General features: G+C 51.6%; 5 protein-coding genes across 8 annotated transcripts in view; 4 read left to right on the top strand and 1 right to left on the bottom strand.

Annotated features, from left to right (window-relative positions):
- COPS3 (COP9 signalosome subunit 3) overlaps positions 1–9,140 on the top strand; it is a 12,727-nt gene extending 3,587 nt beyond the window's left edge. Inside the window, exons 3-12 of one of the 4 annotated variants that reach the window (XM_054390842.1) lie at positions 1,028–1,140; positions 1,258–1,307; positions 2,253–2,345; positions 3,054–3,233; positions 4,555–4,695; positions 5,785–5,958; positions 7,375–7,461; positions 7,776–7,889; positions 8,544–8,624; positions 8,886–9,140. In XM_054390842.1, coding sequence (XP_054246817.1) covers positions 1,028–1,140; positions 1,258–1,307; positions 2,253–2,345; positions 3,054–3,233; positions 4,555–4,695; positions 5,785–5,958; positions 7,375–7,461; positions 7,776–7,889; positions 8,544–8,624; positions 8,886–8,939 — 1,087 coding nt within the window. In that variant the 3' untranslated portion in view covers positions 8,940–9,140. Of the gene's footprint in view, positions 1–1,027; positions 1,141–1,257; positions 1,308–2,184; positions 2,346–3,053; positions 3,234–4,554; positions 4,696–5,784; positions 5,959–7,374; positions 7,462–7,775; positions 7,890–8,543; positions 8,625–8,885 lie in introns of those variants that run through there. The other 3 variants (XM_054390843.1, XM_054390844.1, XM_054390845.1) reach the window with 3 other exon arrangements.
- A 5,290-nt stretch (positions 9,141–14,430) lies between these two features.
- FLCN (folliculin) lies at positions 14,431–26,257 on the top strand. Its single transcript, XM_054390862.1, has 11 exons — positions 14,431–14,691; positions 15,488–15,634; positions 16,308–16,529; positions 17,427–17,587; positions 18,738–18,829; positions 19,574–19,764; positions 20,888–21,001; positions 21,603–21,726; positions 22,230–22,361; positions 23,998–24,103; positions 25,044–26,257. Exons 1-11 carry the CDS (start codon positions 14,443–14,445, stop codon positions 25,243–25,245), a joined length of 1,740 nt encoding a protein of 579 aa, XP_054246837.1. The 5' UTR covers positions 14,431–14,442; the 3' UTR covers positions 25,246–26,257.
- Positions 26,258–28,779: 2,522 nt separating this feature from the next.
- Positions 28,780–30,209, top strand: PLD6 (phospholipase D family member 6). Its single transcript, XM_054390874.1, has 2 exons — positions 28,780–29,203; positions 29,914–30,209. Exons 1-2 carry the CDS (start codon positions 28,780–28,782, stop codon positions 30,207–30,209), a joined length of 720 nt encoding a protein of 239 aa, XP_054246849.1.
- A 9,250-nt stretch (positions 30,210–39,459) lies between these two features.
- MPRIP (myosin phosphatase Rho interacting protein) lies at positions 39,460–119,398 on the bottom strand. The gene is made up of 24 exons (XM_054391043.1): positions 119,279–119,398; positions 107,665–107,742; positions 105,498–105,563; positions 85,301–85,452; positions 81,800–81,884; positions 76,865–77,075; positions 75,343–75,859; positions 69,384–69,525; positions 68,508–68,624; positions 65,926–65,982; positions 64,527–64,595; positions 64,255–64,344; positions 63,708–63,817; positions 58,472–59,057; positions 57,470–57,586; positions 50,514–54,377; positions 47,074–47,221; positions 46,376–46,493; positions 45,499–45,658; positions 45,268–45,387; positions 44,726–44,812; positions 43,931–44,093; positions 43,418–43,503; positions 39,460–39,531 (listed from the first exon to the last, which is right to left on the bottom strand). The coding sequence occupies exons 1-24, from the start codon at positions 119,396–119,398 to the stop codon at positions 39,460–39,462; spliced, it is 7,335 nt and encodes a 2,444-aa protein (XP_054247018.1).
- Positions 119,399–132,076: 12,678 nt separating this feature from the next.
- TNFRSF13B (TNF receptor superfamily member 13B) lies at positions 132,077–135,537 on the top strand. The gene is made up of 4 exons (XM_054390873.1): positions 132,077–132,185; positions 132,693–132,809; positions 133,393–133,614; positions 135,263–135,537. The coding sequence occupies exons 1-4, from the start codon at positions 132,077–132,079 to the stop codon at positions 135,535–135,537; spliced, it is 723 nt and encodes a 240-aa protein (XP_054246848.1).
- Positions 135,538–139,853: the final 4,316 nt, after the last annotated feature.

The raw sequence follows: 139,853 nt of genomic DNA, 5'->3' as shown, positions 1-139,853 counted from the left end.
TCACATGAAAATTTCAGGCAGTGTGCTGAATTGTCAGCCACTCTTCTGGACAGAGATATTTTTAATCTGCATTTCTTAGTGTGGTGCATAGTTTACTTTGGCGATGCACATTTTATTAATAAAAATACCAAGGCAAATTTGTATTCTCAGAAGAGAAATGGAGCTTGTAAATGCCATTACTGTCAAATGGCGATTTTGGGTGGGTTTGTTTTCTTTAAGGCTCTTCTGTTTATAAGTATTTCCATATGTGTTCAGCAAAAAGGCATAAAATTAACTTTTAAAATTTGGTTGGCAGGACATTGGCATGCTGAACTGTAAACATGAAGGTTCTTATCATAGTTGTGGTTATTTGTCTCTAGCTGCTGTCTGTAGGTTAAGATAATACTTGAACTGCTTTGGTAGTGTTAAGTTAAAGATATTTGGCCCTGAAGGGGTCTAGCAGTTGAAATATGGGCAGGGTCTGGTACCTTCAACAGCATCGAAGAGAGCTTTTTCTGTGTGTTTTTGTGCCATTTGTAACATACATAGCCAGAGATTTTTGTTGTCCTCAGATGTGTAATCATTCCTCATCCTACAGAAGCAGCAGTGTGCAGGGCTACAGCTCATAGGATGCTAAGGAACCCCCAGAGATAGAAACTGAAAATGAGGAGAAAGAGCTTCTAGCAAGAGATATGCATCTAATATGCAAAGAACTGAGAAATCTTGAGCAGGAGATGGTTGTAGGATAGGCAGAAGTGTCCAGAGAAGTTCTGAGGCTGAGTGTAACAGTTCATCATTAACCACTGTTCCTATTGTGGTTGTAAGTGTTGTACCAGATAAAATGGTCTCTGTTCTCCATAGCTGGTTCTGAACTGAGGCTTGCTCTAGGCTGAGAATGGGGGTGTGCACAGCATCCATCTGCCACTCATGAACACTTGGGGTTTGTTTGCAAACATCCACGTGCATTTGTAAAGACTGAGTGAAAATAAAACTTCTTTTATTAAGCTCCAAACTTTGAGTGCTAAACCTTTTTGTTTGTTTGTTTTAGGTTTGTGAAGTTTTCTATGCCCAGCATCCCTGACTTCGAAACCTTATTCTCACAGGTGCAGCTTTTTATCAGCACTTGTAATGGGGAACACATTAGATATGCAACAGACACTTGTAAGTTCAGTTACTTTCAGACTTTATGTATTTTTGGATAGTTTCATACTACTGCTTTTTTCACTGTGGTTTTTTCTTTTTCTTTCCTTTTTTTTTTTTTTTTTAAACTATATTCAGTTGCTGGCCTGTGCCACCAGTTAACAAATGCCCTTGTGGAGAGAAAACAGGTGAGCAAATATCATCACAAAATAACTAGTACAGTAAGCTACCTACTAGTAGTACAATACAGTAGCACAATAAACTAGTAGTGTCTACAGTAGTACAATAAGCTACCTACACATGCAACTCATAAAGGGGATGCTACCAGTCTCTTACTGTCTTCATAAAGATTTGCCACTGACTTCACATTGAGTATTTTTATGCAGCTCCTTACTTGTGATATTCATTGAGAGGTAGTGAACTAAACCAAAATGTGAGGATTTCTCTAAGGACAGCTGAAGGAAGATGCATGGGAGGGGGGAGGACATTGCCTAAAAAGGTGCTCTTGCACAAACTAGCAAATCTGTAGTACCTAGAATGTTCTTCAGATGATGTGTGTGTGAGTAGGAGAGAGCTGCAAAAATTATTGTCCCTGGTGAGTCAGTGATGCTAGTTTCAGTGTTACTCTCACCAGTATTATATAATGTTCTTAAAAAAATGCCTTAAAATGTAAAGGAAACCTGTTTAAGAACTAGTTGACCAATGTTTTTGTTGCTAAGCTACTGACTTTCAGGCTATTTGAGTCAAACCTAGCCTGAAATAGAAGTAGAGACCAAGTGTGGTTGAAATGGAGTGAAGCAAAAGCCTCACCTTTGTTATTTGGTGGGAGGCAAAATGATGTCATGGGGTCAAGAAAGATTTTTCTTATTGATGCAAATTACTGTATTCTGGATGAGCTTGGCTCTGGGGAGCTGAATTGATAACTTTATTTAGTTTATCAGCAGAAATTATATAGCCAAGGTTAATTTTATTTTTGGAGAGTCTTCAATATCCTACAAAAAGGGAGCCTCAGGTTAACTATTACTTAATGGAACCTGTCAATTAGTGTTATTTTTCATTTGTAAGTGTCAACATAAGATCCAATGTGCTGCCATCTATGAGAAATTATCTGAAAGAGATGTAATTTCTGACAGCCCCTGCGAGGAATTAGCATTCTCAGACAAGCCATAGACAAGATGCAGATGAACACAAACCAGCTGACCTCAATACATGCAGATCTCTGCCAGGTAAGGGGAGCTAAAGGGCTTTTTATGAGAGTTAAAGCTTTTAAGACACTTAACAACCCTTTGAGGAAATACATGTTCACGTTTTGCAATTAAAAAATGGCTTTTAACTGTTTGGGTTTTTCTTGGTCCCAGTAATAAATAATACAATCTGCTGAAATAAAATCCCCTTCTATTAATTTTAATTGTTCAGTGCATGTCCCCAGATTGTAGTTTTGCTGGTGGTTTCTGAAGGTCCTTTGATATCAGTTCTGTCTGGGTTCAAAGTTAGACACAGCTTCTCTTAGACATTTTAAAGTGTAATATCCAGATACTGTTTGCTCAGCTTTGACAAAAGGCCTGTTTGTCTCGGAGTCTTTGGCCTGGATTTGCACTTCTGTCTCACTCTTGGCTCCTGGGATTTAGGACTGGACAGGAATGTTTAGTTCAATATTTAGTGCTGTCAGCTTCGTAGTCTGGAAGGTCTGGACTTTCAAACAGCTTTGTCAGAGTCTTGTTTCTTTAGGATTCAGATAATTCCTAACAGCTCACAGTCATCGATGAGGCTTTTCCAAATGGTGAACAGTCTGTGTTACAACACTGATGGCTTTTCACTCTTGGAGGAATGAGGTTTATTCATGAGTACTAGGTGAATTTTAGTTTCAGCTTCTTCTTCATGGATATTTGAATGGAAATGGCTAATTTCTTAAAACTTGCTGTATTTTCTTGTAGCTCTGTTTGTTAGCAAAATGCTTTAAACCTGCCCTCCCGTATCTAGATGTGGACATGATGGATATTTGTAAAGAGAATGGGGCATATGATGCGAAGCACTTTTTATGCTACTACTACTATGGTGGGATGATATACACTGGGCTAAAGAATTTTGAAAGAGCACTCTACTTTTATGAACAGGTAACTTTAAATTCAAATGGTAAGTCTCAAAATGTGATGAATTGAAAGGCAGAAGTAGCCTCTCTAATAGCGCTGAGAGAGAGCAGCTCATCTGTGGATTTGCTACCAAGGACAGCAATAAAAGCCACAAAGCTAACCTAAAACACAAGCAGCATCCAATTATTTTTATTCTTAACCTTAAGGATGTAATTCTACTCACTGCAGTTGATCATTCCTGTAGGTTTTGGGTTAGCACCTGTATGCACTGTAGTAATGCATGAAAACTCAACTGGGCTGCTGTTTGCTATTAGCTCTTTATGAAGGGTACACCCTGAGCACTACTCCTCAGCATAAAAAGTGAGGTAATGAGCAAATTGTCTTTAGAGGTGTTTTTCTTTAAGAAGATCTCTTCCAGCCAAGTACCTCGTGTCCCATAAAACTGTGCAACTCAAAGGTTGATGTTAAATTTATCTCACTATAAATATTTCCATCAGATGCCTGCTTATTACTGCTTACAGGCTTGCATTCAGATTTATGTACTTTTAAAGGAAAAATAGTCCTGTGGTTTTGCCATGACCTGTGCTAGTTTTCTGAGGCTGTTATGTTTCTTCCGGGCTATTACAATATTTGCTGCTTTCACTTGGTGTGAAAGAAGAGAAAAATGGCAAAATTGGGAAGACTTTGGGGGTGTGTCAAGTATGCAAAATAACCTGGTGCAGTATTTTTCTGTAAACAAGGGTCAGCTCTTGAGCTGTGTCCTTAGCAAACTAAAATCCCTTTTCCATGTTCTGCAGACCTCTTTCAGCATACTTAAATATGAGATCTGATGACATAATAGCTTTATAAAAAGCTCTTTAAGCTTCGGTGTGGGTCCAGGTTCCACAGGAACTGTATAATCATTCCTGGTAATGAGTAGCTGCAGGTGATTTCTAGTACAACTTCAGATAAAGATACCAAGGAAAAAGGGTTTAATTTGATCTTAACAGAGTTATTCTAAGGTAGCATCACTGTAACATATGTTTTGAGTGGCTTGTATAGAATGAGGATAGGCAGAGGAAGCTGGGGTTGTTCAGCCTAAAGAAGAGAAGACTTCAGGAGCACCTTAGACTGCCTTCCAGTACTTGAAAGGATCCTCCAGGAGGGCTGGAGAGGGACTTTTCATAAGGGTGTCTTGTGATAGGACAAGAGGGAATGGTTTTAAGCTGAGGGAGAGTAGGTTTAGACTGGATCTTAGAAGCTTTTCAGTACAAAAGTGGTGGAACTCTGAAATTTTGTTACTGTAGTAGCTACCAGTATAAGTATGCTGAGTATACTAAAATTCTTTTCCCTTTCTTTTTCTTAGGCAATAACTACTCCAGCCATGGCAGTCAGTCATATTATGTTGGAATCCTATAAAAAGTATATTCTAGTTTCTTTGATACTACTTGGCAAAGTTCAGCAGCTACCAAAATACACTTCCCAGATAGTTGGTAGGTTCATTAAGGTAAGTCATGTGAATGCAGCTAATTAACAGAACAACAAATCTGAAGTAGTAAATTATTTTTTTTTTCTCTACCCTCATTTGATGGCACTGTTGAATACTGCAGACAATGGGAAATACTACACAGTGTGCAGAGTACAACCTCTTGCTACCTTTCTAGTGTACTATAACTAAAGGTTGTCTGGCCAGTTCTACAAACTCTTGTTCATATTGATGACACAGGTTCTTAAACTTATATTTGGAAGAACTTTAGGGCTAATTTGGTAATTATCAATATTTTCTTCACTGATACTGCCACATCCCTTGATAGCATTTACGAACAAAACTCAGATTTCACTTGGCTTTCAATATGCAAACGCCTTGTAAAAACATTCAGCCCATAACTTGATCTAGTTGAAGTCTGAAATGCTAAATAGTTTATTCCAAAGCTCCAGCTTTATAAAGAAAGCTCTGAAAAAGCTGAAAGCTTGGAGTCTGTAAGCATTCTGATAGGACATGTAGCATGGGGGACAAAAACTGCTAGTGAGAGGTAAATCACGCACTTCTAAAAGTTAGCTCTTATTTAACGATTTTGTTGATTGATGACCAAAATTGTAGAGTTCCAAAAATCTTCCTCTGCCTTCAGATACAGGCTCAAACAACTGCCATTTTAAAGTCATTTAGGTGAATGACTCTTCACCCTCTGCTGCATCTCTGTTGTCCATGCTGCGATGCATCATGACTGAGGATGATGGTGTCTTAGAACAACTATAGCAGCTGGGCAGTGAGTGGTCAATGTGCTGTTTATCTTGAATTGAGCTTACTTCGTGTGCTGGCCAGCTGATGGACTTTATCTTGCCCTGCTATAACTAGAATTGGCACACAGGGAGTGGTGTTTACTAGGTGGTATCACAGCCATACAGATTTAGTGTTTGAGGATGTGTCATTGCCATAAAGCGCTGGATGGGCACCGTGTTTTTTTTACGAGAGATGCTTGAGCTGCTTAAATGCACCTTAATGCCTGTGTAGCTTTGGTGTTGAAGCAGTGAATAGATTCTGTGAGGCTATTTGCACACTGTTCTTTAAGAAGGGTTCTCACTTTTCTCCTTGCAGCCCCTTAGCAATGCTTACCACGAATTAGCACAAGTTTATTCAACCAACAAACCCTCGGAGCTTCGAAATCTGGTGAACAAACACAGCGAAACGTTCACAAGGGATAACAATATGGGGCTGGTGAAGCAATGCTTGTCATCTCTCTACAAAAAGAATATTCAGAGGCTAACCAAGGTAAGATGCAGGAGTTTTGTTCTGCTGAGGAATTGTGATTAGTTTTTCTCACGTGTGTCAGAGAATCACACAATGGTTTGGCTTGGAAGGGAACTTTAAGATAACATAGTTCCAACTCCCCTGACATGGGCTGGGACACCTCCTGCTGGACCAGGTTGTTCAAGGCCCCATCCAGCCTGGCCTTGAACACTTCCAGGCTTGGAGCCTCCACAACTTCTCTGGGCAACCTGTTGCAGTGCCTCACCACCCTCACTATGAAGAATTTCTTCCTAATGCCTAATCTAAACTGATCTTACATTTTGAAACCACTACCCCTCGTCCTATCACTAGATACCTTTGTAAAATGTCTCACCACCTCTCTGTATCTGCTGTAAGGTGTCTCCAGAGCCTTCTCCAGGCTGAACAGCCTGAACTCTTCCAGCCTGTCTTCACAGGAGAGGTGCTCCAGCCCTCTGATTACCTTCATGGCCCTCCTCTGTACTTGCTCCAACAGTTTCATGTCCTTCTGGTGTTAGTGGCTCCAAATCTGGACCCAGCACTGCAGGTGGGGCCTCACCAGAGCAGAACAAAGGGGCAGAATTCCCTCTCTTAACCTGCTGCCCATGCTGCTGGGGATGCAGCCCAGGATGCTAGAAATTTACTCAATTCAGAGCAAAATGATAATGTGGTAATGTCACAGAGAAATGACCCAAACCAAGACTTGTGTCTCGAACAAATGGGACTAAAATGCTCTCTATAGAAAACCAATTCCATTGGCTACTTATGCATTATTTGAAAGGTGGTTCAATATGTCTGTCTATAAAGGGCTTTGCCCATGAGATCCTCATACATAAAACAGTTGTGAGAGCTGCTACCCAGTGACCACCTTCTCTGTTTGGAAAATAGAATTTTACAGACTACTTCATTAGAGACTAGGAAGTGAATAGAACAGATTTTGGAATGTCTGAAGTCAAAGGAAGTGGTGGAGTGATGTGCTCCTTCAGCTGAGAGGTTGATTCTTGAAGGTGACTGGAGGGGTCAAGCTCTTTTTTTGGCAAGCTCAAAGGGTGTTTGCTACTGTAGAACTAATCTTAGAAGGAATGCAATGCACACATCTCTTGAAAGAAACTCATTCAAGGGATGAGCAATCAGTTTTTTATGTAAAAAGGTAAGGGAAAGGGTTGGATGTGTCAGGACTGTGTCTGGGGTAAAAAAGAAATGGCAGGATTGAAGTAATGACTCCCTTAGTTTCATCCACGTAGGTTAATAACTACCAAGTGAATGTCTGTAGGAAGAACTGGCTCCACTCATGGTGCTTTTTGAAGTAATAACTGTGTGTTCCACTTGTTCTTTCCAATTGGATTTCCAAAGTAAGATTTCATAGGCCATGAAGGATTGGCATCTAGTTGTAATGGTTTGATACTCTCTGTGTTTCAGACGTTTTTAACGTTGTCATTACAAGACATGGCAAGTCGAGTGCAGTTGTCGGGACCCCAAGAAGCAGAAAAATACGTCCTCCACATGGTAAGGCTTGGCTAAACTAGACTAATTTATAAACTGATCCCATGTGAGACACTCTGGAGAGTTCTGCATGGCTGAAAAATGGTTCTTTTTGAGGATGAAGGAAATGCTGTTGGTCTGCTGTGGTGTTTAGACCGTTCTCAGAAGATCCTGAAAGACATTCTCTGCCTGAGATAAAACATGGATCATTTGCTATGCAAAGCTGTTAGGGAATAAAAAGCAAACAAGTTAAAGATGATTTCATGAGGAATCTGTGTTGTAGTCACCTGAAAGTCTGTTCTTAGTGACAGATTACATGAAACATTCTCTCGTTTCAGATAGAAGATGGTGAAATCTTTGCAAGTATTAATCAGAAAGATGGTATGGTCTGTTTCCATGATAATCCTGAAAAATACAACAATCCAGCTATGCTTCATAACATTGATCAGGAGGTAAGGCTTTAAGATACTTACTGCTCTTGGGAATTCCTACTGAAGAACCTTAGTCTGTGATCAGCTGCTGGGAGAAGTCAGTGTGGGTAACTTACATGCAGAGACTGCAGACTAGGAATCAGCATTTGGCTATTTCACAGTACTGCTATATGGAGATTTTTATATTGTTGGTCGTTTACTGTCAGTGCATTCCCTGTTGTGTCTTCTGTGTGCAGCTTGAGATGTTTCAGTAGACTGATTGCTTGACATTAGTGATGTGAAGTTCCTGGCACTGAAAGGATTAGACAGATTGGGTTTAGAGTTTTAGACTTCAGGGATCACTGTCGATAAACTGCCTCTCGGTTGAGGTGGTTGATCCACACAGGACTGTCTATCACTGGCCTTAAAAGGGATTGTTAGGAAGAGTGGTTCAAAATAAAGGAATGAAAAATGCTCTGATGCTTCTGGTCAGGAGATTGAGGGATGAGAAAGTTCTGACGTGGAACTTTTGTGAATGCAGAAGTTACTGGTTCCACAAAGCACAGCCATGAAATATCTTCGAGATCATAGAATGTTAGTGGTTGGAAGAGATCTCCAGGGATCAAGTCCAACCCCATGTCATGTACTGGCTGGGGAAAGTAACCACCTTCACCTTGATTGTTTGGTTTTTTTAAGATGCTGAAATGTATAGAGCTTGATGAACGACTGAAAGCCATGGATCAAGAGATCACTGTGAACCCTCAGTTTGTGCAGAAGGTAATTGATTTAATGTCTTGTAAGAGTATGTAAGAGATTCAGTGCAGTGAGTATGTGTTGCAGTGAATGTTGGTGTTTACACTGTTAGTAAGTGCATATTAATAATAATCCATGCATAAAGATGATGCTTTAAACCAAAAAGGAAGTGCATGTTATTTCATCTGCACTTCATTTTCCTACCTGTTTACTTCAAAGAACTGTCTTGTCTCAAAGGTAAACCTCCAGACCTGTTTTGAAAACAAATAACTCTCTCCCTTCCAGAGTATGGGATCTCAAGAAGATGACTCAGGGACCAAACCATCCAGTTATTCTTGAAATTAATGTTGCTCACCACTCCGCTTTCAAGTAAAGGCTTAAGAAAGAATCACGCCTGGAATAGGGCATTGAGGAGTTCCATGAAGAGAGCAGAGAGAACTGAGCTTTGCTTTTCACCTGGACATTAAGAAAATTAAAAAAAAAAAAAAAAGAACACCCTCTCAGTACTGTATAATACCAGAAATATTCTCTGCAAAGAAAAAGGAAATTTCAAAACGAAACTTTAAAAATCTGTTGTGGATTTATTTATCTTCAGATTAACATCGTTAAAATGCATTAAATAATCGACCTTTTGTTTTAAAGGGTTTGAATGTTGCTGTGTTTCTGTAGCAGTCTTTTTTTTTTTTCCCTCTCTTCTTCAAAAACAAAGTGTTATTCAGGGAAGAATACAAACTAGTGTTGGTTCACTTACAAGGTAATTACTGGTTCATTATTCTGTATCTAAAGTTGGCTTGGAGTGCAGATTGATCGTATGTATGGCAGGAGGGGAGAGGGGTGGAGTTTGAAGTCAATTCTCTACGTTCTGGTTTGTGTATGCCTGGTGTAGCTGGCTGCTGGCTGTTAAATGAAGTAAGAGCAGTGTTCTTCCTAAAAGAATGAGCCTGTTAACAAGTCCTTGTAAGGCTGTAGGGACTTATGTAACTATAGGAAATCCAGACCTGACAGCCACTTACGATTTTAAGTTTCTGGTACAAAATACCTTCTGATAGCATTTGCTCTTAGATCAAATTTATTAGACTTCAACAAAAGGATATTTGGTATTTTGGAGGCTGCTAGATATGAAATTGTTCACACTGAAAGAAATGTAAATGTTTATTCCTATATATTTGATGTGAAGTTACTCAACAGGCTAATGCAGTGGGAATCAGTTTAAGTGAAGGCCATGCTGCAGATCTTTGTTTCCAAAGAAAATATTTTTACCTGGAACACAGAATTCTATAGAGCTCTCAAAATGGAGGATTTTATTTGGAGATAATATGCTGGAATGTTCTCTGGGTTTTAATTTACGATTTTAAACATGAAAGTGTTGTTGGATTAAGTGCTTCACCCCTTAAATCAATGAGCTTTTTAATTCTCTGTAGTTCTCACGCATCTGAAGGTTCTCACTCTTCAAACACCTTTGAAAACACTTCATGTCAGTGCAGATCTCCTACTGTCAGGCATAAATAAACCTGTCATCAAGTCAGAGAGAAACTCAGCATCCAGTGCTTCCTACTTAAATGCCTGACAAGGAGCTGCTTGCTGCTGCTAACCTGCCAGCATTTTTTCAGGAGCCTAAGTGGAAGCTGAGCATTTCTGGCTCTTGCCACCTGCAGCTTGTATGTATCGAGGTCAGCCCTGGTTGAAAATGCTCTATTTGTGCTTCCAGTGCTGATGCAGAGCTGTTGGGGTTGTCACTTAAAATTGGTGTCCTCGTTCTAGCAGAGCCTCTGTGCCAGCAGTATGCTTCTAGTAGGAGAGAGATGTCCCCAGGTTGTTGTCAAGGTGGTGAAAGATGTTTTAATTTAAGAGTATAAAATAGCAGTTTAGTGTTGAACACAGCCTAGATCCATAGTGTTAGTAGCTCACCACTGAGTATTTGTGCTTCCTATCATAGAGACTTCCATATTTGAAGGCAACTGTTACACCTTACCTTAAAGCAAATCTTGGGGTTTTTCATAACTTGCCTTACCAGTCATGTGATTAAAGATATTGAAGATTTTTGAAGTTTGTTTTTTTTTTTTTTTTTTTTTTTTTTTTTTGTTTTTTTTTTTCCCTCTTCTCTCCTTCTCCTAGTTAATCCTGCAGTGATTTAAATGCTGAACATGCTTCTGCAATTTTCCTCTCTGGTCCCGTGGAAGTGTTAATTTAGAGGATTAGTAATGCCGTGGGCTCAGGCACGAAGCGAGGTTGTCACAGTGTTGACAACCATGAGCAGTAGTCATAGAAAGGACAGCAAATGACTAACCCCAAACTGCCACCCCTACAGAAATGTGGATGGATGGCCTCTTGTTGCCAGGGGAGAATGTGTGCAGGCTGCTTTTGTGGAGTTGGAGAAGAACCAGACATGTCCACTTGGCAGTGGTTGAGCTTTTATATCGCTAGCTCCCATTAGTGAGTGTGGATTTACCTGCTGAGAGCTGCAGGATGGATTTTTATCTATGGAATTAGAAATGAACTAACACAGGCAGCCAGCAAACAGCAGCTACATTTTTCTCTTCTGCTTAAAGTAGATAAAATAAATCCATGCTCACATCAAAAGGCTGCTAGAAAGAGCTGTGTAATAGTTTCAAATGTTATATTACCCTGTTGTTCTTAATCTGATTTCTAAGAGGGCAAATGCTTTGAAAGTTAGAGAACTGCTGAGGCTGCTTTTCTGACGTGGGTAGTTGTGCTGTTAAACTCTCCTGCTGGGAATCCAAAGCCAGGTCCCACCTGTAGAATCAGTAGATAAAGCATTCACCGAAAGTGCTTCAGGGAAGGGCTTTTAAGTAATAGTTTGATAAACACATATGGTCTGGAATCTGCATGTCTTGAGATACTGATGAAATTAAGTCGTATTTTTTAATGAAGTAGCTCCTTCAAGTCTTGGAACTAATTGCATGGGCCTGTGGGCAGCTGAGATGCTTTGAGAAAACTCTTGAGCTTTCTGGGTTTACTTCTGTATTTATTGCAGGGAAGGAGTTTTGATCGAATATAGGAACACTGTGTGCTGTGCTCCTCCAAGCTTAGACCATCAGAGGTCCTGTGGCTGGTTCTTCTTCCTGTGCATGGCTACAAGAGGTGCTCATGAAATAACAGAGTGCATGCTTTGATAGCTGCTGCCTGTTTTCATGCATCTTAATTAGCAAAGATACAAACCACAGTTCTGAAGGGTAGCATTAGATGTGCAACTACGCTTCTTAGCCACAGGAGGGGTCTCTAGCTCAGTTGTTAGCAGGTATTAAAACATCGCTAAAAAGAAAATTATTAGAAGCTGTTTTGTGTACAACCACCCCTGCAATTTCTGTGCCACCGAGGAGCTGCAGTCAGTGACCTCTGCTGCCACACACCGGCTGCACTGCTCCACGTGCTTTGGTGTAACTCCAGCTGCCTCCTCCCACACAACCACCTTCCTCTCTTCAGTGCAACGGTGACCCAGTGTTATGTCTTGTCATAGGTGACCTGTATAACCTAGGAAATGTTTTCTGCATGGCCAAACTGGCTGAGGAGGTTAGTCCTGAGAAGCTGTTTTAAATGTACTATTGGAAAATAAAGATAACAAATGAGTTGTTCTTCTTAGTTTGTCTTGAATGAGCTAGTAGGTCTTTTGTATTTGGCTTTTCCTTAGGTCTTTGGGAGGGGAGGGTCTGGTCTTGTTGCTTCTCAGGATGTGTGATTCTGGCTGACTGGCAGGAGGTTGCTAGTAGTCTGCTGTGTGAGGCAGTGCCCTCTGCTTGGGAGTTGTTCCAGCTTTGCTGGTGGCTTCTTAGAGCTCTCCTGAACCACCTCGAGTAGAAATAGCAATTGTTTTTGTGCAGTGTATTTTTCTTGGGAAGTCCAGGATGGGCTCTGGGATTAGATGGGCTTTAGATCAAACACTTCATATCTGAACTTCATATACCTCACTCTCTCTGGCCATCTGAGTATCGTTTTCTTCGGAGGTGTAGTTACCAATGTAATGGCTGCTTGGGTATGATATGTGGTGTATCAGCAAGAGCTGCTCTTTCTTAGGGTTTGAGTACAAGCATTACTCAGATGAATGATCCGTGCTGCTACCTTGCGCAAGACTTCATACTCACATTCAGACTTGGGTATTTTAAACTCCAATGTAAAGGGAAGGGGGAGGGGGAATTCAGGACTTGTATTATTTTGAAGCCTGACAGGATTAATAGTTCAGATGGAATTTGTTTTATTTTCCCATTTCTAAACAATCTTTTCTACTAAAACTTGATGCCCTGAAGAGAAACTGTAGTAGTGCAAGGGAGAAAAGGGTCTGTATTGAAGAGCCTACAACAGGCTTGTTTAATTCAGCTTCTTTCAGAAGGTATTACCTGTGTGAACATCGTGCCTTTAACTGCTTTATAAACGGGGTGGGGAAAAACTACTACTCGACAGAAGCTCTCATGTTATATTGTGAGTAGTTTTGGGAATTCAAACAGAGGATAGGTGCTGCCCGTACTTGTCTTTCAGGGAAAGGTCAGGCCCAGGCTGCGGTGAGCACGGCAGCGCCCTGCAGGGGCACAGGAGAAAGGAAAAGGGGCCCTGCGGAGCCGAGAGAGAGGCTGCTTCCCCTGTCCGGGCTGCCCCAAGCCCGGCGCCCGAGCCCCGCTTGGCCTCCGCAGGGCCCCGCCTGCACATGGCGCACGCGCGTGTCCCGCGCCGTGTCCCTGCGATATCACGTGACCGGCCCTGCGGCCCGTACCACCTCGCTTGGGGAGGGAGAGTGGAGCCAAGCCCACTCACTCTGCGGTTCCTGCGGGGTGGCGGGTGGTGGCTGATCGTCTCACGACTTCGGAGAGTCAGCCACTGTGCACTCTGCGGTGTGACAGAAAGACAGGGAAAGGTGAGGGAACAAGGACACCTCTTGCTGATCTCATCTCCCCTCTCGTTTTGAGGTAATGGCTCTTCCCAGCCCCTGTGGACAGGGCGGCCGTGGGCCGGGTCACTGCCTCGCCCGGGGGGAAGAAGAGGTCCTCGGAAGAGCGGTGGGAAGGGCCGGCTCGGTACCGCGGTGCTAACGATCTCCTCTCCCCGCTGTCCTCAGTCTTTTCTCCTGCCTTGTCTTCCTTCTCGCCGCTCTGGGTGGGCAGCTGGGAAGCTGTCCGTCGTTCTTTCCCCCCCTCCAGCCGCCGGTAGGGATGGTACGGGCCGGTTGGTCAGGCTGTGTCAGGTGCTAGCTGACACGGGACGGGCCGGGGCGGGGGAGCCCGGAGCGGCGGTGAGCGGGGTCGGGCCGCGGGTGTCTGGGCACTAGCGACCTGGGCTGGGCCGGTCTCGAAGAGGGGAGGCTGTGGCCCGGAAGGGTGGGCCGGGTTGGACTGCACTGGATCCGGCTGGGCCTGAGGCGTTCCGCGCGGGGGGCGCGGAGCAGGGCCGGGCCTGACCCGTTGTGGCTTCTAGGCATGGGGAAGCTGTACCAGGGCCGGCAGAGCCCAGGGTGTCTGGGCATGGACATCTGGTCGGTCAGATTCCAACCTGTCCCTGTAAGACCAGAGGCATCCGGATAGAGGGGTCCGATTCAGTCCCATTCCCTCCCGATGAGGCCTGAGGTACCCCAGTTCAGAGTCATGGACCTGCCTTGTGTGTGTGTGTGGGGGGGGGTCGATCAGCCTTAGTCCTGTCCCATAAGGCACGAAGGGTTGGTCCTTGCTGCCGTGGTGGAGTTGTGGTGATCCCTTAGGCTGAGCTTAAGACCACTGCCCCTGGAGGAATGCAGAGCAGAACTTGTGCCAGTCAGACCTAGGAGATGCTTTAGTATCCACTGTGCTGATCTCCTGTACTTTCTCCCTTGCCTGCAGGAGGCCTGACGCATGCTCTCACTATGAATGCTATTGTTGCCCTCTGCCATTTTTGTGAGCTCCATGGTCCTCGCACCCTCTTTTGCACCGAGGTTCTACATTCACCACTTCCCCAAGGTGCAAGCAGTGGGGACGTCTCTGGGCAGAATGAGCAGGCAGAGGAGGAAGAAGGTGGCATTCAGATGAGCAGTCGGATCCGGTCACACAGCCCTGCAGAAGGTGCCAGTGCTGACTCCAGCAGTCCAGGGCCAAAGAAGTCAGACATGTGTGAGGCAAGTGTGCAGATCTGTCTGTGGACATCAGTGGTCCTTGACTTAGCCAAAAGTCTCTTGGATTCTCTAATGCAAGTAGTTGTTCAAGAGAGCAAAAACAAGTGAGCTGCACTTGTTTTGTATGTGACAGATCAGAAGATCTTCAAGTCCTTACAGACTGTAATGATTTATGACAAGAGGATGAAGGAACTGTTGGCTGTATAGATCTTGGCAAGATGATGTCTTGAGGTCTCTTTAAGCCCTGTGATCTGTGATTCTCTGGTGGCTGAGAAACGCTTTCCTCGTTATTGAAGAACATTTACTTTATTACATTAGCCCTGGTCATTTAATAATAGCAATTTATGAGTTTTGATTAGGAAGCAGGGAAAAAATAGATTAAACCAATAGAGATAATATATGCTCACTGCTATTCTTCTGCATATCTACTATTAGTACTTGTTCTGAGGTATTTGTTGCTTACTTACCTTTAGGTTATGGCCAGTTTTGTTATGCCAGTTGGTTTCACAGCTGCTCATAACTGAATTTTGCCACTTATAGAGCCAGCAGCAAGTTCATAATCAAATTACATAGTGGAAAATGGGCATAAGAGCAGAGGAAGTATATCACAGAGCTCTGTGTGAAGAGCTGCATTCAAATCCTGACCCTGACTCACCTTTCTTGTCTTGAAAGTATTTCTGTTCTTATCTCTATGTGTAACTAATGCTTCCCAGTGTTTTGAAGGGAATATGCAGAAGGCTTTGGAAACCTCAGGTAACTGCTTGCTCATTCATGGCTGGATTTGCTTTTCTATCTTCAGGGTTGCCGCTCTCTTGCAGGAGGACATCCTGGATATGTGAGCCATGACAAAGAAACTTCCATCAAGTATGTCAGTCACCAGCACCCCAATCACCCCCAGCTCTTCAGCATCGTGCGGCAGGCCTGCGTCCGCAGTCTGAGCTGTGAGGTAACTGCCGTGGAGCACAGGGATAAAACTCTGACCTTGGGTATCACTTGGAATCCAAGACAGTGCTTTGTTGATCCTGGCTGCTCTGTGCAGCCTGAAACAAGGAGGGAATGGAAATGGAAATACAGGCACTCAAATCCTCTTAATTCCAGGATTGGTAGTGGGTTTCAAGGTTGATCTTTGCTAACCCTGAAGGTTTCTTCCTCTGATTTTGTGAGATTGGAAATTTCCCTTTCGTGTTTTCACTCCTGGCATTTTGGTTTTCTTTGTAAGACAAACTTTTTGTAAAAACATTGGAATCTGTTGCTTAGTACCAAGAAGTATTTGCTCTTTGTAGACTGTTAACACTCAGCTTCTGATAGAAGTGAAGGGAGAACCTTACAGATCAGCGAGCGTTTGTGTGCCAGGATCAGCACATCCCTTGTGGATTCTCAACAGTGTCATAGTTGAACAGAGCTGGGTTCTTAAAGTATTGTTAAATTAAAGGTTTTGTAGTGTTTGTGGGATACATCTGGAGATCTGTTTGACCCTGAGGTTTGGACAGTAGCCTAAAAAAGATTTTTTTTCTTATTCACTAAGTGTGTGTTAAGGATCAGAAAGCTTTGCTCAGTTTATTACTGTTTCAGCTGTGGGATGTGTTTAACCACTCTGGTGTTCATGTCCCTCCCTTCAGGTCTGCCCAGGACGGGAAGGCCCTATTTTTTTTGGAGATGAGCAGCATGGGTTTGTGTTCAGCCACACCTTCTTTATCAAAGACAGCTTGGCTCGAGGTTTCCAGCGCTGGTACAGCATCATCACTATCATGATGGACCGGATTTACCTCATCAACTCCTGGCCTTTCTTGTTGGGGAAAATCAGAGGCATTATTGATGAGCTCCAGGGCAAAGCACTGAAGGTAGGTTAAGTTAGGTAGGTAGGTTAACAGAGGCCACTGTGAGTAAAACATGAGGATGGTTGATTTACAGCTGTGTCATAAAGCTGATCCAGCTTGTTGCAGCCAGGGTGGTCATTAAGGGACAAGAGGATGGTGCAGGTCTGGGGATGGAGGAGAGAAGGAACAGGAGGCTTTTCACATTTTAAGGCAGTCATAACACTTTCCAGAGATCTAACTGCTAGACAGTAGCTCTGTTAGAAATTTAAATAACTAAAGTTGTGAAGGACAAAGTCTTTGGAGTACAAGTGTTTATTAATGGTCATTTTAGTCGGTCTGAGAACAAAATGTCCCTTCCCTCTTTTCTCCTGTAACTTACAGGATGTTTTTGGATTGCTTATGTGTGACTGTGGTGGGTTGAAATTACCTCCCCCCCAACTAATTTGGAGAAACTACCCCCAAAATAAAATCACCAGGCCAGCTCAGACCCCCCTGGACTGATCCAGGGGACTGTCCACCTCCTCCTCCACTCCCTCCCTCCTTACCCTTACTCCTACACAGTAGTCAAAACAGAGATCCCCATGGGAAGGCCATGGGGAAAAGAGAGAGACAGAGAAGTTGCAAGCAGAAGTGACAGAAGAAGAAAAGAGAAAAAGAGCTGTTTCTGCCACTACTCTATCCCCATTAGCAAGCCAGTGACCTTACCTATAGACCTTACCATTATTTTTTCTTTTGTATCTAATGGTATTTTTTTTACTTGCAGTCTTTGCAGTCAGGGCCTAGGCTAAAGTTCCTCCTTCAAACAGTAACAGTGACGCACCCTTTTCAGATGGTATTTTGGTTGAGTTATGCTTGTCCCAGCTCTGCTGTAAGCATTTTATCTTGCCCAGTCTCTGACACTGCCCTTCTTCTGTGGTGCAGGTGTTTGAAGCAGAGCAGTATGGGTGCCCCCAGCGTGCCCAGCGCATGAACACAGCCTTCACTCCCTTCCTGCACCAGCGCAACGGCAACGCCGCCCGCTCCTTGACCTCGCTGACCAACGATGAGAACCTCTGGGCATGTTTGCATACTTCCTTTGCTTGGTAATGCCACTGATGTTTCTGGCTTCTTCATGAGGAGAATGTTGTCATACTCTGAAAGGGTGCAAATGGGCTTTTGGGGGGTGGGTTTTCCTTTCTTTTTTCTCTAGGTAGTAAGTAGCCTGGAGAAGAGAAGGCTCTAGGAAGACTTTGTTGTGGACTTTCGGTACTGAAAGCAGGGGTCTATAAAAAAGGTGAAGACAGGCTTTTTAGTAGGGCCTGTTGAGACAGGACAAGGGGTGATGTGTTTAAACTGAAAGAGGGGAGGTACAGATTAGATAGAAGGAAGAAATTTTTTACACTGAGAGTGGTGAGACCCTGGCTCAGGTCGCTCAGAGAAGTGGTAGATGCCCTATCCCTGCAACCATTCCAGGTCAGGTTGTTTGGGACTTTGAACTACATGCTCTATTTGACAATCTTCCTGCTCACTGCAGGGAGTTTGGACTAAATGACCCTTTAAAGGTCACTTCCAACCAAAACCAGTCTGTGATTTTATGGAGCTGGAACTTCACCAAGTAGTCTCTGAATTGGGAGAAGCTAAGCCTGGAAGGACAGCAGCCTGCTGATGCCTTTAGGATAAGATTCATCATGCTGTGAAGTAAACCTACTAATGTGCCTGCTAATGGCAACATCTGTCTAGAAGAAAAGGCTTTGCAGTAGGGAAATATGGAAGAAAACAAGAAATCAGGATGCTCCTACCCCCAGTGTGTTGTAGGTGGGATTCACGTTTGAAGTACAGTGGTGGTTCACCTCAGAGTGCCTGTGTATTGTGGGAGGTGCAGCCTTTTGACACAGTAGAATATCTGTGGGAATCCAGTTGCTCCAGTGCCTGACCTGCTCATCCAACTTCCCTGGAAAGATGCCACAGAGATGGTTGCAACATTGGCATGTGACTTGGGTGGGGGATAACTACGTTGCACAAAGTAATCACACAGTGGGAGGCCTCCTGGTGACCTTGGGTGGCAGCTGTTGTGTGCTGTGTTGATATTTACCACATTGAGGGAAGTAGAGAGATGTGTGGAAGGAACCAAATTGGTCAGGAGTTGGATTTTTTTGTTGTTACTGAGCTCATCAGCCTGAGTTTCTTACTGGATCTTTGCACCTGTCAAGCAGGTGTAATTAAAGCTGCTTTTATTTCCTCCAATGTCCACAGGCTTTTGAAAGCTTGTGGCAGCCGACTTACAGAGAAGCTGCTAGAGGGAGCACCAACAGAAGACACCCTTGTTCAGATGGAAAAACTTGCAGGTGGGATGGAATTTTCCAGAGCTGGAAGACCCTCTGAGAATGCTTTGGGTGATGAAAACATCAGAATCATAAGCACCTCCATCTCTCACCAACAGTACCTGAGTGGTAGCCTCTGCAGTGGTTGATGTACTCTCCCATGTGGAGATGACTTGAGAGGAATGAGAAATCAAGGCCCTTGGCCCCATAGGCTCTCTGCTTGCACATGTGGTGTTTGTTACTTGAGCAGCAGTGTTGCATCATCATGATTATTGTTCTCTCTGGCTAGGTCACCTCCCAAAGAATCTCTGCAGCCAGCAGAATTTGCAGTCTCAGCATAAGGACTTCTTGCTCCTTTTCTACAAAATTTCTAAAATTAAAGGATCATCATCTTTCCTTCAATTGAATTATTTAATTAATCTGTTTAGAGTAGAATCTGCAAAACCTGCCTCAAAGCTTTGGCCATGACATTTAGAACAAGGACAGAGAAAACGTAGCTGTTCAAAAGACGTGACACCATGTTTGCTGGAAGGCTTAAATTCCTTCTTGACCCTTCCATGGTTATCTTGTCTCTGAATTAATAAACCTCATTACACTTCAGCTGTGCCTGTGGTGCTGCTACTTTCATTTCCTGTGCTCTGAACTCCTCACACAGAGCCAAACACCATTGTCTGCAGCATGTACAGGCACTTGTGAGGCAGTTCCCCTTCCTAGAGAGAGTAGGTTTTATGACTCTGCTTTTTTTTTTTTTTTTCTTTTTTTTGCTAGATCTGAAAGAAGAGTCAGAAGGCTGGGATGGTTCTGAGGAAGAAGAAAAGCCTTCCTCCCAGCCAGAGGTTGTAGAAGGGCAGGAGCTCTCTAAATGCTCACCTGAAACCTCTCTGATGCCAGATTGCAACAGCTGGAATGTGGCTCACAGAAGGTTGTCTGTTTTTCGCTCGCTCAGGCACATGAGACAGGTAAGAGGAGCACAGTTTCCCTGGTGCTGAAGTCACAAGCTAATAGCCACTTCTCCTGTTCATGGTTTTTGAGAAGACACATTCATTTCCTGCAGCCTCCCCTTCTTCCCTGGTCCTGTGTTGAACACAGTGTTTGCACACCCAGCAGCGTGGTGTTAGATGCATCTCTGAGGTCATGTGGGCCTCTGGTGATCATTGGTCATGTGGGATGGGATCTTACGATTGCTCTCAAGTACTGCACTTTTCTTCTTCTCAAGAGCAGTGACAGTAATTTAATACACAGCTCATGCAGCATCTTCAGAGCCAAGCAGTATCTGCTTAAAGCAAAAGCATTTCAGGAGGGGGAAAATCAATCTGCCAACAAAACCAATGGCTCTGTTCAGATCTAGCTTCTCTCCAGTGCTTCCAGTGACCTGACTGAGGGGGAAGGTTCAGTGCATTTGACCCACAGTGTTGCACACCAGCTTGCTTTCCTGGATACTCCTGACAGAGAACTTCCTATATTTAAGAAAATTTTTTCTTATTCTTTATTCTACTTTCTCTTTATTTTGAATGCTTGAAGCTATTAAAAGAAAGCTGTGTTGTCAGTATGTGACTTCAGAGGTTCATCTAGGAATATTGTTTGATCCTCTCTGCCTGAATCACTGTTGTGAACATAACCCAGATCAGAGAAGTGCCTGATAGTTATCACCTAATAAAGGTTGTTCAGTCCTGTTCCAAACATGCCTGTCCCCATATTACCAACTGAGCCAACAGATGGGCTGATGGATGCAGTCTAGCACCAGAGTTTGGAGCAACCAAGAAATGGAACAGCTGCTCTCTTAACGTGCTTGGTATTGACCCAGTTCATCGATCAGGCCTGTTGGCAAAGTGGCACTTCACTGTTTGTCTTTGAAACCACAGATGGGGCAAATATCATTTTGGCACCTGTCAAACCAGTACTTGACCTTGCTGCTGGGGTTTGCAGCCATGGCTGTGCACAAGGCCTGCTGAACTTGCATGTTCATGTCTGCTGCTCAGTCTTAACCTGTTTTCTGAAGTGTCAGTCATGGGTTTGCCATGGGTAGGACACTTGACTGATGTCCATCACCAACACAGAGTGTTCCCTTGGTCTGTTTTTCAGCTTCTTGGAGCATCAGCATTCCGCATGCTGGCTTGGCATGTTCTGATGGGGAACCAGGTCATCTGGAAAGCTCGAGACAGGGATCTTGTCCAGTCTGCTTTTGATGTGCTACGGGTAGAAACCTTTTCCTTTGTTTCCTGACTGTATTTCTGCAGTAGTCCTGCCTGACTCTAATGTAATCTTGTGGAGAATGTGTTAAATAATGTGGTTTGGGGAAAGGAGACAAACCAAACTGGAACCCCTCTGTTGCGAGGCCAGGCTGAGAGAGTTGAGGTTATTCAGCCTGGAGAAGAGAAGGCTCCAGGGAGAGCTTCTTTTGGCCTTTGAGTACTTAAAGGGGGTCTGTAAGAAAGATGGGGATAGACTTTTTAGCAGGGCCTATTGTGACAGGAGCAAGTGGTGATGGTTTGAGGCCAAAAGAGGGAGATTCAGACTAAAGGGAGAAATTTTTTACCCTGAGGGTGGTGAGACCCTGGCCCAGGTTGCCCAGAGAGGTGGCAGATGCCCCATCCCTGGAGCCATTTCAGGTCAGGTTGTTTGGGGCTCTGAGCAACCTGCTCTAGTTGCAGATGTCCCTGCTGACTGCAGGGGGTTTGGACTGGATGCCCTTTAGATGTCCTTTCCAACCCAAAACGTTCCACGATTGTAAGTCAGGGAGACCATTTTGCTTTGCTGCTTTATCTCCAGTGCTTCTCTTGCCGCATTTCCTTCCTAGACCATGCTGCCTGTAGGCTGTGTGCGGATCATCCCCTACAGTGAGCAGTACGAGGAGGCCTATCGGTGTAACTTCCTGGGGCTTAGCCCACACGTCCAAATACCACCCCACATACTCTCATCAGGTAAGAGCCTGCTGCAGAACTCTTCTCTTTTCCATACTATGTGTTATGGGACACAGGAGGATTTTATTTTTCTTTCAAGTATCAGCAGGTGCAATGCTATGTGAACCAAAGCCTCTACCCCTTGCCTGGTCGGTAGTTGAAGGATGTGACACCTACTTTAAGCACTGATCATACCATAGCTGACATGCTGGTTGCTCTGGAGGAAGGGTTAATGCTGGGCCAGATTTTGTAAGCTGGTAGAGCTGTGCTTTTTCAAAGCAGGGTGGTGAAGCACTGGCCCAGGCTGCCCAGAGAGGTGCCCTGTCCCTGAAACCTTTCCAGGTCTGGTTGGATAGGGCTTAGAGCAACCTGCTCTGGTTGAAGAGATCCCTACTGACTGCAGGGAGTTGGACTAGATGACCTTTGAAGGTCCCTTTCCAACCCAAACCGGTCTGTGATTCTACTCTATGATTTGAGAATCTGGGCTCCTGTGGTTAATGCTCCTTGGGCTCTTGTTGCTCTAGAGTTTGCTGTCCTTGTGGAAGTTCGTGCTGCTACCCGGTCCAGTCTCTACCCAACTCTGTTTGATGATGAGCAGTCCCTCAACAAGTACGAGTTCATTGTCACCAGTGGTAGCCCCGTGGCAGCAGATAGAGGTGGGTGATTTGAAAGCAGAAAGAGCCTGCATCACTGAGGTTAAAAGAACATCTTGATCTCTAACTGGGTTTTATGCTGTTCTTCATGTACTGGCCCTTAAGGAAGGCTGAGCAGAAGCCAGGTCAGTGTACAGCTGGGGTACTGCTGTTGCAGGTGAGGTTTGCCCCAGTCTGTTTAGGTATAAAAGGTTTTCCACAGTCTGTTTAGGTACAAAATGTTTGCTTTACCTCCTCAGCATTTTGCTAAATTAATTTTCAGAAAGGAGAATTGGATTCTGTAATTGTAGGGGAAATCTTCTGTAACCCACAGTGAATACTTTCTATCCTGGAGTGCTTATGCATTTATTTTTTGAGTAAGTCTAGCTCCTAAGGACCATGGCATGACTCATCTCCCACGTTCCAGTTGCTAGACAAGGCTGACACAGAAATGCTCAGATATTTTTTCTTTTGCCTACTTCGTTGGAGTACTTGAACACCTGCATCTGGATGTGATTTGAGTCAGGTCTGTGAGACTTGTGTCTTCTGGGAAGTCTTAATTTAGATGAATTAACCTCACTGACTGTCTCAGAAGCCATGGCAGATGGCTGATCCTTCCTGCTCTGTCCTCGGGAGGTACAGGTGCAGTGCAAAGCAGAGACTTACTCCCTCTGTCACATTCTTCCTGTTGTAGACCCCCCATGTGTAATTACAGCAGTTTGCTTTTCATCCAACCAGTGGCATGTCCAGAAGCTTCTGAACAAAAATAGTCACTGAAAAGTCTTTTCTCTACCACAGCATCAAAATTATTAGGCCATGTGTCCCTGCCCATGGCAGGGGGGCTGGAACTAGATGATCTTTAAGGTCCATTCTCTGATTCTGTGGACTGCTGGGGAAAAAAAAGTCCTCCTAGGGAGTTCCACGAAGTGGTCCAGGAGAGGTTGGTTGTTGGTTTGTTTTTTTTTACTAAATATTCTGACACTGCATTTCAAAAGAGGAGCATTAAATCAAGAGGAATTGAAGACTTTGAGGGTTTATATTTTTATGTGTATTGAGCAAAGCATGAAGGTTTGTCATAACTTGGCATTTCTTCATGAGGTTTGATAGGAGACAAGAAGCAACAAAATCTGACCAGCTTCAGTCTAAAAGCAGGTCTTCAGGAAACAAAGGTCCTTGAAGCTGTGTGCATGTCCCAGGATCCTTCACAGAATTCCGTATTTTTTCTTGGATCAGATGTTTTTCTAGTGGGATGATCTTTAGCTCCTCCTCCATGGAAATGGAATCAAGGCAGGCCACCACAGGGTGGTATATTTTTCCACCTGGTAGCATAAGTAGATTTCTTCCTGACTTGAGGAAAGTTAGTATGTGTGAGCTCCTCAAGCCAGATTCCATGTTGAAATTGGCTGTGCTGTTATTAATCCTGTGACTTTCTGCATATAGAGGAGGTCCTGGTGAAAAATTGAGGGCAAGCTTGTGCTTGAGCAGAGTGAGAGTGGGAACAAATATGTGTTCTTGTCTGTAATTCCAGCAGGTGTTCAGGCCCAGGTCACAGAATAAATGGGCTGGTCCTCGCTAACTATAACTGGTAGAGGTGTAGGTAGGCAGCCTGCAGTTTCTATGTCCTCCTCCTCACCCATTTCCCCTCTCTCTGATCCTCTAGTTGGCCCTACAATCCTGAACAAGATTGAAGCTGCCCTGACCAACCAGAATCTTTCTGTAGATGTTGTGGACCAGTGCCTTGTTTGCCTGAAGGAGGAGTGGATGAAGTAAGTACAACTGCATTGCTTTCACAGAAGCAGCTTTGCCACTAGTCCTGGTACAGTTCAACAGAGCGCAGGACAGACTTGTAGTCAGGGAACTGCTGCTGTGGTATTGACAGTGTCATGGAATACCATGTTGGAAAGATCACCTGGTCTAACCTTTCTTGGCAAAAGAACTGTCTAGGCAAGATACTCAGCACCCTGTCCAGCTGGATCTTGAAAGTGTTCAATGCTGGGGACTGTGCCACTTCCCTGGGGAGGTTAGTGGTCGGTAGATCAGTAGTTGGCTTTACTATTGGGAGCTGAGAGTAATGGAGTTGTTCTGCTCTAGTCCTGGCTCTCTTTGGCTTTCAGCAGTTCTTAACCTTTCTGCTTCAGTTCACCCATCTGTCAGTTGCCTTCCTGACAATACCTGTCTGCCTTACAGCCATGATGAGGATTAAGTTAGCAAATACACCCAAGCCCGTCGATGTGGCTGTATCCCACGGCAGGAACAGCCAAACATGTCATGGCTGCACCCTCAGGCACCACATTTCAAGGATGCAAATGGTTATGAAGGAAGACCAGACAGTCATGTGAGAGATATTTCACGGGATGTTAAGATTCTGTGAATTTCCCTGAAGGCCAGATGGGCACTAGCTGTGTCTCACAGGGAGGTTCCTACCCACTTGTCACAATTAATTACGTTGCTTTCCGCTAGAATGAAAACCCAAAGCAGACCCATGCCTGTTGTGGCTGAGAATGAGTCAGCCCTCTGACTAATCCTCCCTTTTCTTCTCTTCTTCTTCCCCACACCTTCTTCATTCAAAGATGAAAATGGTTTCCACAGAACATTGTTGAAGCCTTTGTTAACATTTAGTTGCGGTGGGTACTGGAGGGGCCACGACTGCTGCTCGTTCCCTCTTTGCTCCCTTGTGATGCTGACCAGAGTTTCTTCTTTCTGCAGTAAAGTGAAGGTCCTCTTTAAATTCACAAAAGTGGACAGCAGACCCAAGGAGGATACCCAAAAACTGCTGAGCATTCTGGGAGCTGCAGAGGAGGACAATGTCAAGCTTCTCAAGTTCTGGATGACAGGCCTAAGCAAGACATACAAGTCCCACCTGATGTCAACCGTCCGCAGCCCGACCTCCTCGGAGTCCCGGAACTAAAGGGTGCCCAACCTCACTCGCTGCCTTCAGATCATCACAGGGAACCCTGAGTTAGTCACTACCACTGCTGAGCCTGCAGCACCTGCATTAGGTGGATAGTGACACTTCATCACTATTCTTCTGGTCCTCCAACTAACTTGAAGAGTGACTTGAGTCTTCTCTAATTGCTGTGAGACTGGATTAATTAAGTGCTAATCAACAGTGCTGCTGTCTGTCCTGAAACTCAACTCTTAAATCTAGACCTCCTCACTCAAGGCTCAAAACAGCCATGCTCAAAGAGTCAATGCCAGTGAATGACAACCCCGTCCTCTCATCCTTAGTGTGGTGTGGCAGTAGACCTCAGTTTTTTGATTTCATAGGCAAGACTCAGATAACCTGTGACAACATCCAGAACTCTTGGGAGTGGACACAATTCACCTCCCTCAAATCCCACATAAATCTCTTAAACACCTGAGAGAACCAGAACCAAAAGTAAGCACCATGTCACAGGGTACAGGATGATGTGTAAATTATTTCAAACCACTTCATGCTCAGATTTATGAAGAGACTTATTTTCTGCTGTAGCATAAGTCAGGATATCCCCTGGGAGTCCTGTCACTCCACCTTTTATTTATTTATATCTTTATATCTTGAGACAGTTTCAGCATTTGCTTTGGAAATCTTGTGTGAGAGGGAGAATTTAATGTAAGGTGTCTCAAAAAGCAGGCTGCTTGCCTCTCTTGAGAGGACAAAACACTCGCCTTGTTTTGCCTTGGGGTTGCAAAACTTCCAGGTAATGAAGCTAACCTCACCAGGGTAGGGTTGCTTGGTGGTCTTCTGTCTTCAGAAATCGTTTTCTAGCTTCCTAATTAAGTTAAGCAGAAAAAAAAAAAACCAACCTGTAGGTGCTCCCTTCTTATATAACTCTACAGTAGCCATTTTTGCTTAATAGTTCATGGAAACATTGGTGCATTTTTTAATTACCTTAAACAGATATTCCCTATCTGTAGTGTGAGGAATTACTGTTTCTCTTGTGAAGTCTTTTTTTTTTTTTTTTTTTGTCTTTTTTTTTTTGGATCATTGTTGGGAAAACTTGACCTTACCATAGACATTTTTAACAAGCTAGAAGCAGGTTTTTACCAGGTGACCTTCTACACTCATTCAAACAAGACTGAAGCTCAGAGAGGATGTTCCAACTTGTCACATCGAGTTCTATTCTCCTATCTAAAATATGCAGGGTGATTTTTTTTGTCTGGAACATCTGTAGAATGGTGACAGGCAATTAAATCTCATTCAGAGCTATTTTTGTAAAATGGACAAAGCCTGGGTTTGCGTTGATTTGTCTCTGGGTGCCTGTGGGCGGGGGGGGGAAGCAGGAGCTGTTCCACAACAGTTGATCCACAAAGTAATTCCTGCATCTTAACTTTAATCTAATTTATAGAATTTAACAGTTTTGGGTTTTTTTTTCCTCTTAATGTGTTAGTGTCTTGTACATCCAGAGCAAGAGATGCTCAGGTATGTTAATGGACAATGCTCAACTGGCAGGCACTGGAATGTGCTGCCCAGGGAGGTGGTTGAGTTGCCAACCCTGGATGTGTTTAAAGGTGGTTTGGATGTGGTGCTTGGGGATATGGTTTAGGGGTGACCCTTGTAGGGTAGAGTTAATGGTTGGACTTGGTGATCCTGAGGGTCTTTTCCAAGCTGAATGTTTCTGTGATTCTGTGACTGGACCAACAGCAGGATATGGGAGCAGCAGTTATTTGCATTGCTCTCTTACTTCCAAAGCTGAATTTAAGGCTTGCAAAAAGGCTTTTGTTTCCTAGCTGTCACTGAAGGAACACAGCCCAGAAATGGTGCTCAAGCTCTATCCACAGGAAAGGAAGCTTTGCATAATATACACATCTTGCTTCCTGTGTGCTCATGAGGGAGGAACTAAGCCCACTGATGGGGATAAAAGTGACAGAAGTAAGGAGAAGAGCGTGGACTGGTAAATCAGATTCCAGTGCTAGGTTGGTGCTTGCACTTGTGGCTACTTTTTATGTGATCTGGTGCTCCATATTTTTGTCCTTGAGAGCTGTTCTGGTCCAGTTCAGAGCTGTGTGACACAACAGGTAAGACATTTGGCATCTCGACCTTCTTGGGTGCTGAACTGTTCCTGGTTTTTAAGAGCAGCTCTCCCAAGCAATCCACCATTAAAAGCCAGTCTCTGTCTAACCTGCACCCATTAGCACAGCCTGTGTTTCTGGACAGGGGTGAGGCTTCTCCCAAAATGGTGTGAGGTCAAGCTTGAGGCTTCATCCTCTTCTCATGTGCTGGTGATTTGTACACAGTGCAGACTGATCTGATCTGAAGCAGGGCTGTGTCATGGGCTGCCAGTCTGGATAACATCATTCTTCAGCCAGGGCAAGGAAAATACTAACTTAGCATGTACAAAGTGCCTGGAGGAAAGAAGGAGGGGAGCTGCTAAACCTGTGAACCCAGGGCTCCTGTGCAGCACAAACCCAGATGTGCCTGCCTGTCAGGACAGATCTGGCCCTGGGATCACGGAGTGCCTGAGCAAGTTCCTGCAGCTCAGGGGCTGCGCTGCAGGTGCTCCTCTTGCCATCAGCCATGGCTGGAATGTGCACGCTCCTCTTAGCACAACTTAATTAACACAAAAGCCTGTCTGCAGCCATCTCTCAGCACCCTCCTCCTCTCTGAATGACACACCTTGAAGACAAGCTGATGAGAGCAGGATTTTTCTCTGTCCCAATGTGATTTCTGTGTGGCTGAGCAGCGTGTCCCTGGGAGGAAGAGGGGAGCGATGAGCACTGCAGCTGCAAGCTGACAGACACCCACCAGCAAGCATTGGGTCACTTGGGCTGCAGGGGACAGCCAAAGGCTTTCTGCTCCAGTGCTGCTACCTGGGTCCTTTCAGCCAGGATTCAGCTTCCAGGATTTGTTGAGTATAAAGAGGAAAAACTTGAAAACAGGCTCAAACAAACTGCCCAGAGATGCTGTGGAGTCTCCTTCTCTGGAGACTTTCAAAGCCTGGACATGTTACTGTGCAACCTGAATGAAGGTGAACCTGCTTCAGCAGGAGAGTTGGCACTAACTAGGTGATCTCCAGAGGTCCCTTCCACCCTCACTATTCTTTGATTCTGTAATATGCAGTGCAGCCAGATGGTGTTTGGGGTGGCAGAGGTTGAGGTTGGCCTGGAGCAGCTCTTCACCACATCCAGGGGTGCCTCATGCTCCCTTCTCCCACCCCAAAGCAGCCCAATCCCCCGTTGTCTGAGAAGAGGTTAAGACTGGCCCCATTCGGCGTGTCCTTGGTGTCCAAAGAAGGTAATGGAATTGGTGACGGGTCTGGAGCACGGGTCTGGAGGAGCAGCTGAGGGAACTGGGGGTGTTCAGCCCGGAGAAAAGGAGCCTGCGGTGAGACCTGGCTCTCTACAAGTCCCTGCGAGAAGGTTGGAGCCGGGTGGGGGTCAGTCTCTTCCCAAGAGACCCTCCAGGGAGCAAGCGGGACGCTCCGCAGGCGAGCTCCGGCCGCCGCCGTCCCAGCGAGGGAGCATGCGCGGGGCCAGCGCCGGGGCCATGCGGGGGGCGTGGGCAGCCCTGGCTGCTGCGGCGGCGCTGGGCCTGGCGCTGGCGCTGGCGGTGTGGCGGCGGCGGACCCGTCCCGTGCGGGAGGTTCTTTTCTTCCCCTCGCAGCCCGTCTGCACCGAGGCGCTGCTGGCCGAAGCGGCGGGGCCCGGCGCGGGGAGCCGGCCCTGCCCCTGCCCGCTGCCGCGGGGGGACTGCTCCCTCAGTCGCCTCCTGCGGCGCCTCCTGTCCGCCCGCCGCTCCCTCGAGCTTTGCATCTTCGCCTTCTCCAGCCCACAGCTGGCCCGGGCCGTCCAGCTCCTGCACCTGCGAGGCGTCCGTGTCCGCGTCGTCACCGACGCGCAGAGCATGGGGATGAAGGGCTCCCAGATTGGCCTTCTCCGCCACGCCGGTGAGGCGTGGGGGGGTCCCGGCGGGGCGCTCGGGGTGGCTGTGGCCTAGGTGCCAGCGTCATTGGAAGCTGAAGGACTGCGAGTGCTGGTGACGAGGTGGCCAGAGCCTCGTGGCCAGAAAGGCAAATGGCCTCTTGGGGTGAATGAAGAGTGTGGCCAGCAGGTCGGGGGATGTTCTCTTCCCCCTCTGCACTGCCCTGGGAGGCCGTGGCTGGAGTATTGTGTCCAGTGATGGCCTCCGCGGCTCAAGAGGAACAGGGAACTACTGGAGAGGCCCAGCAGAGGGCCACAAAGATGCTGAGGGAAGTGGAGCATCTCTGTGAGGAGGAAAGGCTGAGATCTGGGGCTGTTTAGCCTGTAAGAGGAGACTGAGAGCTTGGAAATGCATATAAATACCGAAATGGTGGGGTCAGTGGTGGTATGAAAAGGGGCAGTGGGTCCAAACTAGAACAGAGGAGGTTTCACTTGAACTTAAGGAGAAACTTCTTTGCTGTGAGGATGGTGTAGCCCTGAAGCAAGCTTCCCAGAGAGGTTGTGGAGTCATCTGCTCTGGAGACTTTCAAACCCTGCCTGGACGAATTTCTCTGCAAGCTGATGCAGCTTTAGCTGGAGGGGTGTGGGGGGGTTGGACTAGGTGACCTCCAGAGATCCCTTCCAACCCCTCCCGTGCTGTGATTCCATGACTGAAGAGGTGGTTGTGTCGTTGTAGGGATCCAGGTACGCCACGACCAGGAGGGTGGTTACATGCACCACAAGTTCGCTATCGTGGACGGCAGGATGCTCATGACAGGCTCCCTCAACTGGACCACCCAGGCTATCCAGAACAACCGGGAGAACGTCATGGTGCTGGAAGATGATGAGTACGTGAAGGCTTTTCTGGATGAGTTTGAAAGGATTTGGGAAGAGTACAATCCCAGAAACTACAGGTTTTTTCCAAAGACAGCAAATGAGCTGCCTCACAGGGCTGGTGGGGTACTGGCAGGTAGCATTCGTGCCCTTTATTAAGTATTTATAGATATTGTTGCTTTGTCCACAATTTAGTTAAGCTCCTCCAGAGAGGCAAAGACCTCTACCCTCAAGTGCTACAGGGCCTTTGCTGTAGATCATTTGAAGGGAATTACCCAGCTGTTAAAAGTGAGTTGTTTTGTGAGATGGCTGTTTTGTGGTTGGGCTTAAAGCTAAGGGTAGGTTCATTGCCATGCCCTGGTGCAGGCAAGGCATGGTCATAGGGTGCTGGGTCGGTGGTTCAGTGGTGAAACAAACATTTCCTTCCCTACTTGGGATACTGGAATTGTAGCCCAATGACTCCTTGACATCATGGGTGGACTCCTTGTCATGGATGACCAGGACATGACCAAAGGAAGAGTTAAGAGGGCTACAGCAAAGCTGGAGTTCATGGAGGGAGATTAAGCACCTTTGTTATGTTTTTCGTTGGTATTAATTGTTGAAAGGTTGTAAGAGGAAGTCTGTGAGAATGCAGAGGCAGAAAGCAGAAGCACATTTGGCTTGTGCACACATTTTCTTTGCTTTAAGGTGAGCAGAGCTCCAATGTAAAAGCATCAGAACAGATACTAGAGACACCTCCAGTCCTCACCATCCACAGGGAAATGCTTTTCTAAAGGGCATACAGATCCTTGCTGGAGAAAGGTCATCTTCCAGCAAGCAAGTGTTGGGAAGTCTGGAAAGAAATGAGAGGAACTATTCTTTGGGAACAGTTGGTCTTGAGAGCAAACAGGGCTGGAGGTTGTCCCTGGCTTCGGGCTGGAGTGGTGGAAGAAGAGCCCAGCCCAGTTCTTTCCAGTGCTGAGACACCATGGCCTGCCCTCGTACGGTGACTGCCACCACCTGTGTGGGCAGCAGTGAGGGAACAGCAAGAGGGAGGCAAAAGCTCTGTCCCCATAGTTCAGGGTGGAACACAGATGAGTGTAAACTTAGGAATTTCAAACCTCTAAGTAGCCTCTCTGTGAGTTACTTTATACTGAAGTGCCTCAGAATGTCTCAAGGGTTTTATGTTCTTGCCAGTGTTGTTGGGCAGAGTGGTGCTGGGCTTGGCACTGCTCAATAAAACCCATTTGCACCAAAAAGCTCAAGATCAGCTGCTTTTTGCACTCCAGGCAGTCACTGTGGGTGGGTTGCTTGTTCCAACAATCCAAATCATTACAAGTTCCTTCACATCTGTAGGTGGTGTCTGGGATACCTGGAGTCACATCAATGGATTCCCTCTGTTTGAGAAAGCTGCACTGGCTCTGGGACAAAGTTACTGTTACCTGTGGGGTAGCAGATTGGGAAGAGGCTGAGGAAGGTCATTCTCTGTAAATCCATCCAGCAGTATTAATTTTACACCATTTAAGCAGGTTATTGCTGTTAAAATGCTACTCGATGTGTTTGCTTAGGGCTACAACACTGAGGGGCCTGGAGCATCTCTCTGAGAAGCAAAGGCTGAGAGGCCTGCAGCTGTTTAGCCTGGAGAAGAGCAGCCCCAGAGGGAATCTGATCAATGCTCAACAAGAGCTAGAGTAGGGAGCAAGAGGATGGGGGTAGACTCTTTTTAGTGGTGCAAAGGGCACAAACTGGAACCCAGGAGGGGAAACTTCTTTACTGTGAGGGTGCTGGAGCCCTGGAGCAGGCTGCCTAGCGAGGTTGTGGAGTCTCCTTCTCTGGAGAGATTCCAACCCCCCCCCCCCCAGCCATTGTGATCCTGGGCAAGCTGCTGTGGGTGTCCCTGCTGTAGCAGGGAGGGTTGGACTGGAGGAGCTCTGGACTATGAAAGCAAACACCTCACTTGTTTTCAGGCTCTGGCCTCTGCTCTGTAGTGGCCTTTTTGAAAGAAAGCTCTCAGTACACAGCATGCAAAGGGTGGTGCAAAAATAGTTTATTACGATATAGTTAATGTAAAGTTAGGTAATTCTATTTACAAAATAAAAATGATCAGCTACATCCACGGGAACCTAGCATGTCACACCAGAGCTTGTAAGGAATAAATACTGTGAGGAAAGAAAGTGACATTTCTGTTACAGTGAGCAGTTGGTTGGGAGCAGGAGCTCTCAAGAAAAGCACTGAAATAAACTGGAGTGGAAGGGAGAAGGGGAGGGGAGAGGAACTCACCTACTGAGAAACAGGAGTCTCCAACACCCAGTCCCCTGTGCAGAGGGACAGTCTCACGTGAGATGCTATTCCCTGGACTAAGCTGTATGGAAAAATGCCCCTGAAAAGAGGCTGTTTGCCCTGTGGATGGACAAGGCTTGAGGACAGCTGTGGCTTGAGGACAGCTGTGGCTCCTCCTCCCCACCCAGCTGTGATCACTCCTGTGTTTGAACCACCGCAGGGGTTTCCAGTAGCCATGAGGCTGCAGCATCCTCCTCTGCTGCTGCTTTGTCAGGTCACAGGGTGGAGGTGAAGGCCTGGCCACCACATCACAGGCACCAGGAACTGACTCGTGTGTCCTCATTCCTCACAATTCCTTTGAGTCAGCTCCAGAGTCCATGTTGTAGAGCTTGGTGTGTGTGTGGTTTGAAGCCAGAATGTGTCCCCTTCTGGTCAGTTGCTGGTTAAAGCTGTGCTCAGTCGGAACTAAGCCAAGCCTTCTGTTCTCCTTGGGATGGTGGAGGAGAACTGCCCTTTAGTACCTGAACAGCCAGTGCTGCTCCAGAGCCCACCCACAGACTTGCAGAGCTTCCTTTTACCTCCTCAGAACTTCATCCTTTCAAATAAATGAGTCTTTAAAAAAAAAAAACCAACAAAACAACAAAACATGTCAACTGATCCAGAACTCCAGGTCCTAGGAGGGTGGACACAGGTCAAAGACTGTGCTGGTCATAGCTACTTCCTACTTACTAGTCTTTAGTATTTTACAATATAATTAGCTGTCTCTGGTTTAGAACAAAGAGTGAGTGTCCTGTTCAGGCAGTGTGTGAAGAAAGCATGAAGAAATTAACATAATTGCACTCATTAGTTAGGAGTTTGTGGCCAGCTGGTTTGGGTCAGTTGGTACCAACGTGTCTGGCTCTGCTTGCTGCTCATAAATCCCACACCCTCCCTTTCTTTTAGTGACCTCAAAGTATGGCAGGACGAGCTGCTGGGGCTGACTCCTGCCTTGTTTCCAGCCCAGTGCTCCCTGCTCCTGCAGCAGTCCCTTGGATCTGCTTCTAAGGAAGGGTTTGTCCGAGTTCAGCTCAGCAGGTGGGACTGAAGGTTAGGTTTGAAGTTGCACACTGCTGCTGCAGGACGCAGGTCTGTGCGGCAGGGTCCGGCGGTCCCTTGTGAAGTCCAAGAGCGTCTTGAACGCACTGCAGGAGCCAGTGTCAGCATCCCACCAGTGCCTCCCAGCCCCAAGGGCTGGCTGCACCCTCTGCAACAGCCCTCAGCTGCTGTGCAAGGAGAACGGTGTGTGCTCTGCATGGCGACAGGCAGCAGTTTGCACCAGCGCGGTGTCAATGCCACCATCAAACACAACTCCACTGACAATGGAGAAACATCCCCAGGGTTATTATCACAGGGTAAGGTGGCAGGTCTCAAACAGACTGTACACAACCTTTGGACAGGTCTCTTCAAAGCTAAAGGTGTAGGTTAGCAGAAAATGTATTTCTAACAGTCACCAAACCCAAGAGAACAGTTTGTCGGGGCAGATGGGGTGGGCTGGACACAGGACACTTGGTGCTCCTCTTCCAACCCACACCTGGGACAGCTGTGTTAAAACACCAGTTAAAAAAATCAAATCCATCACTTGGTCACAAAAGAAAAAAGAACCCTCCACAAATTTCTGAGTAATAAATACATGCATGGCCTGCCTGGAATTCTATACAGGTTTGAAATTACTTTGGGAAAAGGAAAGGACAACAAAGCTTTTCTTCTTAAAAAAAAAAAAAAAGTGAGGGTGGGGGGGAAATATTACAGAGGAACAGCAAAGGGTGACAAAGGGTCTGGTACAACAGTGCCAGGTTCTCCAGTGCAGCCCTGGCCACCTCTGACCCAGAGCAAAGCAAAGAGACTTTTCTGTTGGTGAGGCAGCACATGAGTCTAGGTTTGAAGCAAACAAACACGATTTGCTTCAGTTTTTAATTTTCTATATGCAGGCAAAGCAAAGATACCATTCAAAGGAGGCTTGGGGCTGTCTCGGGGGGATGGTGCAAATGCTAGGAAAATCTCATGCAATAAAGGAAAAAAAAATACTCAGAGTCATTATAAGGTGCCTGTAGTTGCACCTCCATTGCACTAGAACTTTCCTAGCCTCCCCCTACCCCCACTTCAGTACTGTCACTAGCGTAGCATGGTGGAAAAGGCAGCAGCTTGCATGTCACTGGGGAGTGTGTGAAGCAGGAGACCTTCCCCCTGCCCAGTCTCACCGTGAGATGCACAGCAGGCACCTGGACCACACCAAAAGGTGAAGGCCATGGCCAAGGCCATGGTGCAGATGGACTCTGCAAGCTTCCAGTGCAGGCAGGGAGCTTGCATTCTCCTCCCCCTGCCCCCACACTTTCTAATTTAAATAGCCACTGCTTCATCTTAGAGATGGATGGAGCCTGGGGCAGGATGAAGCTAAGGACCACTGCCATCAATAACCAGCTTTCCAGAGAGCACTGCTCTCCAGAACTAGTTCCATTTCCAGCTGTCTATTGCTGCTGCAGGTTCTCTCTCTCTAGTGTAAAGACAAGCAAGGTCCTGCCTCTTGCTTTGGCACACACTTAGGTAGTTGCTAGACTGCAGGCAGAGGAGAGCCTGAAGCCTGGAACATGGCCTGCAGCAATGGTTCAGAACAGCTGTCCCCACACCATAGCATCTTCCCTCCTCCTCCTCTTCTTCCTCCTCCTTTTCTCTATGACTCCCCAGAACTCCTAGCTACTCCCGTAAGACATCACATGCAGTGTTCCCACCTGGTAAAGTGCTGCTCCAAAGGGTGAGCTTGATCCTGACGATGTCAAGAGGCTACTGCTCACCCCCTGAAGCACCTTAGGTACAGCAGAGCCAGGCTGAGTTTCCAAAGCAGCTGGAGGCCCCAGGGGAAGATGGCTGCTCCTCCAAGCTACAGTGGATGAGACCACCACCACCACCACCACCACCACCACTCTGTTCATAACCCCCCCCTTTGCTTAGAGACATATTTTAAACCCACAAAGTTCAGCCCTAAGAGGAATTGATTTGGCTTGTTAGGCACTGCCTTGGGCCCTGCAGCTGTCCTCCTGCCAGCCAACACATTTTATTGCAGCTACACTTGAAGTTAGTGCCAAGGGGTTGGTTTGTTTGTTTGTTTTTTCCCCACCAAACTTGCCTGGCTTGCTTTCTTCAACTATCTGAAGGTCCAGAGAAGCTGAGCAGTACCTCTGAGGAGCAGATCCCATGGGGCTGACCCTGTTCATACAGGTGTCCTAGCAAACCTCCATTCCAATCCTTTTACAGCTGTCTCAGGGAGGAGGAGGGTGACTGACATTTTCTGTACAGTAAGGTAAAAACAAAGGAGAGGAGAGGGAAAGAGAATCCAGCTGCATTCCTGCTGGTGCTGGATCCCTTGGTAGTGCCTCACTGAACAGAGGCAAACCACTGAGGGTGGTGCCTTGGGGGAAGAATGGACACAAGTGGCCCAGAAGGCACAGCTGTCCCTTACTTAGTCTGTGGGCACAGCTACAGCAGAGGAGCAAGAGCTGCCCAGGTGATCCTGGGGGATTTTTTTTTCCCCACTAAATATCACCATAGTTGCCTGTGAGTGTTGATCAGCACACTGCCTCCCCACACAGGGCAATTTAAGCACCTGAGCACAAGCAGAAAGCACCAGCTGTGGGCCCTCCCTGCCTTCAGCACCTGCCTGCTTTGCTCAGCTCCCTGGGGCACTGCATTTTTACTGCACCTTCCTCTGCCTTCCTGCACTATCCAGCACCAAAGTGACTTTGCCAACATACTGCTGTGACCTTCTACTCAGCTGCTCTCTGTGTTAAGAGCTAAGGCTCAAAGCAGGAGTACTGGTAAAGAGATCAAACCTTCTCAACACCCAATCCTAGGCAGGGCATTGAGAAGCAAGAGAGGATTTCTTGGTATGAGCAAGCACACAGCTCTGTGAGGAGCCTCAAGATGCTCAGTAGCATGATCCTGTATCAGAAAGGGACTATCTTGTGTCCTCCACACCACTGCTGTGCTAACACAAGTAGCAGAGTACTTCTAGTCCTCATGCTCAAAATGAGTGCTCCTGAGCACATGAAGTGCACAAAGACAAAGCAAGATTTGCTAGGGGACATGAGAAAGGCCAAGGACCACATGGCAAGATGGAGACCAGCACATGGTCTGCTTGGTTGGCTACAGATGAAGTCTTGAGAGAAGAGGAGGAGGAGGGTGTCCTCCTGAAGCCTGTGTAAGGGAAAAGCAATGCCAAGGCCTACATACTGACCTACTGCTGTGTCCCAAGAACTCTTGCCAGAGGAGTGAACCTCACCATGGACCTTGAGCAGCCAGGGAAGAAGTTGAAAGGTTATCCCTGCTGAGAGCTGGGTAGATGACTTTAGATGGGTCAAAAGGTGACCTCCTAAGAGAGTCAGCAAGGCCTATACAATACACAACCCAGTGGATGGAGTCACCTTCCTACCCAAGTGATAGCCCAAATCTAGATGAACCTGGGCCACAGCACTGCCAGCTCTGCTGGTCCTGCAGTCTGCTCCACTTGGCTGCTGTTGCTGTCCCTGCTTTAACTCCTTGTACTGCCACTGAAGTGTCACACTCCCAGCTGCAAGGAGACCTGACCATGCACCCATCACCCAACCATGAGGTTATACCAGAGACCAGACGAGTGCAAGATGCTGCCAGGAAGAGAGTGAGAGAAACCCTGCACAGAGCTCATGACACAGGACTCTCTTCTTCCAGAAGTGGACCTCTAAGCACAACACAGACACTTGATCTGAAGAAGGCTGAATGTGGCAAGGGCTATAACCAGAGAAAGCTGCAACTGGATCTTCTCAGCTGGAAGGGAAGCAGAATCCCATGCCATGGCTATAAAAAGGCACTGCTAAGCACTACCAGCATGCATGGGTTTATCATCAACAGCCTATGCTTCAGATGACCATTAGCTAGCTCAGCAGCGTGAGACCAGTTATTTCCACAGCCCCAGGACAGTGCTACGGTACCCATTTCCACTTTGGGGCTCCCCAGTTTGGATTCACACCAGGATGGTGAGGAGCTCTGAGTGCCCATGCCACATCCCTCCATGGTAGAATGGGAGAAGGACTTAGGTGGGTGAATACAAAAACCAATGCAAGCAGCAGCACCAAGACTCCCGAGAGCAGCTGATGGCTGACTGGAGAGGTGGTGGACCATGGCTGGGGAGGCTCCTGTGTCCTTCCACACTTATGGAAAGCACCATGGTGAGCTCAGATTAGGGCAAGTGGCTGCACAGCAGAACCTGTACATGCTCTGCCCACTGCATGGCACTGGCGTCTTGGCTGGGGCCAAGTGGAGTTCCACAGCTGCCATACACTGCCATAAGTGCCCCAAAGCACCAAACCAAGCACTTAAGTGGTCATGACAAGGCCACACAAGCTGGATGAGAGCCTGATTCACACCATGGCTAGATAATGCCATCTCCTGCTGAGGGTCTGGTGGCTGATACAGAGACTTGCTGCTCCAAGTGGGAGGATGAGGGTGAACTCTCCTGCACCCACCATGGTCCAGCCTGTCACCAGCCCTGCAGTGAGAACTGTGATCATACCACCTGCCTAGCAGATCCAAAACCAGACCTGAAAGCACACAGAGCTGTCTGCTTCAACCACATGCTAAGAACCCAAAAGACAAGAGGAAGCTTTTCCCCACATGAAGGCCAGGACATGTCTTTAACAATCCATTCTGACATGCAACAAGTCCTTCAGCAGCTAAACTAGGCTGGGGAGCCCACATGCCAGAGCATTGCTTCAGCCCTGCTCCCAGCCAGGGCCATTGGTGAGGCAGGGGGCACGAGGTGAAGGACCTTCACAGATGGCATCTTGAAATCTAGCCTGGGTTGAAGCCACCATGTGTGGGCAACCCTGCTGCAAAGCAGCACAGGCTTCTCCTAGGAGGACAGCCTCTGTTTGTCCCTCAACTCCTAGCTTGCATCCATTTACCAGTGCTAATTGGGATGCTTTAAATACAAAAGCTATCAGGACTGAGAAGGTCTGAAGCAACATACTGGTTTTGAGACTTTTATTTCAGGGGAAAAAAAAAAAAGATTAAAGAATGAAAATAGGAGCTGCCCTGCTGACAAGAAGAGTTGAATTCAAGAAGCTGATAAAAAAGGAGCATTATATGCATCGAGCACTGTGCATTTTCAGTCAATATTGGCTCTACTTTCTATTCTACTCTCCTTTGACTAGGAAAAGGGAGTTTCACATGCGCACAGACCCCGGGCTACACGGGACTCAATGAGAGGAAGGGTGTAACAGCTAAAAAAAACCCAACCCAAAACAACCAAAGAGAGTGCTGGGCTTGATCTAACAGAGGCAAGAAAGTGATCTTACAGCTCGGATTCCCCCCAGACACCAACTCCAGCCACCGGCCAGGCGGGAGGCAGAGCCACGCCGACGGGGCGGGCTCGATGGCGCATACGAGGATCTGCAGCTCCCTATCCACAGCCACCTGGGCAGCCACCAAAGCTGGCAGGGCTTTGGCAGTGCCTACATTCAGGACACGGCACAGTCACAGGGCAGGAGAATCATTTCTTGCATCCTTCTGCAGCGAGACGTCAGTGTGGTACCTCCGGGCTGCGTACGCCGGCACGGCCTTGAGCTCCCCAACAGCTTCCCCCAGGCTCTTCCCCCCCTGGCAGGTGCAAGTAATGCAATTGAGATCAACGGTTAGATTAGGCTCCTGGTGTGCTCTGAGCACTGGGTCTCTGACAGCAGTATGAGCTGGGTATGGCTGACACCACCCAGGCCCTGCTGGCATACCAAAAGAGGTTGGTATGACAGAGCTAGCTTATGAACAGGCTGCTGAGCCTTAATACTGACACTTAGTGGAATGGGTTACAGTCAGGGAAGGATTCTCCTGCAAAGCACTGAAGAGAGGGTCCAAAACCCCACCCCGATCCCGTCCTCTCCTTTCTCAGAGTCCTGGAGCATCTCACAAGCAGGGAAGGGAGCTGGGGAGGCGAGGGGATGGCAGGGGCAGGGGGGGTCACCGCTGGGTCTCGTCGGGGGCGTCAAGACGGACGACAGCAAGGACAGACGTAAGGAACGAGAGACAAACGGTGCTGGTGCTGTGCTGCCTCAAGCTGGGAGGTGCGCGTGGTCAAGCGGAGCGGGGAGAACTACTCTGTCTTCAAGTCCCTGGATTCAAAAAGCTTCAGGCGTTCTTGCACACTCAGGCCTTCCTTCAGACTCTGGCAGAGACAAAAGACAGACAGCGTCGGGGCCGGGTGGGCGGCAGCGGGCACCTGGCACACGGAAAGGCTGCCAAGCAAAGGGGACGTGGGCGGCAGGAGAATGGCCTCCTTGGTGGAGAGAGGTTAGTGGGGCATGCTAAGAGAAAAGAGGAGGTTATGGAGGGTGGTTACTGGTGAGTGGTGCCTAGAGAGAGGGTGAGATTGCAGACGGACCAGGCGGGCAACGCAGCAGAAGCGGATGAGGGGCACCGTGCTGCCAGCAGGGCTCAGCTTCACCGGGGGAATGACCCCCGGGGCCTGTAGTGCAGCGGTGGCTGAGACAATTTCGACAGAGCTCAGGCACTGTGGGAGCTCTGGGCAGCTCAGATCTGCTACACTAAAGCATGATGCTGCTGAGCAGGATCTGCATGCTGGCCCTCCTCACCTGTTCACATCGCTGCAGCACCCATCAGATGTGTGTCTACCTGGGACAGTCCTGGCTCTGGTTCATGAGCAGCTTTAGCTCAAGCAGCCCTGGAAACTGTGTTTTTCTTGCCAGCAACAATCCCACCCTCTCTCTAACCCCAGCCTTGGGGCTCTCCCAAGCCAAAGCTGCCTCTACTGCAGAAGGTTAGATAAGAGGACTGACTAAGTGCTTGCTTCAAGTCTAAAAGATCTGATGGCTGCTCCAATTCAGATGCAGCATCCATCCAGATTGCAAGGCACGACACTCGGTTAGCCAAGAGAAAAGCCCACTCTGCTAGCTCTGAGCATTTGGATTTGTGAAATCTCTTGCCTACAGCTGGGGACCCAGGAGAAGAGCAACATGAGGGGCAGAAACCCAGCAACAAATGGCTTGCTCCTGAAGATAGCCCCAGGAGACACAGAAGCCTGAAGCCAGCCTTGTCCACTGCCTGCACATCGAGTCCTCACAGCTTGCATGGATTTCACTCTGCAGCTGGAATGTTATTTATTACCAATATGTGCCTTACAGAACAAGGCACAGACTTGAACACAAAGCCCCTTCAATTACTAGGCAGCCATCTCCCTTCTTGCTTATCCTTCCCTGACTGTGGTGCCAGAGAACTGACAGAGGTGCCAGAAGACTAGCAGCAGGTTAGACTTTTAGGCTGGGTTTTCTTTACTGTGTGTTTATCAGGGCAAGACTCCACGATAAACTTGCCCCAAGGCTGTCCAGATTCCCATGGTTATTGTATTCCTTTAAATGTTTCTCCTCCCCCACAGCCCCACCAACACAGACCAGCTCTGCAAAGCAGCACTGAAATGAAAGCACTGAAGTGGATTGGTTTGAGTTTACAAATGCTGAGTGCTTTCTGCTCAGCAGGCAGCAGAGTCTCCTGGGACACCAGGCTCTGAGCACACACTTCCTAACGGAAGTTTACTTTGGGCCTCTTTAAATGGCCCATGCATTCCAGTTTGTACATCCAATGTCTCATGAGATGGAAAAAGACAACAGAAACCCTGGAATCACAGCCTGGTTTGGGTTGGAAGGGACCTTTAAATCTATTCCAGTTCATCTGCAGTAAGCAAGAACATCTTCTATAGCAGGTTGTTTAGAGCCCCAGACAAACCTGATCTGGAATGGTTCTATCTACCACCTCTCCGGGCAACCTGGGCCAGTGTCTCACCACTAGCAGTGCAAGAAATTCTTCCTTATGTGTGGACTATATAAACCACTAGACTGTTCTGCCTGATGGTACAAATTCCAGCAAACTCAGCCCTGAGGCAGTATCTCAACGCACTGGAGCTGCTGACAAGAGGAGCCTAATACAGGATGGTATCTGTGATAAACAGATCCTCCATCAGACTTCTCCTGGCTTTCTAGCCACCCCTTTGCCCCTATGCTGGGGAGCTCCTCTCTTCTAACTCCCCTCTGTAGAACACTCTAACTTCAGCCTTTACCATGGGCCAGTAAATTAACTATTGCTGCAGTTACTTGAGGTATTTGGTCATTAGCAGTGGCCTCATCAGCTCTCTCCTTTTGCTGGATGAGCTCAGAAGCCTCAGGCCAGCATGTGGGATGGAGGCACAGTGCCAAGGGAAGGGAGAACAGCAAAGTGGACGCTGGGAAGCTGAAGAAGTTTAGAGAGCAGGAGGAGGAGGTTATTGGGCAGGGAAGACTCTTTCATTAGGATGAACCTAAAGAAGCAGCAGTTAGAGGTAAAAGAAATTTAGGGCAGCCCAAGACATCCCCCTCTGCAGCTGAGGTGGGGTGCCACCATTTCACATGTTACAGCCTTTTGTGGGAAATGCATTTGGAGGCATCACTGCCCCACTCCTCTGCCTGGCTGGCAGCAGACTGGATGCTGCTGAAGTTTAGGCTGAGGCATGCAGAGTCATTCCAGCATGCACACTCAGTGTCCCACACTCCCAATATGGCAAAGAGGAAAACTTGCCCCACCATGTGCAGATCCTCTCCGTGAGGGTTAGCTGTGCTGGCGAGGGTGGGAAGGGCAGGAAGACAAGAAAGCCATATTCCCCCAGGGAAGAGCCAGAGAGACAGCATTTCATATGGATCCTGGGTCTGCTGGCTTCTCCCCTTCCCCCTCCCCCAGGGAGATAATTAGCTGTAACTAAAGCAGTCGGTCATTAAGAGAAGAAGGGCTCTGGTTGGCCACGAGGGATGAGCAGTGCATGCAAAGTGAGCTGCTCCAGCAGGCAGCTGCCTAGCTCGGTGGGTGCCAGTTTGTTTACCTATGTGGCAGGGAACCTGGACTTGGGTTCATTTCAGTTATCCCATGAGACCTGCTCAATAACGGACTGTTGGAAGGAAAAAGCAAAATAAAGGAAAAAAAAAAAGACGAAAACAAACACAGAACACAACAAGAAGCTCATAAATCCTAAATGCATTGGCGTTGGCACAGCCCCAGCCCCCCACCCCAGCAGCGGTGTGAGCAGGCAGCACACCCAGGCAGAGCCCATGCTTGCTCTCCTTCCTTCCTTCCCCCCACCAAGCAACATACACAGGGCACCACACAGTTCAGTGGTCTGGGTTGAAGTGGTGAAGGGAAACCCAGCATCAGACCTGGCCCAGCAGGTCTGGGCTGCTGCTGAAATGCAGAGAGCTGCTCTCTGGATCAGTGCAGCACAGACACCCGGAGCTGAGGAGCTGCCAGAGCTTGGGTGGTGACTGTTTCCCCAGTGTGGGCACCGAGCTAGAAGCCTTTTGCCTGCTTGGCTTTCTCACTCTGCCCAAGGTCCCAACCACTTCAAACATCAACATGAGACACTAGGTATTTGCTAGTGTGAGACAAAGAAGGTTTTGCCCATGCTGGACCTTCCTTCCCACTGCCCTGTGGTTAATGCTGATTTCTGAGCATCTTTGTTTGCCCTTTTTGTCCCTGTGGTCCCACAGCAACAGCCAGAGCGTAACATGATGTAACTTTGGCTGCCAGCAGGCCAAGCAGACGAGCTTGGCACAGCATCACTGGGCTTTGGGACCTACAGCAAGTACAGAAGGGCCTGAGGAACATGAGGCCATCTGCACCACGCTAACACACAAGCAAAGCATGTGTTAAAAATGCCCAGGACCAAGGCATCATTTTTCCACAAAGACAAAACATCTTGCAGTGATGAACACTAAAACCTAGAATGATGTGCACTTTGCCACCTAAATTTCAACTGAAAATGGGGGAGCAAATACTGGGAAAGTCCTCCTGTGAAAGACCAAAGAACAAAGTGAACTTCATCCGTTTCGTTTTTCTTTCAAGCAGGGAGAGTGTGTCCTGCTGGGCACTGGGAGGGGAGTGGGAAAGTCTCCATCCAGACTAGCACTAGTGAGTGGGAAAGTCTCTCTTTTCTTCCCCTACTCATTTCTTCCCACCCCCATTGGGAAGTGACATTGGGCATTCCCATCACACAGGGACAGGAGATCTGAACTCACCTTTGACCTGATATTCCTTAGTTGCCGGCTAACACTGGATCTGTCTTTCTTCAAGAAATCAGGGTTGCTTTTGGATTTCATAATATCTGAGAAGAAGAAGAAGAAACAGCATTAGTGTGGTGCCCACTGGGGCTCTTCTGCCCTCCCAGCCCAGGGAAGTGCCCCAATGAGCACTGAGTTGCATTGCCAGGAGGGTCCCCTCTACCCTGCCCGATTTGCAGCACAAGGTTTCCCAAATGCCGAAAGGCTTTCAGGGCTCATCAGCTTCCCATCCCTGGGCTAGAAGAAGAAATTGCCATGGGAGGGCAACTTCAGTGAGACTGTCTGCAAGGAGTGGAGGTGGGAAGCAGCAGGAAACAGTAAGAAAAGCACCAACTCCCCACTTGAGCATGAAACAGCAAAAAAGCACCATGCCAGCTCCTACGCTTGGAGCATGGCTACTTGTACGGCAGGATGCCCCCATGTTAGCTCAGGAAACCCAGGGCTGTGTAGAGCTGCTGGAGGAGGACTGACCATATCCTGATACAGTGGTATTCACAGGGGACTTCTCTCCCTGAGCTTCTGTGGCTGCTTTCAGCTGCTCTTTCAACCTGCTGATATCACAGTCTGCCTTGGCCTTCACAATGCTCAGCTCCGTGTAGATGTCTTTGTACTTGTCACTGGCGTACTTCTTATCCTGGCAAAGGAAGAAGAAGAACCCCACAGAGTCAGACAGACAGCTGGAGCCGAGGATGCACTGAAGAGGAGCTTGGCAAAGGCTGACAGAAGGAGAGTTGGCAGCAGAGAGAAGCTCAGCTGGGGCAACACACATTTCACACACATCCAACAGCAGCAGAGGACTTGAGATAGGCAGAGAGCTGTGAGCCCAAGCGTGAGCATATGGTGCTGCCCGGGCACTCAGCCCCTTCCTTTCAGGATTACTGGTTTGGGGGGTTTAATTTTAGCAAAGACATGGAATTCAAGCAGAATTCCCATAAACGGCCTTGGCAAAGAGGTTCTCCAGAGCAAACCAGATCCGATGCTGGGAGGCTGGGTAGATTTCTAATGCTGATTATTTTTGCCATTTAAATCTGAGTGTAACAGGAAATGGGGGGAAGACAAACACTGGAAGGGATGTTTGCCCACATGGTCTCCCTTGTGGGGTAAGTCATAAGCTGACAGAGATGCTGAGTGCTTTACTGCTGACTCCAAAGTCCTTTTCAGGGGAAAAACTGGATGTTGTTTCAAGCCTGGGCGTAAGTGAGCTGAAATCTAAGCACAAACACATAGAGCTTCTAAGAAGTTTTGCAGAAACATCCTTAGCGTTACCCTCAGTGCTGTCTGTAGCTCATCTTTGAGGGAGCTGATCTCCTGCTTCAGGTACTGGATTTCTGATTCTTTGACCCGCAGCAGGACCTGTGGGAACCAAAGCAGCAAGTCTTCACACTAGAGCAGATACATCACAATCCCAGGGTGATTGTCTGCTCTATCCAGTGACAATTAAGCCAGGGCTGGAGGCTCAGCCCTGCACTAGCTCCACAAACTTGCTGGCTGACCCAATCTTCTGGTTCAGGTAAGAAAATTACTCCTGGGTCTCTTGGGAACATGCCCAAGCCTACACCACTGCTGTGCTCCCTGCGCACCATTTGGTTTCTGTTTGTCTTCATTGCTTTGCAAGGGCTGGATCCCAGGGGACAAGCAGGGTCGAGAGAAGGGGCAAGCAAGCTCTGGCTTGACATGGAGAGAAGGGAAAAGTAGGACTCTAAAAAGCTCCTGGCCAGAGCTGATGCATGGTGGGATGGGAAGCTGTGGCATGCTTCCACAGGCTCTTGTGCCCACCAATGCTGCCCCTTCTGAGCGGCAGAGCTCACCTCCAACTCGTAGGCATCCTTGCCCTGCGTGAGAGGCGATCCAGCAGCCTCTCCCCCGCCTTCCCCAGTCAGCAGGGTCCGCAGTCGCGTGATCTCCGCAGCCAGGCGGTTATTCAGCTCCTGGGAAGAGAAGGAGAATCCTCATGGAACAGGAAGCATGGCGCAGCCCGTCGGGCGGTTTGCCCACCACCCCCTGCCCGCAGTGGCTGTGGGCACGGCAGGGCCCCTCACCTGGTTGTGGGCGTTGAGCTCCTGGTTCTCCCGCTGGCACTGGCGGAGGGCCTGCCTCTCAGCCTCCAGCGCCTGCGCCAGGTGGGCGTTCTCCAAGCACTTCTGTGAGTACTGCTCCGAAAGCACCTCCAGCTCCCGCTGCACCGACTGCAGCTCCTCCCTGGTGAAACACATGCGAGGCACTGACCACCCTGCACACACAACACATCCGTGCCCACTCTTACTCCACCATCCCGGGACAACCTTAACAGGGATCTAAGCGCTGAGGAGGAGGAAAAATCTCAAGTCCCAAGACAAGACAAGACAGTCCTTCCATCTCTGGGCATAGTGATGCTTGGCCACCAAAGAGGATGGGAGGTCCTTCTCTAGGAGGTGAAACGGTAGGACTGCTCCCTCAGGTTTCCAAAAGTTGAACTGAGACCTATCACACTTGCTCTGGGCACCTGGGCCTGGGTGTATTTGCACACCTACATGTCTTATGTAGATGCATCAAGGTTCATACACCTGCTTTGCTTGGCTCCCAGGTGAGGACAATCTTGCCATGGAAAGCTAAGTGCTGTCTCCTCACCTGGTTGATTTGGTTCAGCAGCCCTCCCGCTACAGCTGTGTGAAAAGCAGCACCGTGCCTGCACATCTGGTTACCATAAAGCAGCTGCATTTGGGGTTGGGACTTTGACTTGGAGCCAGAAAGATTATGGGCAACCAGCAGCCTCTGGGTGCAACCAGGTTAGGGACAAGAGAAGAGATTCCTGCAATGAGAGGTCTGCCCCTAACTCATTGCCAAAATCAAAGAGGAGAAAGGGGTCTTGCACACGTGTGCATGACCTCCCAGTGAGACACAGCAGCAGATGGAGGAGGATGAGGACGATGGCCTTACAAGTACTGCCTTCGGAGGGCTTCAATGTCAGCGTTGACGCTGCTGATCTGGGAGCGTTGGGACTTCTCCAGCTCTCGCTCCAGCTCCTCCCGGTGTGCATTCTTCATGGCTTCAATGGCTGCGTGGATGGCAGAGTGTTAGCACCCAGCACTGCTCTGCCCAAGGGCGGGCTTTTTAGGAATGAGAACTAAGTCATCCCAGCAAGCCCCCACACTGCTTCCCAGCCCCTTTACTCTGGGACCATGGCTGCAAACTGGCAAAGGGCCTTCTGCAAAGTTCACCTTTAACTGAAGTCCAAATGCTTGTCCAACTCACATGTTCTTTCTTCAACTGTGAGACCCCTAAACACAGACACCCTGGGCTCCAGCGCTTTTAAAAACTTCCTGGGGCACTGAAGCATCAATTCAGTGTGGAATCAGCAATAAACTAACAACAGGAATGACCAACTCCTTTCTGAGATGGAACAGAAAATCAATCAGACCCCCTTGAAGTCAAGGAGGGGGATACCACGCCTGGAGAAGGACCAGCAGAGGGACCTCCATCCAAAAGGTCTCTCCCACAACTCTTTCCCATTTCCCTGTGATCCCCATCTAGCCATTATCCCATCCTACACTCTGCTTCTCTGTACTATAACAAACACCACCCCCTTGTCCCCATCAACACAGAGGGCTCCCTGGAGGGACCCTCTGGCATGGTACCTGCAATGGTGGCAGCTGTTTCCTCTGCCAGCAGGCGATCCTTCTCGTCCCGCAGCTTCTCCAGCTCCCGCTGGTGCTGCCGCTGCAGGTCCTCAATCTTCTTCTGGTGTGTCTCCTCCATGGCTGCAAAGCCTCTTTCACATGTTGCCTGCAAAAGGGATGAGGGGAAGGGGTTGGCCCAAGAGCGTGGGGCTAGGGTCACAGTTGTGGTGAGCCTACCAGGAGCTGCATGCCAGCAGGTAGCCAGCACCCAAGTTCCATCATGGGGATCTTCTCCCTCACCAACCATGGAAGAGGCAGCTGAGGATGGACCTCATGAGGTCAGAGCTTGTCCTGCAGTCACTTGACCCCAACAGCTCCGGTAAAAGGGAAGGACAGGCTAGGCCTGGGGTCAGACTCCATCAGGGAATGCAAATATTTGTCAGAGCAACAACAACAAAAGCTATCGTGCCCCATCTGCTCTCTTCTGCAGTGCCTGCTTCTGTGAGGCCACCTCTGGGGTGGAAAGCAGATGGCTCATGACAGTAACAGGACCTTAATTCCTAACTGAATATGGCCTCAAACGCTGCACAGGCAATTATTTGCTAATTGAATTACTAGGAGAGAACTTGGACCAGGATGTGGGAACAGTGCTCTGAGGACTCAGGAGTCATCAGGGTGAGATCCTGAACTCCAGCCTGGTCCTTCTCCAGGCACAGCCCCTGCTCCTGCCTCCACCATGGGTCAAATCCAAAAGCCCATTTCCAGCTCAGCCACCAGCATGGCCACCCTGCCAAGCACACTGGGATCCCGGATGGGCACACAGAGGCAGGACGGCAAAGCCACAGGCAGGCAGGAGCCAGGAGCTGGGAAGGGGCACGCACTGGAGACATGGTGCACAAGCCCCATCAGACATCTCGGGGCAGCCCTGATGCCAAGCACTGTGCTGGACTCTTCTCCCTCACAGCGTGAGCTTGGCTTTATGGCCCAATGCCAGTGGATTTCATCTTGAGTCACACTTGTGTTTTCCACAGAAGTGAGAATTGCCACCTGGGAACCACTGGGACTCCGTGGGGAATTTAAGGGTGACAACAAATTGACTCTTGCAGTGACATAAGTGCTCATGACAGTACAACACCCTCTAACCTACACTACCTGGGCCACTCTCATTCCCAATTTTCAGTCCTGGTGCTTCCAACCCTCCCCTCCCCTTTAAGTCTGAACCCTGAGGCACTCTGTGTTTTCTCAGCCTTTTTGTTTTTAAACTCGTAACTCGGTGCCAGAACCTGTCTGGACTTGGTTGACTACGGAGAGGCATGAAGCAGCCTTGAAGGATTCTTCATGACACCTCTAACAGTGGAAGAAAACAGTGAAAGCTCCTCCATGGGCCTGGCTGGAGATTCAGGACTGACTGTATTGTAAATGCATTGCTCTGAACCCAGGGCATTCCAACATGCATGAACCAGCATCTGGTGCTGTTGATCTTCTGCCTCTCCACTGGGTTCAGAGTTGGGCACATTTTAACCCATAAATGGGACAGGTTTGTAACCCCCTGGTTAGTTTTCTAACCAAGCCAAGGGTCCTTTCTAGTTTGCAGTCTGTCCCTCTGCTCTCTGTAAACATGCACAGACAGGACAGTTAACCCTGCTCTCCTCCCAGATCCTCTGCCTGGATGCTGCTGGCCTTCCCACCAGGTAAACTGCAAGTTTTGATAGTGAGGCTGAATATACAGGTGGGAAGTCAGGCTCATTGCTTGCTGTTGTCCTTCAGCATCTGTTCTGGTTCTGGCCTTTTGCTTCTGCCAAACTAAGAACTTCCCCTGGTACAAGGGACCCTGTTTGGTGCCTGGCTGGAAGGACAAGGCATTATCCATGTGTCCCACTGACCTGAGCAGGGGGTTCAAGAAGGGATTTTCCTTCCTAAAAGGGTTAAGATGGAGGAGATGGCATTCAGTGAACAGCACCACCTCACTCCTATCTCCCCAGCAGCTCTCCCTCCCTTGGACGCTCCATTCACCCCTGATGGGATGCAGCAGAGCTACTGGTTTGCCCAGGTGAAAATCAGCTGTTGGCTGGAGCTGAGCCATAAAATCCCAGACTGGTTTGGGTTGGAAGGGACCTACAAAGATCATCAAGTCCAAGCCCCCAGCAGTGAACAGGGACATCAACTAGAGCAGGTTACTCAGAGCTCCAATCAACCTGACCTAGAATGGTTCCAGAGATGGGGTATCTACCACCTGTCTGGGCAACCTGGGCCAGTGTCCCACCACTCAGTTGTCAACAATGTCCTCCTTCTACCTAGACTACATAAATCATGAGACTACGCTGCCTGAGGTAAAAAATTTCAGCCCAAATGTGCCAAGGAACTCATGGCTGGAAGCAAGCTGTCCTGTGTTTCTGCTAACAACAGCTTCCTGAAAGTCTCATCAGCGTGGCCTCTGCACAGCCTGCCTCACTGCCCTTTTGGCTGCCCATTCAAGCTGGAAGCCTTGGTGCTGCTGGGAATCCTCTGCTGCCCTAAACCCACTTCCTAACTGGAAATGTTCTCCAACCAAGAGCAAAACACCAAACCTCTCAGGCTAGCTGTGTGGCCAGTCTGACTGGTGGAGCAGTCTGAGCGATGGCATTTCATTGCTGCTGGGTTTTTCTGCACCTAGTCTGGGTTTCCTGTGACTGTGCACTGTTTGTTGTGTGAAGAATTGCTGGTGTCCAACACCAGGGTGGTTCTCCTCGCAGCCTCCTGCAGAGGAGCTTCACTTTGCTATGGAATTTGGCATCCATTCGCAGCTACTTTCCTCAGGAACATACCTTTGGAGAGTGTTAAGTTTGTATTTCATCCCACATTTTTGAGGGCAGGAGAGACAGATTGAAGATTTGATCAGACTGGGAAAGACAGAGGGAAGGAATGCTTTTGAAAGGAAGTCATGAACAAAATGTACATTTCAGGTACAAGGAGAAACACTAAGGTCTTCGTACTGAAGGAGAGCAAGACATTACCAGGTTACTTGGAAACCCTCCCTCTACAGGCAGGGAACATCTCCAAAAATCCACCCTCCCACTGAGACCAAGCTCCCAGCAATGCATTTAGAATCACAGAATCCCAGCATACTGGGGGTTGAAAGGAGCTCTGGAGATCTTCCACTCCAAACCCCCTGCTAAAGGAGGCTTAGCCACAGCAGCTTGCCCCGGATCGCAATGGCCAGGTAGGTTTGGAACCTCTCTGGAGGGGGAGACTCCACAACCTCTCTGCGCAGCCTGCTCCAATACTCTGTCACCCCTGAGAATCTCCCAGCATGGAGGAAAGGAGAACACCATGCTTTACAGAGGCACTTCTCACACTCTGGGGCTTGTCTGGGCATGCTGGCTCTTTTGGGGGATATCCCTTGGTTCAGCAAGTGAACCCCAGGAGAGAACACCCCCTCCCACACACTTGGCAGCAGAAAGTGATAAATGTATCAAGACCTTTAAGTTTTCAAAGTCTTTCTGGTATTTTTCTCTCAGGGTAGAAGCATTCCCCTCCAGATGCTTGTTCTCCAGCTCATCCCTCATGACATTCATCTGGGCCTCCAGCTCCTGGATGCGTTCCCTCAGGCCATGCATGGAGTCCAGGTCACCGTTGGGACCCTGCCCCGTGTCACCCTCCTCACCATCCACCCAGGCATCCCCACCGCCTGGGCCTGCCATGGGGGACACCTCTGGGTGCTGCCTCTGGTACTCATCGAGGGTCTCTTGCAGGCGCTGCAGGTTCTGGGTGTAGTGCTCCTGCAGCGCCTGCAGCTCCTCGCCATGGATGACCTGCAGCTCCTTGATCTTGGCCTGGAACTTGTCCTCCAGCATTTGCATCTGTTCTAGGTGATAGCGCTCCATGTTCTGCTTGTCACGAACAATGGCATCCAGCTGGTTGAGGCCCTCTGTCCTCTCAGCCTTCAGAGCATCCTCTGTCCTATTCAGCTGCTCTATCACGTTGCGAATCTCCTCCTCGTACCGGCCCTGCAACTCGCTCAGGCTCTTGCTGTGTTTATGCTCTTCCTCCTCCAAGAGCCTTTGCTGGCTGTCGAGCTGGGACACCTTGGCTTTGAGGTCGGCGTTCTCCCTCTCCAGCACGGCTATCACCTCGCTGTACTCGCCCTGCTGCTTCCTGAGCAAGTCCTCATACTCGTCCCGAAGGGCAGCGATGGTCTTCACGCGCTCTTGGCAGAGGGCATCCATGCTCTGCAGGGACTCCTTGTAGGACTTCATCTCTCTCTCGTACTCCAGCCGGACTTTGCAAGCGGCGTAACAAACCTGAGCCTGAACAATTGCATCGTGCACTAACAAAGAGGAATACCGTTCAAGGTCTGCCATGCAGGAATGGTAAGAAAGACTCTGAGATATCTTCAGGAGCTTCTGACAGTCTCTCACTGCCTCCTCAGGAGGCAGGGAGAGTAAGGCAACAGATATCTCCTTCAGAACATTTGATTTGTCCTTTAGCTGTTGGGCAAGGTCTTCCTGAATGGAAACAAGAGCTTCACTACTACGGTCCGGCAAGCTGCCAAGCTCCTCTGCCTTGGCTAATTCCTGACACTGTACCATCTGGAGACAGCTCCCATCCCAGGAGATCTGGGTTCTTTCTGAAGCATCTTTTTGAATTTCAAGTGCTTCAGAAATCTGGTGCACAACTCTGTCAAAATCAGGAGTCCTGTAGGCTTTGATGATCTCCTCCAACATGCACTTATGCTGCTGGAGAGCTGTTTTGGTATTGTGGAGGTCTTCTTCGATTGTTTTTAACCTCTGATGAAAAGATTCTCTCATTTTCTGTGCAACAAACCCAAGTTCTGCCTTGATCAATGTAGCATCTGCTACAGCACTGAGAAAACAAGGAGAAAAGCCCAAGCCTGTTTCTGTTTTGCCCTCGGCTTCTCCTTCTCTGCTGCTCAAGTGCACTCTCAACTCCTCCACCTGGCTCCAGAACTCACCTTCCAGGAGCAGCTTCTTAGATAGGACACTGGCCAAGTCAATTGCTGTATGAGAAACATTTGCTGGCTCCAACAAAACCACCTCAGCTGTTCCCTGGATCTCTCTCAGAAGCTGAGATATCTCAGAGCTTGCATTTTTCAAAGACTCTGCTATGAGGTTGATGAGAGAGGCTTCAAATGCCACTTTCTCAGAAAGCCACCTCAGCTGGCTGGCGTCAAACCCTTCTGCTTGCTGCTCCCTGGAGTCATGCTCCTCTTCTCCCAAAAAAACTCCTTCTGGAGTGGGGCTCTCGGCGATAAGGCTCTCGCTCTGCTGATACTGCGAGGGGACTGGCGCCCCACTCAAGGCCTGGATTGCATTTGATAAGGTTGTTTCCATGCTGGACAGGGTGACAAGGAAAAAGTCACCCTCCTTTTCCTTGTCTGAGTTGGGCAAAGATCTCAGTTGTTCCCTGCACTTCTCCAAGCAAGTCAGTGCTTGATCATTTTTCATTTGGAAACCTCCCAGCTCGCTAACATGATTCTCTATGAGCTTGAACTTTTCCTGCCTCTCACCCTCCAGCTGGGAGATCAAAGCATTGACTTGGGACAAGCTGGTCTGAAGTTGTTCCCGCAGCTGGGACTCTGTGCTGGCCCACTGATGGTGGAGGGCGATGAGTGTCTCCTGATTATGGCCGTGCTGGCTTTCGAGTTTCATGGTTACATCTTTGAGCTTTTCCTCTGTAATATACAGCTTGGTTTCCAGGGAATGGATGATTGAGAGATAGGTCTCAGAGTCACTTGTTCCTGATGATGGGTAACCAAGAGCTGTCTCTGATGACATGCTTTCTTCAGACAGAGATCTGTCTTGGCTCGTGTCTGAAGAGGTACTGCTTGTCCAGTTTTTCTCTGATCCGTCTGGATGGATGTATTTTTGGCACTGGATGCTGGAGAAACGGATTCTTTGCCTCTTGGCCCCCATGACTCCTACATCAGGCTTTGCTAAGGCTTTCTGAACCAGGTCTTGGTCCTGGAGTTCTACAGCTTTGGATGGGGAGCCAAATTCCTCCACTGGCCTCTGGCTGGTCTCAAGAACCTCATCCTCCTCCTCCTTCAGTGCGTAAGTCAGAGCTGGGAGGACATCCTGAGTTTGCAGAGGCTGCCCCATTTGGGATGGATGACTTTCATCAGCCTCAAGATTGGTGCCAAGGTCTTCTGCCTCCTCAGCACATGGACCTGTGCCTACAGTAGCTAATTTCTTTAAAGCTTCCTCCTTGGCCTTTAGCTTTACTTTAGTCTCCTCTAAGCTATTATCTAAAGCGACCATTTTAACAAAAGCCTCGGTGAGATCTTGATCTTTCTTCTCCACAATTCTCAAGTGCATTTCTTTAACGTGTCTCAGCTCTTCTTCTTTCTCTTTTAGCACCTTCTGCACACCCTGGAACTGATCTGACACCTCCTCGAATGACTGCTCCAGATTGCGGTAGTTGGTCTCTTCCATTTTCAACTTTGTCTGTAGCTTTGCAACTTCGTTATCTGACTCAGCCACCTGATTCATGAGCTCGTGGAACCGACATTTGATCTCATCTCTCTCTCCTTCGAGCTCCTTGATGTGCTCTGCAAGTTTTTGGATGCTGGCCTCCTTCATCATCAGCTGCTCCTCCAGCTGGTGGACAAGCTCACTGCCTTCAAACTTTGCACTCAGCTTCTCCTTCTGCAGAATCTCCATTTGCTGCTCACTGTTTTGCAGCTGGTTCTCATACTCGTTGGCCTTATCCTCCACCTCCTTCAGACTCTGTATCAAAACCTGCTTTTCCCTCTCGCAGCTCTCCAGCAAAGCCTCATAATTCTTCTGCAGCTTCTCCTCCATCAGGATCCGTGTTTGCTCGCTGGTGTTCAGCTGCCTGCTCAGGTCCGCGATCCTGTCCTGGAGTCGCTGCACCTCCTTCTGATGGTCCCTCTGCAAAGCCTGCTGCATCTCCAGGTCCCGCAGCTCCTGAGTCTTCTCCAAGAGCAGAGCCTCCACAGTCTTCAGCTTCCGCTCGCTGGCCTTCAGCTGGGAGCTGAGCGCAGCCTCGCCGTGCTGCCACTCCTCCAGCTGCTCTTTGGCTTTCTCTTTTTCACTCCTCAGGTCACTCTTGAGCTTGGCCAGGGTCTGCTCCTTGATGGAAAGTTCAGCTGCTGCATTACTGAGCCTTGCCTGCAGGCTCTGAATCTCAGCTTCATGGTGCCGGATCACGTCCTTGGCCTCGGCGTAGCTGCGCTTCAGTGACTGAATCTGCTGATTTATCAGCTCTTGACGCTGGCATTGGGCTTCCAGCTCGTTTTGGAGGTCTTGGTTGACTTTGTGGAGCCTCTGCCAGGCACCTGATGGCGAGGCGGCCACCTCGGTCTTAAAAAAATTGATTAAATACTTAGATTAGTAACACTCTTGGCTCTCCCTTCTGAGTGTCACACCTCTGGCCAGGCAGGCCACGGAAAAGCTCCTCACAGCGATGTGGCTGCTACCCACATGCTCCAATTGGGATGATTTGTTCTTGGCACAATTTTTTTCTGTTTGTTTTAACCAACTTTTTTGTTTCGTTTTTGGTATTTTTTTTTCTCTTTTTTTGTTTTCTCTGTCTTTTTTTTTTAATGAGTGACAACTGCTTCCCAGTAACAGAAAACATGGACCACAACATCAGAACAGCTGTACATTAACAGGCTAAAAGGATAAATAAAATTAAAAAAAAAATCAAACAGAACCAAAAACAATGAAAAAGAAACACCAGCAGTAAAACGGAGACAGACAGACAAGAGAGAAACAGGAAAAGTGAGAAAGAGGAGGGGATGGGCACAGGTCAAGAAGAAAGGAACTGCTTTTTTTAGCAGGTTTGCTCGTTTTGTTGTGAAACAAAAAGTGCACAGTTCAGGTAACACAGTCCTACCAACCAAAAGCAACAACAGAAAGTGAGGTGACAGCAAATGACATCATGTCCCACCCAAGCGCAGGGAGGCAGGAGAGCTGGCGTGGTGATGTCATTTCTGTGACTGCCAAACAGGACTTTTAGTGGCTGCTCATCGCATGAAAGAGATGTTGTTATGCTAAAGTTTAAGGCTAGGGAGGAGCTAAGTTCTCTACCTGCAAAACCAAAAGAAACAGAACCAAAAAAAAAAAAATCCAAAAAACAAACCAAACAACCAACCAACAAAGGACAAAATAAAAAAGCCCAACAAGTGAAAGGAGGGAAAAGGTGTGATGAGAATGTAAAAATGAAAATCAAAGAAACCAACCTTTGTGAGATTCAAACCAAAGCAATGTAGCATGCAAAGAGAAAACTCACAGAAAAAGTCATGCAAAAGGCGACAGAAATTATGGATCTTTGGAAAAAAAAAAAAGAAAAGAAAAATACACAGACAGGAAGAGGCGAGAGAAGCACAGCGTTAAGCCTAGGAATTTGGCCTGCCTTGCTGTACTCTGGTTGCTGATAAGGAAAGCCCACAGATGTGACACTCAGTTATGTTAAGTTAAATTTCATGCTTTACACCAAAAACATGCAAGAACATCCGCCCGGGACAGGTTAGTACGTGACCCCTCCCACCCACCGTGACCAGAGCCCGGATGTCTCTGGGCTGGTTTTGAGGAGCAGGAACCCCCTTTGTTTCTCCCAGTAGGGTTCTAAGTTGGGGTGTCCCATCCTGAGGAAGCTCAGAGCAAGAGAGGGGTTACATGAGGCTGGAGAGGCTTCGGTGCAGGGCACATGCATAGGGGTGGGTGTCTCAGCAGCTGCCTTTCAGAACGTGCAGCGTTTGTTATGTCAGGGCAGAGCTTGGGGGGGGTCCATATGGGGCTGGTCATGCTGCCAAGAAGGGGTTGGTGCCCCCCAGGCAGCTCAAGAAGAATGAGCTGGCACCAGTCAGGCTCCTCCATTGTCCCTCCCCACAGAGAAGGTAGGAACCTTTCCAAAATTAGGCATGATGGAAGGGGAGGGCACATGAAATTCAGAGGGTCTGTCAAAAAAAAAAAAAAAAAAAAAAAAGTAAAAGCTATGATGTCTCCCCACAGTCTGGGGCTGCAGAAACCTCCCACAGTGAATCCACTCCATCCCAGCAGGGCTTGGTGGGGTTACTCCCTTCTTTAACATGACTTTAATCCCTCTGCTCCCAGGGAAACAGAAGGGAAATCCCCAAAACAATTAGACTGGAGCAAGAAAAGGACTCCAGCTCTTCCAAAAACCCTCTAATTTCTAGGTCAATGTTTGGGTCACTTCTCACTGCAGCCATGTTTTGCTCAGCTCTTGTGCAGACTTCTCCTCTTGCCCTCTCTCTTCATACTGAGGCATTTCGGCCAACTTCAACATGACCAATCTGATGGTGGATTCAGCATCCAGCTTTTAGCCCTATTCCCTGACTTTTCCAGGCTCCAGACAAAGGGAGGTCGGCTGCCTTTGCCCCAGGGAAGTGGGAGTTAGTTACTCTTCCATCACTGCCAAGTGAAAATGGAACTCCTCCAAGCAAGCACTGTCAGCTTGGGGACTCCAGAAATAACTGCAAGAAAATCTCTTCCAAGGAGGTCACCAGCAAGGAAGGCAGAATGCCTCCCTGCCTGGGCTGTCTTCACTGCCTGTGCAACTTTTCCAAGGGAAATTTATCTCATGAGAAATAAGGATGCAAGGTTCAGCAGCGGCTTTGCTGCCATGGGAGCTCAGCTCATGGCCATACTGATCCAGAGCCAGTGTGGCCAAGGAGATGTGGGCAGGTCAAAATGCTGTCCCTGCACAAAATAGGACTATGGACCCAGAAGATGCCCTGCAGGTGTCACAGCTCCTCCAGGTATGGATGCTCCCAGAAGAAGGGTTGGAAAAGGTCCAGTTTGTTTGGAGGAGGCCATGGAAGGCTTCCCAAGAGATTCAGAACCACTTCTAGGCTTTGCAGAGGAAAGGCATCTTGTAACAGCGGAAACCTTCAAGTGATCCAAGACAACAGGTTGTGCTGGTGCAAAGCCTGCTCTGGCTGTGAGGAACAGGCCCAGGAGATACACCTGCATGTGCTGTGTTTGCCCATGAATTGTCACACAAATCCCCTAGGGAGGAGCAACTGCTGACCTAGAAGACGCTTAGAAAGTCTTATGTGCACCCCACTGCCTGTGGGGAATATCTGGGGCACAGAAAGGGGGTAAGCAATATTGCACAAGCAAACACAGGAGAGGATAGATCAGAGGTCGACTATGCTGAGGTCCCACTTGTCTTGCATGGCTTTGTTTTGCTTTCCCTTGGGGATGGATGCTAGCAGGTAACTCTGTGTTCTGTCCACTGCATCCCAGATCAGAGGTTTTGTTAAGACAGACCTGGTAAGGTTCCAGAATTAGCAACACCTGCAAGATCAAATCTCTTGGAGCCCACCCTGTAGCACACATCTCTGCATCAGCCAGAGTGTCCCTACAAACACCCTGAAGTCCACCAGGGGCCCCCTCGGGCACACGGGAAGATGGATTTTCTCTCCTACCTGCAACACGTAGCCCTCCCGGGCGCTCTGCTCCCGGCCCAGTGCCACTTTCAGCTGGTCCTGCAGGTGTCGGTTCTGCTCCAGGAGCTCCAGGGCCTCCTTCTGCTTCTGTTCCAGCTGGAGGGACACGAAGAGAGACAACGTCCAGGGAGTGGGCAGGGGGTCAGCCATAAGAGCCAGTGAGGAGGGGACATAGAGCAGAACAAGCAGGGCGTTTGATGGCACTGCAGCTTTGCCCTGCTCCGGGATCTGGATTTCATTTCGCCAAGCAAAATCCCTCCCTGCTGAAAGAAGGGAGCAACGCCCTCCTTTAATTCGTAAAGCTCACAGCAGCAAAGGATGAATGGCACCAGCTCGTGCCAGGCATGACCCCAGCAAATCCCAGCCTGGTTCAGGTCGGTGATACTCCTGGGTACTCCATGCCTGCAGCCCTTTCATCCCTGCTAATACACCTTAATGCCAACTAACAACAACCTTTATTAGCCCAGGCATGAACCTCTTCCAAGTAAGCTGAATCTCCTCCTTCCTTTTCCTCAAATTGAATTTAAGATTTTTTGAGGTAGGCTCCACAAAAAGGGCACCTCTGTGGCATGTGCCACCATGCAAACCAGTTTATAGCTCTGTAGACAGAACTGCAGACATAAATCTCTACCGCTGCAGAGGCACACAGAACTCTGAGCTTGAACTGGGTGTCTGCTTGATACACATCAATTGTACCCTCTCAGAGACAGGCTGGCCAACAACCAAAGAAGCTGTTTAAGTGGGAGGGGGTAATGAAATCCAACCCTTGGAAGAAGAGCCCTTTCTACAGCTGTGGGAACACAAAAGCTGCCAGCAGAGCCATTTGGGAACGGACACAGACCTGTGTCCTGCCAGCTCCCCAGAGGACCCCACAGCATCCCCACTTATTACCACTACAAAGTCAGAATAAGTGCAGCTTTTCTAAGCCTTCTTCAGGCTTCCTACAGCTCCTGCAGAGTTCCTGCAGGCAGCCTGCTTTACCTCCTTCTCCAGCAACGTGGTCAAGTGCTGCTTTGTCAGCCCCTCATCCCGGTCCTCGGCATGGGCAAGGTGCAGGGGTGTGATGGGGATCTGCTTCTCCTCCCGCAGTGGAGTGGTCTCCACCTGGTGCCAGCGCTGCTCGATCTCCACGTGGACATTTTGGGGTTTGATGTCCGTTGGGACGGGCAGGATCCGGTCCACCTCCATCCTTAATGCTTCTTCTGACCCTGCCCCATCCACAGCATCGATCATCTCGAAGCGCTTGCGCCGCTCCTCCCGCCGCCGGGCCCGCTCCCGCTCCAGCTCCCCCAGGTCGGCATCAGTGGCACCAGTGTCCCTTGGGAAGGCGGCAGAGCCACTCTTGGAGGAGTCTGCAGCGTTGGCACGCTCCTGAGCCAGGGCTTGCTGGATGGGGCGAAATTCAGCCCAGTCAAACGTCTTGGATCGTCCTTCTCGCCGGCGCTCCCGGGCACGGCTCCGCTTCTGCTCCGGGTCCAGCTCCGCTTGCTCCGCATCCGGCTTCTCGCTGGGCTTTGGACCAGTCTCGAAGGAAGAGCTTGTTTTGCTTTTCTCTTCCGGCAGGGAGCTGAAAGGACAAAGAGAGGGTGATGGAAGGTGTCAGTGGGTGCTCGAGATGACCAGGCACTCCCACGCATGCCTCAAAGAGCGAAGTGGAAAGGGGCTGCTGGAAGCCCAAGCCAATGCCATGTGGGTGCCCCCTGCCCCTCCGTCTCCCATTGCTTCTCAGGCACAGGAGCTGATCACACTGGTGTGCAAAGCCTTGGCGCAAGTGACCCTGGCTGCTCGTGGGCACCCCTTGGCCCCGATGAGCGACCGATCCTGACCTCATTCCTCCTCAGCAGCCACCCTGGGGCCAGTGACCATGACCCAGCAGCAGCCTGTGGCTCAGGCAGCGATCCCAAACCATCCATCCAGGCACGGAAGAGGCTTTGAACGCTCCTCGGGTGCCCGCCGGCTGGCTGGCTGCCCGCCCGCAGCCCCAGGGCACCATGCACACACACTGGGCAACGTGGCCACAGTCACGTGCTCGCAGGGAGGATGCCACCAGTCCCACCAAAGTCAGCCTGGCTTCAGAGCTGCGGGATGGAGAAGCACAGAGCAGCTCCCAGAGCTCTTGGGTAACAGAGGGGAAGGTTTTACTTGAGCTTGGCAAAGCTGGGGTATGAATGAGTTGAAAACTTCTCCATGCCACTATCTACATTGAAGGCACAGATCTCTCCCTGGGCAAACCAGCCTCAGCCTCACCCCAGCACCTATGTGCAGTTGTCAGTGCAGCAAGGAGAGCAAGAGTTACTCAACACACCATGGAAGTCACTGGGAATGCTGATTTCTCAAGCAGGAAATTATTTTTAGTGCCGAGTTAGAGGGTGGTGGATTGAGAGGAGAGACATAGTGGTCAAAGCAGGGGAAGTTAATAGGGGAAGGCAACACCATTTCTAACCTACCAATAATCCCTAATGTTGTATTAGCTTATTAAATGCAGACATGCCAGCCTTGGAACATGCAGAACCAAATTAAAACAGAAAACAGCAGTATGCTAAGTTTGCAGAGGAAGCCCATCCGCAGTGGGTGGATGGTATTTGTTGAACCCTCTTTGCTACCTGAAGCCCCCAAGATGCTCAAGCTAACTGCTGGCTCTCCCTGCTCCCACAGCATCCCCCAGGCTCCAGCTTTCTGGAAGGGCAGAGTGGGAAGAGCTGGAAAGCAGCTCCCTGGGCCCTTTGCTGCAGGCAAATCACTGCTAACAGGGCTCTGACCCATGGACCTCATGCACCCAGACTGCTGACACCAGGAGGGAGCAGCAACAGCACAGCTTCTCCTCCTCTCTTGCTAACACACCTTAGCTCCCACAGCCAGCAACCTCATGGTGGTGCATACGCCCAAACAAAGAATGGAGCAGAAGAGATGACTCTGCACAGGTCCAATGCTAGTATCTTCTGATGCACTTTCATCCACAGTCAAACCACAGCCTCAGTAGAGCTGGGTTTCAAGAAATTCTGTCAGTTACAGGCTAAAACCAGCTCAGAGATAATTCCTTCTTCAGCTCTGTCACTTGCAGCTAATAAAATAAACCCAAAAGGCATGAGGATGAAGCCTCCTCACTCCTCAACCATTAAGAGATACCCATGACTCCGAAGCCAGGTGCTCAGGCTGGAGTCAGTCAGTAATTACAGCTGCGTTTTGCATAAGGGAAGCAGGGATGAGATGGAGGCTTAAAATGGAAAAGAGTGATGGGAAAAAAGGGGGTCCTGAGGCCCCCTGGATGTTGTTGAGAGACAAAACTCATGCTGCTCTGAACACTAGGGGGAATAATCTCAGCATTTCTAGAGGTGACATCTCTTGCAGGCATGTTTCTCCTCTGCTGCTTTCCAAAGGGCATGGGATGTGTGTCAGGGAGCAGAGGGATGGCTGCTGGGAACTGAGCGAAGAGACTCAAAGCCTGACCCGAAGTGTCTCGTTTCATCTCCCCCAAGTGCCCCACAGCTATTAATTCTGCTCAAGCATTTCCCATCTCCCCTGTCCCAGACAAATTAACTCAGATCACATGGGAGGGAGGTATTTATAGGTCAAAATACAAAGTTTTTTAAGACGGGTGGCTGTGGCAGCTGTGAGCTGAGCATGCTGCAGCACCCTGCAAAAGGCACATGAAGGCTGCAGGGAACTGGGGAGCACTGGGGAACTCAGCCTCAGCAGGGCTGGGAGCTGAACAAGGACCCAATGCTGGAGTGGCCACCTTCTTTCCTGCAGGTATTTTCTATCTGCATAGTCATCGTCAGCAGAGTGTAATTAGTGTCTCTGCAGACTGCAGGGCACTGCTGAGGGCAGGCAGTAGTGCAGCATCTGCCCCACCATCAGGTTCTGACACAGGCAGCAATATAAACAGTAATTAGGACTTGAGAAAACAAAAAAACATGCGCTTGGCTTGGTGGAGACACGGCAGAAGGCTGCAGGAGTGCGTAGAGTTGGGTTGGCCCTGGGGATGGGGAGAACACCACCATCTTCCCAGCACAGACCAACATCCCTCTCACACCCTGTCTGTGAAGTGCAGGCATCTGCTACCCTCCTTCACAGAATCACAGAATTGTTTTGGTTGGAAAAGACCTTTAAGATCCAGCCCAACCATTCTCTAATTCTACTAAGTCTGGTGCTAAGCCATGTCCCTCAGCACCACATCTCTGCTTCCTTTAAACACCTCCAGGGATGGGGGTCCAACCACCTCCCTGGGGAGCCTGTTCCAGTCTTTGATGACTCTTTCAGTGAAAAAGTTTCCTCTAATATCCGATTTAAACTTCCTATGGTGCAACTTGAGGTCATTTCCACTTGTCCTATTACTTGTTACTAGGGAGAAGAGACTGACCCCACCTCACTCCTTTCAGGGAGTTGTAGAGAGTGAGAAGGTCTCTCTTCAGCCTCCTTCTTCCACGCTAAACAACTCCAGTTCCCTCAGCCATTCCTCATGAGCCTCTGGCAGTCTGTCCTTCAGCCTTCCAGCAGCCTCATTCCCAAGCCACTCCCCAAGTGCAGATGTAAAGGACATGCCTAAAGCCAGGTGGGATGGGCTGGGGTACCCATGCCAGAACAAAGGACTTGTGACCAAGCAGTGGTGAACACAGCCCTGCTTCACACACGGCACAACCCCTCAGCTCACAGCAACGTGACCAACCCACACCAGACTCTAACCCATCCCAAGCCAGCTCAGTGGAAAACAACACAAGTGCACCTCTAATTCTCTTCTCCCCAGCTCAGGACAGAGACTCAGGGTCTGTTTATGCAGCATAACAAGTAACTGCCCAACTGGCACCTGTGCTTGGATCCTCTCACGAGGGTAAGCCAAGACAAACCACTTTGTGTAGGCTTGGAGCAGATGCAAAGACAGTGAGCACAGGACTACCATGCTGGAGTAACCTGTTAGGCTATAAATATATCTGGTTCTTTAAAGGCAGAGATGTCCCCTCAAATTTCCTCCGTCTTCATCTTCATATCTAGTCACATCGGAAGATACCAGTGTGGGGGAATCAAGTGTCAAGACCAGGGTGCTTCTTCCCTTCTCTCTGGCTTTTATTTAAAGGGAAAAAAAAAAAAAGGGGGGAGGAGAAAAAAAAGATAAAAAAAGAAAAAAAAAAGAACGAAAAATAAATGGAAACTGCAGGACTTCCCATCCAAGGTGCAGGAAAGGAGGAGCATGCAGTGAATCACGAGATATACAAACCACAAAACGTTAATACAGGAGAGAACACAGTATTCCAACCTGGGCTTCAGCACGGATAGTTTCAAAGAGAAGTTTTTCCTGGGAATGCATGGAAATCAAACATACACAGGAGTGAGGAGAGAGGAGGCTTCCCCGAGACCCCCGTGAGATCCACCAGAGCTCTGGCAGGGCTGGAAAACGGTGGCTGAGTGCCAAGTGGGAAGGGGAAGGAGAGAGTGGAAGACCTCCATGTCAGCAACACCTGGTGAGAAGAGCCATCCCGACAGTGTGTGGACAAACCTGGCAAAAACCTGCTCCTTGTAGCTTAGGTAAGGACAGAGATGGAGTTAATGGTGGGGCTGTGTCCACAAAGCCTGTCAGAGGTGGCCTGTAGGAGGGTGGCTGGCACAGTCAGCTGTGAGGTCAAACACCTTTCCCCACAGCCACAAGCGTTCACCAAAGGCACACTGTGGCATGGGGGGGTCCCTTCCTCTGGCACTGACAGCAGGAGGTGACCCAAGAGTTACTAACATGTGAGGGGAATGAGCTGCAGCAGCTATCTGGGAGATCAAAAGAGGAGGGAGGATGATCTGCTGGCTGCAGTGGAAAATCTATCAGAGCCAAGCAGCTTCTAAATTGAACCCTGGGCTCGTGCTGCCATGACCTGCGGAGGGGTTGGGCAGCTCGTGCTGAACAGTAGCCAGAGGAAAGGGGGAACCCAGCACAACTGAATCCAAGTGGTTTCACAATACCTGGTGGGAATCCAGAGGAGCCTTGATATAGGAACAGTATTTCATATTCCTATGCACAAATTAAAGCACATTTTCAACCCTCTTTGAAATCTGCATGGGTAACTGAGAATATCAGCATCCCACACAAACTAAGCCCAGAGAGAGGGATGTGAGAAAGAGCCACAGCCTCCAGGAACAAACAGACTCAGAAAGAGGAAAGAAAGGGGATGAGGAAAGAGTTACTCCTGCACAGAAACCAGACAACTGCAGAGGCTGCTATACTGCCCCCCTTTACCTTGTTACATCAGGGGCAGTGGTGGGGCGAACGTGCTTCATGATGGTCTGGATCCAGTTGCGGCGAATGCCTGATGTCATGGCAGAGAGAGTGAACTCCCCTTCCTTTGTCTAGGGAGAGAGAAGGACCAGCTCACAGCAGCTGACTGGACCCACCAGCACCCTCCCACAACCCCCAATGCCACACTGCACCCAACCTCAAGCACCCAGTGCTGGGACACTGCTCGATGGCCGTGCACAGGTCAGACCCAGCCCCTCCACCCCCCAGCACACTCACAGTGGCAGTTGGTGTTCCTCAGCAATCTGGTTCATTTTTTCTGTAGCTGAGACAAAACCTGCCCTTCCCTCTTTGTGAATCACAAAACCAGCTCTCAAACCCAGAGACAGAGCTCTATGGGACATGGTGGGCAACACTGGGTGCCCTCTCTTAGGTGTCTGGGGAGATGTTTCCCTTACAAGCATGAGCATCCCCTAGCAGTGGCACAGCATGAGCAACCCCAGCAGCTGCCATGCCGCCATACTCTTCCTCCTCCACACATTTTCCTTACATGGATCTGGAAGCCGTAGTTTCGCTGAACTGGGTACTCAGTGACATCATAGCACGTGGATAAATCGATTTCTCCATCCAGGTCAGCTGCCTGGAGAGGGAAGAGGTGTAAGAAGGTGAAATAAGACATAATGCTTTGCAATCCTGAAGCACAGCAGGTCTGTGAGACTTTGGAATCTGGGAGACAACCTTCCTGGGGCTGGTTTGGGAGCACCTGGGGCTCCCCTGAGAGCAGAGCCCTGTGGGTTGAACACTGATGGGGCAGACACTTACCTCCTCTGCCACTGAATCCCGGTAGTATCTCAGGCTTTGGTCGGTCAGCACAAACCAGTGCTTCTTCCACTAGGAAACAACCAAGATGGGGCAGTTACAGTCTTGCCCTTTCCCCATCGGTACAGCTCGTCACAGGTGACCCAGTGGAAGTATCCCACAGGGAAGCAGCTCACAGCCTTTTCCTTCCCAGCTCTATACCTGGTCTCATTGAGAGGGCCTCCTGGAGTGGGGAGACCCCAAGAGGCAGCAGTGCAAGGGATACTGTGATGGTTTGTACCACCAGGACCCCAATTTCCCCAGCTCTGCTGCACCAGCAGAGCACTGGAGCTGTAGCAGCACCACACCTGATTGTGACAGTGACAGAGCACAAGAGCCACCAGTTGCAGCCAGAACCTTCCCATTAGCTCCACTGGCAAGATGATGCTTTTAGTGGCTGCACTTAAAGCCTCACAGGGACCTTGCTTTTTAAAAAAACAAGCAGTAAACCACTCAGATTTTATCTGCAGTACCTAGAAATTGAGTTGGAGTCTATTCCTGGCCCTCATTCTACACAGATACACCTTCTGCAGGCTCCCAGCCAGGCACAGGCTTACCCAGGGCAGCTTTCAGTTAACAAAACACTCACTCCAGCAGGTCATTCCTTCCAGACCTGCCTGCAGCCCCAGGATACCCTTATTGCAGCCTGGGCTATGGTGCTCAACAGCTGTGGGAAAGTTGTCCTCAGTTTTCCTCGACAGGCTGAGCAGAATGCAATGGAATCCAGGGAAGGAGTGGTTTGCAAACAGCCAGGCCATCAATGCCCATCTTGAAGGCTCCAATAGAGCAGCACATACTGCATCCCTCTGGGAATGGACAGGAGGAAAGTGGCAGCAGCTGCTTCCCTCAGTGCCAACCCAGAGGCATTTATTTATTTCTTGGCTGTGCCACTTCCCCAGTACTCAGGAGACCTCATCTGAGCCTCGCTACTGATGCCAAAGAGGTTGCTGGGTTGCAAGGGAGATGAAACTAGTAAGAGAAAGGGAACAGACTGCTATCCAGCTCACTTGAAACCCATGACTTGACATCCAGCTGTGGAGCTTTGAAAGCTCCCCAGGACAGACCACCAGCTATTCCCAAACACTGCTTGCACAGGGCTCACACACAACCACTGCTGCCTGGCTCCAGAGTCACACAAATTCCCTCTCACTGCTCTGCCCTAGCACCCTACATCTGGTTTCTCCCCTCTGGAGCATAGCCCAACACTGATCTACCCTGCAAGGACATGTGGGCTCTGTCAGCACCAAGAGCAGCCTTATGTGCAACCTGCACAGCCAGGACACTGGACTGCCAGCTGCCAGAGACCAGGACTGACCACAGCACCGAAGACCAAAGCAAAGGGCAGAGCTTCCCCTGGACTCACCTGCCCATCCTCATACTGCTTTGTCAACCAGCCCTTCTTGAAATTCAGCAGGTCAGGCTGCAAGAAAGGAAAGGGGTGATCAGAGGGGAGGGAAGAAGCATCTTCCAACAGCAGTGGCTTGATAAAACACATTGCAGCAATAAAGGAGATCAGCAACAGTTAAATTCATAGAATCATAATTTGGGCTGAAAGGGACCTTTAAAGGTCATCTAGTCCAAATTGGATCATTATATTGTGTGGTGGCTCAACCTCCTCCTCCCAAGAGGAACAGAGACCTACTGTATGGTTTATTAGCACTTCTCTTGCAATTTCCTATTGTAGCACCAGTGTTACAGAGGAAGGAGAAGCAAGGAATTAGCAGGAGTGCAGGCAGCTTTGTGCTTCGATTGTGTATTACAAACTACGTGCTATCAATGAAAGGCTGCAGGGTTCAAACCAAGGCTGAGTTCCCAAGGTTGAAAATAGAGGGAATTCCATTACTGCACCACCCAAATGACACCTGCTCATTCCTCCAAAGTGGGTGCACTGGGATGCTGCAGCTCTGAGAAACGCAACCAAGACAGCGTGGGAGAACTCCCACCAGCCCTTCCTCCCAGCCCTGCCCGTATGCAGGGAAGGATGTGGTGGAAATGCTTTCACTCCCTCGAGGCTGAGCTCCTCCAGCTGCTCCATGTGCTGCAGAGTGGAGGAGGAAAGGACAACAGTGTGTGAAATGCAGCTGGAGAGTCTGAAACTGGCTAGAGCAAGGGGGGCAATGGAAAACTGGAAGCTTATTCAGTCAAACCTATCCTGTGGGGTGGCATATCCCATACTTGAGAGCTCCCATGGTGATGGGAACCCAGCCCCACTCCTTAAAAACACAGGGGAAAGTAAATGCTACCTTGTCCTTCCTAATTCCCTAGAGAATTGCAGAAAGGAGTGGACTGATGCCAGCCTGAGCAGCCCTGGCTGTGATGTGGCTACAGGCAATAAATTCACTGAGCCCCACCAGGACCTGCTGACAAGGCAGTGATAAGCCACAAATGAACTACAGAAGAAATGGCATTTGCAATGCCTACATCCATCTCTGAAGCAGGCTGGGAGAGCTAGGCATCCTTATCTCAGCCCTCATTTACCCTGAGAGAACAATACCACCACCTCCCTGCTTCTTCTCGGCCAAAGTGCAGGTGGGATGATACTTACAGGACCTGGGTCCTCTTTTAAGCTCTTTGTTATAAAACAGGAGAGTGTCAAGCAACAGATCAACATTATGGATCAAAAATCACCAGCTCAATCCTGCACTTTGCAAAGGAAAACAGGACTGCAAGTGTTAGAGCTGCTCACAGGCTTGCTATTTATCAACTGAGAAGAACAACAGGGTAAGCATCTTCTGCAAAAGCAGATGAATCCTCCTTAGCAGCATTCATACTACTTCACTACACTTCTTACCTTCCTTGGAATTTAAGGAAAGGTGCAGAAGCAGCCCCAGAGGAAAGATGCTGCCAAACTGCAGATGCACATTTCAGGCTGGGCTGCAGTGAGACACTACAGAAGCACCTAGAGTGGGAACGTTTCTCCTGCAGGTCCTGCTCCTCCATGGGAAACACTCCAACTTCCTCTAAGTGCTTGGGCAGGCAGGAGAGTAGCTTTGCCTGAAGGTACAAAGCTGCTGAAGCATGAAAAATTTGGGACCAGCTGCCACTGAAGGGTATAGATATCAGAATCCAAAACCAGACGAAGCACTTGGTGGAAGAGATATCCAGACAGAGCAAGCCACAGCTCTGCTGTAACCCATTGAGCCTAACAAGGGATGAACTCTCCCTTGGCTTTTATCCTGATAACTGTTGATAACCAGCGTGATCTGACGCAGCAAACCCAACAGGCAGGGGAGAGTAACATAAAGATGTACTTAATGCAAGGAAAAGGTTTTCCTCCCTCTGACTGCATGATTTTCTTGCCTTTACTAGATGATGTGCATCATCTGTTTATGTGCACTCCTTGCATGTTTTTATTACCACCAAGAATCTGTAAAATCACAAATCACTTGTGGCAGTAGAAGTGTATATATAAAAAAGCCAGCAAAAAAATCACTAAGCTGCTGCACTTTTCTGAGAAGTCCTTCAACAGAAGCTGTCCATCCAGGAAAAATGCAGCGCCTACTTACAATGGCTGAGTAATCTTTTGGAAATTGGCAAGTGTGTTTATTTTGTTCCTGCAGAAAGGTGGGGAGTGAGAGGAGAGCATTCTGTGTTTGTTTTGTACTGCTTGCCTCCAGGTCTGGTGAGCACTTGAAATATGCAAAGGGAGGAAAGCTCAGCAAGGCAGGTTCAGCACTTCCTCACAGCCTTCATCCTGGTCACACCCACTTGCAACTGCATTAACACCAAGGAGGAGGCATCAGAAAACCAGGCCATGTGTTGGGTCTCCTCAACGTGCCAAGTGTGAAGCTAAGTCACTGAAACTTGCTCCAAATCTGAGTGTACCACATGCCCTACCTGCTGGCTATGGGGAAAGGAGCAGACAGTCCAGTTTTCAATGGATCTGCCCAGGAAGAGCCTCTCATGTGCTCCCCCAAGGCTAAGGATATGGCCCCAGTGGCTCACCGTCATAGAGGACTCCGTGGACCTTCTGTCCAGTGACTTTGCCCGGCGATGTGGGGACAGAGGAGATGCAGACACATCCAGGATGGAGCCCACAGCTGCACCTTCACAAGTGAAGTCCTGTGTAAACAGCATTAGCCCAGATCAGTGCAGGAACTAGGACAGCAAGTCCCACTCTCATGGCTCTCAGCATAAAAATCTGTGTGCTTAAGAGGCATCTCAGGCTCACAAGTGCCATTTCATTGGCAATACAGTTTTTTTGTCCTCTCAGGCATTAATTTGTTCCAAATATATTTAAGCATATCTGGGACTCTCCCAACTGCCTGTTTCTTTTGTTACTTCACCTCATCCCAATGTGTCCTGCCATGCCAGAGCTGAAGTTTATCTCTTTTTGGAAGAAGCAGAAAACACAGCCTGGTATTAGCCTGATTAGGACAGATTAGATATGAGGAATAAATTCTTTATAGTGAGAGACACTGGAACAGGTTGCCCAGGGAAGTTGTGGATGCTCCCTTGACCTGGGCTCCAGCATGGGCCAGGCCTTGAGCAACCTGGTCTAGTGGAAGGTGTCCCTGCTCATGGCAGGGGGATTGCAACTAGATGATCTTAAAAGTCCTTTTCAACTCAAACCATTCTGTGATTCCACTCTGACCTGCAGCTGGGCCAAAGAAGCAGGGCAGCAAGCAGCAAACTGGAGCAGACTGAACACACCCAGAGCTGTTTGGCTGCTGCATGAGTCTGTCTGCAACTCCAGATCGTCTGCTTCACCCAGGGACAAAGCCTAGCGCTAAATCCTGGAACTAAATCCTGCATCATGGGTGGCTGTATCCCAGCTGCCATCCTCCAACCCCCCCAGCAGACCTCAGCTGAGCAACTTACTCGTTTCCGGGGGAAAACTCTCTTCTCGCTCCGGCCCTGCCGCGTCTCGCTGGAAAGGGCAGCGCCGCCCGGCGCGTTCGTCTCCATGTGCTCCGCGTTCTCTATATCCAGTGCCTCAAATTTTTCAATTACTTGGGACCTCCTGGAAAACAGAGAGAACAGGGAAACCAGAGCCAGATTAAACACCAGAACTCCGACTGTGCTGAGCTCTACAGTCCCACAAACTTCCGGCTGCAGCATTGCTCACCCCAATGGCCACACACACCTGGGTTTGGGCCCTGTTCCTCTCCAAGCTCGTTTTACCTGGGACCAAAATGAGGAAAAGCTTCACACAACTCATGAAATTAACTCCATGAATAGCCTCTTCTCTAACAGTCAGAAAATCCCTTGCAAAACCAGCAATCATTTTTGACTTGTGAATTTTCCAGCCCCTGGAGAAGCAGAGATTACTGAGCAGCCCTGGCTTAAGCTTTGATTTTACTCTCTGGTGCTGCAGCTATTGATGTACCCCTTGGGCCACAGAGCAGAGACACATCAGAGCAAGCTGGGGTACAGAGGTAATGGGTGGCTTTGGGTCACCCTGTGTGCTCACTGCAATCAATACCCTGTAAAAATTCAGCCCCACATGGGTAACATCCACAGGATTGCACCAAGTGGCCATAGTTGACTTCAGACAAGGGGTCTGGCTTGCAGAGTGCATCAGCTGAAAAGGCTTGAGGAGATGAGGAGCACCCTGTGCAGGCACAGCAGGCCACCCACTGCAGAGCTCTGGGACTCTGCCCCACTCTAAAACTGGTCTGCAAATCCAGTGTGGACAGCAGGGAACACAGTTTGGGCTCTCAGACACTGCCTCAGTGGCCCATCACACCGCAGCACACACATCTCTGAAGGCAGAGGAGAAATGTGGATGGAGCAGAAGCCAGCCCCAGAACAAACCCAAATGGGATGCTCCTGAGAATGAGCAAACACCTTTGCAAGGGGGATTAAAAGCGCCATTTCATCATGAAAAGCTGCTCAGTGACCCACAGGAGAGGAAATACTGGAATTCTCAAAAGACCTCCTGGTGTCTAAGTTTGCATGCCCAGGGGTCTGGGCAAGTATCAACTTCAAGTCTTTAATCACAACCTAGGAATGCTGTAGTGACCTATAACCAACACACACACACACACCAGCTGAGCTGCAAGCTGTGAGGTTTAAAGCTCCATTTTGAAGGTCCCCAAGGAGATGAGTTCAGGAGGATTCTCAACACAAAATTTGGATCCACACATGTCACATCTAAACTCAGGGCTGCTTGCTTTGTGTGAACCTCTAATGTGCATGACAATCACAATGGCAGCCACATGAGTGGAAATAGTTAAGCAGAAAACCATCTTTAACACTTCTCACAGAAAGGAACAGCAGGTTAAGAACTCAAAACCCATGAGATGTTCACTTTTCAACCAAAATTTGCACCAAATTCCATAAATGTGACCAAAAGTCTGAGGACATCACATCCCCCCAGCAGGCTGGGGGCCCCCACCACTGCTGCTCAGAGCCAGGCTGCCAAGACTGGGTGCTGAAGCCCACAGCCAAAAAGGAAGGGACAAAAATCACTGGGGAAGACTTTACTTTGCAAATTCAAACGTCTCTGATGTTTTTGTGGGACATCTGTTCAGTCCATGCTGCTTCCCAGTTTGCAGACTAGGAAGAGACTTGCCCAGAGCTTCCAGTCCCCCTGGGATGTTCTGCTCATGAGATGTCTGTTCAGCATGTGGAGTGTAAATCCACTCCTCCATTCCATTCCTCCAACAGACAGGCAACTGTTTTGGAAGTCACCATGTTTTTAAACCCTTTTTACACTGGCCCAGCCTTCTCTGAGTGGCAGTTTAGGAAGGTGATGTCCATGAATTAACATCATCTGTGCCCTATTAGGTGAAGGCCTGAAGAAAAACAAATCAGGAGGAAAAAAACCAAAACAAAATCAACCAAAATAAAAAAAAAACCACTGAAAAACCAAAACAACCAAAGAAAAAAAAAAAAAAACAACCATGAAACAAAATCAAAAGCAGGTTGATTTCTCATGAAAGGGGCTGCACCACCAGGTTGTTCTACGGCTTGAGATTGAGATGAGATGGTAGCGAAGCAGGCGAAGTAAAGGCGGACACGTCACACAGCAACACAGCAGGAGAAGGTGGAGAGCAACAAGACCTGGAAGAAAACAAGGCTGGAAAATGAATGAACAGAAGAGGAAATTATATATCTACATCTAGATACAAAACAAAAATCAAAGTCATTCCAGTAATTCATCATTGGAAAAGGCAGGAGAAAAACAAATCACTGCAACCAAATCACAGCCCCAAGGGTTAACTCATTTGGATGACAGGAAAAAGAAAATAGTTTTATTTTTTTCCCATTAGCTCAACATTTCAGAGAGGTTACTGCTAGAGATCCTGGGGGGCCAGGGAAGGGAAGGGCTCTCATCTCCCCACTGTGCCAAGCAGAGAGCTGCTCCCTCTCAGCAGCAGCAACGTGGTGGCAAAAGAAGGTTGTGGGCAGGTATGAAGAAGCGTTTTAAAAGCCGTGGTGCAATTTAGTGCTTTCCCAACTACCAAGCTGGTCCCAAGGAGCTCCTGGGCCATGCAGGCTGTTAATCTTTTCCAGGCCACTAAACTCCAGCTGCAGATCTGGGCTGTTAGGTGGAGGGGTGGGTGCAGTGGGAAGGAAAGCTATAAAGACCAGCACAAGCTATCGTTAAAGTGATTTCCTTTGATTGGAAGAAAGGGCTTGGGTTTATTGGATCCATTCATTATTAGCAGCAAGAAAGACAGTCAGTGTCAGGAAAAGGAAGAGGAATTTCCCCAAAAGGTTCACAAAAACGAAGAGGATAGTTTTACAAGAAAAAAAACTCCTATAGGTGGGAGAGCAGGTGCTCCTCTCTACAGGTAGAAGCAGCATTCAGAGCAGAGCTTCAAAACCTCAAAAAGCTCCAGAGGAGGAATTCAAGAAAGAAAAGGCAGCTCTGCTATTCACCGAGGCTAGAGATATGCCTCAGTACCCTGACTGTGCTCCTGCAGCAGATACCACAGTGGACTTTGGCCAGCGTGAGCAGAATGTGGGGGTCAACCAGAAAAGCTGTGGTTTTAGAGGCTGCATCCCTGGAATTGTCCAAGAAAAGTCAAGTTTGCCAACCAGAAATCCCAATGCTGCCCCAGGGATCTGCAGGAGATGGGTGATACATGCAGTAGTACACTTGGAGGAAGGGGGTCTGGGTCTTTGCACACCATTGACTCCCCACACAATGATGGTCTCCTTCCCAAAGCTGCTGGCACTCTCCTGTGATATGCCAAGATTTATCCCTGCATCTGCAGTGCCCTGCTGGGATATGATGCTGGAGGACCTCCCTGCAGCCCTCTTTAGCTGTGATTTTCTGTGCAAAACAGGCTTTGAGATTCATCCATGGGGTTTCCAAAGAGCTTTTTCACCTTAGGGACAGGTCCGAGTCAGAAGATGAGAGGCATGGCTTGATCTCCTGGACACAGACTCTGTCCCCAGGGCTGGTCAGGCACACGTGCTGGCAGCCCTGTCCTGCCAGGGAACTCACACTCTGCCTCCTCACAGAGGTTGTCTCCTGCTTCCTGATTCACCTTCCCAAGCAGCTGGGAGCTCAGACATCTGTCTGCATGGTACATGGAGTCAGCATCAGGTATAAAAGGACAGCCCAGGAAATTTCCAGCACAGTCCTGGACTTAAATCACATCGGATCTCTTACAACAAGGAAACAGGACAAGAAGCCTTGGAAAATGGCTTTATCTGGAGCTAAGCCTACAGGTGTGACACTCAGGATGCAGCACTTGGGACCTAAAATAACTTTTCCATCCATAGCTCTGTCATTGGCACTGATTTGTGGGGGTAAACATAAAAAAAAAAAAAAAAAAGAGGAAGGGACAAAAATGCCAACAGAGTTTGTTTGGCTGCACTGAGAGATGCAGGGTAGACCTGAGCTATGCCCAGCTGGCGCCTAAGGCGTTGGCATGTGGGCAAGTGAGTTCAGGCAAGTGTTCCTGGACGTGTTAGTGGGTTACTGGGAAGGATTACTAGAAATGGTGTTAAGCCCAGGGTAGAAAAGCTGACCCCACAGCATGGAAGAGTTCTTGTATTTGCTCAACCTCAAACAGCACAGCCTAAGCTTGGAGGAGAAAAATGAGAGGGATATGTGGACTAAGTAAACTCAAATTTAAAAAGCAGCCAAGCCAAGCTGAGGAGGGTGCTGGTAAATGTTAATTCTCTGGTGTGACGCAGGACTGCCTCTCCATGCCCTACTGAGTCCACCCAAGCTCCAGGACACAGCCTCTCCACCCACACAGGCCAATTCCCAGGTTACTGGAGGAAAAAGTGAACGAGCTCATCCCTTTGAGCTGTCCCTGCTCACAGCACACTTCTCCAGAACCATGGACTGTGATCCCCAGACAAATCCTCCAGCACATGGAGATTCCTTGCTCTGCTGTCTGCCATCGCCCTCCTCTGGAATTCTGAACTGGGCTCAGCCCCATGGGGAAGATCCTCGTGCCTGGTGCAGCGCCTGCTCCTCTCCCTACACACATCCTGCTCTGATAGAGATCCTGAGCTGACAGAGAGGAATTTTTGCCAATACTGATAAAGCAAAAAAAAAACAAAACAAAAAAAAAAAAACAACCAACCTGTTAACAGTCCCAGGAGCCCAGCTGGGCTGGGAAAAACAGGCAGTCGTCAGTAGGTAATGAGTGGGGCTGACATTAAAAAAGGATGGTCTCTGACAGCAGAGTTCTCTCCTGAGCCCTGTTACCTGCCTGTAAATGTGCTCCTCCCTGTCCTCAGCTGGCACATTCCAGCTTGGTGCTGGATCCCAGTGCTGCACAACACCCTTAGGGCTGGAGCAAGGGGAAACTGGAGGGATGTACTGTCCTCTGGGGACAGGTGCTGGCCAGAGCATCCTGTGCAAGCAAACCCAGCAGGGGTACAATCTCACCCACACCTGAACAAGAGCTGACGCCTTTCCTCAGCCCCATTCCCAGCCAGGGTGGCCAAGGAACCCCTGTAGCATCTTTCTCCTCCATACTGGGGAAGATCTGATTGGCAAAGCAGAGGAAGCCAAACCCATGCTCTTCTCCTGTGTTCCCAGCACAGCACTCAGGGTGCAGGCTGCTGACTGGCAGCACTGGCACAAGGTTGCACCATGCTTCCTAGGCTCGCTCCCAGCTCTCGGAAGCCAGGCTGGAAAACAGTCCTTTAGGGGCTGGGAAGAAATGGAGAAGTGCCTGATGAAATTGTGCGAGAGAGAACATGCCCGGAGGAAAACCAGGGCAAGAAAATCAGACTGGCAGGCGTCCCTCTCGCCCGGGGCCCGGCTCCCAGTTCGCTCTGCTGCCCTCACCACACAACTGCATCTCTCTCAGGGCAAGCTAAGCCCATCCCTTGCCTCGCCCGGGGAGCACCCAGCACGCCGGTGCGTGTGCCGCTGCCCTCCCTGTCCTCCTCCACACTGAAGCTGTTTTTGCAGCCCTGTCTCAGCGCTGCAGCAGCCTCTCCTCTCCCAGCTTAATGCTGTGACATTTTGAAACCTCTCTCAGCTCATTAGGCAGTTGCGTAACAGACCCAGAACTAACACCATTTCCAGAGCTAACCTAATTAATGGTGCCAGCTGCCAGTGTGTGCCGCCCCAGGGAGGGGACCGCAAGGGTGGGCGTGCTTGCAAAGAGAGCTGCTGGACATCACCCACCTCACCTAAGTGTTCCCAAAGCTGCCAGGCTGGGTGGCACCTGCCTACTGCCACTGCTAAGGACATCCCACACCTGGTGGGTGTGGATGGATGCCCTGAAATACAAAGGGGTTGTAATACAAAGGGGCTTCACGTGGCCACCTGCTCCATCGAGGGCTGAGGTGGGGACGCAGTCTTGCTGCCATTGCGAGCATGCAAGGAGGAGATCAGCCACACATCCCTTACCTTCTCTCATTGCCAAAGAGCCGGGCCACTTCTTCTCTCCCAGGGCTACGAGCGCGGGTTCTCCGCTCTAGCCGCTTCCTCTCCACCTGGAAGGCCTCACGATTACTGATCCTAATGGCCTTGGGAACGTCGGCCAGGGTGGTGTACTGCCGGCTGGCTTTAAAAGAAAGGGGACGCCCCGATTTTTCAGCTCCCCTTCCCATATCTCTGTTGCTGGAGTCCTTGTGCATGGGGCAACTGCTCTTCGAGTCCAAGGAGTTCAGAGAGAAGCTGTGAATCATTCGGTCGCCTGATCGGGTACCTGGGGAAGGAAAGGGCTGGGCATGCTCCTGCGAGGGCGATTTGGGATAACTGTACCTGTTGTTCGGGGTGCTGGGGCTGGGAGGGCTGGGTGGGGGTGGCAACTGCTGCTCTTCCAGCTTCGAGTCTTGCTTGGTCTTCTCCAAGGAAAAGTAGCCACTCTCAACACGTGTCTTCCGCCCACAGTCTATTCGGTCTCCGTTCATGGAGCTCTCATCTAGGGAACAGAGAAGTCACTGTGCTTGGTTTCAAACCTGAGTTCTACTTTTAACAAAAACCACCCCAATTTCACTCAGGACAGGGGCAGGAAATGAGAGCAGAGATGGTCTGAGCTCCCGACCCACACTATGCCTCCTCTTCCACCCTTGGCTTTTTCACCTTGACCACCCTTCGTGCTTCTGGAGGCAATGGGATGGACTGCAGGGAACACGACATGTTGGTCCAACCCTTGGGTCAGGCTTGCATGCTTGAAAGATCTAAACCTTCCTTCAAACCAAGAAACGGATAATCAGAGTTACTGCTCCACACACATTTCCATCCCTGTCCTTCCCAGCCTGGTGTTGACCACAGCTCTAGGGGCACAAGGCAATGGACACCTTGCTCCTGGCAGCTGGGAATGGGTGGAAAAAGTTCCCTATCCAAGTGGGTAGATAAAGGAAATGGCCACAGCGCATGGGACCTTTCCACAGGCCTGGCAGGAAGAGTCCCCAGCCCCCATTGTTCCAGGGAGAACAATGTCACAGCCCCGGCGCCTTCCAGGGACTCTTCAAGGAGACCAAATGTAAACAGGGCCCTGACACAGAGGCAGGAGGAGGAAGTGGTGCTCAAGGCTTGGCAGCCCTGACAGCCGGGCTGAACACAGCATGGCCCTTGTGCTCTCTGTGAGCCCCAGGTAGAGGGGCTATAAAAGGCATTTTCCCCCTTATTTTGCCCCCAGCTCAAGAGCAGGCAGCCCCATCCCCCTGGTGGCGCAGGACTGAGGCCTATGTTGTGATTTTCCAGCACGTGATATAAATTTTTTCCTGCCTGAACCCCAGCCTGTAACACTTTGCTCTGGTCCCCTGCACAGCAGGGATGAGCTCTGCTTCCTCCTCTTTGCTGGGATGCTCCAGGAACCAAACCTGCAGGAAGTTTTTTCCTCTACGGTGGTTTTCTGCCAGCTCAGCTGCCCAAACCAGGTCACTGCAGTGCCATACCAATGCTGGCACCTCCTGTCCCTCACCTTCCTTACTCTCCAGCACAGGATCCTTCAGGGAGCTGGCAGCCCCAGCCTGGCCTTGTACCGGGCTCTGTGCTGGGCTGATGCTGCTGCTCCCATCCACTTGGTCTTTGCCCCTCATTTCTTCCTGCCAAAGTGTGGACTTGGTGGCAGGGACCTTCTCTGCACTGGGGATGTTGCTGCTGGTCACAGCCATCTTAGCAGGACCAGGCTCCTAAAGAGAAAAGGGGAGACAGGAGGGTTAGAGAGGTTTTTACCCAGATCTGCACCCAAGGTCCCCACACAGGGCTGTCCCCAGAGATTTGAGTTCCACATAGCTTGGGTGGTGCCTGTGACAACTGACACAACAGGACAGGGATAGGGATGGGGACAAGGCTGCTCGGCCATGTGCCACCACCACATTCTCAAGAGGACAAATTCGCAGGTGGAAACCCTACCCCAGGGCAGCACAGCATGGGGGACAGGTCAGGACTTCCTTGGCCAAAGAGACCATTGTTGCTCTTGCAGTGAAAGAGGAAATGTCCCTCACTGTCCCTCCCAGGAAAGAGCTCCTGAAACAAGTCACACCAGTTGGGAAAAGATCCAGAGCAAAGGTGAGTCGACAAACGAAAGAGACCTTTGGCCGGGTGCTGCAGAGGGGCTCAATGGCTTTGGATTCGGATAGGAACTGCCCCTCCCAGTGCAGTGTCCTGGACACTGTGGCCATAACTACTTGAGAAAAGCCCAGATTGTGCTCACACAGCCTGGCCCTGAGTGGCACAGAGCCTTGGCTCTTCCCCACTGCCGGAGTCCCATACAGCTCCACTCACAGGATCACAGAATTGTTCAGGTTGGAAGAGACCTTTAAGGTCATCAAGTCCAACCCTTACCCCAGCACTGCCAGGTCACCACTCAAACAGGTCCTCAGCACTACATCTACAGGCCTTTTAAATCCCTCTGGGATGGGGACTCCACCACTTCTCTGGACAGCCTGTTCCAGGGCCTGATAACCCTTTCAGGGACAAAACTGTTCCTCATGTCCATGCTCCAACACAGCAGCTCTCCCCAAAATCTGCTGATGGGCGCATGGGGCTCTGCACCCAAATTCATGTGCAGCACTCGGAACCCACAGAGAAACAAGTCTGCTGGGTTCTGAATCACAGGAAACCTGGAAATGTTCCCCTCACCTACACAATGACCCAGTTTGGAGTGGCAGTGCACCCTGTGTACTTGATGCAAATAAGCACAGCACCCCCCATTTCCTTTTGCATGTCCCTGCTCCTTCTGCATGTCTTCTGCACATCCCTGGTCCCTGTGTGGGCTGTCTCACAGGCAGCTGCTGCCTTTCATACATCCAGACCAACACCAGGCTTCTCTCCTGGGTCCCATTTGCCAGGTCTCAATTTTCTTAAGTGTTATAACTAGCAGCAAAAACCAACCCAAAGAAACCATGGGTTTCTTTGGACATGGGATGGAGGAGAAAATTTATTCCCTGCCACCAGCAGCCACATTGTTTGTCACAGCAGGTTTGCTACAGGCCACTGATAATAAAACCCAACTGATGCTGTACTTGGGAGTTTCCCCTTGATTTAAGAAGGAAATATAACATCACACTGAGCTTTATGCTACTTTAAAACAATACCCAGCATCTCAAATGCTTCTTTAGCTAACGATGGGCTCTGGAACCCATCAGGTGGGATGCCATTAGATTTTGGTGGCTGCAGCCTGGGCAGTTCAGGTTTGATGCAGAAGAGACAGCAGGCTTTCACAAGGGTTTAGGGTTTGGCTCTGTTTGTTAGCACATGTTTTGCTGTTGTTGTATTAAGCTTCTGCATTAGCAGACTATTTGCCTTAAAGCCACCAATAAATCAATGACAATTAACCCTCCTCCAAAGTCTCCAGATTGTGGGAAGTTTCCCAGCTGCTTGTTCCCTTTCCACAGAGCAGGGGGAATCCAGGAGAGTTCAGGCCAGCAGCCACAGGCTGGGGACACGGGAGGTAAAGAGCATCCCCTCTATCCCCCTTCTCACGTTAGGGGGTTTTAGCCCTGTACCTCCAAATTGGCAGATTCCAGAACTGTGCTGGAGCTGTCAGGGATCTCCCAGGGAGCAGGTCCTGGCTTCATGAACAGCCACAACAAGCAGCAAATGACCTCCACTTTTACAGAAGTCCCCTTGGAAATTTCACTCTAAAGGAATGCAGTGTTGGAGGTAAACGATCCAGAGTTCACAAGCATCCCACTCCAGAGGGCCCTGCTTGAGCAGGGAGTTGGACCAGATCATCTCCAAAGTCCCTTCCATTCTCAACCACTCTCATTCATTGATCCAAAAGCTGATCACCAGCTTGGGGGATCTATTTTTACACATCCCTTACACACTCCCCCACATGATTATTTGCAGATACCTATTTAATTAGACAGAGACAGGAGGGCCAAAAAGCAGTCTATAAGCAAGCAGAGGAATTAACTCTTTGCTGCTCAATGGGACGAACAGCTCCAAAGAGGAGCATGCACCAAAATCAGCAAAAGCAGCATGAAGTGTGTCTGGGCACGCTCTGCCTACCCGAGCCTGCCACACCCCTCTGCAAACCTGCCCTGCAACAGAGCACAGAGCCTCAAATCCCACATTTCAGCCCCAAATCCTGCCTCGGTTTCCCAGGGAGAGCAAGCAGCCAAAGGCAGCCAGCCCAGGCTGTCCTGCTGCCCGCACCACTCTGCCAGAGCATGGCAAAAGCCACAAGAGAAACCTGTTCTTTTTTCCCCCCAAGATCATAATCTGCTTGCAAAGCGAAGCGGAAAACATCTCTAGGATTGCATCTAACAACTCCTGTGCAAAATCTGCAGCTGGAGCAACATTCCCAGCTTTTCCTGTGTTGCTCCCACTCTGCTGATCCTGCAGTAGGAAGATGCAAAATGATGGGGGGGGGTGCTGAAAATGGCCTTGATACTTCAGGAGCAGCAGGCTGCAGCCAAGTTCTGCTGTAGTACAGACAAGTTAAAAACTACATGGGAATGAGAAAACGCTGGAAGAGCCATTGTTTGAAATTTTTGCTTTAAATCATGAAGGTGTCCATTGTTAGGATTTTTGCTTGTAATCATGAAGGTGTCCATCCCTCCCTGAAGGGTTCTCAGACAGCATTTGCTGTCGGATTAGCAGGCAGCAGCCTTTAGAAGACCAGGCTTTCTCCTCCAGCATAAGGACAGTGAGCTGAACAGCAGCCAACTTCAGGAGAAGCCATTTCACAGATGGGGCCTGGGTGCTGATTTTCTTCTCAGCATCCTCTCTCCTTCCCTGGACTGGCCATTTGCACTGGCACAATTTGGAAGACACCAGAAAGATGCTTCCTGCGTGTTCCTTCTGCCTTTGCAGGTTGCTTGTGAGCATCTGACATCACAGCATCCATCTGGTGGTGGGTTTCATGCAGAGGTGGCTTTGTAGAAATGCATTTGAGTCTTTTCCTGGTACCATGGGGCCAGGAGTGATGGGACAGAGAAGGTGGAAGGAGGGTAGCAAGTGCAATAGGGAGAATTTCCCATCAGGCTCCATGCTCACCCCATCCCCAAGCACCTAGGACACTCATATGCCTGTGGGCAGTCAGCATCCTTCCCACAGCTGCTTCCCTTATTTGGTGCTCAGGAGCTCTGATCCTGTACAGTTTCCAAGAAGTTGCCATGGTGATGAAATGTAACCCAGAATGATGTTTTTCTGGCCCTGCGCCTCTTCTCCTCTCTGTCCTGTCCCCCTCCTGAACCCAGCCTGGATTTAGTGTTGCACTAGGGATGGGGTGAGCATCCTTGCCCTGCTGCATAGGTTCCTTGAATGGCCCCAGTGCAGCAGTCCCCTCCCTTGGGCTTCAGGACCAGCAACTTGTAACATGTCAGCTCTTGGCCATGGAAGGAAAAGGTATCTTCCCTGGAGCATCACCAAAGCTAGCACTTGAGGGACTGTGATGACCCCAGCCCTTGACAGGGGGTGGCTCAGTCTCCCAGCCTGGCGTACAAAAAAGGATCATCTTCCCCCTAATTTTTCTTTTCATTGCCCAGAATCTCTTTATCTGCTGGAGTGGTGGAAACTCGACTCAAACAAACAGTGTCCAAAACCCACCCACGGCCTGGGCTGCACAAGGACCATCTTGAGGATTTCATCAAAGGGGACCTGAGCAGCAGGGCTCAAGTGAGCCCCGATGCTGCTTTCATTCCCCCAGTGCTGCAGCCCAGCTCGGCCGGAGGAGCCCTCCCAGCAGGTCCCCCACGGCGGTGGGACGCGTGCCCAGAGGTCAGGCAGCCTCAGGGACATGGCTGTTCTCAGTCCCCGGCAAAGGACAAGGGTGGCCTCGGGGTCACGTTCCCCATCTGTGGGATTCTCCCCCACTCGGGCCACGTGGGAGCCCGGCAGGAACGAGTGAGTCACGGCCGGCCCTGCTTTTTACCATTTATAGTCAAAGTGAGCACGAAGCCACCGCCGGGTCCCTGGAGAGCCTGGCTCCGGCCCCCGGAGCTCCCAGCCTGGCCCTGGCCTTTAGTATTTTCCTTTCATTCCCATTATCTCTGGGGTCATCTCAAAGGGGGTAACCAGAGCCTGATGGAATTTCATCCTGTTCCTGCAGAAATGGCCCAAGAAGGGCCAGGCACCTCTCTGCCAGCCCTCGCAGGGACCGTGCAGCTCTGTGGCTGCTCCTGGCACAGACTGTGCAGGGCTGATGCCACAAGTCAGTGCTCAGGGGGTGAAACATAGCCCCAGAGCAGCCAGGAGAGGGGAAGTGATGATCAGGAATTAATTCAGACTGTCCTGGCTCCCCCTGGCTTGTCATGGCTCTTGCTCTCTACACAGACAGCATCAGAGGACTGGGAACCCACTGGTCCAGCTGGTTTGGTAGGATCTTCCCAGGGAGATGAGCAAAATTGTGGCCCTGAGTGGGAAGCAAGGGACTGGGCAACAGTGTATGTCCTACTGGGGTTACCTGGGGAGTTGGGGGCTCTACCTTCCTCTTCTTCTTCTGATTCTGCTTGTTTGTCCTTGGATAGACTATCAGCATCTCCAGCCACCTGCAGGCAAAGGAAGCAAAAGATGAGCATTGTGCTGAGGGGAGCAACAGTCCCACAGCCTGCAGACACCAAAGCTGTTTTTCTCTGTGGGTGGTTCTGCCTGGGGATCATGGCTCCATCACAGCTCCTGCCCCATCCCACCTCTGGGACAAGCTGTCTGCAAGCTCCAGAGATTCAGGCCCCAGCCTTCTGGGGTTTGTAACTTGGCCGTAAGCACAATGCCAAGCTGGAGCTGGGCACACAGAGAAGCTCAGCTTCTCCAACCTGGTCAGGATGAATGTCGTAAACAGCACCCAGAAATCCCAGAATCCCAGACTGGTTTGCATTTCAAAGAACCTTTAAAGGCTATCTAGTCCAACCCCCTTGCAGTCAGCAAGGACATCTGCAAACAGAGCAGGTTGCTCACAGCCCCAGACAACCTGACCTGGAAAGATTCCAGGGGTGGGGAATCTACCACCTCTCTGGGCAACCTGGGCCAGGTCTCACCACCCTCAGTGTAAAAATTTTCTTCTCTCTCTCTAGTCTGAATCTTCCTCTTTTAGTTTAAACCATCACCCCTTGTTCTTGTCACAACAGGCCCTGCTAAAAAGTCTGTCCCCATCTTTCTTATAGACCCCCTTTAAGCACTCAAAGGCAACAGGCCCTGTTACAATCATCCCAACCAGCTCCTGGGGGGAAAATGAGGTAGGAGAGGAGTGGAGGAGAGATGACCTCAGGGTGCTTTGGCTCAAACTCTGCTTACTGCGATAGTAAGGCCATGGCCAAGGCCGACATAAGACAGGAATTTAAGGATCCTGAAAGACAGTCAAGAGGGACAGAGTCTCTGGCAGGACATTCACCCTTCAGTGATGCCAGTGCTCACACAAAGCTCTTTTGTCCAAGCAAGGGCAGTATGAAGTCGACATCAAGAAATCCATTCCCTGCACAAGCGTCTTGTTTGGGGAACCCTCCTGTGACTTCCCATTGCATCCTGACAGCCTGCCCCTGCACCTCTGGAGCTCTACAGGCATCTGTGGATCACTGGGAAACATTCCTCCTTCAGATCTCTTCTTCCCTCTCCTGTTCCCCCCACTCTGCACACTGCTGCTGTAAAGCCTTTTGAGATGACCACATCAAGTGGGCTTTGGTTAAGCAATAAAAGCCAGAAGTGCACAACAAACATAAAACAAATTCTCCCCCAGCCAGGGAAATCTTCCTGTCATGCTGCAACTGCAAATGAAACCTGCTTGGCTTGGACCCAGAATGGGACTGTTTGGGGATGATTAATGCTTGCAGTCAGGAGCAAAGGCGCTGCTTCAACATCCAGCGCTGGGCCAGTGAGCAATAAATCAGCCCCACCTTGCTCTGCAATGCTTCTCCCTCCTGCCTGGTGGGCAGGACCGGCAACAAAAGGCTGAGCTGTGAACCAGAGCGTGGGGAGAGGGAGAAGGGAGTAGGGTATGGAGGTTGGCCATGTCTTGGGGCATAGTCATTGCTCGTGCCCTGGCAGGAGAGGAGGGGCTGGCTCCCCCAGGCCATGACTCCCCTGTGTTATAATTCCCCCACACCTCTGCACCCTGATTCTCTGGCCACTGCAACACCTGAGCTGCAGAAGCAGCCAGGGAGGTGGACATGTCACCAGAGGACAGAGCTGCTGGCCTGAGGCAGAGCTCACAGTGGGAATTAGCCATGTTCGCATATCTCAGTAGAGCAGGGAAGTTTCAATGCATGAAAACATCTACCTGATCAAAATCACAAGCTCTTGGTAGGGAAGTGACTGTTTTGACCAGTATTTACCAAAATGAAGTCACAATTGAAAAAAAGAAGGCTTGAAAATAGAAATAACCTCAAGAGAAAGCACAGACACGAGGAAAGAGGTCTTTCCTTTGAGGGTGCCAGAGCCCTGGAGCAGGCTACCCAGACAGGTTGTGGAGTCTCCTTCTCTGGAGATTCCAAACCTGCGTGGACACTGTGATCCTGGACACTGTGATCCTGGACAACCTGCTCTGGGTGACCCTACTTTAGCAGGGGAGTTGGACTCGATAATTTCCAGAGGCCCCTTCTGGCCCCCACCATGCTGTGATTCTGTGACTCTGCTGCTGCCAGGGCTCAAGCAAGCAGGCGACATCCTGCCTCGGGAAGTGGTAAAGAGCAAGAATCCCTTCAACTTTCTGCTCTAGTTTCAAATGTCAACAAATTCTGGGAGGGAGGCACCAAGCTCCAGATATCCCATGTGGGAAACACTGCCAGGTGAGCAGCAGCACCATCCCAGTCTGTTGCTGTGTGCTAGTGGCTCAGCTTTCCCATGGCTCCGCACCCTCATCGCTATCAGCCTCAACCCAAGCCAGCACATGGGCAATGGATAAGGATGTTTCTAGGTCACCATCCAAGACTTGGAGTCAGGAAATCTACCACCATTTGCTCATGTGAGTGGCCTAATCTTCAGTGTTGCTGAGCAACAGCATCCCAGCAGCAGAAACTGCTGTGAGTGATGATATTTAAATCGTCCTCAGAGGTCAGCTGCTCTGGAACCAGGTGGTGGGCTGCATGCACCCCCTCTGCCAGCCTGCAAGCAGGGCAAGGTGGGTGCTGTGAAGCCAGTCCCAATGGGTACAAGGTAAATGCAGAGTGGGCAGCTCAAGGATGTTTGTCCTAAAAGCAGTGTGAGGTCACTCCAGTACTCACCACCTCCAGCCTCATCTTGGTGCTAAGCTTCTTCCCCCAAGCTTCTTCTCAAGCCCCAGCCAGTAAATAGCTGTTTTCTGCTGGGACTGAAGCTGCCATGGCCAGCCCAGAAGCATCTCAACACCAGATGCACCTTCTGAGCATCCCACAAATGCTCCAGTACAGCTCAGCTTGCTCCCAGTGACAAATACTGCTGGGAGTGTTCTATGGTGGGGACAGCAGAACAAAACTGACCTGAAAACTGCAGCCTTCATAAGAAACAAGTGACTCGGGAGCATGTCAGGGGCGGGCTAAAGCTCCCAGGAAAGGCTAAACATCCCTGAGGACTGACTGTGAAAGGTGTCTGGCAAGTTGGGGAACCTCAGGCTCCATCCTGGGACAGCCAAGCACAGACGTCTGGTGCAGAGGAGGGACCTCAATCATCTACCACTGCACAGGTCTCCACTGAACTCAGTGCTCACCCCCATATCATAAATCAGGTGGCTTTAGGGGTGCTCAGGTCCCTGCTTTCCTGCAGAGCACTAGGCAATGGCAGGGTTCCAACAGGCAGAAGACCAGGGAAGAGGAGAGAAACTTGCCAGAAAGGTGAAGACAAGAGCTGACCACAAGGCAGTAGCTAAACTCATCCCCCGGGACTGTCCCTGACTGTCACTTAGAGATCAGCCTGGATAGGCACTGCCCATCCCACCCTTCTCTTCCTCCCAGCTAAGGGAAGAGCCTTGCAGGTGTCTCAGCCCCAGAGCTGCACTCACCCACTGATGATCTCCTTGTTCTCAGCCCGGATGAAGTGCTCCTTCTCGGGTGTCAGGATGCACAAGGAGAACTTCTGCCCTGTCCGGCTCTCCCCATCCACCACATCCGTGCACTGGTTCATGTTGATGGTGCCCTGCGGGAGTGTTGTTGGCTGCAAAAGGATGGAGAAAGGAAGAACATTTAAGGAGAGAAGGAGCAGAGGAGTGCAGAACTCAGCTCTAAAACCTCTCCTAGGGGACACCAGGATGCTACACATCAAGACGCTCTGCCCAAGAGTGACCAGACCACTCTGTACACCATGTCAGCACAAAGCCCAGCCCTGTGTTGTACATCTGGGGACACAGCCCAGCTCAGTTCAGCCCTGTTCACTGCTGCCAGCAAGATGCTTCTCCTATGTCAAATGCCTAAGGAAGGATGGACAGGAACACCAAGGTAAGGCACCAAGGCGTGGCAAAGCAGCAAGGTACCACTGCCCTTGGCACAGGATGGCTCAGGCACTACAGACAGACCAACCAGGTTTTTTCCCATTAAAGCTAGGAAAACACAAAGTTTGCAAGGGAGGGACCACAGCATGTGATGGATGCTGGTTGTTTGATGGGCTTTGCAAAGGTCCCCTTGCTCGGACTGTGACCTCCCTGGCCCAAGAGGACACGAAGGGACCCAGAGGGATGTCAGCACTGACAAGAGCTGACAGGTCCATCTGGAGCGGTGCCGGCTCATCCGATTACAGCACAGCCACCCGCTCCTGGTGCGGGACATCCACAGTCCTCCCCTCCCAAGCAGCAATGCCATCCATGTGTCCCCATCCCCAGCCTGTGCCCCACCACGCTCAGTGACACTGGGTACATAAATGACTGGGTGGAGGGATCTTTCCAAGCTGTCAGCAGCACAGAAAAGAGAACCCAAAGCGGCTCACAGCCACCTCCTTACCCTGCCAAAGCAACCTTATGCCCTCCAGATGGCCAGGCCAATGGGATCACAGATTTTTGGCAGATGCTGGTAAGGTTTTTACCATGGAAACCAACTCTTCTGCCAGTAAAACCCCTCCAAAAGCAGTCTGCATCATGCAAAGAAAGAGCAACTGGGGAGAGCTTGATGGCTCCAGCCTACAACTCCAGGAAATTTATATCAGTCCCTCAAGGCCTCCAGTTTATCCACCTATGGAGCTGTGGGACACAGCCCACTCCACCAGGAAAGGGTTTTCCCTACAGCTGTGTCCCCTGGGACAGCCCCGGGGTGGCACTGAGCCATCATGGGTGCTGCAGCATCAGTGGCCAGCATGGGCACACAAACAGGGCTAGTCCTACATCAGGAACACCAAAACCTCCTCTCTTCCTTTGTGGCAATCAGCAGCAGCATCCACAGCCCCCACAGGATGGAGAGAGGGAAAGCAAAGCCAAGCCCAGGCCTCCGGCACAGTGCACATAAGGCTTGCCCTGCACTGCCGTGGGCAGGCAGCTCCTAAGAGGATTTTTTTTGTCCTGGACAACAAAAATAAAGCTCTGCTTTCCGGGAGCCAGGAAAACCCAGCGGAAAAAACTTTCTCCTGCTCCAAGTGGAGTCTTAGAAACGTTTGTGTCTCGCTGGCCTTCAGTGCAGCCAATGCCTCCAGGACTGTAAGGGCTGAGTCCGATCCCCTTCCCCACCCACAGCATTTTTCCACCAGGGAATGCAACAGAACAGGGTAAAAAGGGGATGAGGGTGGCTCCAGGAGAGACCCCCCAGTCCCCTCATCCCAGGCCACTCAGTCCCTCCAGCCACAGGCACCCCCAGCTACCCTGGAGGCCCCACAGGGATTTGGCAGAGAGCGGGCACAGGAGGAGCCAGCTCCCTGCAGAACTTGCCTGCTCTCCTCACTCCTTAACCTCCCAGCAGCGTTCAGGGCGGCTTCCCCTGCTGCCGCTCACACCCAACCCCGACCCAAGCGTGCCTGCAGCAGAGGAGCCGGTTTGGGGCCCCCACACCACCAGGCTAGCCCTGTGAAGTGGTTTTGCTGTGCACCCCTCCTTGCTAAGATGAATGTTGGCACCGTGCACAGCCTGACACGTGTGTCCCCGTCTCTCCGTCTGAGAGGCTGGGAGCAAAGCTGGGCCTGTGCCCTCTTGCACCTTCAGTTGGAGATAGGACAGGCACCAGGGACAACACCTCCAGCCCATGGCACCCCCTCACCTCTCAGCAGCAGATGAAACCTGACAAACCAGCTGCCTTGCTCGCTCGGGATGTAAATTCCTTTACACCATTCAATTCCTTCTCTGGAGGCAGCACAAGGCACTTTGAAGCACAGTGAAATGCAGATGGTGCTGTGTGGGAATAGCAGTGCACCACCGAGGGAAAGGACAGGGCTTGGGCACTGCACCCCAGAAACACCCCAAAACCAGTCATGGCTCCCCAGCACAGGAGCTGGCAGTAGGGAACAGCTGCTCTCCCCAAGGGAGCAGGAGAACAGCAACAGCCCTCGTGTGCCAGAGCTGTGGTGTGGGAGCAGGGGAGAGGCTCTGTGGCAGGAGATGAGGACACACAGACCCCTTCGCCACCTTATGAGCACCAGTTTCTGCACTGAGGGGTTTCTTGGGGCTGGGGGTCCCTGAGGAGGGATAGAGTTGATACCCAGGCTGGTCCCAGGTCAGGTGAGGACTGCGTGGCTCTGGCAATTGGAAGGGAATAAATAAATGCACAAGCAGGGAGGTGTTACCCAGCAGAGACGCCGAAACAATAACAAGGCTGAGACTTCAAGCAGCCCTTTGAAGAGCAGCTGCTTTGATACAAGGTCAAACCCATCATCAGACCTGGGGCCACTGGGAGGCTTCATGTCTGGGTGAGACATGAGTGGACACTCAGGCTCAGCTCCATGCCCTTCCTTCGGCCAGTCCCCAGGCTCAGAGACAGCCTTGTCCCCAGGTGCTGGCCCTGCCTTTGCAGTGGATCCCAGAGGATGGACCACACAGGTACCCTGTGACTGGATGGGTGTCTTTAAACTGGGGGAGGAGTGGAAGCACAACAGGGTGCATCACTAGAGGTCACCATTAGGAGCACCATCAAGAGCAGCAGCTCTGGTCCTCTGACCACCTCCAGCCCATCAAGCAGAGCAGCACAGAGAAGGCTGGACCCACACCATCTGAGCAGCTACAGCTCTCCACAGCCAAGAAACAATCCTGCTGCTGTTTCCCTCTGGTATTTACACACACATGTGCTCACAGTGTCCCCCCCTCCATAACACACAAAGCCTATGGTACTCTCTCCCTCTCCTCCCCCTTCCTGGGTGCCCAGGACATGAGTCATGCCATGCTCTGAGCCACATCCACAAGCCCAGCAGCCTCAAGATGAGATGCTCTCAGGACCTTGGCATGGATGCTCTTAGGATGCTGGGTCCAGCAACTGCAGCAGCTGCCCCTTGACACAGTGGAAAAGAGGGAAAGGAAGAAGCAGGAACCTCTTACAAGCCCAAAGGGAGAAATCCCAAGCAGGGCATTACTTGGGAGGTCCATGTGCTGCAGCAGGAGGATGCACAGTGCTGGATGCTCCCTGGGGCAATGAACTCCCAGGTGCAGGGGCTGGTGCTTGTAAGTCAACAGGGGTTATCTGCAGGAGTCCCTCATTTCCATACGGTTTTGCAGGGCTGAGGTAGAAATACAGGGTTAGTTAGACTCAAAAATTTCCATATTTTCTCCAATTATCTTCCCTACAGGTGCCATGACAGCAGCTCAATCCAAAATACAACAGAGCTTTACTCAGCAACTCTACCCAAAATGTATTCTGAGCAGGTAACACTTCAGGGTCAAGCTTCAGAGAAGCAGCTCTGCTAGGGCCTTGGTGGGACACAGCCAATGCCCACTCTGCTCTCCAGGGCTGTTACACAACGTGGGTTGATGAAATCTGGAACACAACCTTTAAAGAAAGGCGATGGGGCAGGGGGAGGAGGAAACCAAACAAAAGGGACATTTTACTTTCTGCCAAGAACCAGGAAGGGAAGAGAAAAAAAAAAAGGGGGGGAAAAAAAAAAAAAAAAAAAAAAAAGCCACAACCATTTGTCTCTCTGGCATGGCAAGCTGGTTGCCTTGGCACTGGGGCCCAGCCAGCCCTGGGGGGCAGATCGTGGCTCTGTCATCCCACTCCACCACAGCACTGCACAGGCTCTGCCCTGGCTCCCAGCACCACTCTGGGAGCAGCAGTGAGCCTGAAGCGCCTGAGGAGGAGCCATCCACGCTGCCTCCCTAAGTGCTTCCTGACAAATGTTAATTCTTTGCCTTCAAATATTCATGAGGATGGCTGCAAGGAGTGTGCTGCTCTTTCCCAGCACTCTGCAAAGGCAGCCGCTGTGCTTGCTTCAGGGGACCCTGGTGCCTGGGGTTGGCTGATCATGGGGGGATCTTGGCTGGGCTGTGGCATGGGCACATCTGAGCAACATGGAGACAATCACACTCTACTCCCCTCTGCTGAGACCCCAGCTGCAGTGCCCTTAGCACAACAAGGACATGGACCTATTGGAGAGGGTCCAGAGGAAGCCACAAAAATGGATGGGAGGGCTGGAAGCCCTCTGGTGTGAGGACAGGCTGAGAGAGTTGGGTTTGTTCAGCGTGGAGAAGAGAAGGCTCCAAGGAGACCTTTTGGTGGCCTTCCAGCACTTAAAGGGGGTCTGTAAGAAACATGGGGACAGACTTTTTAGCAGGGCCTGTTGTGACAAAACAAAGGGTGATGGTATGAAACTAAAAGAGGGAGATTCAGACTAGAGAGAAGGGAGAATTTTTTTTTTACACACTGAGGGTGGCGAGTCACTGGCCCAGGTGGCCCAGAGAGTTGATAGGTGCCCCATCCCTGAAACCATTCCAGGTCAGGTTGTTTGGGGCTCTGACTAACCTGCTCCAGTTGCAGATGTCCCTGCTGACTGCAGGGGGTTGGACTGGGTGCCCTTTATATGTCCCTTCCAACACAAGCCAGTCTATGATTCTAAGTCTCAGCTGCCCCATTACTATAGACACATCAGAGCAACATGGAGACAGCCACACCTTGAGTAAGAGCAGCAATGCAGCTTGAACAGACAGCATGGCACTGGGAGCTGACACCAGTCCCACCTCCATCATTCTCACCCAGAGACCACCACCATCAGCAAGAAAGTCACAAGGAGCTGCACGTGGCCTCCCTAATGGCCAGCCAGGGATGCACTGTGTCCACACTGGAGCTGGCTCTGCTGCTGGTGCTGGGTGGCTCAGGGCCTGTTCGTGAGGTGGCCACCACAGTGTGCCTGGGCTGCTCAGGCACCAGACAAGCATGGCTGGCACAGCAGCAGGGCTTTAATGAGCTTTTTAGGCTGCCTGCCACCAGGCACGAGGCTATCGATACAGCCACAACGCAGCCGGAGCTCTGTGGCAGGCAGATTTTGTTACACTTATAGATCAGCTGACAGGCTGAGCATCCTGGATTTATTAAATTAGACAAAGGCTCTTGGAAATGACCTCTGTGGGCTCTGCCAAAGCATGGACTGGAAAAGTCCCCCACTGAAAGGGAGCAGAAGGTTGTGCTCCTCCATCCCACACCTGCCTGCATGCAGCAAGAATCCGTCCCTGCTGTCCCCAGCTCTCTCCTCTCCCTATGCCATCCAAGCAGGAGGCAGGTAGCTTTTTGAGGCCACCTGAGCACACCCTTCCCCCCTGCAGCCTTCTTCTATCAGCAGCTAAGCCACTGAGAAACCTCCAGCTTGCTCAGGCTGTACACCAGGCAACAGAAAAGCAACTTTGGACCATGGGCAAGAGAATGCAACAGTTATCAAGCAACACGTGCTCCTGCACCTCTGCATGCACCCTTGGGCAAGAAAGAGGGGAAGATGCCCCCAAATCTCACTGCTGCCTGGACTCTCCAGCCAGCCAGAAGTCTCCTTTCACAGAGGCACAAGTGGTGCTCTGCAGATGTGGCCTTGGCACATGCTGCACCCAGCTCACAGTGCCAACAGCAGCTACCCTGCGCCAGCATGAGGAGGGGACTAGACACCTGCCTCGGTGTGCAGCCAGCGATGCAGAAACATCCAACCTTGATCCATGGCTGGATCAGTGCCATGACACTTCCCCACCACACTGATCCCCACAGCTGGCCCCTGCTTGCTCATCACAGGCACCAAAAGACAGCTCCCTGAAATCTCTCTTGAGGAGGAGATCCCCATAGCCTCAAGTCACCCACCCCAAGGAAGTGGCTTAGGGACGTGAGCCTGGAGGATTGGTTACAAGTCCCATGCACACCTGACCCCTGGAGAGCCCTCTTGAGCCTCTACTAGGAGATAAAACAACATCAGCTCCACTTTGGGCAGAGGGAAGGAATTTTCTTTGCTGGGAGCAGTTTGAGGAGGGGGTGAAGTGCAGGGGTTGGGCAAGAGAGTTCAGCCAGGGGCCACTTTTAAGCAGAGCTGCTGTTTATGTCCACAGACAGTGAGTCTAAACAGTGAGCAAGGCTGCCAGATGCCTCTGACCTGGCCGGGAGCTTGCTGCAAGCACCCTCGGGCTCCTCTCCCACCCACTGCCACCTCAGCGAGGCACAGGCAGCACCCATGGGTGCCCATGTGGCAAGTTTGGGGACATGCATCCTATTCACAGCCCCATCCCCATGGGCAGCCACCCAGGGAGCGTGTGCTGGAGCTGAGCAAGCCCAGCCGGGCTGCACAGGAGGCTGGAGCTGGCTCCTCCTGGCCTTATATGGCCATTTTTGCACGGCTCTTGCGGCTCCCAGCTGCTCCCCACCCCAAAGCGGGTCGGGAGCTGGCAGCCAGGGCCTAGCCTGCCTCCTTCCTGTTAACTTCTTTCCTGCTGAACGGCCTTGGAGGGGTCTGTGCACCATGGGGATGGTCGTATCCTGTCCTGACACAACCGCCAGCACGAGGCATGGAGGGGCAGCAAACCTGGTGGCGGTCACCAAGTGAGTGCAACCTCCCTCACTGCTGGGATCTGACCCTCTAGGTCCTCAGGAGCATCCCCAAATCCAGGAGCCCTTCAGGGGGGCTTTCACCCGTGCACACACATGCTCCACATCCAAGGCTGCTGGAGAGGAAGAGGGACAAGAAGATACAGAGAACACTGGCACCACAATGGGAACAAGAGCAAGGTCCCACCAAGATGGGGGTCGAGGGCCTGCTTCGACACACCATCCTTGATCTTTGGGATCTAAAGCAAAAGCCCAGCTTTGCACAGAGCTTGGAGCAACTGCTCAACCCATATCTAGGCTCTTTGGGGGCCAAAGCAAAAGCCAAGCATTGCATGGGCACTTGCCAGCCACCCCATGCTGAAGGCACCATCTTGCAGCCCTGCAAGCCCAAGAACTCTCATTCCTTCTTGCTCTCTGGGAGTTAAACGCATTTAATGTCCTCATGCCCTCCTAAGAGGGGGGTGGGAGGAGTATGTGATAACAGATCTGACCCCATCTGCTCACAGCTGCCAGGGCGGCATCTTCCCCGCTTCCTGACACTCAGGCACAACAGTAGCCCAGCCAAAGGGGAAGCAAATATCTGCAGAGTCCAAGCGAGTTGTCATGGTAATCAGCCTGATGGCCAAAGCCTGGTGGGACCACAGACCAGAACGGCACACAGCCAGGGACCAGAGCTTGGTGCAGGGACCATGGCGGGCGAGCCGCCTGGAGAGGGAAGGCAGTGGTTTGGGGGTGGGAAGGAAAGGCAGGCTTCATTTGCATCTTGATATTTGAATTTTAAATTGCCCTGTTCCAAATCGGCCTTGTCAACTTTATTCTCCACCCCCTCAGTGTAGGAGACAAGTCCCAGGTGGTCCCTGCACTGCACACTGCCAGGCACACAAGTGCTCACCACCACCTCCAAACACAGCAGCTGGCATGGCCTCCCCAGGAGCAAAGGGCTGCACCAAACCAGCAGAGACCACATCACCACAGCAGGACCCATGGGGTAACCCCCACACAGAGATGGTCACAGATTCTGGAGACAGACCATGAGATGTAAAGCTTGGATGGAGGCAGGGTTGTCTCCACTCGTGCTGGCCAGACACCCAAGCCCTGTTCAAGCCCAGTCAGACCTGGATTTCTGTTTCATAGACATGAGGGGAACAGCCTGAGCATCTGCCCAGGCATTGGCTATGAAAAGTGCTTCATACCTTGTGAAAAACCTTAGGAAACAATCCCAGAGCAAAGTTCACTTACTGCTCAATTTTGGAGCCAGTCTTCTGGCAAAAAAGGAAAATAACTGTAGCTGATGTGGGCTTTGATGTTATTTACGGCACCAAACACTGCTGGAATGACTCCCAAGGTCTTCTGCTCAGCACTGCTCCAACCTACAGGCAACTCCCACCATGGGCAAGGGCCACTTGAGGTGCCACCACCCTTGCAGCATGGAGGTGTGCTGCAGGGCACACAGAAACCAGGTACTGGTTGAGCCATATGAGGCCATGCTGCTGCATGTGGCACCCCAAACAGGACTGTGGAGAGTCACTCATGAAGATTAAGACTAGAAACCTGGGAGGAGAGAAGGGGCTGTGGAAGGAGCTATGGCTTCTGTCTTCTCTGAACCATCAAAGACAAGCATGGGCAAGGTGAGAGCCATCCAAGGAAAGCAGCAAATTAAGTCAGTCAAAGCCCTGTACCTCCCTAACTGAATCCATCTTGCCTTCAGCCTAGAAGGGAAGGAGGGATGGGTCTCTTGGTCTCCAGCTATCCCACAACCTCTCCTATAAATACATCCAAGCAGAGGAATCAGAGCAAACACAGAACAGACCAGGCCACTTGTCCAGCCACAGCTGTGCAAAGCTGCCTCCCACAGCCTTGAGCTTTGGATAATTTAAGGCCCTGCCTTACGCCATGAAGTGCAGGGAGAGCAAGGTGAAAAATGGCAAGTGCTTCCCACAATAAGAGAGTAAATAAAGTGGCAAGGCATCTCCTGGTGTCTCAGTAGAAGAAGGAGGAAAAAAACCCTTCCAGTTCTCTACGAACTAGAATTTTTTTTCACAAAAAAACAAAGGAAGGAAAGCACCAGCTCACGATGGACAAAGTCAGCAGAAGCCTCTCAGCACAGCTCTGCTGAAGACTCACACAGGCTTAGACCCATTCCAGCTAACTCCATCCAAAGAGCTGCACCATAGGGCCACAGCTGTGGTTTCCCCCCAGTGTGGCTTCTTGGGGGCTCAGCTGAACTGAAAGTTTGGTGTCCAGTGGGTAAAGGCAATTTCTTTGTGGCCAACACTCCTCTCACCCTACCTAACAACTGCAAAGGAGGTGAGGAGAAGCCCAGGGACCAGCAGCACCAGATCCACCAGAGGTTTGGGCAACTCCCACGAGTGCAGATGCTTCAGTGGAAGTTCCTAAATCTGGCCAAATTAGTCTGGAAATCTCATTACTCCCAAGTGCTGCTCTTACAAGCTTTGCAGAGCTTCCTGCTGGGCTGGGAATACCACATGGCCAGGCTCCCAGGGTGCTTAGGGAGTCTAGCTCAAGGTGTGAGGTACAAACCAAGCAGAAGAGTTTGGATTGGGTAACCAAGCAGCAGCCACATCCTACACCCCATGCCTCACCTCAACAGAAAACCTCAGACCTGTTCTGCTCTGTGTTGCTCCCAGCAGCTTCCAGGCAAGCTTGGACTCTGCAGTCCTTCCCAAAAGCCAAGGCAACAGCCAGAGAGTATTCTCCAACCTCTGACTGTTGGCCATCCTACCAAATGGCACAATTGGCCAAGAAAGGCAATTCTAAGGAGAAAAAGCTCCCAACAGCCACACATAACTGTGTCAGGGCAAGGAGACAACCCAGCAACAACTCGAGTTGGGCTTTGCTGCCACCTGCAAGGTGCAGTGGCAGCACCAATGCAGACAGCGAAGAGGCATCCTGGCTGTGCAGGCACCACTGGGTTCAAAGGCAAATTACACCCAGGGAAAAAGTGCTTTGAGTGCTTGCCACAGCCAGGGACAAGGGCTGGGAATAACACAGCAGGCTGCTGTCCCCATGGCCTGGGGAACAGCATTTTCTCCCTAAATCTGCTGCTTCCATCTGGCTCTCACACTTGCACAGGAGTTCAGGGAGAGGAGCAAGTTCACGGCAACGAGCTGCCCTCAGGAGCACTCCCTGTAACCTCTCCTTTGGAAGCAGCCATTTAGCTCCAGCAGAGAGGAGTAATCTGGGGCTGGTCAAGCTCTGAGGGATGAGCCCAGGAGGTTTCTCCATCCCCCATGCCTGGGACAATAGAATTCACCCTCCAGCATTGGCCTGTGCATGGCATTAACTGCCCCGGCAAGCCAAACATCCCCTTCCTCCACACATCTGCTCCATCCATAATCCTCACTGCTCCTCCCCCAATGGGAAAGCAGCCAGAAAAGTGAATCAAAACCCTAATTATATCCCAGTAGCTCCCCAGCGTCCCAGAGATCTGCTGGGACTTTATTGATGCGGCTACAGAATGGAAACCAGGAGGAAAGGGCCAAGGCTGGGTGTGCCCCAAACACCCACCCTTTCTCCCCATCACCAGGGCTGGAAATCCCATGCAAGCTCAGGGTGCTGCTGGAGCATGTCTAAAATCACGCTGCACTCCAACCCCCACTGTCCTTCTCTCCCCAGAGACTCTGTCACCCACAGCAAAGGGAACACTGCAAGCATGGGGACAGAGTGCTGGCAACTCTGCAGCAGCAAGAGAGCAGCTCATGGTCTCACTGCAGGCCTCCAGGGCGTTGTTTGTCCATAAAATCATGGAGAGCCATAGCACCTCAAGCCACAGCACCCAGGGCTTGGAGCCTGTGAAAGCAAGGACCCTGAGGGCTACACCCTTGTAGTCCCACAGTAAGGGATGCAATGGCAGCAGAGGCATGGCACAACCCTGGGGTGTGAGCCAGAAAAACATGGGGGGGGGAAAAAAAAAAAAAAAACAACCCTCTCCTAGGTAGGTGGGAGCCTTCCCCAGCTCTCTCCAGCCCCTGGAGCAGCCCAAGCCCTGCACGCAGCACCTCTGCTCCTGGAACGTGCTCTCCTTTGAAAGCAGGAGAGGTGGCAGAGGAGCCATGCTGCCTGTGGTGGGTGGCAGGGTGGAAGGCATGATGATATCCCAAGCAGCTCAGCTCCTGGATCCTGCAGGAAGGAGGTGAAGGGTAGCATTAAGCTGCTGTGCACGTGATTTACCTGTGGTAATTTTAAACTGCCAGCACGACTGCCTGGCTGGTTTATCTTGCTGCCTGCTTGCAGTCAGACTTCAGTCTGAGCCTCTTCCAAGCTCTGAAGGAATGGGGTAAGACAAAGAGGTCCTACCAAATAGATAGCACCAAAAGCACATCCATGCTCTGTTACCTAGCCAGAGTGAGGGACAGGCAGGATTTTGCTGGCATTCTTTTCCCCTACCTTCTATATCTTATAGCCCACGATAACTCAGTGAGAAAGACCAGTAATAAAACCTGCCTGGGAAATCTCATTTTGCAGCAGAAATCCCTCAACACAGGGTGGACAAAAGGTGGAAGGCTCCAGCAAAACCCCCTGCATTCACTAACCCTGAGAAAAGCCATTTACAAAACCTCAGCTGAAGGCCTCGGCTCGTCTCCACACAAGTTTTAACCTGACAATGTCCCTTTTACAGACTCTAAACCTGATGAATAATGCATGGCTGGGGGAAACCAGAAATATCATATTCACTAATGCTTACCCTAGCAGAGAAACAAGGAGGGCAAATAAGTAATTTATTAACCCCAAACCATGTTGCTGCTTGAACAGAGTGCACACCTCGGCTTTTGGCCCCAAAAACCACTGGCAGAGTTTGCTGTTGAGCCATGGCAAGAGCATGCTAAGGGCTGGCTGAAACATACACACACAGCCCCCCCAACTCTCACCTCCAGCACAAACATGCTTTGTCCTGGGACTGTATGAGATCAGGGAGGGGGGAACCTCCTCCAGAGTAATGCTGGGAGCTGCCACCCTCCTACCTCCTCCTCCTCCTCAGGGGGCCACAGTTGCCCCTTCTCCATCGGGAGGAGAGCAGTGGTGGGAAGCCCACAACCCCGCGCTCGCCCATGGCTCCAGCCACCTTCTCAGGCATTCCAAAATTTGGCTGGAGCCTCTTTTTTTCAGCAGCCACGCCCCCCCTCCATGGCTGGACGCCTGCCTAATTGTGTATTTATTTCTTTCTGCATTTTCCCAGCTACACACACACACACTGGTGCAGAGCAGGGGGGAGCCAAGGCTGGCTCCCAAGAACAACCCAAAAAATGGAGGAAAAAAAAAAAAAGAAAAGGGGGGGGGAGGGGGCGTGGAGAGTGCAGCTCCCCTCACTCCCCAGGGGCTGGGAGGAAGCTGGGAAGCGGGTGGGAGGGGGGGCAGGAAAGGGGGATCGCCCACCCCCCCACCCCCCTTTTGCTTTGTGCACACGCTTGGGGAAATTAAAAATAGCTGCGTCCAAAGAGTGGCTGTGAGCACCACAAAGAGTGTGTTGAGCGGAGGCAGCTGCAAGCTATTTGCTGCCCCTGGTAATCGGCATCTCAGCTTGCAGAGCACCCCCCTGCCCCCTCTTCTCCCCAGCCCCTTCCTCCTCTGCCAGAAGCCGCCAGTGCCTTTCTCCAACCCACATCTGTCATGTCAACAATCGATGAATACAGGATCCCTGCCGGGGGAGAAAAGGGGGAACAGGCTTTGAGTTTTGGAGGGGCTTTGTTGCCTTGTTGGGTTCACATCCTCTGACCCCCTCTCTGAGCTGTCACCAAGGGTTTGCAGCACCGAATGCCACCAGGAGAGGCCAGGATACCCCCAATGCCACTCAACAAAGATGGGAACAGCAACGTGCCAGCCACCAAGATGCTAAGATTCCTTTATGCACTGGCAAAAGGGGTGCCATTGTCTGCTGTTACCCAGCCCACAGCCCAACTGATGGTCCTCACCCACCTCAGCTGGTGGCCTACAATGAGGCTGGAAAGAATTAAAACCAACCTCATCCCCAGCACCACGCTGTGCAGCTGGCAGGTACAGGACTGTGCTGCAGGCATCTTATTTCACACCCCCCTCTCTGGCACCAAGCAACAGGGAGGAAAAAAAGTTGTGAGTTTGGTGGTTCCTTGGGTGGGTTGGTCACTCAGGTCTCTGTGGAAGGACAAGGCCACCCAGGGACCAGGGGATGCTTAGGGGGGCAGCGCTGCCCTGGGCTTGCAGACATCTGGGATTAGGCACCCACCACTGCAAGGAGCAGAGCAGAGCTCTTGCTGCCTTCACTAGGAAGAAAAATGGGGGGGGAAGGATAAAAAGGAAAAAGGAACTGCCTGCAGCAAACAGCAGAGCTACCATCTGTCACTCCCTGCTGTGGCACTGGGGGCTGTTGCTGAACTGCTGCATTTTGTTAGACATTCACAGTGTGGTGGGACACAGAGGGAAGGCAGGTCCAAGGCCACCACATGGAAGGTGGGAATGCCAGCAGGGCCCAAAGGGCTGGTGCTCAGCAATCAGCTGTGCCATCACCCCCAGCTCTGATATCCTCCCTGCTAAACGCCATCAGAGGCAGGTTTGGTTTCTGCATTAATGCTTTACAGCAGATCACAGATTTTTCTGCCAACTGAGAGCCTGCAGCCAGGCTGGAGGCCATGGGTACAGAGCCCAGGTTTGCAGAAGCCATGAAGAAGCAGCTCCAGCTGCTGCAATCACCTGTACCACGCTGCCTTCAATACACTGGATAAAGGCAAGTTCAAATCCAGCTCATCTCCCTCACTGCTCTTGCCCTTGTCTTCTGCACAAACATCTAGGTCTCAAGAGATGGAGGAGCAGGGAAAAAGCAAAAAGGACAAAGCCACTTGAACCTGTTCTCATTGCTCTGCATAAGTGCAATTCCAGCTTTGCAGCTCACCCAGCAGAAGACAATAGGGGCTGTGTTGTTTCCAGGAAGGAAGCACCTGGGCCAGGTCATCAAAGCTGCTTGTTCATTAGGAGGTCGCTGGCTGCATCCAGCTCTTCCAGCTCTGCTTTCATCCTCCTGCTTTCTGTTAACTCCCAAACCTCCCACCACGGTTTGTTTCACACTGGAGCCTTTCCCAAACGGATCCTACAGGCACCAAACACCCTTCTCAGGGAGCCTGGACAGATCTCGGTGTCCTCCACCCACACTCAGGATGGGAACAAAACCAGCCAGCTCCATCCACCTCAACTCACAGAAAACACAGAACACACTTTTGAGGCCCCTGTGATGGTCCCTGGCCATGGACACAGGTGCCTGGGTTGGTGCTGGAGTCATCCTTAGAGGAGCCCTTCCCTGCTCCATCAACATTTTTCTCGGCCACCAAACACCACACAAAACCAAACTAAAAGAGGCAAAATACAATAGGGTAGGGAACAGTTTGTGGAGGTGCCCACAGGCATCTTGACAGCAGGATCCATCCCCAGCAGCACCTGGGACCAGGCACTTTGAGCAGACAGAAAAGGGAAGACACAAAGCCCTGTGAAGCCATTGTATGGGATCCCCACACCCAACCCCAGTGGGCCAGCATCAAGCAAGACATTAACGTTAGAAAGAGCACAAAATGAAGATCTGCACATCCCTCCAACCCCTCCAAGGCTGCTGGGCCCTGGCTTCAGCCATGTCCTGAGGAAAGAGCTCCCAGAGCTCCCTGTAGGTTCATGGATATTTTTTTTTTTCCTCCCCAAAAGCAGTATTGAAAATTAAACCACAACAAATCTGCCAAAGATCTCCAAGCTCTGTCAGGAAACACCAACACTTGTGCTGTTCCCTGCAGAGCAACTACAGGGATGTGCTTTGCTCTCTCTCCCCTGCACCCTAACTTCAGGTGTCCTTCTCCTGCCCAGCTCTCCTGTAGGAGAAAGGACCTCTGCTCCCTACTCATTCCCAACATATCCTTTTTTCTACTGCATCACCTCTGAGATATACATTAAACATCCAATGTGAAACCTTACCACAGACCACCTCCCACCTCGCTCCCCACCAAATCAGTCATCTTCCTGGCTCCACTGCCCATCACTCCCATCCCAGCCAGTTCACATCCTACATGATTTCCCATCCAAACCACAACCAGGAGCTCCTGGATGGAACCATTTCTCCTCCACAGCACAAACTGGTGGAATAGCAAGGCACTGTCACCAGCATTCACTGAGCTGACAAACCACCTCTGGACCACTGCAGGATGTGGCCATGCAAGAGGCCACTGCATGGCCACTTTCCCCTTCCATTGAGGGCAAACCAAAAACCAGAAGAGCTGTGAACAAAGTTCTCCCACTACAAGACCCTGAAAAAAATTCTGAGGTGGGGGGGAGTCCCTGCCACTGTTAGTCTCACACAGCTGCTCCCCTCCAGCCCTTTCTGTTTCAGCTTGCTTTAAATTTGAAACATGTTTTGATTCAAGCCGAAAGCTTTTTATGCTAAACAGAAACTGAAAGTCTTGAAGATCTGGCAAACAGAGGCACTGGCAAAACTGTGTCTGTGGGGGGAACCACCAGGTTCAAGGGAAGCAGGGGTCTGTAAAGCACTGGTGCTCCCACAAACGAGGGGGCAGGGAGAGCTTGGAAACACTTAAATGGCAAAACGTGTGGAAAAAGTAAGGACAGAGAGGCCAGGATGTTTAAGGTTCATTTTTAATCCCTGCCAATGAATTTCCATTCTGTGCCAAGACTGAAGTAAACTGCTTTGATCTGAAAAGGAGAAAGAAAAATAACAACCAACCCACATGCACAGATTCTTGGCTTCTTAAAACAATATAGATGACAAAGGAGGGAACTAGGATGAAAACCAACATGGCACAGCTCTGCTGCTGGTGACGTTTTAAAATGCTCCTTTCTTCTGAACAGGGAGAATTTTGGAGGGGGCTTGAGTAGGAAATAGTAATTGCATGCATCTGCACACCAGAGCCTTGGTGGGCACACACCCCTCCCTCCCCCTTTGATGCCCCACCAGCAGCCCCTGACACACCGTTCTCCTTTTCTACCCATTGATCAATTCCTTCAGTTTCCGTGGCCAGGAGCAGGTCCTGGGGCTGTGCAGGGCTCCAGATGTGACCTGGCAGCCCCCTGCTCGGTACCAGACCTCCCACCTCTGAGCTGGCCTCTCCTCTTCTATTTATACACCTGGCCCAGGGGTCCTGGTGCTCCCCTAACCATTGCCAGATGCTGGGCTGTTCTCACTCCCCATCCCACCCTGGTCCCACCAGCTCCCAGCTCCCTCCTGACCTCCCTCCCAGCCACTGGAGGACGAAGCAGAGATGCCCACTCCATCTACACTGAGGTTAACACTGTTATGATCCACCCAAGTTCCTGGCTTAGAAGTAGGACTGCTGTGCTGCAAGCCCAGGAAGGGTCTGCAACACCTTCCTGCTCTCAACCCCACATATCCACAAAGGGGAAAAAAACAAAAAACAAAAAACAACCCCAAACACAAAAACACCCAAACACAAAACCACCCAAAATTCAGAGTCTCAGGCAGTGACTGAAAGGTTTGGTTTGATGGGAAAATACCTCCAGGGAAGATGCAGCTCTCACTGGATAAAAAGCACTGGCACAAATGCCAACCTAGTATAACTTCCAGCCCCAGGGAAGTGGCAGAGGGGTAAACTGAGGCACGGAGGTTAAGCCTGGCCCACAGGCACATAATGAGTCATTCAGAAGCTGGGTTGGAGATCCAAACCCTCTTCTCCGACCTCCTCTAGCCACAGGGCTCTATCTGTCCCCACACAGCGCTGAGACCATTGCACATTCACAGGTCCAGGAGGGACAGGTCAGGGCTCTCCCACTGCCCACCCACAAATCCTAGAGGGATGGGACAGGGCTCTCCATCCCAGCAAAACCCCTCCTGCAAGCTCACTACTTCTCCAGCACGTTCCCACGCAGCAGGGCTCTATTTATAGACCTCAGCTGCTAATTCTAGATCGCAGCAATCAAAACAAAAGGAGGCAAACACTCTGCACTTGCCACTCTCTGGCTCCATCTCCTTACCCAGCACTATTTTTGTGCCAGCTCCCACAAGTCCCATCAAAACCTCCTGAACCACCCTGGCACCACAGTGCTGGGCTGCTCTCCTACTGCAGCAGTGGCAGTGCTTTCACTGAGGACCATTTTACCAGGAGGACCGAGACCTTGCACAGTGTGAGGTAAAGTCAGAGTGCAGCCACCAGCACCACTTTGGGTATCTCCCCCTGGACAGAGCAGCAGCTTTGGGGAGATTTTGCTCACTGTCCTGGCACTGGTCCCCTCAAGTGACTGAGGGCACTTCCTCCCAGCCCAGGCAGGGCTGTTTCCCCACAGGCTGAGGACTTTATCCTCTTGAGTTTCAAATATCCTGAAGTACCAAAGGTCTAAGCTCTCTGGGTGACCCTTCTGCCTCCATAGCAAGTCTCTGGACACATTTGGCAAGGCTTAGAGGGTTTTGGCAGGCTTTAGCCTCACACTCCATGCAATGGGGAATCAGGGAACATATGTCTTGGGAAAACCAAGGAAGTGCCACAGGATTAGGGAGCACAGGGTTGCAAATGTCCTCAAACACTCACAACACAGCAGCTTGTCCCCAGTCCTGTCCCCAGCTCCCTGCCCACTCTTTCCTGCCTTCCCTGAACTCAGTGTAAGCGTGGTTTCGCCATCCTCCAGCTGCTGCAGAGAAACATCAACCCCCATACATCACCCAGGCCAGCAAGAAGGGTTATCAAACAGCAGCAACAAGCCAGCACCAAGAGTGGTTCAGCATGGGAAGGTAACCCTGAGCAGTCACACATCCTCCACATCCAGTTGGGAGGGAGGAATTTCTGCACGTCTGATCAGGCTCAGCTTAGCCAGGGCTCAGCAGAGGCAGGAATGGCTGCTGGCACACTCCCCATGGAGGGGAAGGGGATGTGCTCCAGCTGGCATCCCCAGTGGCCACGCAGGCTCTGGGTGCTGGCCGAGGAACAGCACTCAGTGTTGAAGAGGAAGACCCTGGGGAGCAAGTCTGGTATCTCTGCCTGGGTCTGAGGGGATGAAGGCCCACAGCCTATGCACATCCTCCCCATCACAGCCACCAAGGGCAGACCCAGGATCAGCTCAGGCACACCCACGGGCAGATCTCAGGAGGAAGCTGAATGCCAGTGGGGCAGCTGATGCCCAATTGTTCCACCTTCTGTTATGGTACTTTCATGCCCCAAATGCTTTTGTCTAACACCAAACATGACCCACCCCATAGGAAAAGGCTCCTGTACACCCAAAGCTGCCCTATTTCCATGGCCTCTGTGTACCACAACACCAATATCTTTGGGGATCTCTGAGGTCTCCCCAGCTCATGGCTGGGCTCTGAGCCACCCCTGCACACCCCCCTGCTCTCCAATCCACCAGAAGCAAGGAGCAGAGTGTCCCTGGCTGGACACAGGAGTGCCTCTGCTGCAATCACCAACCCAGGGCTCCCCTCTCATGCCCACCCCTCCCTCCCCTTCCACTTTTAATAAGAGCAGAAATTGCCAAGCCCACAAAATGAATGTCTGAAAGGTTCAAGGCAGAGCAATTCAATCCCTGCTTGCAACTGCCTGGGAGGTCTCCAGCCAGCTGCCACCCAGCTCCCAGCACACTGCGGAGGCTGCCCCTGTGTTGAGGCCCCCATGGGACACCCACCCAGCTCCCAGTGGGGGCAACTGGGGGTAGATCATGCCTGCATGGGCTTCAAAGTGGGAGAGGCACCTCCTGGGTGAGGTCCCAGCCTCATTACTCCATCTTGGCCCATAGAGGTGGTGGGACATAAGGATCTGGGACAGCTGGAGGGATGGAGAGCCACAAAAGGCAAGCACCTCAGGGGAGCAGCCAGCGTCCCCCAGCACCCCCAGCCAGCAATGCCAGAGGTGTAGCAGGCACAGGGCTGGGTCCTCACATCCTCTATCCCATTTCCTCCTGCTCGGTGACTTTTCCTCCTATCCCAGCCCAGCCAGCACAGCAGGGTATGCTCCCATGCCATGGGCCAGAAGGGGACCTGAGAATGCCTGGCCAGGCATCACCTTTAGCAGAGCTGGAGCAAACAGCAGTGTGGATCCCACGCAGTGATGTACTCACAGAAAGGTCAGGAGGATGTTTTTACACCATGTGTCAGACCCTGATGAGGAGGAGGGAACTGTGACTACCTCCTCCAACTATGGCTATGGCAAATCAACCTCCTCAGGATACAAAGCAGCACAAAAACAATTTAGAATTGCATTTCCCAACATCCCTGCACCTCCGCCTTGGACTGGGACACCTTCCCACTCCAGCCAGCCACATGCCACTGTCCTGTTGGTGTAGGATATGAAACACCAGCCCAGTGCAGAGCCAGGCTGCTGAGACACTAAAAATACATTAAAAGTCCCCAGTGCTCCTAACCAGAGACATTTCAACCACTGAAGGCACTTGGATGAACCCCAAGGAAACATACAAACAACCAAGGCAGGAAACTCAAGCAGCACTCACGCTGCTGCTGTGCCCATCCTCTGGTGCCCTCACAGGAGGCCCAAGGCAGATTACCCTTGCAGGCAGCCTACCCACCACAGATGCAGGTCCCCACACAACCCTGCCCCACATGCACACACACACACTGCCCCACATCCCAGGGCACCCCACTCTGTGATTCTCCCACCCAGGCAAATCCCAAGTGCCTGCCATGCCATGCCCACACACTCAGGCTCAGGCACCCTCCCATGGGCTTGCAGTAGCCAGGAGGATAAATCAGCTGCCCTGGGTGGTCATGGGAGGGTTGATCCCACTGGGCTCATCAAGCCCCACTTTTGTCTTCCCTTCATCTCCCTGCTCTGCTCTACTGAGGGGAGCAGTGCTGGTGGTATGCCACAGCTCCAGGGTGGGCAAGCAATGGGATGGCATTCCAGCTGACCTACTTTCCATGGGCATGGCTAGGAAGGGCCTCCTTCCCAGGCAGTGCCAAAGCAATTCACCACCACCAAATCCCAGATGGCACTGAGGAAGGAGGCAGAAAGGAAGGGGAAGACCTTGGGGACTCCCACAGCGCTCCCTGCCAGCACAGGGTCTGTTGGCAACTGATCAATCCCACACCAAGCAGGACCTGCACCCCTCCAACACACCCACCCCTGTCCTCCCCACCCCTCCAACACACCCACCCCCATTCTCCACAGACTGTCCACCACACTCCCATGCAAAGCCACCCTGGCATTAAATCAAACCCAGCGAGCACAACTCTTCGCCAGTTTGGCAGACCTCCCCATGTCACATCCCAGGAGCATCTCCCCAGGCTGGAGGTGGCCCCAGCTGCTCACCAGAGCCCTAAGAGAGCCCCAGGCTGCCCTGGGCAGCACTCACCATCTCGTCCAGGGCGTAGCGCAGCAGCCCGTGCTCGTAGAGGATGAAGAAGCGGCGCTGCCATTTCTGCGAGAGAGGAGAGCAGGGTGAGTCACCACAGCAGCCACCAGCCCCTGGGCCTTCACCAGCCACACCAGAGCTGAACACCACAAAGCTGGGGCAAAGAAAAGGCACCAAAACCACTTTGGGGCAAGGGACTTGTGACGACAAGGCACACGCCCAGGTCTCAGGGAGCACCAGAAGACAGATGCCAAAAAAGTTGTGGAACCCTGCAGGACTGTGGGGACTGCTCCTAAAAGGCCGTGAATGTTGCAGAAGTGTTTCTGCTCAGCCCCTCATGCTCCAAGCCCACCCAGGCCATCTGGCAGGGCTCTGCTGGAGGTCTGCTCACACCAGCCAACATTGCTCAGTGCTGATTTACTGCCTGGCTTCATGGGCACCCAAGAAGAGGCTGTTTCGGGGTTGACTTCCCACCTTGCTCCTTTCTGCAGTCAGGCAGACCTTAAGCTGCCTTCATTTAACCAGAGGACAAAAATAATCAAAGACTTTAAAAGACTCCAACTCCTAGGCTGGAATCAGGACTTTCTTTCTCCTGCTCCCAAAGGGCACCTACAAGCCCCACCACTGCTTTCTAAGAGACCTAAGACCTGCAGGACACCAGAAGGATCCTCCTGCTTCATCCTGTGTGATCTATTCCAGCACTTTGTGGAAGAGATCACCAGGGTGGCAGATCACCAGGGTGGCAGAGCACCATGCTGCATGTCCCCAGTAGTGTATGAACTCGAATTTGGATGGTGGCTGCACCTTGGAGGTGGCACTGCCCAAGCCATCCTGCCTCACCTGGCACCATGCTGGCACTGCTGCTTTTGCAGCTGTACAGCAAACCAGATTGGAGAACTGATCTGGCTGGAAAACTGCGTTGGTTTTTTTCCCCCCTTGTGTGCCAGGTTGTTTTCAGCCAAGAACAAAAACTGGTTGAGCAGGATGAAATAAAAAAGGTCCCAGATTCATAGCCCCAGTGCAGCAATTCTTATCTTGCTTTTCTCAGCCCTTGAGGCAAAGTCCAAGGTGCTTAGGGACAAGCAAAACTACTGAGGACCCTGTGGACCTCCACATACCCAAGCTCAACAGGCAGCCTCCGTTCCAGGAGGGACGCAAGTCCCATGTCCCCTTAGTGGAGGGCCAGCAAGACTGTGACTAGCTGTGACCCCAAATAATGACCCATATCCCCCAGGCTGAACTCAGAACTCAGTTCTTGTTCACTTCAGAGATACTTCTTTATTACTAGCAGCTCTGAGAGCATTTTGGCTGCGTGACAGAGGGTTCACAGACCGTTGCCATCCCTCCCATACACAAGACAATCCTGGCCTGGCAGCCTCAGCAGCAAGCTCCCTGGAAGAGCAGCTTGGAGGTATGCTGGGAGTCCTCTTCCCAAGCCAGCAGTGAAAGGACATCAGCCTAGCTACGTTCTTCTGGGCCTCACTATAGCCCCAGAGCAGGGAAGTGGGGTATGCTGTGTGTCTGGAAGGCAGGAAGAGCAAATCCCTTGGGGCAAAAGCCAAGTGCCCCACACCGCCTGCAAGTCTCTGGTGCCAACTTCAGAGCTCCCTGGGGTTACAGCAGACAGGCATCACCTCTCAGCCCCTTCCTTGCTGCAGGGGACACACAGGACTATCCACATCAGGGGTAGGATGCAGCCTCCTTCCAGAGCCCTGGGCATGCTCATGATGGGCTGCAGAAAATAAAGTAGTTTCCAAGCACCAGAAGGAAACTTGCTGATGGCCCCAGCAGAGCTCAGAGACATAGAACACACACCCCACTGGGCTGAGAACCTTCCTGTCAGCTTGGCAGGTGTCAGGCCAACCAGAGCCCAACCAAAGCAGCATCAAGGCATCAAAGAGCAACAGCAGCAGGCAATAAAACTGCTCTGAGCCCAACCAGAACCTGGAGCATCCCAGACTGCTGCCCAGTATGGGAGACTGCATCCTGGAGAAGGCATTCAAGCCTTGCTGCCTGAAACATCTCCCAGCTTCCTGGTTTGCACAAGAAGATGGATGCATGGAGGAGCCTGAGCACTCCTGGGGCCTCTGGGGGCAGGGACAGGCCCTTGCCACTCCTCCTGCCACCCCTACCCGCGGGCACAGGGTGAGGACTATGCTTCACTCACCCGGGAGCGATGGACAGGGTTGTCAAAGTCCGTTCCTTCCGGGGCCAGCAGCAGCCAGCCACCGTAAATGGGTTTGGCCTGCAAAGAAACAGCAGAGAAACACATGAGGAGCAGAGGAAACTGGCTCACTGTGCACCAGCAGCACCACAGGGAATCAGTGATTGGGGAACACTGGAAACTGCAACAGCCCCTAGCATGAAGGCAGCTGCATCAGTTCAGGCTCCTGCACGCAGGCAAATTCAGCCCTGCCAGCGTGAGGAACATGAAGCTTGATGGAAACTCATGGTGCTATACACAGCAAACTGGGACTTTGCAAATTGGACTGAGATGAAGACTCAGGAGGAAGCAAAACTCCAGCTACAAACACCAAACTCAGCTGCCTCTGTCTGGCACCGCGCCGAGAGCACCAGCCTCCTGGGGAGTGCCAAGCTGCAAAGCCTGTCCTCACTGACAGCTCTTCCCCTCGCCATCAGCAGTGTGCCTCTACTCCAAAGCAAAAATACCCTCCAAAGGGGAGCAGCTCCATGTTTGCCTTTTGTTAATTAAGAGAGGAAAAAGTACCCAGCGCTGGCAGCTCTCCAGCTCACAACAGCTTCCCCTGCCGCGCACATCCAACAGCCCTTTCCCCGCAGGGGTGGCCCCTGCCAGCCTGCTCCTCCCCACGGGCAGGCCTGCAGGAAGGTCAGAGCCAGGCAGAGGGAAACAGCCCCTTCAGCCAGCTGGGAAGAGAAAGGGAAAGAATACCCGGAAAGAAATGGCTTACAGCACTGCTGCCTATCAGTGGAATAAATAAGCATCCAGGCTCTTTGGACCAGTGGTTTGGGCACAGAAAAGGCTGCCATGAAGCAGTCCCACCCAGCAAGCGGTGGGATGGGCACCCAGGCATGTCTTCACAAAGCCTTGTAAGCACCACTCCTGCTGCCTGTCAAGCTGCAAGCTATTAGCCAACCCCATTCCTGGCACGGGCTGGGGCCAAATCCTGGTGCAAGAGTGGTGAGGCATTGCCACACCAGTGACGGTGGCTCCATGGAGGTATCAGGACCATCCCAAGAGGGAGGAAACCCAGGGCAGATCCAGCTTCAGGAGCCCCCAAGGATGTTGCTTTCCACCATGAAACTTCAGTGCACACCTATCCCTGGTCCAGCCACACAGCAACAAGGACACAAGTTCCCAGCTCCTCTTAAAATTATTTGGTTAATCTTGTTGCTTCCATTCCTTTTTTTTTTTTTCCTTAAGGTTTCAAACCATTTCCAATTCGATACCTCCCCCAGATTCCTCCTGCCAGTTTCTGTGGTTTTGTAATGTTAGGGAAAAAAAAAAAAGGGGGGAAAAGAAAAGAAAAAAAAGTTTCTCCCTCTGGAAAAATCCCTGCAAACAATAGAAGAAATCTGCCTATGCACCAAAAACTGTCAAATGCATGAAGCACTGAGTAAGCAAACTGGAAACAAGCTGGAGGAGCCCTTTGGCTGTTTATAAAGTGAAAAATAACAAAATCTCTTATCCGCTACCCCCCCGCAATGTGACATATCAGCTCTAGGTGTTGCTCTCCCAGCAGCTGGCCAAACATGATTTGAGACCTTCCTTCCTTCCCTCTTTTTAAAGGGGACTGAATCCAATGGAAATAGAGTACTATGAGTGGGGTTCAGTTTTGGGGAGTTGCTTTTCTCCCTCCCAGGGCACTCCTGCACCCACCTGTTCCCACAACCACCGCAAGCCTCACCCACACCGAGTGCCTTGCTGGCACAGAAGGCACCCCACAGGCACCACAGCCCTCTCTGGCTTCAGCGAGGAGCCCCTTGCCCCCCACTGCCCCTATCCTGCTCACCTGGGTGCTGGCTCCCTGCTCGCCCATGGCCCCCATGCCGCCCCGGCACCCGCGCTGCGCCCAGCCCTGTGCCACCCACGCTGCCAGCGCTCCACAGGGTGAGTTGTGCTCTGCCACTCCCCCAGCACACCCCGCCCTGTGCCCCCACCCAAAGGTGCCTGTGATGCAACTGTGCCCACACAAAAAGAGGACTTTGGAATGGGGGCTCCCACTGCTCCCCATCATGCCAGAATGTGGCCATCACCACCTCTGTGGCCTGGGCAGAGCTACTTTGCAATGGCCTTTCCCAAACTTCTGTTTTACAGGTGAAAAAGTAAGATTGCACATAAATAACTAAAGTTGGCCCACCAGAGAGCTGGGAAGGGCCTTCAAGAGGTCCCTGTGGCAGGGAAGGGATGCTCCCAAATTCCCATGAGAGGCACTCATGGTGAGCACTGAGCAGCTGGCTGTGGTGCTTGAGAAGATATTCCAAGTAGCCTCCACCATTCAGGAAGAAGGAAGAGGACGGTGGTGAAGGCAGGACGCAGCCTACGCTTGGCACTGCCACATCAAGGCAGCACCTCAAGGAGCCCAACACTATGAGCAGCCAACCTGTGTGCAGAGCCTGTCCCTCCTCCATCCCCTCATTTTCCCCTCCATGGCCAGCTACTCAACCCAACAAAGCCCCATGAGCAAAACCTCTCCCTGACGCAAGCTACAGCACTGCAGGTCTCCTGGCAGGTCCATGCCACACTGCTCCAATCATCCCACTACACAGCAGCAGCATCCAGCCTCATACAGCCCCAGTGTAGCAGGCAGTGGGCAAAGCCATGTCTAGGATGAAGTAACTGAAACCCAGACAAGGGACACCATCAACAGGGTCAGCAGTAAGCAGCCCTAGAGCAGTATGACAGGCATGAAGCCCAGCCATATCTCAGTCTGGCTCACACCCCTCGGCAGACCTTTTTTTACCCTCAACCACTCCAATTTTGGCTCAGCTGACCATGTCTAAAGCACCTGAAATCCACCCCCTTCACACAGGGAGCCATCATTTCTTCGCTTGTGGCACAGAAAAGCACCAGTGGGGTCCACTTATTTAGGTACAAGTGTCCAATTTCAGATACTGAAACCAAAATAGCTGAAAGGTAGGAATTAGAGCCAGCCAGCATGGTCAGCCCCGTTCCACCCACCAGCAGATGAACACAAAGCAGCACTTTATAAAGCCAAACCAAAACAGCCTACCACTAAAACCAAGCAAATACCCAGAGAGGTACAAGCCTAAATGAAAAGGGACAGGAATCAGATGCACAAAGTGCCTGAAACAAACCCATTCCACCTGCATTGAAACGGCCCTGCTGAAGCAAGGTTTAAAATAAACCTGCTGGATGCTGCTGTGGGAGGCAAGTCCAGGGGAGTGTCACCACACCAGGATGGAAATGGAGCCTATGTCACTTCACACCAGCTTGGCTTCCTCCACAGAGCTCAGCAAGAGGAGGAAAAGTCAATGTGCAGCACTGTGCAAGAGCTCAGAGCAAAAGCTTCCCCTGTCCACACAGATCTGTCCAACCTCACATTAAGGGATGGTGGGAGAGCAACCCCCAGGTTCCCAGGATGCCTTTTGAGCATGCAGAGCCTGGCTGCCTCCTGTGAGCTCCAGTGATGCCCAAAGGACAGCTCCAGGTGGTTTCCCCACAAGAAGCAGCCACATGGGATGCTTAGGCACTGGGTGACTTTGCTTTTTCCAGATGGTACCAAGGTGGGAAGCAGAGAGGAGGGCAACTGTCAGCCTGTCTGGGGTGGAGTGGGGTGACACTGGCAGGGGAGGCAGGCAGAGGAGAGCCGGTTCCTCCAGCAGGGCTCCTGGTGACAAAGCCAATCACTCACCACAGCCCCAGTCGGGAGGTGCTGAAGCCACTGCCTTGCCACCCAAAAAAGGTGATAGAGCCACAGTGCCTGCCAGAAGCATCACCATGTGAGAGGTGTGGCCAGGTTGGAGCCCTGCAGCGTCCTCTTCCATCCCTTCCCATGGGACCGACAGAGGCTGACTCAGGCAAAAATGTCCCCACGTCACCACTTCCTGTCACGCCTCTGGGAGCGCCCAGCTATTCCATCCCACCCCTGATCCTGCCTGGCCCTGCCACCCGAGCTGTGCTGTGGGTGCTTCACAGCCCCTCACCTGCCTCTCAGAGCTCTGCCCCAGCCATTGCATTTGTCCCTTGCCCTGCTCTGGCATCAAGGAGAGGACACTGCCTCCAGCTCACACTCCAGGCCAGCACAGGCAGCACCAAGGGTGGAAGGAAATAGAGAAGGAAGTGGCCCCAGCTTGGTTTACACAAAGCTGTCAGCCTGATGCTGCCCAGGCACAGACAAACCACCTCAACCAGCTCCATCAGTACTGGGAACACAACTCCCAGCAGCTGAGGAAACTGGGTTCAAAGGATGTGCAGAGCCATTCAGTATTGCCCAAAGCCCAGGGTGATACAGCACCCCCTGCACATCACCAGGGCTGCAGGACGGAGAGGGCATGGTCAGCTGCTTCCAGGGGGCAGAATGGGCACAAAGCACCAGGTCACAGGGCCAGAGGTGGACTGTGACACCAACCAGTATGCCCCTTAGGCTTTCACATCTGCTGTGTTTCATAGAATCGTAGGTTGGAAAAGATGTTAGGGACCAATGAATCCAATCATTTAACTCAGCACTGCCAAGTCCACCACTAAACCATACCCCTCAGCACCATATCTGCAAGTCCATGCAGATGTTGGCAGTACCTTCACCTCTTCCTACCCCATACAAACCAGCCAGGCAAGCAGAATGCTCTGCAGCACTGCACCTGCCACACATTACCCCACAGCAGCTCATTGCACATGGTGGAACAAGAAAACTTTGCTGGCAGCCACATCTCCTTTTCAGGTCCAGACTCAGCCCCGTGGGAGAGCATTCACATCCTCACTGGGGTGCTGGGATGCCCAGGCAGACTGAAGATGCCCCCACAGCCAGTCCACATCCACTCCAATGTGCTCTGAGGGAAGCCTGAATCCATTGCTGGGAGAGACTCCTGGCTCCGAGCGCGTGGCAGGAGGGATAATCTGTTTAGGCTGCTGGCAGACGTAATCAGCCTGTCTCGGGTGGAGGCAGGGCTTGTTTTGTTCAGGCTTGGCAACTGAGCAGGAAGGGGGGGGGGAATGGACCAGCAGAGCTTTAGCCTCTGCCTCCAACACTGAGTGCAGAGAGCTCTGAGTACTGGAAAAGTGGTACCAGGCTTCCAGCAGCCCCACGAGAATGCAATGCCCCCAGCCTGGCCCAGGCTGTGGGTGAGCTCATGGTAACTTCTTCACCACCTTCAGTCCCAGTATTCATCAAAGGAGCCTCTCTGAAAGCAGCAGCAGCACTTGCTGCACCCTGCACTCAGGGAACCACAACTGGGTCACAGCTCTCAACAAAGCCCACTGGAGAGCATGGCCTCAGAGTGGGAACAGTAAGGTTATCACCCTCTGTGCACTGACTCCTGAACCACTTGGGGCTCCCCAGAGGCAGAGACCCACTTCTGACACAGCTCAAGGGGAAAGTCACCACAAACACTCTGGTTGCAGCCTCAGAAGAGGAAATCTGGGTGGTTTCGGCTCCGCTCTCGGTTTTGCACACCTTGGAGCCAGAGAGAACATCGGGCAGGGTCAGAGCAGCCGTCACTCTGCAGGAATGGGGAAGGTGACATGGTGTCTGGGGAGGGAACAGAAGGCCATAACTACGCAGGTCTTCTGCCCACAGAACAGCTCTAGGAACAGAAGCATCTCTGAACATTTTGCATGCTCCCAGTGGGGATGCCACACAGACCACTCAAAACCCAGGACCCCAGCTATCAGGAGGCTCTGCAAACAGCACTGTGGAAACCCATGCTCCAGCAGCCATCCCAAGGGCCAGGGATGCAGCTCAGCCTCAGTGGTTAAGCCTCTTCCATCTTGGTTTCCCTGCCCATGCGGCAATTCCCCTTGCTGCATGCCACTTGGTGACAGGCAGCACAGCAGGGCCAAACCCCAGCATGGGAGGCTGCTGTGCTGCCAGTGGGCATCCACAACTGCTCCTGGCATGAAAGCTCTCTCCATCCCCCATCTCCACATCCAAGTGACCGCTCACTGCCCCTGGGTTCAGCCCAAGCTGTGCTTATAGAACCATTTTGGTTGGAAAAGACCTTTAACACCAGGGGTCCAACTATTAACCCAGCATTGCCAGGTCACCACTAAACCATGTCCCTCAGCACCATACCTACACAGCTTTTCAATCCCTCCCAGGATGGGGACTCCTCCACTGCCCTGGGCAGCCTGTTCCAGGCCTTGACAATCCTTTTGGGGTAGAAATCATTCTTAATGTCCAACCTAAAACTCCCCCAGCACAACCTGAAGTCATTTGCTCTTGTCTTACCGTTTGTTATTGGGGAGAACAGACCAAACCGTAACTCACTCCAACCTCCTTTCAGGGAGTTACAGAGAATAAGAATGTCTTCCCTCAGCCTCTTTTTCTCCAGGCCAACCAACCCCAGTTCCCTCAGTCACTCTTCATAAGACTTGCTACTCTAGACCCTTCACCAGCTTTGTTGCCCTTCTACTGGGCATGCTCCAGCATCCCAATGTCTTTCTCATAATGAGGGGCCCTGGCTTTTTCCAGGCCAAGAGCTGGCCAGGTCCTGAGGACAGGCCCAACCATGTGAGGACAGCCTGCTCTCCATCAACCTGCTGGTCTCCTGCATAAACACATTTGCACAGCACAGGTAAGAGCTGGCTGCTGCCAGCACTCAAAATCACCCAGGCCAAGCTTTCTCACCACCAACACATCTCACCGTGCAGGAAGAGGCCAAACCAGACCGGACAGACTGGACCTGAGGCACAAGGAGCACAAGGTGCTGCTGCCACAGGGCAGCTGGCAGGCACCATGCACAGCACAGCCCTCCCAGCACACCAACAACCCTCTCCCAGACGTCAGCAAACCCCAAAGGAAGGAGCTGCCTGAGCAGTTTGCCGGGTGGGCAGTGGGAGTGACCGAGCAACCGGAGGAACAGGAAGGGGAAAGGTTGGCTTCACCCTTTGTGCAAGCAGATGGCCTCCTTCTGCAAATACCCTGGCCCCGGCCCCAGGCCCGTGCTTGGGTCCGAAGGCTGCCATCAGCTCAACTAAGAGCTGGGAAAGGCCAGCTGCAGCGTGTAAAGGCAATTTGTCAAGCAGCAGCAAAATGGAATTGGGAAGGAGCAGGCTTTGCAATCTCAGCTCCCCCTCCTCAAGCAGCTCTGAAGGCCAGCGTAGCCCACAGCAGGCAGGCGTATCTAACCACCTCCCACGACGGGGCTTCCTCAGCGCCTGGGAGAAGCCACAACATCTCCCCAGAGTGCTGGAGAGGGGATTTATCACTTCCTCGGGTGCCAGAGCAGATAAGGTGTGGCGCCATGCGAGAAAACAGCAGCAAGTAAGCGTGCAAAGGGTATGGCTCTTCAGCACCCAAAGGCACCACCGTGCCCCTTCCCTGGCCACACAGAGGGTTAAGTGTCGCCAAAGCCAAACCCAACATCCAACCTGACATCCCTCCTGAGCACCCACTGCCTGCACACCACTCCCCAAGGCAGGGATGCTGCCCCTTTGGGGACATGCCCCTGCCCACCCTAGCCCTTCTGGGCCATGCCCTCCCAAGTCTCTGCCCACTCCAGCCACTGACAGAGGCGGGTTTGACATTTGCAGAGAATCTCCTGCTGTTTGGTCCCGAGAATCAGTCAAGTAGAGGCAGATTTTTGCAGCATGATACAAGCAGCCAACAGGGAAAGAAAGCATGGGGGCTGCTTTCTAGGAAAGAGGGGGCTTTTTCTCGTCCAAGGAGGAGTGGGTAAAGGCAAAAGCATGCCTAGGACATGACTGCTCACCGTGCCACCCTGCAGACAATGCACAGAATCAGGACAAAACCCCAACCCTGGGTACCACAGCCCCATTGATGCAATGCCCCAGAGCAAAGCCAAGCCTGTGACCCAACACTGACACTCTCTAGCCTCAGAACTGCTGGCAGCTGGCTGTTTGGCATCCAGAGCAGTAGAGAAGTGATAATGTCCAACAGAGCAGGGATGGAAACAACCACGTTCCTGGAGCTGAGCAGGAATGCCATGGGCTGGGGCAAGAGGAGGCAATGGGAAAAGTCTGCAAGTTCCATTTTCTAACTGGGTGGTCCTCTGGGTATCCATGCCATGATCTCAAAAAACCAAAAAGAAATAGAGACTGGTAGCTGGAAAGACGTCCTCAAATTCCTCTATCTATGCCAGTCCCCATGCCCCAAGAGAGCACAAGCATGGAGAAAATTAAAAGCAACTTCTTTACACTCTGCTCGTCCTTCAATTCAGGCCAAGTGTGATTTTGAGGTTAATTCCCAGCCTGATCATGTTGTGGGGGGCTTCACCTTCCTTACAAACCAAAGGACAGGCGTGGCTCAGCCCGGGCCAGCTGGTGTGGGGAGCAGGGACCCCAGGGGGACATGTCCACAAGCCTGCAGAAGCCAACTTCCTCAGGAAGAGGGTCCTGTTGGCCAGGTCAGCTTTCTCCTAGAGACAGAAAGAGGGTCCTCAGGAATCATCCATCTTCCTCGGGCAGGCTCTGGAAAGCTGGCCTCCACACAAGACTTGCAAGAGGTTAGACAGGACCATGCAGTGCCAGTGCAGGCATGCCATGCCAGAAAGAAGGGAATTCCCACAAAAAGGGAATTTCTGCCTTGCTGGGAAAGGGGCAGAGCACAAGGGGAGCTGGCGACGGGTGGGTGGAACAGCCAAGACAGAGCCATCAACAGCACAGTGTCTGCCAGGGACCAGATCCTGCCACCACACAGGATCACAAGGCTTCAAATGTCCACACTGGAGCTTGGGTTCATTGGGGCAGACCCACAGCAACAGATTTTTCCCAACAGGATGGGGGAAGCAGACACAGTAACTGACCCATTTTTTTCCCCATGCCATGAGGCATCTCAGAAGGTAAAACGCAGGTTGGGGAAGGTCAAGGGCATGCCACCTCTCCAGCCTCAAAAAAGGGACAGAGTTCCAACGGGTGGTGGGACCACACGTAGCTACCCCAAATCACACTGAGTCCTCCTGTCCGGCAGCACAGCCACACAACAAACAACTCGTGAACGCAGCGCTCCCGGGATTAGGGAGTTAGCGCCCGCCTAGCCTTTGAAGTTGGAAGCGCCAAGTCTGATTATTATTAGAGAGCTTCAGCTCATTAATCCTGATGTTTTGGGGCTGGATTTCCCTCCTCCCTCCCAACCCTACTCCTAATTCTCTTCCCGAGTACGCTGGGAATCCACTACCACCGCTAAATATTTGTGCCTCTTTGTAAACACGAACCGGTCTTTGCCCCGAGCAGCCCCGGCGTCCCCCGAGCACCCCGGGAAGCAGGGCGGGGGCAGCTCCTAACACTCACACAGGTATTTTTACATAATAAAAACCCCAAAAAGACACGAGTGCGTAAGTGTGAAGTACCTTCACCTTTCCTGCAAGCCAAGTACAAAGGTCAGATGACTCAAAAGGACTTCACTAGCCTTACTCTAGCTAATCACCAACACTGTCCCTGCCCGGGGGGGGAACACATTCAGCACCAAGCCCTCATGCTCTGGTGCAGGATCCCCACCACCACTACCCAAACCAAGCTTGAAACAAAACAAAACAAACAAAAAAAAAAAAGGAAAGGAAAAAAAAATCAAAGCTGTTAAATGAACCGTTATTCCTGGGTGTGCCAGGCTCCTCGCTGTAGCACTCCGCCGCCTCCACCCCTAAGGAGAGGCAGCAATCTGGAGGGGAGGTGGGCAGGGTGGTGGGGAAGCACTGGGCCAGCCCCAGCTAGGGGGTCCTTGGTGTAAGGGGGGCTGCGTAGTGGGGCAGGGGGGGTGGCGTGTGTGCACCACACGCTACCAGAGCCACCATCTTATCTGGGAAGTGGGATTACTTCAGCCCAGCTGCAAGGAAGAAGCCAAAGAGGATTGCACCGTTTTCCCAAGCAGTGCCCCCCCAACAGGGCCTGGAGCTGACGATGGGGCTTGATCCCCATCTTCACAGGAGCTGGTCACAGTGGCGGCCCCCCCAGGGCCATCCAGCACCCCAAACAGGAACAAAGCAAGCAAGGGACTGCCTGAAACACGGCTCTAGGTGCCCCGGGGAGGGCCACCGACCCCTCATGGCAGGGGTAGGCAGGCACTATGGAGGGAAGGATGCAACGCTTTGAACCCACCCCCAATAAAACTAAAACATCATCGGACTCAGGAGGCAGCAAAACGCGAGACGAGGCAGCAGGATGGGGTCAGCCTGGACCGGGGCGCTCTTCCCAAGCCCCCCCTCCGGGATGGCTCCTTTGTCTGGGCACGGCCGCAAGGCTCCCCACCACCCGCCCCTTCCCGCACACACCACGGCATTTTTTCCAGTTACATTTTTTCCATATTAGCCCTCAGATTTCATGATGCCCCCCCCGCCCCCCTCCCCTCCGCCGCCCCCCCAGCGAGCACAGCAATATGTCTGATCTCATTGCCATAATAGGATCGGGAGCGAGGATGTCAGCCCTGGCCCAGAAAGGTGTGGGAGGAGGGAAGGCAGCCCTGCTCCCCGCAGCCTGACACCACGGACGGGCCCCTGCACCCCAAACATCTGCCGCCGTGGGTGCCTGGGCCTCTGGGCCTGCATCAGGCCTGGGAGGAAGAGAAGGAAGGCCCAGGCCTGGCAGCCCCCCAGCCTGTGCCTGCTCCGCTCTCACTGGGACAGGGCAGGGGTCACCTTCCCAACCCCCTGGCAAAACAGGAGGCTGGGGCGGGGGGGGCATGTCCGGCACATCCAGGAGGGGATGCTTTGTTCGCAGCAGAGTGTTTCCCAGGACTTTCAGGATCTCCTAATGCAGCCCACAAGAGCCCCCCCACCTGCTGCCATGCACCCCAAAAGGGGATGGGATCACCCCGCATGGCCTCAGCAGAGGGGTAAGACCCAAGGGAAGGAGGCACAGGGGTGAGCCACAGTCTAAAGGACCAGTGGACACCTGTAGGGTTGCTGAGTGACCCATGGGACACCTGGGTATCTGTGGGGTTAGCAGCACCCCATGGGATTGCCAAACATCCTATGGGATCAGAGAACACCCACAGGACTCCTCAACATCCCATGGCATTCATGGACACCTGCAGGTTCCTGTCCTATCGCTGGGGTCAGCAGGCACCTTCAGGGACCACATACCACCCATGGGGTCAGCAGGCAGTCCATGGGACCCCAGACACCCTACAGGACCAGAGAGAACCCATGGGTCTCCTGTACACTCTCTAGAATTCATGGACACCTGTAAGTCCCTGTGCTGCCTGTGGGGTCAGCAGGCACCCCATATGACCACACACTACTCACAAGAGCAGCAAGCACCCACAGGGTCTCTACAGTATCTATGTGACTAGCATATACCCCATGGAACCCCTGGAGATCCCACGGGAACCTGAGCTAACCAATAGATCCAGCAGGCACCCATGGGACCCTGTGCTATCCGTGGGACCCTTAGGATATTCATGGAACCCTACACTACCCATAGGATCTTGGCTTATCCATGGGGCCCCTCATAGGACTCATCATAGACCTCGAGTTACCTGTGGGGCCATCTGGCACCCATGGGGCTCTACACCGTCCATGGTACCCACGGCTACGTGGGGTCCAGCAAACATCCCACGGAGACCCACGGCACCCCTGGGCCGGATGTGTGGGGGCGGGCAGGGGGCGTGGCGCCGGGGAGGATTTTTGGGGTAAAAAAAAGCTAATTTTGGGGAAAAGGAAGGTCCCACCTGGTTGAGGTCCTCGTCGTTAAGCAGGTGGGACTCGCGGGGCTTGAAGCAGTTCTGGCACTTGCTCTTGTTGAAGATATTGGCCTGGAACTTCCTGCAAGGGTTGTCCTTGGCGGCCATGGCGCGCCCCGCGCCCGCTCAGCGCCCGCTCAGCGCCCCGCGGAGCGCCCGCCCGCCGCCGCGCCCATCGCCGCCCTCACCGCGGGCCGCGGCCTCCGCCTGCCGCCGGCGGAGGGGAGCGTCAAAAACCAAAAAAACAAACAAAACCCAAAGAAAAAAAACCCAAGAACAAACAAACAAACAGGGAAAAAAATCAAACCCCTAAATGCAATAAATAAAAGATAAAATCAAACCCGCGGACGGGAGCGTACTGCAAGGCGGTTGCCTCCACTGCGGCTCAGTAGGCGCGCATGGCCACGCAAGGGACGCGGTGCCCCCGCCCTGCGGGGCTGGGCTGGGCGGTGCCCGCTAAGGTACGGGGCCCCGCTGGCTCCGGTGCCCGCTACTGAGCACTGGGTACTCAACGTTACCCGCGCCACTGCCGACTGCGCTGCCCGCAAAGTTTTCAACGCCGCGGAGCCAGGCGGAAAAAGAGAGGCGGGGCCGCAGCGCGGGACGGACGTTCCCGCCCGCCAATGGAGGCGGGGATCCGCCGTTAACAAAAGGCGCCCCTGGCCAATAGAGTGCAAGGAGAGGGGAGGGTGCGGAGGGGCCGCCTCGCCCGTGGGGGAGGGGCACGCTGACAGCTGGGGGCGGAGCCGACTCCGCTCGGCTCTACTCGGTTCTGATCGGCTCCGCTCGGCTCTCGCGGCGGCAGTTACCTGGGGTTCCCCGCACTCCGCTCTCCTCCGGAGCCCTGCCTTGCAGGGATGCCCCCCTCACCGTGTTCTAACCCTCCTCCCACCATGTACTCTCCCCCACCACCATGTCCTGATCCCTCTCACCGTGCACGGTCGTCCCCCTGCCGTGTACCGAGCCCCCTCACTGTCCACAGGTCCCCCCCACCGTGCACATCCCGCCACCCCTTGCACTGACCCCAGCACCACGCACAGCCCTCCCACCCCAATACAGCCCAAACCCCTCCTGCCCACCCAGCAGTGCTGGCACACGATGCAATATGTGGGGTTTGTACACCCCCAGCTACTCCCAGCACGGGGGTGCACCAGGGTGCAGCCCCTCTGCCACTCGAACGATGCCACGGCCCCATGGGTGGCACAGACCTGGGGTGCCAAATCCCTGCAGTACAGTCTCTGTCCCATTAACCCTGTCCTCATCCTTGAGCACAGTCATGGTCCTGGCATAGGTGGGCACATGGAGGGGGGGGGGGTGTTAATCACCCCATGGGTGCAATGTGGCATTGTGCCCCTCCTGCAGCTCTGTGACATGCAGCACTGGGAACCCACTGAGATGAGGTGGGGATGGGGGTGCCATCGCCCTGGGGCTGGCAGGAAACTCCTGTTTGTCCAGTGCATTTTTATCCACTGCAAACCAGCAGCACCAGCAAGCCAGTACATCTGACCAGGAGATAAGGACCTGGCGTGAGGGTGTGGGTTTGGCGTCCTGACTCTGTCCCAGGGTTTGGCCATCAGAACAATCTGCTGGCACACACCGGGGCTGCTTTTACTCTCCCAGCTTCAATTCTTTACATCGGCCAGACAGGGGCCAGAGCAAGAACACCAAAAAGCAGCTCCAAAATGTGTCCAGCCTGTGCCATCATGCTTGGATTCTGTGGTGGCGCACAGTCTCCCACTCATCCCAATATCCAGCAGCATGGGATGGGCCCCTGTTATAAGGAACAGCCACAAATGGACTTTCCTAGGTTTGCTGGGACCAGGAAAAACCTGTGGGAGAAGAGGCAGTGGTGTGGTCCCCTTGCAGGCAGCACTGCCCTGCTGTTTGATGTGGGGCCTGGCCTAGGTCACCTTGCCACGCCGGCTCCTCGCTGCCATCCTGAAGTCAATAAAGCCCAGCACAGTTGCCTGCTTGTTTATTAATTTTCTTTTCATCAAAGGCTGCTTTAATCATCTCTCTCTCTCCCTCTTGTCATCACCACTCGCAGCACACACTGTGCCGGTGTTCCATGAATGAGGATGGGACAGCAGAGCTGTGGGGCTAAACCCCAGCCCACACCACTGGCACCACTGCCCCTCACCCAACCTGCACTGGCTGCCCAAGAAGCTCTGAGCCCATGCCGTGCTCCTGGGAGGGACACACAGGCTGAGGGGTGCCCACCAACCCCCTTCCATCACTGCTTTTGGTGGATTTTCTCACCTTTTCCTGTTGTTAAGGCAGCACAGCCCTTTCTTTCCCAGGGAGGGAGGATTTTACCCTCCAGGATTTACAGGCCCTGACGCTCTTGCTATGGGTGCAGGGTTCACCTGGCACATGACCAAAGAACTCCTGCTCTTCAGAGAAAGGGAGACAATTTTCCTGACCACCTCTTCTCCTGCCCTGATCCCTCTTTCTTCCCTAAACAACTTCGTTGGATTATTCCCCCTGCTGAGTACCTGGTGTGTCCTGCATCCCACAGGTTCCAGAGATGCCCAGCATATTTATTTCCATCAGAAAGCTCTTCTGCAGCTCCCTGAACACCTCCATCTGCTGTCCTTGTGGTCCCCAAGTCTTTGCCACCTCCATGGGGCTTCCAAGGAGCTAGCAGAGGCACAGCACCCACGGGTCAGCATGATGTCCCCCATGCACAGCACCCTCCCATGCTTCCCATGTGAAGCTAAGACAAACAAGGCAAGATATCCCCAAAAGTGCTTTGAGTGGGCAGTTGGTGGAGAGAGGAAGAGGGTGACTTGTGTTTTCCCCCATTGATGGGCAAAGAGATGGGGCAGGAGCACACAGGCTGGGGAGGACACTCCAGGAGTGACATGACTGCTCTCCCCAGTGCCACAGGGCACCGCAGACCCTTAGAAGGGCACAGCGTTGGCACAGAGCACGGAGCAGGAATCAGGGTTGGTGTCTCCAGCGCCACAGGCTGTGCCTGCCCCGAGCTGCAGCGTGGCTCAGGGCCACGACCTGGCGCCGTGCACGGCCGCGCCGGAGCCGGCAGCACCTCGCGGGAAGCAGCTGGTGCCGGGGCTGGCTCCAGCCGCTCCAAAAATCCAGCCCAGCGGGATGGGCCTCTCGGCAAACCTGTCGAGCTGCATTCAGCTGCGCCAAAGCCAGCGTCCGTGTGCCACTGGCCCCCCGTGTGCCGTGGGTGCAGCCAGTGGGACCGCCAAGAACTCGCTGCTCTTGGCTCTCCCTGCAAGCCCCAGACCCAGGCACGGATGTGGCGTGGAGGTCCTGTGGCGTGGAGGTCCTGACATGTGCCGTGGAGGTTGGGTGTCCCACACCACCCTCCCTCCATCCCCGCTGTGGGGACACCCGGTTGGGACAGCTGTGCAGAGCAGGTTTCTTCAGCCCAGAGCCAGTCTGGAGCAGTTTTCTCAAAGGAGGGCAATTAAAGTAATGGGGAAATGGAAACTATTTATCAAGGAGCTGCAGTGGCAGAGGGGAAGGTGCTGCTGTGAGTCAGATCCAAACCAAAGCCCCAGTGCCAGGTAAACAAGCTGCAAACCAGGTATTAGTCACCAGGGCACTGGCCCCAGCCCCAGAAGGGACTTGGTGAAACCTTCCTGCTCCAGTGCCCAGAGTTTGACAGAGCCAAACCCCACCACTGAGAGGAGAACAACACCTGCTCCCCATCATGACACACAGGTCACACCAGGACCACCCACCACCTCTGCCCACAAGGATGTCACCTAGATGGGGACATGGGAAGTGTGGCTGTGCCTCATTTTCCAGGTGAAGCTGCACTGGGGCACATTTTCCTGCTGGACTGGGTGCTGCTGGGGCCAGCGTCCTCCTTGGTGCTTCTCTTTGGTGGCCATCACTTCCTGGAGGACCTTGGGCAAGTCATTTAATCTCTCTATGCCATCATTATGGTGGAGCCAGACGGGTGGATGCCCAGGGGAATGGGCAGGATTCATGGTTTAAAGACAGCAAGCCCCAGGATCCCCACTGGATCCAGGCTGGGACTGAGTGGCACCTGCAAGGGCTCCCTCCTCCTGCCCTGCATCAAATGGAGCCCCAGCCTCGGGGGCTGGATGTGGCCCCTCAAACTAGCCAGGCTGGCTGTGGGGGAGGTCCAGAGTTCCCAGTTCTGCCTTGGGAATAACTGGCAGGGTAGGCTTGGATGTCCCTCAAGATGCCCTGCATCTAATTGGAGTGAAACCCACAGATGAGAAATCTGTATGGGGTGAAAAACACACTCATGGGTGGAGAGAAAGTCCTGCAGGCTGCCTCCTGAACTGTCTCTCTGCTTTGCCCTACTTGTGATGAATTTTCCCACTGGGGAAAATAAAAGGACCTGAATTATCCACTGGAGAAAATCCACAGAGCTCAACTGCAGCTGATGCAGCCCAGAGAGGTGAACGCAGATTGCATGAGGCTGGAAAACACTATGAGGATCCCAGAATCCCAGAATCCCAGAACCCCAGCATGATGGGGGGTGGAAGAGACCTCTGGAAATCATCCAGTCCAACCCTGTTGCTAAAGCAGCATCACCCACAGCAGGTTACCCAGGATCACAATGTCCAGGAAGGTTGGGAATCTCTCAGAGGGGACTCCACAACCTCTGTGAGCAGCCTGCTCTGGGGTTCCAGCACCCTTACACCAAAGGAGTTGAATTAGATGGTCCAGTGCAGACCACAGACACACAGAGGGTTAATCTTGTCCCAGAAGCCACCAAATCATGTCCCACCAAGCACAGATTTCCTCTTGTCCAAGGACACCAAATGCCTGCAAATTCATACCCTTCTCAGATCCAGCCAGGGGCTAATCAGGCTCCTGGTTATTGATGATCAGATCCTATGGCTGCTTCCTGCCACTGGACCTCACTGTGCTTTAGCAGGGAAAATGCAGCCCTTGTATCCTATGCCTCCCCTCATCTTCTGGGTGCTGCCCATTGGGCTGTGCTAAGTGGATGGATCAGCTGCCTGTCCTGTTGACCCTCTCTCACAGCAAGCCTCAACATCTCTGCTAAAAGTATCACCTCCTGCAAAACTGGCTCCCTCCAGCTCGCTCCAGCTCCCTCCTCCTCTGCTACCCCTCAGCTGCCGCCGCAGCCGTCAGAGGTCTGCCTGCTGGCTCCGTGTAGTGCAGGTTGTACAAATGGAAACGTCACAGGGCCAGAAACAAAATGCTCTGGAGAAACCCTCTTAGAACGCAGCAACACAATTGGCTTTAGCAGCCAGCCCAGAGCCATGCCAAAACCCAAAGGCGACTCACCTGACAGGAGCTGCCATCCATGAAACCAAGCTAACAACCTTAATTATATTTTTAGCTTCTAATTTTTGGCTGACAGGATCCCCAATTACCCAGCCCATAATTTGCCCAGTGACTGCCATCAGCCTACCTGCTCTGCAATTCCCAGGGTCAGCCCTTTTTTATCCCCTTTTAAACATTAGACTCCCACTGGCCTCCCTCCATCCCTCTGGAATTTCCCCAGGGTTTTTAGTGTTAAAAATTAACAGCAGAGCTCCTCAGCAACCTGCAGTCCCCTTTCTGCCAGAGCCTTGCCAGAGTACTGCCAGAGTGGCTCCTGGCTGGGACACAACCCAGTGACATCAGGGGTGGGCCAGGGACTTCTTCCTGTCAGGTTCAAAATGTCACTTTATTGATCAGCTGCTCTGCTCACAGATTGTTCTTTGACTCCTCACCACCCTGAGCTGCCACCCACGCTTTACACCTCAGCACACAGCCCTGCTGCTGAAGCCTCCTCTCACAACACATTGCCCCTTCACAGCACACTGACAGGGCTCCATCCTGCCTTCTGTGCCAACCCTGTGCCAAGCCAGGTCTTTTCCACTCTACCTGTCCTTACTCTGCAGGTGGCTACGGGCCTTGGGGAGTGGCCCTGAACTGTAGAATGGCTTGAGTTGGAAAGGACCTTAAAGATCACAGAATCATAGAATCATAGAAGCACAGAATGGTCCGGCTTGGAAGGGACTTCCAAAGGTTTGACCTCCCCACAGTCACCAGGGACATCCCCAGCTAGACCAGGTTGCCCAGGGCTTCATCCAGCCTTATCATCTAGTTCCAACCCCCCCACACTACACCAGCTTGCTCAAAGCCTCATCCAGCCTGCTCTTAAACACTTCCAGGGATGAGGCATCCCCAACTTCCCTGGGCAACCTGTTCCTGTGTCTCACCACCCTCATAGTAAAGAACTTCTTCCTAATGTCCAATCTAAATCTACCCTGCTCTGAACACAGACTGGTTTTCAGCAACATTTCTCTTTCCTGATCTGTGCTGGGTTTTGGCAAGGTGGCTCTTACAGCACCATCCTGGATGATGCCCGTGGGCACCACTGGAGCCTAGACCCCCCCCTGACCTTGTCTGCAGCCCCCCAGCACAGCCACAGGGAGGGGGCAGGCCCAACAGCACTGAGGCTGCCACAGTGCCTGGAAATGGGCAGGTTCTCAGCATCCTTGGGATGGTCTCTCGCTGTAGCCCCATGGGGTGGTGGCAGGATGAGACCTCAGTATCAAGGAAGGAATGGAGCAGTGTGAGGTGTATGGGTCAGGATGTTTAGGGCTCTGAACAACCTGCTCTAGTTGCAGATGTTCTTGCTCACTGCAGGGATGTTGGACCAGATGGCCATTAAGTGTCCCTTCTAACCTAAACTAGTCAGGGATTCTGTGATTCCATGATCTGAGCCCCTCCTTGCACCAGGGGCAGGTGCAAACAGAGGTGCTGGGGGCTGGGGAATGGGCAAGAGCCAATCTGGGTGTTGTGGGACAGCATCTTCCTTGGCACAGAGGCCGTGTGGTCTGGCTGGGCAAAGGACAGTTATCAGTTCAAGGGTGTCAGGGATGAAAAGGCACCCAGGGACCCAGCAGCCAGTGGGGAGCCAAGCTGGGCTAGCCAAGGGTGCCATCTCCTGGGGAGAGACTCAAACAGCTGAGAGCACAGCTGAGCCCAGCACCACGTCCGGGCACAGGATAGGCACCTCTGGGCTGCAAGAGTGGGGAGCTGGAGCTGCACCCCGGGGGTCTCTGACCCCCCAAGATAGGCCATTGCTGCCCTTGGCTCCTGAGGGGGCTGCAGTGTTGCAGGCAGGGCAGGCAGCCAGGGCTGACCAAGGCACAGCCATAAGCCACAGCCACCATAGTGGCTCCTCACAAACCAGGTGGCTGCAGCATGGCCCTGGTGGCTCTGCAGCTGCAGGTGGGTGCAGGTCTGAGCAGATGGACCCAGCCATGCACCTGCACACACCCCAGCCCAGGCAGCAGCAATGGCTCTTGCACACCAGCAGCCCTGTGGCTTTGGTCACACAGCAGCTCTGTGCTTTGCCATGAGGAACTGGCAGCAGCGGCAGGACACAGAGGACAGCCAGGCAGTGCAGAGGGGCTGGGCACATCCTGACCCAGGGCATCCCAGAGCACAGGTCTGCAGGACTGAGGGTGAAGGAAATGAGTCCTCAGCAGCCCTGCTCAGCCCCATCTGTGCTCAGCCCCGTCTCACAGTTGCTGGTTTCGACCCAAAGTGACTCCTCTTCCCCTGCCCCTGCCCTGGCCCCTGGTCCCAAGGGGAGCATTGGTGCAAGCAAACAACTTGGCCAAGGCTCAGCCCTGCCAGAGCACAGGCACTGCAGGAGGCAGATGGGCTGAGGAGAGCCTGGGAGGCAAACATCCAAACAAAGCTGTCCAAAGGGAACCTGAAGCCTCCCCAAAAACCATTAGAGCCAAATGTTGTCCACCCTGTCAGCCTGTTCCCTGCAGCTCTCCTTGCACCAGCAGAGACCAGAAAAAAAACCAAACCCAACATGTTATTGCCAGGACAAAACTGGGAGATTTCATCCCAAACAGATCATGGCACCTCTGGAGCCTCATGCAGTTGGGTGTTAAAGGAGGAAAGCTGAGCAGAGGGATGCACCACACTGGGATGCTGCATGGGTTGCTGCTGAGTGATGCTGTCCCTCCTGTGGCACACAATGAAGGAAGGGTTGAAGCCAGAAAGCCTGATTGAGGTTCTGGTGGCTGCTGCCTGATCCGTGCCTGTGTCCCCACAGCAGAGAGACAACCACCAGGCAGGACCAGCCATCAGCCACCACCTCACCTGCAAGGCAGCAGCTCACAGGCTATGGTCTTTGGGGGTGCTTAAGAGCCACCCACCACCCTTGGAGGCTGTGGGAGGGGGTGATGCCACTCAGGGCCAGGAGGTCAGGCGGTCGGGTGCTCAGCTGAGGGGATGGGGCTGTACTCAAAGCATACACCCAGAATTTTAAAGCCAAAATTATGCTGCCTGATCTCTGCTCAGTGAGGAGGGACAAACCACCCCCAAGTGCTTCTCACTTCCCTCTTGAGTGCACACCAGAGTGGAAACTGCAAGTCTCCTGCTGCTATTTATGGGGGTAGGTTTCCCCTGCAAAACCCCAAGAGCTGACAGTCAGGGCTGAGGCCATCACTCCAGGACCATGCTCCAGCAGCACAGGCAATGCCCAGATCACAGCTGGCTCTGCTTTAGCTCTGGACCCTCTGCCAGCACCAGTGGGACAAGTCTGCACATGGATAGCCACCAGCTATGTGCAGCCAAAAGTGCATTTTCCCTCCAAGCCCTTGTACCATGAATTCCTCCCTCCCAGCCATGCCTCTGCCTTCGTGCTCCCTCCCAGGACCCTCCACAGATCTTCTGAGAGGGAAACTCAAGGCCAGCAGTGAGCCCATCCTTGGCTCAGATGCACATGCAGAGCATTGGTGCTGCAGTGTCCCCATGGCCACTGCATTCCTCCCCTTCAGCCCTCACTCCAAGTCCCGTGGTCCCTTGGATGCTGCTGGTGCTGGTTCCTTCTGTTCCACAGGAGCTGGGACAAGGAGGGCCACATCCAGCCTCTGCAGTTTCAAGCAGCCATTAGGGTTAGGGTTTCTCTGCTATGGGCTTTGTTCCCCATCAGCAGCTTCAGCCTCCAACATCCCTGCAATGGGACACAAAATGTTGCTCCCTGGATGTGACCTTTTGGTCTCTCAGTTGTGGATCAGCACTGGGAGCAGAAAGCAGGAGTGGAGCTGAGCAGAAAAAACGTTACTGCCCTGCTGATGTTTATAGAAAGTAGCAGGTACTGCCCCTTCCTTCCCCTCAGCTGCTGCTGCAGAAAGGGCTCACCAGGCTGAGCTGAGTCACTGCCCTGCTGCCACAGCCCCCACACAGCCCTGCTCAGCACCTCTGGGGGAAAGGAGGAGAAACCTCCAGAATCAAACACAGTGGGAAAGGGGCAAAGCAGTAAGTGCAGCAGTCTGGCTTTGCTCTCACTGGACATTCCCTATGGAATGCTGTGCCACTGACCAGACCTGCCCAGGGTGTTTTGCTGCTTGGAGACACCCAGGTCAGCCACAGATGATAGCTGCAGCCAGAGATGGTGATCACAGTCATGGGAGGTGGTCACAGCCGTGGGTGGTGGTGGTCACAGTCATGGGTGGTGTTTGCAGCCTGCTCCTTCCTGCACTGGTCCTCAGCACCACGGTTTGGTCAAATCCCACCAGTAAGGCAGCCTAGGGAATGCTGCCGGGCTGCTGCTTTATGGCTTTGCTGACCAAGCCCATTCCACTCACAGAATGAGGTGAGATTTGAAAATAAACACCCAGCTGTCCTCTTGGAGGCTGCCAGGAGCACAGGGGTAGCTCTTTCCCTCTGTGAAAACCAAGCTGTGTTATTAATGCTTTGTGTACCTCCAGTGCCAGCAGCAAGGGCAGCACCAGGCCTTGAGCCCAGCTGGCATTCCCATTGCCCTCACAGGGCAGCTCTCCTGCAACCTTCCTGCCTCTGAGACATGGATGTGCTAGAGAAAAGTTTAAAGCATCATACTGGGGTCCATGAGATGCCCATCCTGCAGGCAGGGAAAGGACTGGTTCCCAGAGTGCTGCTCAGTGCCAGTAAGCAGCAGTCGAGGCTGGCCAGTACTTGGTGCCATGTGGTATCACTGGAATGTTACATACTGGGCTCTGCCAGCCCCAGAGAGGGGCACTTGCTCCTCCCCACCCACAGCCCCAAGCCCCTGTGTCTGCATGGCCTCTTGCTCTGACATAGTTGCTCCTCCTTAGTAGAGCCCAGGAAAGCAAGGACCAGCAGGGTGACCTCCCAGCTCTCCTGACCCTCCACACAGCAAAACATCCTTCTCTGCAAAAGGAAACATCCCACTGCAGCCAGGCAATGCAAGGGCAGGTGCCACAGAGCCCCTTCCCTGCAAGCTCCTCTGCAGTGTGGCCCAGGACAGCCCTGTGACACACTGCCCTGAAGGGTGCCTCCCACCCTGGCCCCTGCACCCCCAGCAGCCCAGGGACGCCCTGTGAGCCAATGCAGCTGCTGTGCATGCATCCAATTTGCATGGAAGGGATAAGGGGAAGCCCCAGGAAGCACAGGGCCCAAGCACTAATCAAATCTCTCTCTAATAATAAACCTCCCCAGCAGTGTGGGGACTCAGGCTGGAGCTCGTGGAGCCATGGCAGGAACCGAGAAGGAGTAGATGCTGCAGGAGAGTCCAACGTGAGTTACCCCCAGAGGGGCTACATGGGGAGAGGGCGGTGAGGGCCTTGTCCATGCCAGGGCTTGAGGCCATGGGGACATTGCCAGAGGGCTGGAAGGGAGCAGAGCTTCTCCTCAGGCTCTTGCTGGAGGAGCAGAGTCACCACAACGGACTTCAACCCTGCTGAAGGTGATCAGTACCATGGAGCTGGAGATGAGATGATTGCTTAATGCTTTGGATGAGAGGTCCATAGGGGATCTCAGGATGCTGGTCCCTGGTGGGCGTGGAGGCAGATGATGAGATACACCCAGCTCTGATGAGAAATGCACGGCTGCACCATGCCAAGAGCATCACGTGCAGCCTGGGGCTCCCTGGGGAGAGATTTTTTTCCTAGATGGGACTAAACATCCACCTTGGACCTGCTCTCACAGCAGAGCAGCAGTGATAAAAGACCTGCCCAGCCTGCAGCCCCCAGCTTAGACACAGCCCCAAGTCTCCAGTTCCCATGAGTTATCCCATGTGAAACTCCATTGTAATGCCAGAATGGCTGGGCCCACCCAGCCAGCCCCCGGGGCTCACCCTGCTAGCCCCGGGGCTCTCCCTGCCATTCCCCAGGGCTCACCCTGCCATCCCCGGGGCTCTCCCTGCCATCCCTAGGATTCCACCATCACCCCCAGGACTCACCTCAACTTCCCCAGGACTTGCCACCATCCACGGGTGTCTTCTCTTTCTTCTCTTTGGATACAAAATACCTTCAAAGAGCTTTCGAGAGGACCCGAGCCTTGCTCTGCCCTGGGGAATGTCTTCAGCCAGTCATGGAAAGTAATTATTTAATTTTATAGCAGCGTTAATTGAACAATTGGGACTGCAGGGCTGGGAACGGGAGGGGGTTTTGGGGCTGCCCCGGGTAGGAGCCATCTCACAGGAGGGAAGAGAGGAAGCTTGACCTCAGCCCCTCTGCAGGAAGGTGCTGTGCAGGCAGCGGCGGGACAGACAGACATGCAAAGCACTCCCAGGCATCAGCGAGAGAAGCAGAGAGCCTGGTCTGGGTGCGGGGGAGGTTCTGTACACAACTCAGGGTTTGGCTTTGCAAGAGCAGCGCTGCAGCCCTTGGGCACTCGGAGGCAGCCTCCTGAGCCCCAGCAGCAGCAGCAGCTTCGCCCACCCGTGCGGGAAGCAGCTGCGGCTCCCAGGGGGACCTGGCGGTCCTCGGACCCTCCGGGTCAGCAACCGGCACAGCTCCGCCCTGGTCCCGTCCTGTGCGTTAGGGATTCCTGCAGCTGCCTGCTCACGCTCCTGGGAACCCGGCGTGTGGCATGGCATGGCATGGGCACGGGCACGGCCCGGGCACGGCACGGGAGGTACTGCTGAGCAGTGGGAAGCCTTTGGCACCACACCCGGGGACCAAGACCATCACTCAGGTTGCCTCCAAGTCCAAGCTGTGCGGCAGGGCAGTTGAAGCTGCAGACAGAGAGGCACAAATATTTCAGCTGCTAATGAGTAAGGGCTCATTACCGACTTCATCCATCAAACTCTAAGGGGTTGGTTGGACTTTTGTCCTGCTGCTGCCTTGCTTCTGGGCCTTTGCCATCACATCCAGCCCAGGCAGGCACAGGACACGTGGGGAACGGGACAAGAGCATGTCCACCCCAGCCATCCCAGCTCTGCTGGCTTAAAGCAGCGCTCAGAGCTCCCCCAGAGAGCTGTCCCTGCTGCTGCCGCTCAGGGGAGCTTTGCACATCAAGGAGAGTTTCATTATGATGCCAGAAGATCAAAAGGAGATGTCAGAAATTACACACAGGATGGCATGAACCATCTGAACACTAGAGAGGAGTTCAGAAGGTACCAGAATTAAGATTCACTTCAGAAGACATTGCCAGTGGTCAGTCTGGTCACGTTTCTGCTCTTTCCAGAAAAGTGTGAAAGCAGGAGTGGTTCCCACTGCTCCCACTCCCACAGGCAGATGCTGCATCCCCAGATCATCAGGGCACAGCTCAGGGCCACCTCTAAGCCAGGGGGGCCTCCCTGCATGTCCCCTGGGACTGGCACAGGACATGCTCTTGCTGGATTACAATTTGAAGAGTTTGCTAAGCCTGAAGCAGGTTTTGCTGTGTGCTCTTGCCCAAGACTAGGACCAGTGAGCACTGGGGTACAGCCAAGTGCCCCTTGGTGAGGGGTCCCAGCCCTGGCCAAGGGATAAGGTGGCTGCAGGAGGGACCTGTGGCAGCCACCCCATACTTACTTTGCCTCTCGTTCTGCAGCCATGGATGGGAAGCACCACGGCCATGAGCAACTGCAGCGAGCAGGAGTACTGGGACAGCCTCGTCTGCCAGTGCATCCCCTGCAGCCTGCTCTGCAGCCAGCCTGCAGCCAGGAGGTGTGCTGCCCTGTGTGGTGAGTGGGGGCACCACGGGGCTGTCCTTGGGCCAAGCAGGCAGTGATGGGGCAAAGCTGGGAGCAGGGCTAAGGTCCTGAGCTGAGCTGCAGAGGAGGCTTTGAGCCCAAACTGCTGGGGAAGGTGACAGCTTCCAGAGAGGGGCTGGGTCTGGCAACTGCTCAGCACAGAACAGCATCGGGCATAGAACCATCAAAACCACAGACTGGTTGGGGTTGGAAGTTTCACCTGAACTTGAAGAAAAACTTATTTCCTGGGAGGGTGCCAGAGACCTGGACCAGGTTGCCCAGAAAGGCTGGGGAGTCTCCTGCTCTGGCTGTTTTCCAAAGCCTGCCTGGACAGTGTGATCCTGAGCAGCCTGGTCCAGGCAAACCTGCTTCAGCAGCGGGGTTGGACTAGAGGATCTCCAGAGACCACTTCCAACTCCTACCAATCTGTGTTTCTGTGAAAGGAGAGGCAGGAGGACACGCTCAGGACACTGTGTTTGTCTCCCTCCCCTCCTGCAGAGTCCATGGAGTGCAACAGGAGAGTTGGCTTCTACTATGATGAGCTCCTGAAAGCATGCATTGATTGCAGCGTGGTCTGTGGGCAGCACCCGAAGCAGTGTGCCCCAACCTGTGAAGGTAAGGCTGAGGGTGAAGGCAGGAGCCCAGGGCTGGGCTGGAAGAGGAGCCAGGTCATGGGGCCAGTGCTAGGGAAGGGACAGCAAACCCTCCTCTCTTCATGTGCTGCTATTTCAGTGGGACCAGGGAACAGCAAGCCAGGGCAGCTGCCTCTCTCCTGTCATCTCCATCACACAACCCCATCCTGCTGTACCTCTTCCTTCTTGTGTGTAAGACTTATCCTTCAGCTCCACCAGCCAGGAGCAGGGTCCACCTGTTCCCCATCTTGCTGAGCTGCCTCCATCCCTCATGGAGGGGGAGCAGGAAAGGACAGGCTCTTTTCTCTGAGATCTGCGATTCCCACATTGGGGTTGAACCACGATCAATGGAGAAAAGGAAAGAGTGGGAATGGGAAGTGGGAGTCTCCTCAGCTTCACCATGGACAAGGAAAGGAAGGGAAGGGAGGTGGTGCACAACTGCTTTCAGATCCTCCTGAGCAGAGCACAGGGACATGACTGTCACCTTCCCTAGCACAAAGTCAATGGCATGAAGCAGGTACCTGAGAGCTTTCTAAGCACACCCATCTCTGCCTGGCCCACAGCAGATGCCTGGGTGGCCACGCCTCCTCCCTCAGCAGCTGTGCTGGAGCAGAAGGCATGTGTGGAGCAGGAGCCATGGCTGGTGGTGTATCTGCTGCTGGGGCTCTGCCTCTGTGCCCTCATCTGCTCCCTGCTCCTGGGCTGGACCCACCTGCGGAGGAAGGGAGAAGTGGTCTCCTGCCAAGCCAGTGCTGGGACCTGCCACCGCAAGGAGGACCCCTCCAAAGGTGAGTGCTGGCTGCACTGGGAGGACTGGGAGAGGGTGGGGAGCTTGTGGTGGGCAGGCTCCCAGGCAACACTTGGATGAACAAAAAGCAGAGCCAAGTCCTAGGGAGAGAAAGCAAAGCTGTGTATGAAGTGCTTGAGGCTGAGCCTGGGACAGGAGCAGGACTGGACCCCTGAGCCCAGATTCTCCACCATCACCTCCTTCTCAGCCACTTCCTTGCAAAGTCACGGCTTCCACCACCAGGCTGTGGCTGGAGCTTCACCATCAACCAGCCATTGGTCACTCTCCATCCAGAAGCCAAGGGGCAGTTGAACCATGGTGAGGAGGAGCTGCAAAACATTGCCCTTCTTCTGAAAGGAGTCACCAGCCCAGGGGAGACCCAGAGAAGGCTTTTGTGGCAACCACAGCAACTGGGGCTGCTTTGGGCTGAGCTGGCAAGAGCCATGGCAACACAGGCTTCTCCTCCTCCTGCAAACAGGCTAAGGATGCAGCATCCAGCAGCAATGCTTTAGCTCTGGAGCCAGAGGGGCTTCACCAGTCTTTGCTTCAGGGAGGAAAGGTAGGGAAAGGATAGCACAGAGCAAGCCACCATAGAAGAGATGAGGATCTTCCCCCTCCTTCTCTTCTCCCATGCCTTTACCAAAGGAATTGTCTACTTACCCCTGTATGCACACACACATGTCCAGGTTTCTGCAGGTACATCTCCAAGCCAGTCATGGCAGATGTCAAAACTCCCAGAGGAAAGCCCATGAGCTGGGGTGTGGCTCTGGGTCACACTCCAGCCTTTCCTATCTGCTTTGGTTGAAGCATTCAATGGCATTGAACATTGACTCTTAAAGGAGGCCCCCAGGTTCAGCACCCCCAGCCTAACCTTATCAGAGGCCTCTTGAGACAGGACAAGGGGTGATGGTTCTAAATTAAAAGAAGGAGATTCAGACTAGAGAGGAGGCAGAGATTTTTTTTTTTTTTTTTTTTTTTTTTTTTTTTTTTACACAGAGGGTGGTGAGACCGTGGCCCACGCTGGCCTGAGAGGTGGGAGATGTCCCATCCCTGGAACCATTCCAGGTCAGGTTGTTTGGGGCTGTGAGCAACCTGCTCCGGTTGCAGCTGTCCCTGCTGGCTGCAGAGAAGTTGAACCAGATGACCTGTACTATCCATTCCCACCCACAAGAACCCATGACTCTGTGACCTCAGCTGGTGGAGCAGAGCCCTTCAGGAGCTAATGCCCAGCCCGTGGAGCAGTGTGGGTGCCCTGCACCAGGGCTGCCAGCCTGGCTCACTGCTGGAGCTCCTGCACCTTGCTCAGTGCTGCACCAGCACGTTTGCATAGGCTACAAGAAGCAGCATTTCAGGAGCAGGCAGCTTACACACCACGTTATAAATATTGCAGTGCTTCAGTGCTCAGCCCCCAGCCCTCCTCTGCAAGGCACTTTCCAGTTTCCCCCTCAGATCTCACCTCCCGGGGAGGCAGGACGAGGTGCGAGCAGGTGGTGATGCATTACGTACAGCACACAGTGCTGGGGGGGCTTTATCAAAGTGGGGGGTGGGTGTCCTCTGCAGTTCCAGCACCAGCTCCTCATGGGCTCTAGTGCAGCACTGCAGAGCATTTTTTGGGTGCTCCTGCCAGCCTAACACAGAGTTTGTTGCAGATCATCTGGTGGAAGCAGGCAGCGTCGCTGATGGATCCACTGGCAGCAGGGTGCCAGAGCCAGTGGAAACCTGTGGCTTCTGCTTCCCTGGACATGGCTCTGCTGTTCAAGAGACCAAACTGTGCCACAGCACCTCCCATCACACCCAGGAAAGGGCTGCTCCCTCCCACCCTGGGATATGCAGCACGGGAAGCGCTGGGGCCATTCCCAGCCCTGATGATGGCCACTTCAAAATCATTTGTTCCCCTTCACAAGAGAAGACACCCATGGCATGACCACACTGACCATTCCTGCACAGGACCAGAAAGGAGGGATGCTCCCTCTGCCCCCCAAAACACAGCTGCTGGTTCCAGTGCCTGGCACACTTCTACCAGAACTGGTGGACCTGGCACAGTCTTTGCCCAAGGGTGGTGGACTACAGGCTGCTGGAGGCTACAGATCTGTTTCCTTCTCCTCAGGAGAGGAAGTTCTTACTCCTGTGCACTCCCAGTGGCAGAGTCACTTCCCATTTAGCAGTGTCTTCATCCTCCAACTTGACCTCTGCAGACTCCTCCATGCCTCCCAGTCACTGGCAGCGATGGGAGAGGGCTTCTCATCCCAGTTCCACCATCAGCATCACTTTGTTTCTGCCAAGGGTGTTGATGCAGAGCCATGATCAGATCAACCCATGGTGTCCACTGGTCCTAATGGAGAACATCATCTGTGCCTGAAAACTCCACCACACACACAAACAATTCACAAGCAGAGCTGCAAGCACCCCAGCTCTGGGCACAGGTACAAGGAGGTACTCCTGGAAGTTGTGACCACTGAGCACCACTGCCACGCTCTCCAGGGCAGCAGTTTCCTGACCTGAGCACAAGTTTCTTCATAGAACAGAATCTTTGGTAAGACACAACGCAGGAAGCTCCACCACCAGCTTTCAGCACTGCCTGGGAGGAGAGGACATGTCCTGGGTGATGGCAAAGCTTTGCTGGCAGGAGCTGGGACAGACACCAAAATCTCCATTGGAATTAGGTTTCAATTTGTGTGAAAACTCATCCAAGGCTGAGACTGGGTTGATGTGGGTCTGGTCTGAGTTATTGCAAACAGCTGGGATGTATCAGCTGGAGATATGGCTGCTCTAAGGGAAGAACTTCATCTAACCTGGCTGTGGAAGCTCCTATGGAAAAACCTGGGTTTCAACACAACTTGAAGTTCTCATTTTCACTAAAGCAGAGGGCAGGATTTTTTTTCCCCCTTACTTGGTGAGAAATTGCTCCTGGTAGGAGCTCATCCCTCCACTTTCTCATACCAGAGCTTCAAATTGGAAGAATAAATAGGAGTCAATAAATACATGCCCACATTGGTACACTGAGACCTTGTTTGACTTGTTTGATGGGTCTCCTAAACACCATTGGTGGGCTCTGCAGGCCACCACCCCTAGGTGTGATAGAGCAAGGGCTTAGCAATGTGTGGAGAACAAAACACAGTGACACTGCCAGTCTCCACTGCTTGGGCATCCCCAGGACTTCCACCTACTGAGCCCCTTGCATTCCTTTCACTTCCCAACCTCCCTTGGCACCCAAAGTCCATGGGGCTCTCACCCTCCATGCCTCCTCTGCCTCCCACTCTCAAGCTGAAGATCCTCTTGGCTTTGTACTCCCTCTTGGCCTCCCTGCCAGCTCAGCCTCCCACTCCCTCTTGGCATCTCCTCTCACACAGCCACCCTCTCCAAGGACTCGAACACCATAGCAGCACCTTCCATGGCCTTAGTTCCTGTCACTTCCCCCCAGCAGAATCTACTCTAATGGCCTCTGGTTTCATAGCGTCATTTCCCATGGTCTCAGCTCTCACGGTTTCCAAAATCATGGCCACAAATACTGTGGCATCATCTGCATCCCAATTCTTCTAACCCTCCAAATGTCTTTTGGCCCCAGAAGCCACCTTGGCCTACACACATGCTCAGTCTCAAGGCTTCCTTTGCCTCCCAGCCTTGCTCAGTCTCAAGGCTTCCTTTGCCTCCCAGCCTTGCTCAGTCTCAGCTTCTTTTCAGCCTGCATCTTTGTGTAGACCAACCTCGACACCAGCTTCCCCCACTCTCTTGGTTTCTGTTCCAGCCCAACCCCTTTCTTGCCTTCCCACCGTCTTTTGGTAGTTGCTCTTCCTCAGTTTTTCATTTCCTACACCTCTGATTCTCCCTAAGAGTCTCCACTTGCATTCTTGCTCAGCCTCTGCTCCTCTCGATGCTCACAGTCCTCCTTCTCCTCCTCCTCCTCTCTCAGCCCTCTGTCCTGTTGCTGTTCTCTGACAGGCCGCCTGCCTGGCCCCTCCAACAGCTTTATCCTGGCTTGGCCTCCCCAGCAGTGCTGCCTCTCTTCCTGGTTTCCATTCCTCACAGCCTTTGCAGGGGGAAGGGTTTTACACTTACCCTAGGGCAGCACCAGCATGTCCCACAGTCACCATGCCCAGGACAGTCCACTGCCCCAGGCCCTGCTCTGCCCAAGCACTTCCCAGCATGGATGGGGCTCCAGAAGAAGGAAAATCCTCACAAACCTCAGCACACTGCCCCTTCCCAGCAGAGGACCTGCAGGCAGCACTGGGGACATGAAGTTGTTCAAGTGTCACCTCTAAGGAACCCCAACCAAGCTACTTGTGCAAGGAGATCCAGAACCTTATTTAACAGAATAGAAATAATGGAACATGCACCACCAGTTGTGCAATTAGGGCTTCTCTTGAGGATCAAGAGGCATCAATTATTCAAAGGGGAAAGCTTTAAGGAAAGCATTTGCACCAATCAGCACCAGAGTTCACCCTGCTCCAGGAGGCTGCTTACCTTCATGCACCCAGGCAGGGACACCCCCAGCCCAGCAGGGGCTCTCCTATCATAACATGGCCTGGTGTCTCAGGAGAATGCCCACCATCAGAAGCCAAGAACTTCCATCCATCCCCACGGAGGGGAGCACCCCTTGTCCTCCCCTCCTTCAGGGACTGTAGCTGCTGTTATTGGCATAAATAAGCACAGGCAGCATGGAGAGACTTGAACACATCAGCAGTAAGGGCAACACTCAGGGACCCAGCTACCTGCTGGAGAAGCAAGAGAAATGGGTGGCTTTGGTATTACCTTTGCAGCCAGTGGCCAAAAACTCTGAGGGACCACCCTAGGAAACATCACTTTAAATATCAGATGGCCATTGTAAGAAAAGGACACAGGCTGGGATGAATTAAATTCTCTGGAATTAAAGGCTCCAATTTTGAGCAAGAGCATCCCGGGGGAGTGGGGGGTTTCACCAATTCTCACATTTCTGCCCAAGCTCAGGTTTTCCTTAGGCATCAGCATCAAGTAAAGCTTCAGCTCTAGTCAAGGTGCTGAGGCACCAGAAAATATTTTACCCAGAGCCACTTTTTGGCTCTTTTTGTGTCCCTGTAGAGCTGTGCTCATTGCTGGTAGCTAACACAACACACACCCCAGGCTGAGCCTGCATCACCACACCAGGCTTTGTTTGCAGTCCTCTCTGCAGCTGCTTCCTCACCAAGCCGTGCCTTGAACAAGTCAAACTGCTCCCCAGAATGAAGCAGGTCAGCAGCCCAGCTGTCACTGCTGGAGAGGACAACCCCTTCACTGCCAGCACACTTCATCAGCCCTTCTTTACCTTCCTGCTGCCCAGCAAGATCTGTGCTGAGGCTTTTCCTAAAGGTGACATTAACAGAAGTCTGCAGAGAAGCCTCTTGGTTAATAAACCCCCTGTAGGAGCTGCACCATCTGGCTCCGAAGAGCTGAAGGGTAAGGGGAGGCTGTGTTTGAGAAGGAGGATGGTGGAGGGCAGTGCTGCTCGTATGCCAGCAGTACTCCTCCCATTTTTACAGGCAGGGGACGGCGCTCTCCTCCTCTAGCAACCTGCGCTGATTTACTGCCGCTGGAAATAGCAACTCGCCTGGCGTGATTCAGAGAGGGACATGGGGAGTGGGATGGCAAGGGGGGAGAAAAAAAAAAAAAGAGCTTCTAATAACAGCAGCAATTGTGCATTTGAAAGCAGAATGTGAGCACTGAAATCTCCCCCTGCAAACCATCTGTGCCGGTGGAGCAGCAGAGGGCAGAGCCCTCTTCAGCAGCCGGGTGGGGAATAAACCCTTCAGGCTGATTTACATGGCTGGCCTCGGCCCTAAACAATTTGTTTCTAAACGATTAACAAAGCAGCCTGCATCAGCTGCGGCGGCCGAGCGTGTGCTGGTGGAAAACTGAATATATTTGTTCAGGCTCCAGCATCACTAAAAAATAATAAAAAAACAACAAACCAGCCCAGGCAGCTGAAGGCTCCGAGCCGGGCGCCACAAAGCGAAGGCTCCGCCGCGCGGTGGCACTCCCCCTCCAGCGAAGGCACAAGGTGGGGACGCCGACTGCAGCAGCCCAAGGAATAATGAGAGGCTGCCTCTCCTCTCCCTCTGCAAGCTTGCTGCATTATTAAAGGGTAGCAGAAAGCGTTGAGCATCTGCACGATACCCTGCCCAGCTCAGGGAGGAAGGGAAGGAGGGCCCCCCTGCTCCTGGGTGCTTCACTCATCTGCATTTCTCCAGCCATTTTTTATTCGCGGCAAGATCCTGCAGGTTAAATCTT

The sequence above is a fragment of the Indicator indicator genome, chromosome 22 (genome assembly GCF_027791375.1).
Source record: "Indicator indicator isolate 239-I01 chromosome 22, UM_Iind_1.1, whole genome shotgun sequence".
Lineage (NCBI taxonomy): Eukaryota > Metazoa > Chordata > Aves > Piciformes > Indicatoridae > Indicator > Indicator indicator.
The sequence above is the reverse complement of the archived record's forward strand: the minus strand, read 5'-3'. Positions and strand labels throughout refer to the sequence as shown.

Coding starts and splice junctions, on each gene's coding strand:
- FLCN (XM_054390862.1), top strand. CDS start 14,443: ATGAATGCTATTGTTGCCCTCTGCCATTTTTGTGAGCTCCATGGTCCT. Junction 16,530..17,426: donor TCCAGGGCAAAGCACTGAAG/GTAGGTTAAGTT, acceptor TCTGTGGTGCAG/GTGTTTGAAGCAGAGCAGTA. Junction 22,362..23,997: donor CCCCGTGGCAGCAGATAGAG/GTGGGTGATTTG, acceptor CTGATCCTCTAG/TTGGCCCTACAATCCTGAAC.
- PLD6 (XM_054390874.1), top strand. CDS start 28,780: ATGCGCGGGGCCAGCGCCGGGGCCATGCGGGGGGCGTGGGCAGCCCTG. Junction 29,204..29,913: donor TGGCCTTCTCCGCCACGCCG/GTGAGGCGTGGG, acceptor GTGTCGTTGTAG/GGATCCAGGTACGCCACGAC.
- MPRIP (XM_054391043.1), bottom strand. CDS start 119,398: ATGGCCGCCAAGGACAACCCTTGCAGGAAGTTCCAGGCCAATATCTTC. Junction 64,596..65,925: donor AGCAGTATGAGGATGGGCAG/GTGAGTCCAGGG, acceptor GTTGTTTCCTAG/TGGAAGAAGCACTGGTTTGT. Junction 59,058..63,707: donor ACTGCCCCTGATGTAACAAG/GTAAAGGGGGGC, acceptor TTGTCCTTTCAG/CTCCCTGCCGGAAGAGAAAA.
- TNFRSF13B (XM_054390873.1), top strand. CDS start 132,077: ATGAGCAACTGCAGCGAGCAGGAGTACTGGGACAGCCTCGTCTGCCAG. Junction 132,810..133,392: donor GTGTGCCCCAACCTGTGAAG/GTAAGGCTGAGG, acceptor GGCCCACAGCAG/ATGCCTGGGTGGCCACGCCT. Junction 133,615..135,262: donor CAAGGAGGACCCCTCCAAAG/GTGAGTGCTGGC, acceptor AGTTTGTTGCAG/ATCATCTGGTGGAAGCAGGC.